Source organism: Sminthopsis crassicaudata, chromosome 3, assembly GCF_048593235.1.
Source record: "Sminthopsis crassicaudata isolate SCR6 chromosome 3, ASM4859323v1, whole genome shotgun sequence".
In the NCBI taxonomy this organism is placed as follows: Eukaryota; Metazoa; Chordata; class Mammalia; order Dasyuromorphia; family Dasyuridae; genus Sminthopsis; species Sminthopsis crassicaudata.
Window position 1 is genome coordinate 605,111,855 of NC_133619.1, and position 144,179 is coordinate 605,256,033.

The 144,179-nt window shown below is 38.3% G+C and overlaps 5 protein-coding genes across 5 annotated transcripts; all 5 read right to left on the minus strand.

The window, feature by feature from the left end:
* Positions 1-12,224: 12,224 nt before the first annotated feature.
* Positions 12,225-40,071, minus strand: LOC141563955 (selenoprotein N-like). The gene is made up of 12 exons (XM_074305790.1): positions 39,798-40,071; positions 39,282-39,399; positions 34,056-34,198; positions 25,890-26,090; positions 25,250-25,374; positions 24,451-24,588; positions 23,555-23,648; positions 18,382-18,564; positions 13,892-13,997; positions 13,558-13,670; positions 13,354-13,452; positions 12,225-12,714 (listed from the first exon to the last, which is right to left on the minus strand). Exons 1-12 carry the CDS (start codon positions 40,023-40,025, stop codon positions 12,562-12,564), a joined length of 1,701 nt encoding a protein of 566 aa, XP_074161891.1. The 5' UTR covers positions 40,026-40,071; the 3' UTR covers positions 12,225-12,561.
* A 6,531-nt stretch (positions 40,072-46,602) lies between these two features.
* On the minus strand, positions 46,603-47,712 carry LOC141563957 (selenoprotein N-like). The gene is made up of 2 exons (XM_074305792.1): positions 47,496-47,712; positions 46,603-46,835 (listed from the first exon to the last, which is right to left on the minus strand). The coding sequence occupies exons 1-2, from the start codon at positions 47,652-47,654 to the stop codon at positions 46,701-46,703; spliced, it is 294 nt and encodes a 97-aa protein (XP_074161893.1). The 5' UTR covers positions 47,655-47,712; the 3' UTR covers positions 46,603-46,700.
* Positions 47,713-57,321: 9,609 nt separating this feature from the next.
* Positions 57,322-75,274, minus strand: LOC141563953 (selenoprotein N-like). The gene is made up of 12 exons (XM_074305788.1): positions 74,986-75,274; positions 74,536-74,647; positions 74,158-74,303; positions 70,550-70,762; positions 69,676-69,800; positions 67,138-67,275; positions 66,073-66,148; positions 60,929-61,117; positions 59,991-60,096; positions 59,667-59,779; positions 59,466-59,564; positions 57,322-58,553 (listed from the first exon to the last, which is right to left on the minus strand). Exons 1-12 carry the CDS (start codon positions 75,169-75,171, stop codon positions 58,386-58,388), a joined length of 1,671 nt encoding a protein of 556 aa, XP_074161889.1. The 5' UTR covers positions 75,172-75,274; the 3' UTR covers positions 57,322-58,385.
* A 19,413-nt stretch (positions 75,275-94,687) lies between these two features.
* On the minus strand, positions 94,688-120,754 carry LOC141563952 (selenoprotein N-like). Its single transcript, XM_074305787.1, has 12 exons — positions 120,466-120,754; positions 120,016-120,127; positions 119,638-119,783; positions 116,223-116,438; positions 115,523-115,647; positions 112,915-113,052; positions 111,865-111,940; positions 99,058-99,246; positions 96,686-96,791; positions 96,361-96,473; positions 96,151-96,249; positions 94,688-95,664 (listed from the first exon to the last, which is right to left on the minus strand). Exons 1-12 carry the CDS (start codon positions 120,649-120,651, stop codon positions 95,497-95,499), a joined length of 1,674 nt encoding a protein of 557 aa, XP_074161888.1. The 5' UTR covers positions 120,652-120,754; the 3' UTR covers positions 94,688-95,496.
* Positions 120,755-129,194: 8,440 nt separating this feature from the next.
* LOC141563954 (selenoprotein N-like) lies at positions 129,195-130,422 on the minus strand. The gene is made up of 2 exons (XM_074305789.1): positions 130,176-130,422; positions 129,195-129,696 (listed from the first exon to the last, which is right to left on the minus strand). Exons 1-2 carry the CDS (start codon positions 130,413-130,415, stop codon positions 129,562-129,564), a joined length of 375 nt encoding a protein of 124 aa, XP_074161890.1. The 5' UTR covers positions 130,416-130,422; the 3' UTR covers positions 129,195-129,561.
* Positions 130,423-144,179: the final 13,757 nt, after the last annotated feature.

Below are 144,179 nucleotides of genomic sequence, written 5' to 3' on the forward strand. Positions count from 1 at the left end.
AAATTAGAAAATTGAAACCTACAAGAGCATCAAAGAATAATCCAGGTTGGAGGTTTTAGATTCGAAAAAAAGTCTTCTGAATTTTGCCTCCAGAAGAATATAAGCTCATTGGGGTCAGGGACTGATTTTTGTACTTAGGGGTTTGTGGCCTGAGAATCCTTTGGACTTTGTCCCTTGCACTTGGTAAGTGGCATAAGATTTTGGTCTCTAATTTCTGCCAGACTACTTTTTAGTTTTCTGAACATTACTTTTTTTTTTTTTAACCAAATAATGAATTCTTATCCCCAAAGTTTAAATCTTTATATTTATCAAATACATGATCTATTCTATGTATAGCTTGTTTATATATAGTTGCTTGCATGTTGGTTTCCTCATTTAACTATAAGATCTTCTAGGTCATAAACTGTCTTTTCTTTGTATCTATCCTAGTGATGTGGATTTACTCTCTTCTCCTGTCAGGAATATGGCTATTATCAGGTATAACTAATTTCTGGAATATCCTGTTTTTATAAAGTGATTGTGAGAAAGAGGCTCTTTTTCAATCTCCATTGTCTATTTCCTAGCTCTAACCTGCCAGTCAATGACATAGCCAGGCCTAATGGCATATTCTTTTAATGAATTATTCCAAACTCCTTTCCTTGATAATGATAATTATTGCTCTCCCAACTCTACTTTATATTTGCCACTCCTGCCATCTATTTTGCTTCTTATTTGTCTGTAACCTTTTCCCTTAAATAAGTAGGAGACACCCTAGAGAAAGAAAAAAAAAATCTCAGGGGTTGCATGGATTATTTGGTAGAAAATCATTAATTAGTTCTACGCTGCTCTAAGATGTAACAGCAACCCCTATAGTTTTCTTGGTAACATGGAATCCACACAGATGTCAGATATTGATGCTGAAAGTTCCACTACAAACCCACTGATTTGTAGATGAACTGCTAAAGATGTTTGACTAATAAAGATACTTTTAGAGATCTAAGGTCACAGTCTGGTACCACTTGTGTTAATGAAAATGGTCTAGTCATACTTACAGAGATTTATCCAGAGCTATGTCTCAGAGCAAAGAGATCTGCCAAGAAACACTGATTAAAACCACGAAATAATGGTAATGGAGGTGATTGAATCACATGCTTCTTCAGGAAGGTCATTAATTACCTATGACTTTTTCAAGCAATGAGGCATCTAAATTTCAGTATAATTCATGAAGAAGAAAAAATAATCATCTTAGAAGAGAGGATATTCCTGAAGAAGCCTCCGTGCACAATGTTGTTTCATAAATGGAGAGTCTTAATTCAGTCTTTTATATTCCATTTTCTAATGGTACTCGTACAGTTTGCTAAGTCAGTTCCCTTCCCCATTCTATTCTTCTTAGGCTTTAGTCATTGTCATGTACTCTTCCATCCAATGACACTGACTTCACACTTTTTTCCCCACTGGCTGTCCCTCCATGATTGGAATTCACTTCCTTTTCATCTATTTCCTGGCTTCCTTCCAATTTCAGTTAAAATTCTACTTCTTACTAGAAGTTTTTCTCAATCTCCTTTAAAACTTACTCCCTATTGATTATCTACAATGTATCCTTCATATCTATTATTTATATATAATTTCTTGCTTTTTTCTTAACTATTAATTGTTAACTCATTGACAATACAGACTGTCTTTTGTCTTACTTTGTATTCCAAGAACTTAGCATAGTGCCTAACATAGAATAACTGTTTGATAAATGTTTGTTTATTGATTGATCAGTTCTCTTCATTTGTAATATAAAAATGAAAGGGATGCTGAAGTAATAATATATTAAATTATTCTTTGACACTATGTTACAAATATATTATTAGATATCGATAGTCTATTTTTGAGATAGTCTGTTTAACATTAAAAAGACTATAGAAAATGTTTTGTTCTTTTATATATGGCAAAGTGGGCCAGAAAGAAGATCTCTAATGTGATATTCTTCATAAAAACATTAGTTGCTTTTGTTATTTTTTTAAAAATTATTTTTCACTTAAAAACTTGGGAGTTTTTAATATGTAATAGTGAATTGTAATTTCTCTATTAGTTTAGTCTAGAAACTGTTTAAAAATGCTACCTGTAGAAGAAAAAACTACTGTAACATATTTAAAAATAAGATTTTTATAATATTTTCTATTTCTTATATTACCATAATATTAAATGTTTCTCTTCTCCTGCTCCTAGAGAACCAATTCCATTTGACAAATAATATTTGTTTAGAGAGGGGAGAAAAATCAGCACAATTGACACATAAATAGAGAAATATCCAACGTATAATACTTGTGGACTTTCCACCTCCATGAAGGGGCATCTTCTCATATCTCTTTGTTCGAGTTTTACTTGACTTTTTATAATTTTATTTCACTTACTTTTGCTTTTGGGTGTTTTGTACTTTCCACATACTTGCCTATCATTGCCTTCTCTAAGAACTCTTTAAAATTCACAAATGACCCAGTATCTATTATCCCCTATGTTAGTAAAATACACTTTCAGGAATTTGACTCTTTTGTAATAAAGCTATAAGCAAGCAATTAGAATTTTCATGTAATTTTAAAGGATATTCCTCTTGGGCAGAAAGAGGAGAAAAATTATGTTACTTCATAGCTCATTGCAGAAGAAAGACTTAAAGGAAAAAAGTCTATCAGCTCTGTTTTACTTTTCTAAAATTCAATTTCATTTTACCCTTTCTTCTACTCCCCCATATCCATTGGGAAAGAAAAAAAAACCCAAACCATTACAAATATTGATAGTTCTATAAAACAAATTCACACAATAGATGGGGTAGAGGAAGACAGAGAGAGAGAGAGAGAGAGAGAGAGAGAGAGAGACAGAGAGAGAGAGAGAGAGAGAGAGAGAGAGACAGAGAGAGAGAGAGAGAGAGAGACAGAGAGAGAGAGAGAGAGAAAGAAACAGAGACAGAGACAGAGACAGGGAGAAACACAGAGAGACAGAGAGACAGAGACAGAGACAGAGACAGAGAGAAAAAAGGAAAAATGCTTTAGTTTATACTTTAAACCATCAGCTTTCTGTGGAAGGTCCTTTGGAACTATGATTGGTCATTGTCTTGATCAGAGTTCTTTAATTTTTAATATGATCTTTTAATTAAAGATTCTTGTTTTCAAAATATGTGCATGGATAATTTTTCTACATTGACCCTTACAAAACCCTGTGTTTCAAATTTTTTCCTCCTTCCTCCACTCCTCCCTTAGATGGCAAGTAATCCAATATATGTTAAACATGTTAAAATATGTTAAATATAATATATGTATACATATTTATACAATAATCTTCCTGCACAAGAAAAATCATATCAAAAAGGAAAAAAAATAAGAAAGAAAACAAAATGTAAGCAAAAAACAAAAAAAAAATGAAAATGCTATGTTGTGATCCATACTATCAGAATTCTTTCAAAGCTGATTATTTTTACAATATTGTTTTTCTTCTACAAATTATTCTTCTACTTTTACTACCTTTGGACCAATTTATACAAGTCTTCCCAGGTTTTTCTGAAACCATCATTTCTTATAAATATTTTTGTAAAGAAAAGTACTTTTCTTCTTTGTTTGATTTCTTCAGATGTAGCCTGGGGTAGTAGCAACACTGCATTTTCAAGATATGTGCAGTTTTATAGCTTTATGGGCAGAGTTCCAAGTTGCTTTCCAGAATGGTTGGACCAATTTATAGCTCTACCAATAATGTACGCTAATGTTCTCATTTTCTCATAGCTCCTCCAACATTTGCCATTTCCTTTTTTGTCAACTTTGCCAATCTGATGACTGTGAGAAAGTACCTCAGAGTTGCTTAAATTTATATTTCTCAAATCTTTAGTGATTTAGGGCATTTTTAATGACTATTGTTAGTTTGTATTTCTTTCTCTGAAAACTGATTACTTATATCCTTTTTCATATATTAATTGGAGAATGGCTTGTTTCTTATGAATTTGTTACTGTTCCCCATATATCTTAGAAATTAGATTTTTATCAGAGAAACTTTAAAAATCCTTTCTTCTCTAAATTTTTGCTGCATTAATTTTGTTCATGTAAAAACTTAAATTTTATGTAAACAAAACTGTCCATTTTATATCCTACTAACTTTTCTGTCTCTTGTTTGGTTATGAATTCTTCTTCTTTTCATACATCTGACAGGTAATTTCCTTGTTCTTCTAATTTGTTTATGGTATTATTCTTTATGTAGCCATTTGGAATTTATTTTGAAATAATATAAGAGATAGTCTAAATCTCCCAGACTACTTTCCTACATCCCCCAGCAAAAGTTCTTAGCTTATTTATTAGTACAATGGTTTTAAAATTTTATGTTTCATTAATTTCTTCTATTTGCAGGGTTCTTATTTTGGTATTCAATGATTTAATTAATAATTTAATTTAATTTGGTTTTTAATTTGTTGGTTTTCTAGTTGTTGTTTTTTTAAGTTTCATGCCTAATTTGTTCATCTGTTCTTTCTCTATTTTAGTGAAGGAAGAGTGTAGAGAAACACATTTCCCATACTTTGGTATGTTGCCTTGTTTTTTATTATCTTTAATGATGTATTGTTTCTATAATTTGTTCTCTGTCCCACTCAATTTTTTTAAAAAATTTTATTAACACTTTTTATTTACAAAACATACGCATGGGTAATTTTTCGACACTGACTCTTGCAAAACTTTCTGTTCCAAATGTTCCCCTCCTTCCCTCCACCCCCTCCCCCAGCTGGCAGATAGTCCAATACATGTTAAATATGTTAAAATATATATTAAACCCAATATATGTATACATATTTTTTCAGTTTTATCTTGCTGTACAAGAAAAATTGGATTGAGAAGGGGAAAAAAAAACCTGAGAAAGAAAACGCAAGCAAATATCGACAGAATGAATGAAAATGCTATGTTGTGGTCCACACTTAGTTCCTATAGTCCTCTCTCTGGGTGTAGAAGTCTCTTTTCATCACTGAACAATTGGAACTGGTTTAAATCGTCTCATTGTTGAAGAGAGCCAAGTCCATCAGAATTGATCATCATATAATTTTGTTGTTGCCCTGGATAATAATCTCCTGGTTCTGCTTACTTTACTTAGCCTCAGTTCATGTAAGTCTCTCCAGGCCTTTCTGAAATTATCCTGTTGGTCCTTTCTTACAGAACAATAATATTCCATAATATTAATATACTATAATTTATTCAGGCATTCTCCAATTGATGGGCATCCATTCAATTTCCAGTTTCTTGCCACTACAAACAGGGCTGCCATGAACATTTTTGCATATGTGGGTCCCTTTTTAAGTTTTGTCTATTTCTTCCTATAATTCATATAACTGTCCCTTTAAGAATTGCATACAATCTGGACCAGACCCCATCCCTATGTCTGCAGAACTATTTTAGTTAAGATAAATGACTCACTGTTGCTTTTTCTTGACTTTACTATCATGGAACTTCTTCAATTACCTTCCTTCCTTTTAAATGCATTTTCCAGGTTTTCTCTTCAGGAATTTCCACCAGGAAACTACAATTGGGAGGGGGAAGAAGAACTTCCCTGTATTGGCTATAATTTATAGATAGGAAAAACTGAAAATTTAAATTAAACAGGTTAACATTCTGGAGAGAAATCTGGAATTATGCCCCAAAAGTTATCAAATTGTGCATATCCTTTGATCCAGCAGGGGTACTACTGGGCTTATATCCCAAGGAAATACTAAAGAAGGAAAAGGGACCTGTATGTGCCAAAATGTTTGTGTTAGCCCTTTTTGTAGTGGCTAGAAACTGGAAAATGAATGGATGCCCATCAGTTGGAGAATGGTTGGGTAAATTGTGGTATATGAATGTTATGGAATATTATTGTTCTGTAAGAAATGACCAGCAGGATGAATACAGAGAGTCCTGGAGAGACTTATATCAACTGATGCTGAGGGAAATGAGCAGAACCAGGAGATCCCTGTACACTTCAACAATACTGTATGAGTATGTATTCTGATGGAAGTGGATATCTTCAACAAAGAGAAGATCTAATTCAGTTCCAATTGATCAATGATGGACAGAATCAGCTACACCCAGAGAAGGAACACTGGGAAATGAGTATAAACTGTTTGCATTTTTGTTTTTCTTCCCAGGTTATTTTTACCTTCTGAAACCAATTCTTCCTGTGCAACACAAAATTCGATTCTGCACACATATATTGTATCTAGGATATATTATAACACATTTAACATGTATAGGACTGCCTGCCATCTAGGGGAGGGGGTGGAGAGAAGGAGGGGAAAATTCAGAATAGAAGTGAGTGCAAGGGATAATGTTGTAAAAAATTACCCATGCATATATACTGTCAAAAAAAGTTATAATTATAAAATTAATTTAAAAAAATGAAGTATAAAAAATAAATTAGACAGGTTAAGTGATATAATATTAACATGCTCAAACTGAATGGGTTAGGTTTCAGTTCCTGCTAGAAACATTGATATTTTTAACTCATTTCTGTAAGGTTTATGGAAAGAGCCAAGGTCTTCTGATTCTTACTTCAGTTCTCTCTTAGACATTCCATAACCTCTCTAGACTTTTAGGAATTGGATCAATCCAGCAAGGGAAAGATGTTTTTTCCACTTTTGTCTTTCTTTGGAAGTTAATTGTCTAGTTGGTTAAATGACCAAAAGCTACTATCATGATTAATATCATTTATGATGTCCAGGCTAGCTCTCTGGAGGGCCTCAGGATCAGTCAGAGTCAGGATCAGTTACAGTCCTTGGCCTTTAGGAGAAGTGAAGGAGGCAGGCAAGTTACCACGAGGCTTGCCAAAGATGAATCCTGGATGAAATCTGGAGTCCAAAATCCTCTCTCCTCAACATACTGTGGTAGTGAGACTCGGATCCTTTCCCTTAGCCCTTCAATCCTTGCCTCTAATTACCTCATCACAACACATTCAGCAGAAGCCAATCTTGAGGAGAGCCATCACATCACCATATGTTTATACCATTATCACATCTCAAGTAGGTAATTAGCTGTAAGTGCTCTGCTGTCTTAGATTCAAATATACCTTTTCATAGTTCCAGCCCTCTACAATCATTACCCCTATGTTGTCCTTAAAGGGGCCTAGTAAGTACTTGATGTCTTCCTAAGGCCTTCCTAAGGACATATAAGTAATATGTCCCTATTATTTGGGTCATTTAAGGAAAAACCTACAAGGGAAGACTATATGGCTTAATTAGAACTACATTAAGGAAAAGGAGGCAGGGAAAAGCAAGGAAAGGGGTAGTGATAGTCCAATGATCCACTGATGCCAGAATGATACTTTAAAAGTTTGGCAGCCCACCAACCTCTCTCATAGTGAGACTAGGACTAACATCTCCACAGTGGAACTAAAAAGAGGAAGGGAAGAAAACAACTAGGAATGCCAATAGGAAGACTTGGGTATGATTATCTTTTAACTATCAAAGAAAGGAGTCTATGATAGTATAAGATTCATGGGTCCACACTTAAAGGTAGCTGTGGTTAGAAAAATTCCTGGATCAAAGTTACTTGAATATTTTATAGGCAGGAAAAGGGGTCCTTTTTGGAAGATGAAGTGGGTTTTCTCTTCTTGCACTAAGAGGAATCATCAATCAGTTAGGAAACTAAAATTTTCTAGTCTATAATGTTTCAATTATAGAAATTTTCAGACATAGAGGTCTTATATAAGGGATAGAGGAAGAGGTTGGACTACTGGGATAAGAAGAAGGGTAACTACTAGGGAATAAATAAGTTTGTTTGATAAAGACTAGACTACATTCTAGTTGTGTGACCCTGGACAAGTCACTTAACTCCAATTGCCTCAGCAAAATAATTAAATAAATAAAAAGACTAGGCTAGGGAAAAAACCAAAACAAAACTAGAGGTATTTGGGGACTGCAATGTACCCAAGACCAGAATGTTTAAAAAATTGCCTTTTAATTTTTCAAATTATGTGTAAAAAAAAGTAACACTTTAAAAAAAATGAGTTCTGAATTCTCACCTTCTCCCCTCTCCCCTCCTTAAGATGGCAAATGATTTGATATAGATTATACATGTGCAGTAATGCAAAACATATTTCCATATTAGCCATATTATGAAAGGAAATGCAGACAAAACAAACCTCAAAACAACAACAAACCAAGAAAAATAAAGTTTAAAAGAAAAAAAGTATGCTTTGATCTGCTTTCAGACTCCATCAGTTCTTTCTCTGGAGGTAGACAGCATTTTTCATCTTGGTATCTTACATGGTTATTAGCTTCCACTTGCCCAATTCTAATTTTTAGAGAATTTTCTTCAACCAGCTTTTCTATGTCTACTTCTGCTTTTTAAAGACATTTTTCTCTTCAGTATAGTTTTGTACTTCCTTTACCAAGGCATTAATTCTCTTTTCATGATTTTCTTGCATTATTTCTTTTCCTGAATTTTCATCTACCTCTCTTATTTGGTTTTTAAAATCCTTTTTGAGCTCTTCAAGAAATTCTTTTCTTTTTTTTTTTGAGGGGAGGGATTTGAATCCAATTTACATTTTTCTTTGAGGCTTCGCATATAACCATTTGAAATTGTCCTCTTCTGATTTTATGTTTTGATCTCCCTTATCACCATACCAACTTTCCATGGTCACATTCTTTTTCCTCTTCCTCTTCTTCCTCTTCTCCTTCTCCTCCTCTTCCTTTTCCTCTTCTTCCTCTTCCTCATTTTCCTGCTTCTCTTTCCCTTCCTCCTCCTCCTCCTTCCTCTTTATTTTTTTCCAGGTTTTTTCCTTGACTTTTAACTTCATGTCAAAGTAAGGCTCTGATTTGCCCAAAGGGCTATCAAACTGTGCATACTCTTTGATTCTGTAGTCTCTCTACTGGGTCTGTATCCCAGAGATCATAAAAAAGTGAAAAGGACCCACATGTGCAAAAATGTTTGTAGCTCTTTTTGTAATGACAAGAAACTGGAAATTGTGTAGATGCCCATAAGTTGGGGAATGGTTGAATAGGGTATGGTATATGACTGTTATAGAATATTACTGTTTTATAATAAATGATGAGCAAGATGATTTCAGAAAAGTCTGGAAAGAATTAGATAAACTGATACTAAGTGAAGTGAGTAGAACCAAGAGAACATTGTAGACAACAACAACAAGATTATGTGATGATCAACTATGATGGACATGACTCTTTTTAACAACGAGGAAATTCCAATAGATTTGTGTTGGAAAGGAGACTGAATGTGGACAAAAATATAACATTTTCATCTTTTTTTCTCATTTTCTTAACTTTTTGCCTGATTTTTTTTTTTTTTTTTTGTGCAGCATGACAAATATGGAAATGTTTAGAAGAATTGCATGTGTTTAACTTATATTGTATTTCTTGCTGTCTATGGCAGGGAGGGGGGAAAGGAGGGAGAAAAATTTTAAACAAAATTTTGCAAAGGTGAATGTTGAAAACTATCTTTGCATGTATTTGTCTTTTTTCCCCCCTGAGGCTGGGGTTAAGTGACTTGCCCAGGGTCACACAGCTAGGAAGTTGAACTCTGGTTCTCCTGAATTCAAGGCTAGTGCTCTATCCACTGCGCCACCTAGCTGCCCCCCTTTGCATGTATTTGGAAAAAAATAGCTTTAAAAATAATTTGGGGGTGCAGCTAGGTGGCACAGTGGAAGTCAGGAGAATCTGAGTTCAAATCTGGTCTCTGACACTTAATACTTCCTAGCTGTGTGACCCTGGGCAAGTAACTTAACCCCAGTTGTCTCAGAAAAAAAAAAGTGTAAAGGGCTGGAACTCTGGAGAAGTATACTTGAAACAAGTGATGAGATGATAGTTCTCCAGTTCACATATATACTTAGAACTTAGCATGGTGATGTAATGATGTAATGGTTCTCTAGTTCACACATACATAATATGCTGTAATGATGTAATTACAATAAGGTATATAAAAGATAAGAAGGACTAGAAGAGAGACAGTCTATCTGACCAGCCTCATGGTATCTCTCCTGCCTCCTGCACTAAGATCAACACTGGGTCAGACTGGCAGACTGTCACAGCCTAAAGGAGGAGACTGGGGAAGACACAAACTGAGACTGGCTCAAACTGTGGCAGACAGACTGTAAAGGAGACATAAAGAAGACACTAAAGACTCTAGACTCTATGCCTGACCATTTTTGTGGTATCTATCCTGCTGAGACCAAGACCCATCTGAAGGACCTCCAGAAAGCTAGCCCAAACATTATACAAAATAAAATAAAATAAAATAAAATAAAGTTGGGTTCTGCTCCCAGTTGGGAAGGGGTATGGGCCCTAGCTTTAGACTTTTCATGTTGCTATTTTAAGAGCTAGTTTAGGATGAAGGGTGTTGCTCTTAAGATTTCAGTTCTTCCAGGTTATGGAATATTATTGCTCTGTAAGAAATGACCAGCAGGAGGAATACAGAGAGGCTTGGAGAGACTTAAATCAACTGTTGCTGAGTGAAATGAGCAGAACCAGAAGATCACTATACACTTCAACAACAATACTGTATGAGGATGTATTCTGATGGAAGTGGATATCTTCAACATAAAGAAGATCCAACTCACTTCCAGTTGATCAATGATGGACAGAAACAACTACACCCAGAGAAGGAACACTGGGAAGCGAATGTAAATTGTTAGCACTACTGTCTATCTACCCAGGTTACTTATACCTTCGGAAGCTAATAATTAATGTGCAACAAGAAAAAGGTATTTACACACATATATTGTATCTAGGTTATATTGTAACACATGTAAAATGTATGGGATTACTTGCCATCGGGGGGAGGGAGTGGAGGGAGGGAGGGGATAATTTGGAAAAATGAATTAAAAAAAAAAAAGAAAACCCAAAACGTCAATCAAGAGAGCCAATGTAAAATAGAATGATCAATACTTCTTTTTGGATAAAAAAAAAAAAGATTTCAGTTCTTCCAACATAGCATGAACTTTGGAGAGGTGTGGTCACTGATCTCTTGGCCTGTGCTCTGGTCTGTGAATGACCACAAGTACTCTTTTCCAGCCTGGAACTATGACCAGGCTCCCTGCTATCCTGTGGGAATGCATTAGTGTGCTGGGGCTCCTCTTTACCAGGGATTGCATATGGGTAATGCAACAAAGTTCTGCAACCAGTGACAGGAAAATGTCCCCTGTAATCTTCCTCTGACCAATTGTTTGACTTCCTTATTGTTTGTGGGCTAAGCCCTCTGCTTCCTTTTTACTCATCTGAGGCCTACTGCTGGCTTGCCAGGGGCAGCCTGAATTCCACTCTCACCTCAAGGAGAAGAACTTTTCCTGTCAGCTTTCTCAGTAGTCTTGGGCTGGAAAGTTATCTCATCATTTTGTTGCTTCTGCCACTTCAGAATTTGAAGTATTATTTTAAAGTTGTTCAGATGGGAATTTGGGAGAACTCATATGAATCCTTGCCTATACTCTGCCATCTCAGTTTCACCCAGGCTAAAATTTTGAAATCATTATTACTAATATTTGAGGATTTTTTGAGATGTAGGGTTCCCCTATTGATTCTTGCTTTCTGCTATAAGTACCATATGTATGCATATATGATTGTCAATAGCTTAAATCCTTGTTCTGGCATCCAATTTATGTTTAAGTCAGAGCTTGTGGACAACAAGAATACATTAAGCAGAAAATCATTAATGAATTCAGATGTGAGGATAACACATAAAATAATAAAAATTAGTTCAATTTAAAATTTTATTGTAAGCAGTTGGGAAGAAGGATCAGGGAAAAGAAAAAAGGAAGACCTGACACACATGCTCACCAACACACAGATAGCTCACATGAGGGCAGTGCTATATGGAGAACCCAGAGACACATGTCTCTTCAGCAGGAAGGGGTGGCCCTCTGGAGCCGGCTGAACTGCTTATCAGGGATCAGGAAAAATATTTTGGGGTTTGAAAAGCAGGGAGAAAAGCAAACTGGTGGAAACAAAATTTACTAACTTTCAAAAATGTTATTGTCATATTTTTTTTCTATGAGTATGTTCTATAAGCTTACAGCCTCCCTTAAAGGAGACTCATGATGGCTCAAATCTATCAGAACTACATCTTAACTATGGGTTCTAGGTATAGTTTCTATAACTTCACCTAAGGGGAGACTGTCATGATGGCCTCAAGGTCAAAAGGCCCAATATTATAACATTATTTTTTTAAAAATTTCACTCCATCCAGAAGCAAAGCTAAGGAAGCATCAATAGATTAGAAAGAGGACGATTGATAATTAGATCCCAGGAAAATAGATAAAGAGAAGTCCACTTTATTAGATTTTTGTTTTTAAACAATTATCTTGTAACCAACACATACTACAATTATACGAACCTTAGAAACATAGAATATTAAAATAATTGGGGAAGAGAGGAGAGGAGAGTAGGTTTAGGGAACAATGCTCAGAGGTGTTACTAGAGATGTGGCTCAGACCATCTTAAATTCTGGGGGAAAACAAGTCTTGGGAGACTGTAGACATCCAAGAAAATAATCAGAAGATGGCAGTACTCCTGGGCTTCCACTGAGGTTTATAACTTTTTCTTCTCTGAATCCCAGCCTATGAGGGAATGCCCTGCCCTGCCCATTAATTCCTTTAAAAGAAACCTCCTAGCTTTCTTTGAAGAAAGGGCTGAGCTTCAAAAAGTCCTTTCTGCAGGAACTGTTCATACATCGTTACTGAGTTCAGTTGTTTACTACTGCTTTCCTTTGAGACTTGGCACAGATCACTAGCACTTATGTGGTGGACCTGAAATTCAATTGAACAAACATTTGTATTTCCAGTCTTTGGCAAGGGGTCTTGCCTGATAAATGTTTGTAATGGAGACAATTGTCAGTGGATCTAGAAGAGGGATAAGATTTCTGCCAGTTTTCTAGTACTTGGGGGCCTCTCCCAGATAGCTCCTCTGAACCAGGCCAAGGACATCTGTTTCCTGCTCTTGGCCTTCCTGGCCCCTCTTCAGATCCCATTCTTCCCTTCCTCTCTTCTGGGGTAGAACTAGAGGTGCCAACAGGGGCACCTTGCCAACAATGTCACTCTAGGGTTCAAGAACTAATCACATGCTATAGCCCTGTAGCCTTTCCCCATTTTCAGTCTTCCTCAATCTGCCACTAAACCAGGTTTCTCTTCTTAATGCCTTCCACAATACTCATTTCCACCTTGATGGAAATCAAGGGAAAAGGTGTTCCCTGACTTCAATATACTCTGTTCCCCTATATTTTAATAAATTCTACCCATCCTTTAAGGCCTCGACACCAATAATATCAGAGAAAGTAGATCCTGTTTCCTTTGCATATAGTGGATGTAAAATCAATACTAGTGTGTACTGACTCAGAAGGGAGGTTATGGATAGTGGGCAGGCAGAGGGGGCAGGGGAAAGGCACAAACCACAGTCCCGTTGGGGAGGCAGAGAAGGATCATCACATGATCGTTGTACTTTTCCAGGAGAAGTTCAGCCAACTTTTTGTGAGATTTATCATTCTGGTTCTGGAGGCAAAGAAGAAGGTAAGACCCTTTTTTTCCTCAGCTCCTTGCATTGATGGACCTCCCAAGCTTGCTTTGGCTCAGCAGTTAGCAACTCCCCTTGCTCACCTGAATCTCAAACAGCTCATGTACCTGACTCCAGCTGCTGATAAAATTCTTCTTGAGAAGCATGAGGATGAAAGAATTTCCTAATACTTTGTCTCGCAGACACTTCCCAGGACCTGTTCCCAAGAACAGAATGTTATTTATACTTGACAGTGTAAATGAGAGACAGCGACAGTCCGGACCTCTCCATGGAGAATCCAACTTGACCACTGGGTCTCTCACAGATCCATTCTCAGAAATCTCATGAATTCTGAGTGGCAAAAGGCTTCCACTTCTTCCTCCTCCCTGTGCCCTACTCTTCCCATTGCCCAGTCCTGCCTGCCCAGCGACTCCTCACCAAAGCAGGTTTGATCATCCAGGGATCCCCAGAGCACAATGGAGTGCACCAGCTTTTTTTCAATCCTGGCTCGTTCAAATGCTTTGATAATAGGCAAGTAGGTGACCTGAGAGATAGCCAGATAAAATTTCTTTAGACCCAGGAGGGAAATGCTAGATCCTGATTCTAGCCTCAGAATTCAGTAGTACTAATATGCATATTGTATCAAGAAGACAGTTTGTTGGGAGTAGTTAGCCACTGGACTTTTCAGGGGATGCTGCAAAGAACTATAACCCTCCAGCATAGTGCCAGGGAAAACAATATAATTGTTTCACTGGCTTTTGGATAAACTACAGCATGATTTTTTTTCCTGGAAGATATCACTTAGGTATATGACTCTGAAGTACAAACAAGTCTCCTCATCTAAAGAAAAGGTGAATAGGCTTGGCAAATACCTATCTATGCTCCAGTTTTTAGTGAGGATAAGGAGTTCTTTGGGGAGATGAAAGAAATTATTCAAGAAAGAGGCCATGAAGGAAAATGTTCTGAAGGGACAATGATTGATCAACATGGGGTGAAAGGTTGACAGTGGGAGAATTTCCCCAAGGGAAAAGATAAGAGAAAATTTATATGAAACATTTGAGAATTATCAGTACAATGAACAACCATGATTCCAGAAGACTAATGATGATCCTTACCCTCTGGCACAGAGTTATTAATAGGCCCCAAATGCTCAGAATGAGACTTATGGTTTTGGACATAGCCTTTGATAATGAAATTACAATTTAATTAATAATGAAAAAGAAAAAATGGAAAGGTTCCTGGATATTCTGAGATAAAAGTAACTTCCAAGGATCAATGGAAGGATGAGACTTTTAAAGTCCTTAACAACTTGGCCCCTTCTTACCTTTCCATTCATCTTAAATCTACTGCCCCCATGTTCTCTGCAATCCAGAGACATATAGCTTTCTCACAATCTATCACTGTCTTCTCTGACTGAGCATTTTCAGTGGCTATCCCCATGTCTAGAATTCCCTACTATCTTTACCTTTTGGTTGGATTGGTTTCCTTCAAGCCTCAGCTAAAAATACATTAAGTCCTTCCTGATCCCTTTAGTGTCTTCCCTCTCTTTATGACCCCAATTTGTCTCCTATCTCTGTCTCTCCCTTCTCCCTCCTCTCTCCCCTTGCTCCTTCCTTCTTTCTTTCTCCCTCCTCTGTCCTTCTCTGCTTCTCTTAGTTTATATATAGTTTTTTTTTCAAGTTGCCTTCTCCATTAAACTATGAATTTTTGGAAAGTAATCCTGCTGTCTTTTGCCTTTCTTTGCATTCCCAGAGCTTAGCACAGTGTCTGACATACAGTAGGTACTTAAAAAATATTAGTAGATTGACTGGCAGAAGGTTAAGAGCTAGTGGGGAAAGGAAAATAGTAATAGTCAGCAGGAATGAACAAACCACATTAATTTCCTAAGGATGGGGGAAACATGGGCTTACTTGTAGGAGATAGGGAAACAGTCTGTAGACAAAAAGACTGAAGATTAGTGACAAAGTGAGGATGAGAGGGAAATCTGCTAGAGAAGACAGGATAGAATAGGATCATTTGTGCATATAAAAGAGTTTGCCTTTGCAAAGAGAAAAACTAATTCTTCATTTAATCCGGGTCAAGGAGGAGATGTAGTGGAAGGTATCTGAGTAATGTGAGAAGAGTACAAGGATAAAAGAGGGAACTCTCTGCAAATGGACTCATTTTGAAATATGAGTCAAGATTCTCAACTGAGAAGGTGAGGAAAGAGAGAGGGAAGAGAGGTTTGAAGAGATTTGGCAGTCATTATGGTAAATAGGATTAAGGAGGTGTAAAAGGACTGGCTTGCTGCAATAAGGACATAATTAGATTATTTATTATGAACTTGGAGTGGACCTGGTCAGCATAGTTGCCATTATTTTTTTTTTCTCTTTTCTTTTACCAGCCTATGAAGTTGGATCAATGGCATTAGATGGTTACACAAAGCTGGGGCTTGGCAGGACAAGATCAGCAATGGGAGAAAGAGCAAGGGACTTAGGACACAAGGACAACATGCAGTTGGACTGGTGCACAAAGGGGTTAAGATGAAGGAGTAGAATGGAGCTACTCATGGCCTGGGAAAGAACTAAGGTCATGGTTTGGAGATTGGAGGATATGATGAGAATGAAGAACAGGATTGGGGATTATGTGAGGGAGAGATGGAATGACAAGATTGTGATCAGATAAGGACATTTTAGAGCTCATAAATACGGAAGCAGAGCCTTTGTGGGTGATGGCAAGATGTTTTGATCAGGTGAGGTGGAAGACTAAGTCACAGCAAATAAACTGAAGAACTCTAAGGTTAGGGTGTTTGAGGGAATATCCATATGTATACTGAAGTCCTTATATATCCTTATTGTATATTGAAGTATTAGTTGGGGAGGAGTCAGGTACTTAAATTATTAAGAAGAAAGTCCTGGAGGTTAGACTAAAATGAGTACAAAAAATTGTTTTGTTGCATGCAGAGAGGACCCAGTTGAAATTATACCAAAAATAAAATCCACAACTAAACCTGCAAATACAATTTTGTTTTTCTTCAGCTCTGTTCAGCAGCAATAGGAGGAAAGATTGAAAATGGTTGGGGGAAATGTTTATTTGGCAAAATAAAAACTAACTTGATTATTTAAAAAATTATAGAGAAGAAAATAGATATGATGTCATTCTTAGAGAATCTGTAAGGAAAGATGGCTGAAAAAGCAGAATAGCCTCTTTGATACAATAGCAAAGGAAGAAAAATGATAGGTAGCTCAACAGATGTTGGTTCATGTCTTTTGGCCTAGCTGAAGTACAATTTAAGTGTAATCCAATGGCTTATGGTGTCTGTTTGTTTGTTTGTTTGTTTTTCCCTGAGGCTGGGATTAAGTGACTTGCCCAGGGTCACACAGCTAGGAAGTGTTAAGTGTCTGAGACCAGATTTGAACTCGGTCCTCCTGAATTCAGGGCTGGTGCTCTCTCCACTGCATCACCTAGCTGTCCCGGTTCATGGTGTTTAAGAAAACTTGGTGAATGGAAGAGGTATTGAAAAACTGGAGCAATCTGTCTAGGTTTTTAATGAGAGAAAGAAGATAGTTTCTGCAAACTATACATAGATAAACTTGATACTAACCAGAGGAAAAATACTAAAACATATTATTTGATATGTGACTGGGGAGCAATGAGATTGAAAAGTGCTGATTCCAAGTTCAAATTGTTCACCAAGTACAAATTATGCCAGCCTTAGCCCATTTTCCTTTAATACAGGTCTAGACTGAGGATTCAGGGGAAGGCTCTACACTAAGTATGTTGAAATTTTAATAAATCATTTGACACAGTCTTTTATAATGGGTTTGGGGACTAGATAGGACATATAAGTCTATTTAAATACAGGAGGAATAGCAAATGTAAAATGGTCTCATCATTTAAAAAAGATATGTCAAATTTGACAAGATTAAATTTACTAGAGACAAAAGATAATGTCACGTGCTTAGATTTTTAAACAAACTATTACAAATATAGGATGGAGGAAACACTAGTTAGCAATTCATGTGGAAAAAAAGACAGGCTTAACTCAAAGAATCAAGAGAATTCTGTTGTAAATAAAAGTTAATGCCATTTTAAATGACATTAAGAGATGGAGTGACTAAACAAAGGAAGGGATAGCTCAGCTCCTCTATGTTCCTGGTGTCAGAGATACATTTCAAATGAGATATTGACAATTTAGCACATTAAGGGGATAAGAAGGGAACAAAAAACAATACCATATGAGGAATGGTTGAAGAAACTGGGGATATTTATATAAGAGGAAAGACTGAATGGGAGCTTTGATAGCTGTCCAGAAGTTTATTTGGATGGCTGTCATGGGGAAGAGGGACTAGGTCTATTTTTGCAAGTCAGAACTAGAATCAATGGTAATTATAAACAGGTTAGGACTCAATAAAAGGATTAGCGTAAAATGAAATAATTACTTCAGGGATAGTGAAATGCCACTGGAGGTGCTTAAACAGAATCTAAGAATCACTTGCTCGAGGATGTTCAGGAAATTTCATGGATTAGGTGGGGACAATATGATCCTTAAGGTTGATTCCAAGTCTTGCTTTCTATGATGTTATTCTTCTAGGTAATTTCCCGCTAAGAATTTACATATTTATATATTTTTATTTCTAACTTTGACCCCAGTGTCCTTATCTGAGAAACTTTACACGTCCCAAAGGAAATGAGAGCTTTTGATAAGGCCACATTTTCTATTCTAGTGTTTGGTGTTAGGAGTAACAGAAAGATGCAAGGTGCCTTTTGCACTTTTCCCCCAAATCAAAAAGTATCTCTTCCATTATTCCCCGAGAATTGTAAAAATCTTGAATTTAACTTTTAGCCCCCTGCTTCTGTCATTCTTGCTAACATCCTAGCAACTTCGGCCAGTTTGTCCTAGAAGGGCCAATCTAATTCTGCCCTCTAATCATTCTAGGTAACCTTACCTTCAAGAAGGGATACATGGCAACTTTTAGCCGCTGGACTGCCTTCTCCCAGCTTATCTTCTGCTGCCACACAATGTCCTCAAAGACAAACTGACTGGACTGCTCAGAGGGTCTTCTGTAGGTTATTTTGCCCTTCTTGTGAATCTCAGTTGATCCTGAGGGTCCCCAAGACTCTAGCTCCATCTGAGAGAGTAAGAAGTCACTGATGACTCAAAAATTCCTGAGTGAATTTTCTGGTTATGGTCTGGGGAGAGATTAGTCCTTTTGTGAGAAGGAAGTATTTTTTCTGGATCTATCCTGAGTGATCCCTATGATCTGAGCTCTGAATCAATCTCTTTGAGAAGATGCAGAAGAGGGAGAAGATGTGATTCTCACTCTCAGAGGGCAAATTAAGTTGAGCAAAAGTGTGAGTGGGATATATCATGTTGCCAGAAACTCAATGATCCAAACATGACCGTATAGTTGCATTAATTACAAATCTAAGAGTTTGGGTTAGTTAACTTTGGATGGCTAGATAGAAATAGTGCTATGGTTCAGAGTTGGCTTCTCAAACAAGCCAATGAGATTTGAACAGAGAACTCTGTCCTTTACCCCTAAGGCATATCCCTCACTGCATCTAGCAATGTGTCAAGCACATGTATGCTTTCTTCTACAGGAAGCGTATACCAATAACCTTTATTATAGGCCTTCTCCTATTAATTATCACCAATTTAATTCTGCTAATATCATATTGGTATTTTGTAGGCTTTCTCCCCATTAGGGTGTAGGGTCCTGAAGAGCAGAGGTGATACTTTTTGCCTTTCTTTATAGCCCTCATTGTTAGCATGCTATTTGGAACATAATGGGCACTTTATGTTTATTAACTAATTGTTAAGCTGAATTGCAGGTTACAAGGGAATAAGATATAAAGGAATCCGTGCAAATTTCTCTCTTATGGATGAACAATTCAACCTACTGAAGGTGGATCTTTGTCAGCTAAGTGCTACATAACCTTCACATGCACCAGTAATTACAGGAGCATCTAGGAGAAGGACACTAGGTTAAAAGCATTCTTCTCCTTCATGATCCTTCTGGACCATGGCCCCAAAGCCCAGAGTGTGACTTCCTGGAGTAAGAAGTTGAATGGATGAGCTGAAGAGAGGGTCAAGGTTTGGTTTAGCATTTAATTGGCTATCACCTCTAGGACTGAATGTGAAGTTCTCTGTTGGAGTTAATAACTTGGCCCTTCTTACCTTTGTAGTCTTCCTTCTCCTTACTTTTCCCTATGTGCTCTGTGAGGTGATGACACTGATTTCCTTGATCACTGCAACTCCCTTTTTGGGGTATTTTCTCAGGCTGGATCTTATGCCTAGAATACTCCTCCTCCCTCTCTCTCCGCTTTCTAGCCTCCAAGTTTCAGATAAAATTCCACTTTCTATAAGAAGCCTTTTCCAATGCCTTTTAATGCTAGTGTTTTCTCTCTGTTAATTTTCTCCATTTTGTATAAAATTACTTGCATGTTGTTTCCCCACATTAGACTGTGAGTTCCTCAAGAGTAGGGACTGTTTTTGCCTTTCTCGTACTTAGCACAGTGCCTGGCACAGTAGGTGCTGTATAAATGCTTATTGACTCATTTAACTCTATATCTACCCAGAAAGAGAATATGTACAATGAGATTAAGAGGAAAAATTATGGAGAAAAGGAAAAGTAGCATATAACTAGAGAAAAGCAAATGTTATAATTGAAAAAATCAAGAGAACGGAATCTATAAAAAACTAGGCCTATAAGCTTGACTTTGGTTCTGGAAAAATATTGGAATATATTTGTAAATTTGTAGAATAGTGATCACTTCATCAGAAACAAGACCAGACTAATCTATTTTTTTAAAATTTGGGTTAATTAGGAGAGGAATGCTGTAGTTATAGTTTACCTAAATTTCAGCTTAATTTTTGTCAAAGTCTCTCATATTATTTTTGTAGATAAGTTGAGGATTTATGAGTTAGACAGCGGTTCAGTTAGGTAGATTTATAACTTGTTGATAGATCAGGTGAAAAGGACAAATTATTAATAAATGAGTTGATAGTTAGTGGAAAGAGAAGTCTAGTAGAATGCCCCAAGGATGCCAATTCCCTTGCCATTTAACACTTTTCATCAATCACATTAAATTTGTGGATGTTACCAAACTGGGAAGGATAGTTATCAGTTTTCAAAAGAGATCTCAAAAAAAGAGCTTATCAGGTTGAATCTAAGAAGAAATTTAATAGGAAAAAATGTAAAGTCCATATTGTGGTTAAAAATATCTACTATACAAGTCTGAGACAGGAGAGAATGACTTGATATCAATTATACAGAAATGATCTGAGAATTTTAGTGGACTGCAATTTTGGGCCTAATGTTATATACTAAGCAAGAAGTAGGAACAGGAAAAAGTGGCAGTTCTCTAGTTTTGACCCTAAAGAGTGATTGTGCATTTAGTCTCTAGCTCAGACTGAGACCAATAGTCAAGTAACCAGGACAAGTAACACAAATCAAAGGGAAACCTGAAATTCTGTAGTTGTAAACCTGCAGATCCCTCCAGGTAGTTGACAGAGGATGCAATCATCAGCAGTTTACCAGAACTCAAACTAAAGGAAAGCCTACATTTGTATCACCCAGACTCAAACCAGGGTCAGGAGCTTGTAAAGCTCAGAATAAGAGGGCAGCGATCAGACTTTGCCCTAGAAGATCATACCACTTTGGATGCACTAAAAATTTGCATATCCCTGGCCTAAGCTGCCCTGGAAATTCTTGTATCCAGAACATTCAAAATCCAGAGGAAAAAATAACAGGACTCCAGAGAATACAAATCAAGACCAAAAAAGGCCCAGATACTTTTTCCTTAAAGGTTCAGAATCAGATGTTAACATAAGTCCCAATTCAGGAAGTACAGCTCGAAGAATATGTAAACTAAACAAGCAAACAAACAAACAAACAAAAACTCCCTACTACTTTAAGGCAGAAAGACAAAAAACATTTATTAAGTGTCTATTATATGCAGAAACTGTAATAGGCTTGTTGAATTGTATGAATGAACAGGTATAAATGAACAGGTAAGATAATCTTTGAGATACCTAAGATAGAAACCTAGAAGAAGAAAATTCAAACTATCTACAAGAAAAGCTTCAAAGAAAAACACAGATTGGATTCAAGGTCAATTAGAATTTCTGGAATAAATGAAGCAAGGATTTTTTAATTCCATAAATAGTATATATATATATATATGTATATATATATATATATATATAAATAGTATAAATATAAATAAATATTAAGAATTCTATAAATACATAATTTTATAAATGAAATGAGAATGGTTAGAAATGATTAGAAAATAAATGACTATTTTGGAGGAGACTGGAAGGAGAATTGATGGCTTAGTACAAGAAGTACAAAACTTAATCTAAAGTCATTGGCCACTTGAAAAGTAATGAAACAACATCAAATAATAAAACAGTCAAAAGACTGAAAAAATACCATAAAGTAAGATATCTCACATCTAAAACAATTGATCATCTCACATCTAAAACAACTGACCTGCAAAACAGATCAAGAAGAGATAATTTAAGAATCACTAGATAATCTGAAAACTATGACCATAAAAAGAGCTGGGATATCATATTTTGAGAAATCATAAAAGAATACTGAACCAAAGGTCAGAATGAAAATAGAAAAATGATCTTTTGGCCATATATTGAAAAAATATAAAATAAAAACTCTCAAGAGCATCATGGCCCAAATCCAGAACTTTCAGGTCATACTCAAAATGCTATAGGCATCCAGAGAGAGCCCAAGTACTGAGGCACCACAGTCAGGATCTACAAGATTTGGCAACTGTCAGTATATAAAAAGGGGGAGTGTGGAGTGCTTAGAGGAAAAGAAGAGACATCATAATTGTGAATTATCTTGGAAGAGAATTGCCTATGCTGGACTCTTAGAAATGATGCTATGTCTCTGAAGAGTAGAAGAATGGAAGAAAGAAATAATGAAACATGGGAGTAGAACAAAATATAAGCTATCACATTTAAGGAATAGATTTGTTCACATTTCTCCTATTTTAGAATAAGAATTATAGTTAGGTAAAAATAAAGATCTATGTAGGTCTTTAATGAAGATTTTAAATCACTACTAGTTTAATGCTAGTAAGCTAGGAACTCTTCATTTCCTGAAATTACACTATTTTGCAATTTTTTCGGACTTTTAAAATCATATTCCAGGAAATTCATTTACTGGGAAAACCTCATTATTCTGTAAGATGAAATCAGTTTTACTACTTGTATTTCCTCAATACCCTCTGGCCCTCTTAGTGGAAGATGGAGCCCTAATAAATAAACAGCCTTCTTTTAAGGATGACTACTCTCTCATGGCCCTGCTTTGGGTACTTTCTCCCCCCACCCCTTTTCAATTTCTTTTTATGGGTTGTCTTCTCCCTTTAAATTCTAAGTTCCTTGAGAACAGGGACTATCTTTTTTTGCATTTGTATCCCATTGATTCACATAATGCCAGACACAGAATAGTCACTTAGTAAATATATATTGACTATTATTGAAGTACTAGATATTATCATTGCCTAGAAACAGAGTAAACCCAAAGCTACATTTCACCAAAAGAACAGGAATATAAGTAGATGGACAAACCCCCTGCTATTTTTCCTAGACTGGAGTGACCATTGACATCAAAGCTATGACTTTTCAAGGGAATCAGATGTTAAGGGGAATTCTTGGGGAATATTCACCATTCGTCTTCACACAGAGTACATTTGTAGAATCAATCCACCAGTGTGGCAACTAAGAGTCACAGCGAATACAGTAGAGTCAGGAAGATCTGAGTTCAAATCTGGCCCCAGACACCTATTAGCTGTGTGACTCAGAACAAGTCACAAACTGTATTTGCCTCAGCTCCTCTTCTGTAAAATGGGGACACACTGGAAATGGCAAACTACTCCAGTATCTTTTCCAAGAAAACCACAATTGAATGATGGAACAACATTCAGGCTATTCTTTTTCTCTATAGCCAACAGGGGGTCCAAGTGAATTGGACACTTTCCTCTCCGTAATCTTGTTCCTAGCACAATATAATCCAAGGGATTACCTAGACTAGAGGATAGAACAGAATTGTAGAAAAGCTCTGCCCAAGTCAAGCAGCAGATCACACACACCTGAGGGAGATAGCCAATATCCATGTTCATTTTGGTCTTGAGGTTGCCATTTTCTTTACTCTGGTAAAGCCAATCCATTTCCACATTCAGAGGCCTTATAAAAGAAGTACATATGAAGTTTTGATATGAAGTTTTGATGAGTGCAAACCCGGGAAGTTGGCTTATATCAATGAGTCAATGGTGTTAGGGCTGAAGGCAGTGGCTGAGGATATACTATTGGATGGATGGCTTCAAAATGGGCAGAAATCTGGAAAGGAAGTTGAGGAGGACAAATAGAGACTTGGAGGTCTGACAAACAATCGTCTCAAGATTTTAACATCCAAGGCTGGATTTTAGGTAAGGAAAATTCTTTCAAAATAGTAAAAGGGTAAGTCCAAAAGTTATCTTAGGACACTGCTAGGGTCTGAACAATACCTCTCTCCCTCTTCTATTTCCATTTCCTATAAGCAATCACCCATAAGATTACTGAAATCTGGAATATACAAATATTCCATCTGCAAGTTGTTTCTGTTATCCAGGATTTTTCCAGGTGAGTGGAGACCCCTCACAATTGATTAGCTAGGAGAATGTCATTGGAAGGGAACACTATCACAAGTAATCTTCAGATCTACTACTTTGGGGAGCTTTTGACATCTTAAGGTAAGAAGAAATAACCTTCTCCTTTCCTAGGCCAAATCATCAAAATAGATGGGCTTTCAGGGTCGTGTCTGTGGGCTCCCTTCCCTTTGTTTGCTCCCTGCCAAATATGCTGTTATCAGATCTCTCCCAGAAAACTATCCCTGAGGAACAAGGAAAGGAACCTTGAAAGTGACAGTGATCATATTCTGCTGTCTTTAAGACAAGTCAGAGTCCCTCACTTAGCTGAATTGCCCCCAAAGGGGCTATGAAAAACCTACTTGTGATTGGGCACAAAGAGCTTGAAGTCACGGACATGGGAGGAATCCTTGGAGAGAATGATGTGTCCAGTGAAGTGTCCTGGAGAGAACCAGAAGGGGAAGAGGGGTGGTTCATTGAGCTGGAACTCAGCATGGATCCTGTGACCAGAAAGGGTAAAGAATCTCACAGTTGGAAAGGCCCTCAGAGGTCATCCAAGTCAAACCATCCCTGAATCCCTTCTCTTCTACTTTATCCCAGAGAAGTTGTCACTTAATTCCCACTTGAAGAATCAACAATAGGATTAGAAAATAGCCCACTCCATTGTATATTAGTGCTGAAAGGAACTGTGGAGATAAACTAGTTCATTTGAAAGCAGCTACAATTATTAGAAAAATTTTCCTTATATCAAGTAAAAACTGCATCTCTGTAACTTGCACTCATTCTTCCTAGCTAGGCCAAGGAGTATAAACCTAATCCTCTTCCTGCAGCACAGCCATCATGTCCTCACTAAATTTTTAGGTTCAACTTGTCAAGTTCCTTCAGCTGGTCTTGCTATAGTGTGTTTTTCAATCACTTCACCATCCTGGTGATTTTTCTCTGAATGTATTCTAGAAGAAGGCTTGGCTAAGAATTTTGTTCACAGATGGGAGAAACTCCTCCTTTCCTATCTTCCCTAAAAAAACAAACAAACAAAAAAAACTGGCTGGGAGTGATTAAGGTGTAAGGCTATTCTGTGGATTCTGTTCAGAAGGATCGACTATGCCCACTATTCCATCCCAGCTCCCCCAGTCTAGAATGTAGGCAATGGGCAGTACTTGCCTGAAGGCCACTGTGTAGTAGAAGTCGCTGATGGCCATAAGGCAGGCCACTGTACCCCGAGGACCAAATCGGGTCTTCACAAACAGCCTTGGGTGGAACATGCTCAGAAGTTTAAAGATCAAGTCCTGTGGGAGGCAATGGCCGACAACTTGGGAGCCTTCCCTAGGACATATGCTTTCCTGAGGTTGAAATAGGTAACTGGGTCAAAATGTTATCTGCACTAAGTGACGGGACAATTTGCTTTCAAACTTATTGGGATAATTGTGTTTTTTCCCCAAAGACCTTGAAGCCTTCTTCTTTCCTCTTGGTCCGGAGGGTGGGAAAATGGTTATCTGGAAGCTCTAAGAGTTGTCTGGAACAAGTTCAAGGGAAGATACAGGAAGTTAGTTAGGGGAGATAAGTATACATAATTTCAAAGCAAATATACTCATACCTACGGATTCTAGACTCCTGATATAGATGAGTTGAGGTTTGTGGTTTAGGGCATTAGAACTAATGCTGAGTATAGAGACCTGATGCATTTGGGTTGGATCTGAAGAAGGCCGAGTCAGGCCTGAGGCAAGATTATCAAACTGAATGTTCAGGGAGATTTGAGCAGGTAGAACAGGGATGGACCTAGAGCCTTAGGATCTTTTCTAACCTCTTTTATTTTGGACCTTGGTGGATAGAAGCGAGTGGAAGGAAGATGTTTCACTTCATTGGGGATAATCCACCAAGGCTCACCCAACTTCAAATCCTCTTTTGGTGGCAGGAAGATGAAGAACCGTTGGGCTGAGAACAAGTGGAGCATTACATCAGGGACAGTCCAATTTCGAAGTCCAGATAGAGTGAGATGAGAAACCTAGAAAAAAGGGAGAGCAAGTGCTATAAAAGGAGAGGCAGTAATGATTAGAAACATACTTAGGCATGACTAGACAGACTAGTTAACCGAGATTTGTACTCAAGAGCTCAAATTAGACCTAGAGTTCCTATTTCCAAGGGTTTTTGTTCAGAGGGTCTCAGCTGAGATCTGAGTGCTTGATCCTCTGGCTTTGGTGCCACTTGATTTTCATCTGGTGTAGAGTCCTTGCCTACTTGAGATATAGATTGGTTGGTTGCTTGGTTGTTGTCCTTTATTCTTGAAGAGGACCAAAATGATATCATTATGTTAGAGTCAAGTTAGCATGTTCAACTATCTATGGCTGATAAGACCAATATGAACTTGAAATGCTCTGCCACAAGTTGGACACAAAGATGAACATTTGGGATGGATGCTCCAACTTTGTGCATCTTGTGTTTCTTCTGAGCTAATTCAATTCTGCTTTGCTCACAGAGCACAGCGCGTTCTCTGACAAGAGCATGCCATGCTGAGTGGTCCTGTGCCAGTGCCTCCCATGTCATACAATCACTTATAATGTTTTAAGAGTGACCTTGAGAGTGTCCTTGTATCACTTTTTCTGACCACCTTGTGAGCACTTGCCCAGTATGAGTTCTCCATAAAATTGTCTTTTTGGTAAGCATATGTGTGGCATTCAAACTATGTGGCCAGCCCAAAGGAGTTGTGCTCTCTGCAGTAGAGTTGGAATGCTGGGCAGTTTAGAGAAAAGACCTCAGTGTCCTGCCAGGTGATCTTCAGAATCTTGCTAAGAGAATTCAAATGGAAGTGTTTCAGTTTCCTGGCATGGCACTGGTACACTGTTCAGGTTGCACAGACCTACAACAATCAGCACAATGGTCTGTAAGCCTTCATGTTGATAAGTCTAACACCTCTTCTCTCCTGCATTTTCCTTAGGAGCCTCCTAAACAGTTAGTTATGGTAATTAATGTGTCAACCTGCTTATCAATGTGGACATTCCCTGAAAGTATATTGCCAAGATAAATGAATTTATCCACAGCATTCAAAACTTCTCCATTTGCTGTTACCAATGGTTTCACATATGGATGGTATAGTGTTGGCTGACAGAAGACCTGTGAATTCTTGTTAGGCCAAAATCAGCACAAACAGCAGAGAATTCACTTTGTTGCACTTCAGTTTTAGAAGCTGCATTGAGTACACAATCACATGCAAACAAAAAAGTCATATAGCAATACTCCCTCCATTTTAGTTTTGGCTTGTAGGCTTTTCATGTTGAATTTACCATCAATGTAGTAGCTGACTCTGATGCCATGTTCGTCCTCATTTAAGGCATTTGACAACATGGTTGCAAACATCATGCTAAAAAGCATGGGGGGGGGCAAGTATACAACTTTGTTTCACTCCATTGGTTAGTGGAAAACTCCAGAGTACTATCCATTGTCCAGAACCCAGGAAAGCTTGCCATCATGAAATTGACATACCATACTGATGAACTCTGGGCAACTAAATTTTGATTTAATTTTTCATAAGCTCTCATGACAGACAATATTAAAGGCCTTGGTCACATCTGTAAATGTTGTATACAGATCTCTGTTCTGCTCCTGGCATTTTTCCTGGAATTGTTGGGCAGCAAATACCTAATTGACAGCTCCTTGGCCCCCTTCTGAAGCCTCAATGATTCTCAGGTATAGATGACCTTTTTCTAGGCGTAGGATCAGCCTATTAAAGATGATTTTGGCAAGAATATTGCCAGGAATGACTAGGAAACAGGACACCCCCCCCATAGTTCCCCATGATAGTCAAAAGACAATCTATTCCCTTTACCTTTATAGAGATGACAATAGAGACACCTTTGAACTAAGGGAATAACTTCCTCTTGTGATATCTGGAAAATTTCAGTTAGCCTTTGTATGAGCTGTAAATCTTGTAAATCCCAGCTGGAATAGAATCAGCTTCAGGTGTTCTGCCACACAAAAGTAGCCTGATAGCATTCAAAACTTCAGTTGGAACTTCCGTTTAGAGATTAATTTCAATCTGAGGTAAATGGTCAATGACTTTAGCATTGATGACATTCTGTTGGCAGCACTATGGAAGTATTCAGCCAATCTGTCTAGGATCATGTCCTTATCACTAATCAATGTGGTTCCATCATCACTAAGTAGTCAAGATGTACCATAGGTTCTTTGGCCCATAAATACCTTTCAGGACATCATAAAAGGCTTTTGGATTGATAACATCTGAATAAAACAATTTCATCTGCCTTCTTTTCTGAGCCAAGAATCTTTCATCTATCTCTGGATTATACTTTACTTTTGAACTATCCTGTTAATACAGCCTGTGGAGTTCTTGTTTTTCATTTAGCAGCTTCTGAATTTCCCATTTTCACCAAACCAGTTGATGTTTAAATGTGTTCTGATTTGACCCAGATGAGCAAATGCAATGTTGTATACCAAATATATGAAAGCTGCCCACTCCTTTTCTGCTCCAATCCAATCAACTGTGTGTTAGTTCAACTTACCTAAGTTAGCAACAAGCTGTTCTCTCTGGGAAATGCTCTAATCTGTTGACATTAATTCTAGTAGCCATTTTGCCTTGGAACCACTGCTTTTGTTGAATGTAAATAATATTTGGAGAGCATAAGTCTATGATCAGTCCAGTATTCTGCTCCACTCATTGTCTTCATCTCTCTCACATCCTGTCTTTCTCTCTCCTTGTAGTCTATTAAATGCCAATGTTTGCTAGGAGGGTGCATCCATGAAATTTTATTGCATTTGGTGTTGGTGTTGAGGTGATCAGTAGTAAGTGACCATTGCTGTTGCTGTTTCCAACTCCAGTACTCCCAAAGATTCCCTGCCATGTCCAGTAGTCTGAGCCATTAAAGTCACCTAGAATAATTAACTTGTCATCCTTTGGCACACTGATAAGGGCTCCAGGTCTTCATAAAATTTTCCTTTAACCTCATTATGGGTTGTCATGGCAGGAGCATAGGCACCGATGATAGTGGCATTTTCCTGCAAGTGGCAATTTCATTGTCATAGCCTATCATTCACTCTTTTTGGAAGGCGGGTAAACTTGTTTATTAGATTTTTATTGCAAATCCTACACCACATTCATTCACAGTGCTCCTCTTTATTGTGGCCATTCTGAGAAAAACATGTATCCAGCTTCAACTTCAATAAGTTGGTCTTCATTTGCCAACCTTGTTTTATTTCAGGGATGCTATTTGGATGTGATACATGTCTAGTTCTCTCATAACAAAGGCAGTTTTGTTTTTCAGTTCTACTGGATTTTGACTTATGTTTAAGTATGTGTACATTCTACATAATATTGGAGAGCAGAATCAATTTTGCAGAAGTTTTAAAATATATTTTTGGTAAACACCAAATCATGGGTGGGATTCCCTACCTGCCATGGTAATCAGACCAGTTTTAGGTAAGCAGACAATTTTTAGGGCATTTTTTTCTAGTCTTTTCCTTGTACATGGAGGTAAGCAGTGCATCTTTTTTTTTAATAGAATTTTATATTTCCAAATACATGCAAAGATAGTTTTTAACATGCATCTTTGCAAAATCTTCTCCTTTAGAATGAACTGACAACTCAGTGTGCATTGAGCAAATCATATTTTTTTCCCTTGCATTTAGATTTACCCCTGATCTGGTCTGCTTGCATGGCTAAAAGTTACCATTATAAGAATACAGTAAGAAGAAATTATATACTGAAAATTCAAACTTCTAAAACTTTTATAATATATCACATGATTCTCCTCAATGTGACAAAGTAGTCTGCAAGATACTATAAATCCTTATTTGAAAACAATATACTCCATTTATCTCCCCTTGTATGAATGTGTAACCTTAGACCTGGCAACAGTTCATAATTCAACACAACTGTCCTCAATATTTCTTTCTTTATTCTTTTCTATGCTTGTTATAGAGATGGTTCACTTAGTTGGTTTACAGAGATCTCTCTTGAGATCAGCTGATGTCTCTTTTTACTATGCCTTGTACTATCAATAATTTCTTCTTACTAACTTGTACTCTACATTTGAGCTGTAGGTCCTTCTTTACTATGATAGTTAATTGAGTCATTGGCCTCTAATTTTTCTTCAAATAGGTAAAAATTTAAAAACCCCACAAAAACCAAAAAACACTTTCTTATGATTCTGTCTGAGCTGACTTGGTTCCACAAGGTCAAATTGTTTTCTTTTGTATTTGGTTGATCTTGTTTTATTCTATGTCAGTAGATTTTTAGGAGGGTGCTGGTGTAAGAATCAGTAATTACCTTCACTGAACCATTGCCTAAATTATCTATATTGTCTGTGTACTCACATAGCTTCTTTTAAGGTTGGAAGAGCCTTTATAGACCCTCAGCAAGTGTGTGTTGTCTGTTTCCTCCTTTCTTTTTGTTTCTGGTTTTGGTTTTTGATGCCTGTTAAGAAACTGACTGCCCCCTCTTTATAGTGGCCAGAAACTGGAAACAGAGTGAATACCTATCAATTGGAGAATAGCTAAATAAATTGTGGTATATGAATATTATTATTTTGTAAGAAATGACCAGCAGGATGATTTCAGAAAGGCCTGGAGAGACTTACATGAACTGATGCTGAGTGAAATGAGCAGGACCAGGATCATCATATACTTCAACAACAATACTATATGATGATCAATTCTGATGGATGTGGCCCTCTCCAACAATAAGATGAACCAAATCAGTTCCAATAGAGCAGTTAACGAACTGAACCAGCTACACCCAGCGAAAGAACTCTGGGAGATGACTATGAACCACTACATAGAATTCCCAATCCCTCTATCTTTGTCTGCCTGCATTTTTTATTTTCTTCACAGGTTAATTGTATACTATTTCAAAGTATGATTCTTTTTGTACAGCAAAATAACTGTATGGACATGTATATATAATATTTAACTTATACTTTAACATATTTCACGTGTATTGGTCAACCTGCCATCTAGAGGAGGGGGTGGAGGGAGAAAAGGGAAAAACTGGAACAAAAGGTTTTGCAATTATCAATGCTGTAAAATTACCCATGCATATATCTTGTAAATAAAAAACTATACTAAAAAAAAAAAAAAAGAAACTGACTGCCATCACTTATGAGCCTTATGAGATGAAGAGGTTATGGGAAAGGACAGATAGTGAATATTCCCAAATAAGCTTTTTTTTTTTTTTTCTTTTTTTTCCCCTCTCCCTGTCAATTCCAATGGGCAGGTGAGTTTTCCTCAGTTCCAGTATCTCTATGATTCATTATTCCCCCAAGATGTGTTAAGTGTAGTTAAAAGAAAAAAATACTTAGAATGACAACTGGAAAATGTAAGGAGAAATTGAATGCTCCCCCACAACTGTGCATAGGCTTTTTCCACCCTAAACCTTCAAAGGGAGTTCCGCTAATGGATAAGTTATTGTTTGTTCACTTTTGCCTTAATTAGTTAATCCTTAAGTAAAAAGGAGAAAATGGGATGCCCACTTTGACATACAGAGGATCGCAAAGAATATTTTGACTTTGAGTTCTTGTTATCTAGGGCAGATATTCCTAGCAAAGGAAATGTTGCTGAGCAAGAGTACAGAATTGAGAGAGTAGGGGAATAAGTCAAGGACAGAGTACATGAGGAATGAGAGGAGGGGACACTGGAAAGGTAAGCTGAGGCCTCTTTCACAGGATGTCTGCACCCCACAATCAGACTTCCAGTGGCATCCTTTCTCTACTTCAGATAAGGGATCCTTTCTTTGCCCTTTGGCAGCACTGTTGGTAATTCATTTTGATGTATAAATACTAGCGTGTTTATTGAAAAAAATCAAGTGGATCTGGGTTTGATTTCAGTTCTACTCATTATTTCTGAGACCTTAAGCAAGGGCTCCATCTCTGTGGGTTTACATTTCCTCATTTGTAAAATGAGGGAGTTGGACTAGATGTCCTTTTAAAATCCCTTCCAGCTTTAAAACTGTGATTGGAAGAATCTTATTGTTGGAGAGGGCCACATCCATCAGAATTGATCATCATATAGTATTGTTGTTGAAGTATATGATGATCCTGGTCCTGCTCATTTCACTCAGTATCAGTTCATGTAAGTCTCTCCAGGCCTTTCTGAAATCATCCTGCTGGTCATTTCTTACAAAATAATAATATTCATATACCACAATTTATTTAGCTATTCTCCAATTGATAGGTATTCACTCTGTTTCCAGTTTCTGGCCACTATAAAGAGGGGACAGTCAGTTTCTTAACAGGCATCAAAAACCAAAACCAGAAACAAAAAGAAAGGAGGAAACAGACAACATACACTTGCTGAGGGTCTATAAAGGCTCTTCCAACCTTAAAAGAAGCTATGTGAGTACACAGACAACATAGATAATTTAGGCAATGGTTCAGTGAAGGCAATTACTGATTCTTACACCAGCACCCTCCTAAAAATCTACTGACATAGAATAAAACAAGATCAACCAAATACAAAAGAAAACAATTCATCCTCCTTTTTATACTTCCCCTTGTTACTCTTATGACCAGGTCCTTTGTGTCATGGGAGGGAGAAGAGATATTGAGGGATGTCTATGTTCCCAAGGTTTCATTTCCCTCCCAGCTGTGCTTCTGACTCACTGGTCTTTAACACCATGACTTAGCTGCCTTCTTACCCTAGAACTTTCCTTAATACCTGGAACCTTCTCAGCCCTTCCCTAATACCTATAACCTTTTTGCCCTGGAATGTACTTCACCCTTCTGTGCTTCTCTCTCTCCTCCTTCTCCCCAAACTGTTGAATCCTTGACCATCATGCTTCCTCATGTGGGTATCCCTTTGGACCCTCCCCCCATTGCTTTTCACCTCCTTTTTATACATTATCTTCTAAGCTTCTTAAGGGCAACAAATGTCCTTCTTTATGCCTGGCACAAAGTAAGTTCTTAATAAAAAGTGCAGACTGCTTATCCACCCAAGGCTAGAATTTTGGGAAGGAGCACAAATTCTTAGTTGGTATCTGTGAAAATGTCTCAAAATCCTGATATTCCATCATCCTTTATATCACAACTGTTTTTACAGGTTTTACAAATTTACAAATACTCCAGAACCTGTGGCTTTGGAGGCTCCAGGTATTCTCTTTCCTCTTTCCTGAGAAGAAAAATATGTGATTTCTCCTTCTTCATTGAAAAGACTGAGGAAACTTCATGTGAGACTGCAGTTGTGATTGAAGATAAAGAAGGTAGGTAAACGATCAGGGCAAAGAGTTCCCTATGAGATGGATGAAAATTTAATGTCATGTCTACAGAGCTGGGTCTGATAAGATGACTTTAGGGGTTTATTAAGGAATCATCCCAGAAGTGATTTTTGTTAGCCACAAATTCTGGAAGCTGTGACTTGTCCAATATTATGTAGATAGTAATTATTGCTATAGGTTGGATTTGAAGCTATGTAAGCATTCTGTTTAAAGCTGAATTTATTGCATTGTTAACCTGAGTTAAATATTACAAAGAAGGGGTTTTTTTCTTTTTCTTTTCTATCTGTTCTTAGGAAAATTATTACATTCAGTATTTGTCTGAAGAAGGGAATTTTGTGCCTTCCTCCTGGTTCTCTCTCTCTAAAATCACATAATTCATTTCTAAGCCAACTTAAAGGTCTTCTGGATTAGCTACACCACTAAAGGCATGGATAATTGAGAATACACAGTGTCTTTATATTTAAATTTTCTGAAGGGAGAATATAAGGGATTAGGAAGGGAAAACAGAAGCAGGGGCTAGGGCACAAAACAATTTTTCCAAATACTATGGGGTAAGAAATTCAAAGAACTCTTCAGTGAGGGAGATTTATTAGCTCCAGCTCAGGTTGTTTCAGTTTCATCACATGACTAAGTTGGCACTGGAATGGGAAAACCCAATAGACACTTCATAGTCCCTGTTCTCTAAGACCTCCCAAACCTGTAACATGGCCCCTTTAGCTCAGTACAGCCCAATTCTCCCTTCAGACTTACATGCAGGAATCCATCTTTGCTTTTGTACATAGTTTTTGGGAGCAGTGGCTGAAATCTTGCCATGATAGAAAATTTCTCCTCACTGAGATCAAGTGGAAAGTTCTGAGACACTTCCTCTTCAAGGATGCTGACAGATGTGGCTGCTATGGAACACAGACAGACATGTTAACAGAAAGAGTTTTCATACTTGAAAGAGTTGTAAAGTTCTCTTCTGGTACCAGAAAGCAAAGTATTTCTGTTCCCCTCTCCATCAGAGAGAATTCCTCTCTGTCAAGTGCTTACTTGTTCAAAAAGAGATGGAATGTTATCAGACAGAGAACTATATGGGGCAGGGTTGGGTCTTAAACTTGACTCTGCAACTCATTTTCTTCTTTCTCACTTGTGAAATGGGGATAATTTTACCTGCCTGCCAAGGTTAGGAATTGTTTTAGGAACAAGCACTCCCTGGGGCTCTACTACGTGGCAAGCATTGTGCTAAGTGCTGGGGATACAAAAAGAGGCCAAAGACATTACCTGATCTTCAAAAGAAGCTATAAAAATCTGCAACCCAATATATACACTACAGTCTATATATAGCATTTTGTATTTGTTTCTGCAGGTGACTGAGAGCCAATGGAGTAGGGAGTTAACATGGTTGCAGGCTGTACTTGTGCTTTAGAAAAAAATCACTTGAGAGGCTGAATGGAAGGTGAATTGGAATAGAGAGAGACTTGAGGCAAGCAGACTCACCAGCAGGATGGAATCTGAGGGAAGATTCAAATTCAGGTATTTCTGACTCCAATTTCAAGCCTCAGTTCAGTCTACCATTTAGCTACATAGGTTTTGGAATGATAATGATCATATTCTGATTTCAGTACCACCACAATCTAACAATATGATATTGGGAAAATTTTTTTTGGCTAACCCACATTCAGTTATTTAACCCCACAGAGGGATGCAACTCATAGTTAAAGAAGCTTTGAGATAGAAGGTTTTTGAACACAATGACCAAAATTTAATTTAACATCAAATGTGAATTGAATTCAAGGTGTTTCTGCCCATCTTGTATTGTATGACTTCACTGCAGCCTTGGTTCTGAACACCCTTTATGTGCACTTTGCACTGTGGGTGCAAATCTTGGTTTGGGACTGCATAAAAATTTCTTGGGTGAAAAAGAATCACAAATAGAAAAAGTTTAAGAAGTCCTGCTCTATCTGAAGGCCAGATCAGTCATATATGAAAAGGCTCATCACCCCTAAAATGGCCACAAGTGATCAGTTTTTGGAGGATCATAATCCATAGCCCTCAATCTGAGTGCTCCCCTGCTTCTGCTTTTGCTAGTTGGTAGGAATTAGGGTGAAAGGGACCAAGAACCAAACCAGTTTTGGACTGTCTATAAAAACTAACTCCTGCTACTTTGAAAATAAGGTTCTTATTGATAGCAACCAATGAGCATTATTAGAGGAATTGCATCATATCAATTTTGGCAACTTTAATGCAACGAAAAGAGAAGACAAAAGGAAGTTGCATCTAAATGAAGTATATCAGAAAAGTTGTTCTTGGAGACACACACACACACACACACACACACACACAAAGTTGGCTTATTGCCCATCCAAAGGAAACAAGAAACTTTACTTCATGGGATCCTTGGTCATCTCTTATTGTAGTGTTCATGAGAGAGCCTCATGAAAAACCATCAAAAGAATTACAACATATGTGCCAAAATCTGTTGTAGACAGTAAGAAAGTAAAGGAACACTATGAAGAATTCAATCAAGACCCTCCAAATTAAACCAACATATATTTTAATACTTACTGTCTCCTATGAAAATATAGGTATGAAGGTTAATGGAAAACGTACAGTATATAGAGAAGTCTTACCCACTTCTATGTATTATGAACATTTTCTTCAAAAAATGGAGTTGTGAGGTGTTGGACATGGTGAGCAGTGAATTGCATCATACACAAAAAATGAAGTTGATTTCTTAGCAGATAGAAAATAATCGGAGACATTTCCATATTAGCTATGTATGTAGCCAGACTATTGCTTAGTTATGTTACAACAAAACTCAAAATCAATAAGAAATAGAATATAAAGGAGAAATTATTGCATAAATTAACACATCTCCAAATTGTGTTTAACACCTCTTTAAATCAACTATTGACATTAAAACATGGGAAACAGATAAAAGAACAGTCATTGACACAGATCATTACTATTTTCTTAGGAAGTTTAAGTAATATAAATCAGTCACAGAACAAGGAGGCTAAAATAATTTAGAAACAATATTAGCCAGTAAATAATTTTGACTTCCTTTTTAAGAGGAGAAATATGGAAGGTTAAAACAATATTTCTTTAGAATACAAATTTATTTGTAAAATTTTATAGAGGAAAATGTCAAATTATAAGCAGTATCATTTTATAAAACTAACAAATAGTAGAGGAAAACACATTTATAGAAAACTTAAGAGTCCTAATTACGCCAGATCATTTTGAGAACATTTAAGGATGAAGCTGGAAGAACAAGGAACAGAACGAGAAAATGGAAAAGATCGGCCAAAATTATTCTAAAAAGCTATTCAATCATTAATAAGAGTCATATACTACATCAATGCTCTAATAAAACAGTTCCTGATATGTTGTATGACAGAGGTATCTGAGTATGGATGAATTAGATTAAGATGTAATTGGAAAATACTTAAAATAAATAATGCCATAAAATGTAGATAATATTAATTTGGGGTTCCCTAAGCCACGATGTGGTTCATGGTATTTATTTTATGTTAAGTGATATTAAAAAAAAAAAACATTTGGCTCAACTAAATCAAAATGCTGTCTAAAAGATTATCCTTCAGTAAGGTGAAAATTATGTAATACATTATTTTGTTCAATGATCAAGTAATTTTATCAATAAGGAATGAGCCTGTAATTACATTATAGAACTTTACAGATGAGAAGTCTACCAAAAAAACCAAAAAAACCTGGCAGCTCTTCTGCAACTTGCATTCTTAAGAAGGTGACCAAGCACATTAAGAGACTGATCTGTCCAAGATCATGTAGTCTTTGTTTTGAGCCTAGGTATTTGATTCCGAGGACACCATGTTTCTCTGATAAATATCAAATGAAACAAAACCAGGAAGAAGTATGTTCTCTAAGAGTTTGACATTTTCATGAAGGGTGTTAAATGCAGAATCTAAAAATAAGAGCAAGTGAAAATCTCCTAGGTGCTTCTGTTTATGGATAACATTGTGCTAATTGTATCCTGTTCCCAAACGCTGCAGTGTTATGAAATCCTTAATTATTAAGTCCAGTCCAATTATTTGTCTTGCTAGAACCAAACAGAAAAAGAAGGCATATTGTTCAGACTATGAAAGACAGATCATAGAACTTATGATTCAGTACATATAGTTTGGCCAGATGCTGCTGACGGACAATGAACTGGGCCAATGACCCAGAATTAAAGAGGAAGAGAGCAGGCTGAAAGGCATCTGGGAAATTGCTTAGTGCTTTTAATGACCCCAGCCTTTCCCCTGAAGCAAAGATCATCTTTTGAACATCCATGGTTTTTTTGGCAGCCCTACTGCCTTTGAACCTTGCAATGCCACAATCTCAAGGATATTCAAGGCTATCTACTTACAAAGCAACATAGAAATGAATGACCAGTGCCAAGCTTGAAGGAGAAACAGCATAAGTATAACATCAAAACAATGGAAGAGATGGTGCCAGCTTCATGTTGATTATTTAGCAGAGGAATTGGTAAAAAATTAATTAATCTTGAAGCAAGCAGGGAGAAAGCTCTGTGGTGCTACCCTCTGGGGGTTTGTCCAGTTTGAAATCAAAGTTACGTCAGACCCTGCGGTCCGTCCTCCGTAGGGATCTTGGGCAGTCTCACCTTGCCATGCCCTCTCAGAAATCCCAGTTGAGTCCCCGAGTTAAATTTTCCCTATGAATCTACCATCTGATGGCTGCTGCCCTCTTTGGGTCAGTCTGCCCCTCTGTATCTTGCGGTGTGCCTCCAGCCCCCACTCCTCCTTCCAGCTAGTAACTTGGGATTTTCAGGGCTTGCCCCAACCACTGGGCAATTGTGAGTTCCACTGAGGAACTTGTCTTTCATTTGCTGTCTCACTCTTTCATATTCCTAGCGTCTTGTATCTCTTCATTTTGCCTGCAACCTCTTCCCATAAACAATCTACCCTTTCCCAAAGAGAATGGCCGTTGTGAATTCTCCTCCATCATGACCTCCACCACTCACATCAGTGAGAATGAAGGAGAACTAATGAGCGCGTTTATTTCCCATTGGTTCCCAGTAAGGACAGATCTAAAGCTGGGGTTCATAAAGCAGGCAGCTGGGTGGCACAGTGGATAAGGAACTGGGCAGGGAGTCAGGAAGATCTGACTTTAAATCCAGCCTCAGAAACGTACTTGCTGCGTGACCCTGGTAAGTCACTTAATTTGTCTCTTTCTTCTTCTGTAAAATGGGAATAATAATAGCAATTATCTCCCAGAATTGTTGTATCAAATGAAAAAATTTGTAAAATGCTTTGCAAATTAACATCAAAGCGCTGCATCAATGCTAGCTATTAGAAGTGGGAGTCTGTAACATTAAAATAGTGAGAATTGTACTTTAGATATTGATTTCCTTAGAAATACTATGTATTTTGTTTTATACACTTATTATTATGACAATGGGTCCAAAACCCAAAAAGAGGTTAAAAATCTCTGACCTTGTTGGGAGGGCTCTGGTGAGCTGCGTCAGCTGAGAACTATCTGTATCTGACACTGTGCGACCCTGAGCAGTCATTTCATTTCCTTCTACCTCGGTTTCCTCCTGTGCACCACGAGGGAACCGGACTAGCTGCCTCCGAGACTGCTTTCTAAATCTAGGATTCTGTGAAGAATTTAGAGCTCACGGATGAGAGTCCCACAAGTTAAAGGGCGGATGGATTTTGACCAGTAGTGGCAAGCAGGCGCGCAGGAATATAGTCAAAATGCTCATGAGGGAGAAAAGGGGGAATCAGAGTCTGGGAAGAAAGCAGCCCTGGGAATTGGAGGGTCTGCCGCCATTGCTGATAATGATCATGGCTATTGCCTACGTTCCAACAGCCCTTTTCTGATGGATTCTCTCTTGCGTCCCCTCTTTGACCAGTGAGATAGAAAGGGAATTATTCTTTTTCCCGGGGAAATGGACAAATTCCGCTAATTTCCCCAAGCTCTTCCTCCTGGGCCCCTGGGGACTCCAAATACCTATCAATCTCTTCACATCTCGCGTGAACTCTTCAGGGCTGATGTACATGTCTCGGTCTCTATCCAAAGAGGAGAAGAGAGAGAATCCATCTTCCCCCAGAAACTTCTGGGCTGCCTCCTGGTCAGAACAAGGGGGCAGAGGACAGGCTGAGGAAGCGGAAGAGCCTCGGGACCCCCCGGGGCTTGTGTCCTAGGGATCAGACTCAAGACGGGAGGCAAACTGAGGTGGCAGGAGGGAGTGGGGGGGCGGGGAAGGGAAAGAAGAAGGGAGGAGGAGGGGGTTAGATAAGACTTGGTCACGACGTTTTTTGGGGGGGTTATGGCTAAGGTTGATGAAGGGTGGGAGTTTGGGGGGGAAATGGGGAGGGAATCAGAAAAGGGATAAGAAGGAGGAGGGAAGGAATGAATGGGGGAAGAAAGGAGGATAAGGCAGGGAAGGTGTAGGGGAACCCCCCCCAGCGCGGTCGCCTCCTCCCCCCCCCAATCTCTCCGCCCCCTCCCCTCTCCGGGCCTGACCCGCAGCGCCTCGGCCTGGGCCTCCCTAAAGCCCACGAAGCCCCGGGCGGCGACGGCCAGCAGCGCCCCCAGCACGGCGGCCAGCAGCGCCAGGTCCTGGGGGCGGCGGAGGAGGCCGGGGCGGCCGGGGCGCCGGGGGCGGCGTGGGCGGCGTGGGCGGGGCGGGCGGCCCGGGGGCGGAGGGGGTAGGCGGGGCTCGCTGGGCCCCGGGCTCTCGGGAAGATCCATGATAGGAGGCCGCAGCTCTTCCTCATTAGCGGCGAAAACACCAACGGCCGACCAATGGTGGGGAGGGGGCGGGGTCATCCATTCCTAAGCGACTAGTTAACGGGATCGGGAGGGGTGTAGCCAGAAACACTGATTGACAGCCGGGGAGGGCGGAGCCGGGGTCTGACTGACACCTGGAGACCTTCGGTATCCTAGGCTCGTAGCGGATGGGAGGTGGGCTCTGGAGTAGGGGGCGGGGTGTGAGATCCCGGAGAGTTGCGGTGAGTGATACTTACTAAGAGGGTAACCTGCCAACTGTTCGGTACTCCTAAAGCCGCCCACTGTTTGCCAGGCCCAACGCAGGAAAAGTATCTCCTTTAAAAAAATACTATCTATAGTCATATGAAAAATGCCCTAAATCACTATTGATTAGGGAAATGCAAATTAAGGCAACTCTGAGGTACCACTACACACCTGTCAGATTGGCTAGAATGGCAGGAAAGAGAATGCGGAATGTTGGAGGGAAGGTGGGAAAACTGATGCGTTGTTGGTGGAATGACCCCGTGAAATTCTGGAGAGCAATCGGAAACTAAGGCAAAGGGCTATAAAACTGTGCAGGCTGGGCCTGTATCCCAAGGAAATCATAAAAAAGAGAAAAGGACCCACAGGCGCAAAAATGTTTGTAGCCGGCCTTTTTGTGATGGCAAAGACTTGGAAATTGAGTAGCTGCCCATCAGTTGGGGAATGGCTGAATAAACTGTAGTGTATGGAGGCAATGGAATATTAATGTTCTATAAAAAATAAGTTGATTTTAGAAAGGCCTAGAAAAATTTAATGAACTGATGCTGAGCGAAACAAGCAGAACCAGGAATACGTTGTACACAATAACAGGAAGAGTGAAAGGCTTGATTCTCCTCAGTGGCTCAGTAATCTGAAGCAATCCCAATAGACTTGGGACAGAAAGTGCCATCTGCATCCAGAAAAAGAACCACGGAGATTGGATATAAATCAATACACATTGTATTCACTTCTTTTTTCTGTTTTTCCCCCCTCTCCCATGGTTTTTCCCTTTAGCTTTGATTTTTCTCTCCCAACATGATTTATAAAGCAGTGTGTATTAAAATAAATTTTTAAAAAAGAAAAAAAAGTTAGCACGTCTCTACCAAAAATAAAAAATACATTTTCCCCCAATGAACAAGAATTGTTTCTCTCTCCCTATCCTTCAAAGAAAACAAAATGTTTGCAATACATATGCAGAACCAAGTCAAATAAATTCCAAATTCCCAAATTTTGGACTATATCCAAAAATGTTTGTTTCCTTCTACATTTTTAGGCCACCATTTCTGGCAGAATGTTGATGAAGTTTGGCTCCCCTCGATTCCAGGTCAGGGAGCTAAAAATGATGAGATTCAGCTCAGGGCAGGGAGTTGTGGGAACTCCCTTCTGGTCGGTGCAGGTCCTTTGTAAATGAATTTATGAACCCAAAAAGTTAGACTGGCAAAGGAAGAACTGAGAAATCAACTTCTGCAGGCTGACTTCCTTAGTGGCAGGGTCGTGACAGAGAAGTAAGGATTTGGCAGAGAAATCCTGAGAGAGAGGTAAATAGGGTCCTGTTAGGGAAATAGGTGAGAGAGATAAAGAGGGAGTAACAGGCAGAGGGTCGCAGGAATGCGAAGAAGAGAGAGAGGTTCCTTGGCGTGGCATGTTCCTGCTTTTAGGTCCTCTGCAAGGAATGAGACCCAGTTTTTATAACTGAAACTTTGGCTGATGGCTGGAGAGCAGGTTGTGTAGTCAGACTGAGATTTTTGGAATTGAATAGAAATTTTTGATTTGAATGAGTGTCTCTGGACTAATCTCCAACTCAATAGAGATCAATAGAAATCTGGATCTCCAGCTTGGGCTGGAGAGAGAGAGAGACAGAGAGAGAGACAGAGAGAGAGAGAGAGAGACAGAGAGAGAGAGAGAGAGAGAGAGAGAGAGAGAGAGAGAGAGAGAGAGAGAGAGAGACAGACAGACAGACAGAGAGAGAGAGAGAGAGACAGAGAGAGAGACAGAGACAGAGACAGACAGAGAGAGAGAGAGAGAGAGACAGACAGAGAGAGAGACAGAGAGGAGAGAGAGAGAGAGAGAGAGAGAGAGAGAGAGAGAGAGAGAGAGAGAAAGAGAGAGAGAGAGAGACAGAGACAGAGACAGAGACAGACAGAGAGAGAGACACAGAGAGAGACAGAGAGAGAGAGAGACAGAGAGAGAGACAGAGAGACAGAGAGGAGAGAGAGAGAGAGAGAGAGAGAGAGAGAGAGAGAGAGAGAGAGAGAGAGAGAGAGAGAAGAGAGAAAGAAAGGGGGGAGAGAGACACAAAGAGAGAGAACCAGGTAGGAGGGTGGGGATCATCTTTAGGAATTTCCCCAGGCCAGGTGGCCCACCCTCCACAAAGAACAGGAGACATAGTTCTATTACATCACTTCTACTGACCAGATTCTAATAGTGTTTTCCCCTGTTTTCTGGGTCACAACTGGTCCTTTCCATTGATTTTAATTGTAGGGCAGGTTCTTAGGGTCCTGTGCCAATCTAGGATATCAGACTGGATTCATTTGGATTTCCCTCAATTCCTCAATTCTGGGAGAAAGTGGCAGGAAGTCTGAAAAATGTGGGAAATAGGATGGGGAGGTTGGGCATAGTACATTTTGTTCATACAAGTTGGAATGACAATACAGTATGGGAGATGAGAACCTATGCGTCCTAAAGCCTTTCCCTACTTACTTCCACATAAAGGAAGGAAAGCAAGATTGACACCTCATAATACCTGATCTCTGAAGTCTTTTAGATCTGAATTAAGGGTTCCCAGGGCACCATTCTAGTGGTCTCTAAGTCAAGTTAACTAGCATTTATTTATTAAATGGCTATTCTGGGCCAGACACTGTCCAGCGCAAGATACAAAGAAATGCAAATCCCTTCTTGATTTACCTTCAGTCAGTCTTGTCCATTCTTGGCTGTGGTTTTAAAAGAGTAGGCAGGGACCCATCTATTATTGCTAGCTTTTTCCTGTCAAAGTCAGTGCCAAGTGTGACTTCTACAAAGCACATATGCACGGATAATACCTGTTCTGGCCCTGGCAGGGTTTTGTGACCTTGTGCATATTGTGCTGAGTCTGACTACAATGGAACCAGGAGATACTTCTTAATTCTGTTGGCTTTCTGAATTGTGGAATTTAATTATCCATCTATTTAGTTGTAAGTCAGTATTGTACAGTAGTTAGGGAACTGGTTTCCAGGTCAGGAAAATCAAGGTTTAAGTCATCCCTTTATTATTTATGGGCTGTGTAACCTTGGGCAAGCCAACTTAACTTCAGGGTTCCAAATCACACTCTAAGACCATAACTTGTAAAATACTGGGAAAATTATATATAAATGCACATATGTATACACATGGATATATACACATAAGCATATTCAACACATTTATACACAGATGTATATGTATACTCTGAATATATAAGTTTTAGAGATAGGTGAGAGAAGGAGCAAATCCTCCTAATATACATATTATGTAGATAATATGCATTACATCATTTTTATATATAATAATATATAATGGCATGTTTATAAAATGTGGTGGGTGACAAAGATTTGATTTTATAAACATATTTATTATTTCATTCATTATTTTTGACAGTATTTTATTTTCCCGAATACATGTAGTTTTCAACATTAATTTTTGTAAAATTTTATGTTCTAAAATTTTCCCCTCCTTCCCTTATTTCTCCCCAAGACAGCAAGCAATCTGTTGTAATTGTTTTATGCATTAAATTAATAAAAATAAGCCAGTTAATTAAAAGGAAACAATTAACCAGAAGACAGCATTAAATAATCTGACTTCCATTTGGAAGATAGATTATGAACTTTCCAAGAGAAGAGCCAACCGGTACACTTCCCTGAAATCATAAAAGACACCTTCCCCCCTCCCCCAGTGTCTGTGAAAAATCAAAGGAATGTGGAAATAACTTATCAATCAGTATGGGGCCAGTTTTCAAATAAAGCATATGAGTTGCTTGAGATGCATAATTGTAGAAATGGATGGGAGAGAATAAACATTTATATAGTACCCACTATGTGCCAGGCACTATGTTAAGTGTTTTGTAAATATTATCTCTTTTGATTTTGATGTTAACTCCCATGTTGTAGATACAACATTTTCTTTACAACAAATTTAGGATGAGTACAATGATTTCTTTTTAAATAACATATAGGGAGACAGCCTCAAAAGGGTTAAGAACCCAATTTGTCCAGGATCCCACAGCTAGTGCTTTATGAGTCTAAATCTTCTGGAGGTGGAAGTAGGACTGTGGCTCATGAACTGAGTCCAGGAAGCTCCTTTTTTGGGAAAACCTCATCATCCAGCAAGACTGAATTAGTTTTGTTTCTCATACCTCAGAGAAATCTTCTGATTTTCTGATGGAGGGCAGCAGGAAAATTCACAAACTTCCATTTAAGGAGGGAGCTTAGGACACATATATCATTTTTTCCTTGGCTACAGAATTTGGGATTCCTCTCCCTTCTCTGACATGTTCTCTCCCTTCAGTCTTCTTCTGGGAATGTGGCTTTGAATTATGCTCTTATTGTGTCTTGAGACTGTGCAATAAGTTGAGCTAAACTCTGCAGGTGTTCCATTGTCTTGAATGAACATTTTCCTGTTTCCCACCACCTCTTAATTAAAATTTAAGTACCTTTTTTTTTTTTTGGTTGCTTAGGCAATTGGGGTTAAGTGACTTTCCCAGGGTCACACATCTAGGAAGTGTTAAGTGGCTGAGGCCAGATTTGGACTCAGGTCTCCTGACTTCAGAGTTGCTGCTCTATTCACTGTGCCACCTAGCTGCCCCATTTAAGTATTTTTTTAAAAAAAAAAGCAATGATGGCTTGGGGAATTTAGATAACATAATTCTTTCATCCAATAATAGATACTTGTATAGCAGTTCTCTTGGGAAATTTAAATTAAGAATTTGTTATTTACTAATATTCTTTTGCTTCTGGGATAGATTTATGTGTTTAGAGTGTAAGCCTGGACTCCCCTAGACAATGAGGGAAAAGGTTGGAGTGGTGCTTCTGGTCCATTGAATCTTGTGTTTTGCAGTTTGTGCATTGCACCCTATTGATATCTTGTCTGTTGGGAGTTGCCCTTTCTCTTGAAATTGTAATAAACTGATTCTTTTTACTGTGAGATTGTCTGACTTTAATTTGGGTAAGGGTCACTGTCCCACGTGCCTTTAGCCAAACTTCCCCCTTTCAGTTTTTTGTGTGCCCTTTTCTCCTATTACTCATTATTGTACCTCCATTTAAGGAGGGATCTTAGGAACTGGATTCTACCCATGCACCTTCATTGGATACTTTCTTCCCCAACTCCTCCCCCCTTTCAGCTCCCTTTGTGTGTTATCTTTCTCCTTTCTCATTAGAATGTAAGCTTTTCTGGGGAAAGGACTGTTTATGTTTTTCATTTGTAATCTCAGAACTTGGCATTTTGCTTGGAACATTTTAGGCTGTTAATAAATGCTTATTGACTGACTAATTATGGGGCTGAATCTGTATATAATTATATATTTTTTAAAAATTCTACATCCCTGAGTCTCAGCTTCCTCAACTGTAAAACATGAGATCCAGTCTGTAATGCTAGAGGAACTGAGGCAAGATAAAGATTAGAGAGTTTTTAATATTTTATTTGAAAAGGAGAGATTGTGCTGGGGCATGTTGCCCCCAAGGCTGATGTCCAAAGCATCCAGCAGCTAATGTGTGCTTCCCATGAAGTGTACACACACACACACACACACACACACACACACACACACACACACACACACACACACAGAGCTCCAAGCTACCTGGGAGTAGATGGAGGCAGGGGCAGAATCAGAGCTCTGAGAGCAGGAACAGACTATCAATCCAGTTCTGACAGGATGAGGGGAGGCACCAGACATTTTGATAAGTTGGGATAAAGAAGAACAATGACAGAATGGGGGGGGGGGAGGCATTGGTCATCCTGATAAGTAGGAAAGGGCTGGGGTCATGGTGCCTAAGATAGGTTTTTCTCCTTATCTGGATCATGATGATTAGGAGGGAGAGTTGTTGTGGGATTGAGCAGAATAATTAGGAACCGAAGCAGAACAATTCAAGGAAACTGAGGCAGGACGATAAAAGGGAACTGTGGTACAACAGGTCAACATAAAACTCTAAGACTCTCCCCCCCACTTCTTGCTCTAGGATTCTAGATTTTCCTTTACGTTGTTCCCACACCAGGACTGTGGAGAAGAATAAGGATGAAGTCCTATTTATACTTATCTCACTTCCAAAGCTTTTATTATTTATACATTTGTAAACTGCAACCATAAAAGTATCTGAAATTCCATTTCATGAGAGCAGCTGAGATCATAATAAAACCTAAGACAAAAGGAGCTTTGAGGAGCTGACAAGACTGGTAATTAGCTCGCCTTGATTCTTCCAAATGATTACTCTCCTTTCTCAGTGATAGTGACCATTAATAATGATTTCCAACATTTAGGTCCAGAGATTTTCCCAAGAACCCTCTCATTTGCCCTCACTCTGCCCTGGAAGAGATAGGGTATCGCTCAGAAGGGAACATGAAGCTTTACAGTAAGGGGATGTGACAATGTTTCCTCTTCTCTTATATTCATCATCCATCCATTCACCTCTAGTCTCTGTTGATTTCCCTCAGTTTCTCAGCAATGGGTCTGAATTCCTCGGGGCTGATGGACAAGTCCCTGTCAGTATCCAGAGAGGCGAACAGGAATTGGCCTTCTGTCCCCAGAGACTTCAGCACGGCCTCCTGTGTAAGAGCAAGGGGACAGATAACAACAATAAATGCCACTTTCAAAATTATAAGCTAGTGTTTTAAGGTTTATAAAGCACTTTTACAAACTTCTCATTTCAACATAACATAACTCTGGGAGGTTAGTGCTATTATCTCTCTTTCTCTCTCTCTCTCTCTGTCTCTGTCTCTCTGTCTGTCTCTGTCTCTGTCTCTCTCTCTGTCTCTGTCTCTGTCTCTCTCTTTAAATATTTGACAAATGAGGAAACTAAGGCAAACAGCAGTTGAGTAATTCGTTTAGGATCGCACTGATCTCATTTGACCCTCACAGCCACGGGTTATCAGGTGCTATTATGATCCCCATTTTACAGATGAGGAAACTGGAGCCCAGAAAAGTTGCCTGACTTGCTCAGGATCTCAGAGCCGACTAAGAATTCGATGCAAAAATTTGAGTTGCTCAGGGCTTCCTGCTTTTTAGACAGTTAAATCCAGTACAAGATTCCAATGAGTCAGACAGGTAGGGATGGGGGTGGGGGCGGTGGTTGCCTTTCTTTCCCCATTCAGGAGCTGAAAACCCTGGTCCCACCCAGTGCCTAGCACTGATCCTCAGTTTGCCTCGGATGGCCCCCAACCCAGATGACCCCGGTCAGGGCTCCTGCTCCCGGGGCTGAGGCTGACCCGCTGCGCCCTAGTCTGAGCCTCTCGGTAGCCCGCAAAGCCCCAGGTGGTAGCAGCGACCCAGAGGAAGGCCAGGAGCAGCGCCAGGCTCCAAAACGAGCTGAATGAATGGATTGCGGGCCCCGGAGGACTGCGGCCCGGGCGCCGATGCCGCGCCATGGCGGGGGCTTCTGCTCGGCCTGCGGGAAGCCCTGGATGTGGGTGCGAATAGAACGGGGGTGACACAGGGATGGAATGGAACGGAAACCAATGGAGAGTGACCAGGGAGAGGGAAACAGAATGGAGACCAAAGGGGGAGGAGAGGAGAATGGAAGGGAGAGTGCGGCACTGGAATGGAAAAAGAGAATGGAACGGAGACCATTGAGGACAATGGAAAGGAAGAGAGACCAATGGGGGTGGGGCGTGGCATGGAATGTGGACTGACGGGGGCATTGGAAGGGAGGACCACAGTAATGAAAAGGTCATCAAGGGGACGTGGCTGGACACGGGGAGGACAGTGGGAAGAGATCGGGGAAAGCAGGGTTATTGGGGAAAGGATACCACGGGAGCCTGGGAATAGAAATGAAGATGGGAACAGGGTTGAGGGAAGAAGGCGTTTGTAGAGGAACCAGAGGAAGGGGAGGGTAAGGAGGAGAAAGGAAGCTGGGGATGGAAGATGTGTGAGGGGGTGATCAGTCTTCAGGGACACTACTTCCCTGAGAAATATTCTTTGAGTCACTTGGTTTGCCTGATGCTCATAGTTATTTTTGAGGTACTCCCTACCCCTAACCTAGATACCGAGGTAGTATTGAATATCTTCCCTTTAATTCTAAGCATCAACAAGCTCTTCTCTCAAAACAGTGGGTGCTACTGAAAAGTCTGAGTATGGGAAAAAGAGGAAAAAAAATGAAAAAGAAAATTAGATGATGAAAACTTGAATCTGTTTCTTAATGTTACTTAATATTTCTGTGACATTTCACCCCTTAACTTACAACTGACATTGATAGGTTGAGTCTCCAGAGGACTCCTGCTATCTTGGGTTCTGGGGCTCCTTGTGGGTGGCTTGCCTTCTAGCATCAGAATTTCCCTTTTTAGGTCATAGAAAAGATATTTACTTAAATAGCATAGAAAGGAGGGTAGTTACATGACATTTAAGCCCAAACTTGGAGTTCCCTTTCCTACTGATAGAGAATTTGGGGGATTATATGGGATGAGTTTAAAGTACAATAGGTATACCCACAAAAGTGTAGGGAGCACTCACGCCCAAGGGACCGCAGGAACAGTTGAGTGTTTTTTTTTTTTCTTTTTTTTCTTCTTTGTTTTTTTAATTCATTTTTCCAAATTATCCCCTCCCTCCCTTCACTTCCTCCCCCCGATGACAGGTAATCCCATACATTTTACATGTGTTACAATATAACCTAGATACAATATATGTGTGTAAATACCATTTTCTTGTTGCACATAAATTATTAGCTTCCGAAGGTATAAGTAACCTGGGTAGACAGACAGTAGTGCTAACAATTTACATTCACTTCCCAGTGTTCCTTCTCTGGGTGTAGTTGTTTCTGTCCATCATTGATCAACTGGAAGTGAGTTGGATCTTCTTTATGTTGAAGATTTCCACTTCCATCAGAATACATCCTCATACAGTATTGTTGTTGAAGTGTATAGTGATTTTCTGGTTCTGCTCGTTTCACTCAGCATCAGTTGATGTAAGTCTCTCCAAGCCTCTCTGTATTCCTCCTGCTGGTCATTTCTTGCAGAGCAATAATATTCCATAACCTTCATATACCATAATTTACCCAACCATTCTCCAATTGATGGACATCCATTCAACTTCCAGTTTCTAGCTACAACAAAAAGAGCTGCCACAAACATTTTGGCACATACAGGTCCCTTTCCACTCTTTAGTATTTCTTTGGGATATAATCCCAATAACAGCAATGCTGGGTCAAAGGGTATGCACAGTTTGATAACTTTTTGGGCATAGTTCCAAATTGTTCTCCAGAATGGCTGGATTCTTTCACAACTCCACCAACAATGTATCAGTGTCCCAGTTTTCCCACATCCCCTCCAACATTCATCATTATTTGTTCCTGTCATCTTAGCCAATCTGACAGGTGTGTGGTGATATCTCAGAGTTGTCTTAATTTGCATTTCTCTGATCAGTAGTGATTTGGAACACTCTTTCATATGAGTAGAAATAGTTTCAATTTCATCATCTGAGAATTGTCTGTTCATATCCCTTGACCATTTATCAATTGGAGAATGGTTTGGTTTCCTATAAATCAGGGTCAGTTCTCTATATATTTTGGAAATGAGACCTTTGTCAGAACCTTTACTTTTAAAAATATTTTCCCAATTTGTTACTTCCCTTCTAATCTTGTTTGCATTAGTATTGTTTGTACAGAAACTTTTTAGTTTGATGTAATCAAAATCTTCTATTTTGTGATCAATAATGATCTCTAGTTCTCCTCTGGTCATAAATTCCTTCCTCCTCCACAGGTCTGAGAGGTAGACTATTCTCTAGGAACAGTTGAGTGTTGATAGCCTCTCTTTCTCTGAAGAATCCTCACAAAATCGAGGAGTGAAGGTTTTCCTAGGCACTTTGCTCATAGGTTAGACAGCCTCCTTACAGAGGATGGAATCTCTGTTGGCCGTGTCCACCCATAGCTGTACTGGCTTGGTTGAACAAGTCACTCGTCTGCTGATAGCTTGGTTCTTTACTGAAAATAGCTACTTTGACTATTTAAGGCAGGTGTCTTGTTCTTTGGATTGCTATCAGGTTGGGTTGGGCAGTTTGCTTTTCTAGTGGATAGTTGCTGCTATACAAAGACAGGCAAATTGGCTGGCTGCTCATCTCTTTACCAGGGACTATATTTCTATTGGGTCAGTCCAATGGAATCACTCTTCAATGGGCAGTTTCCATCTTCACAACTCTTGGGTTTTGCTGACTATTGCAATTCTGTTTCCAGCAAGAGCAATGACTGTTAGCCTCAGATTGGCAGAAGTCTCTTTTTGACTGGGAGGGACAGACCTCAAGGGTTGAGGGAGTCAAACCTTTTCATTTTCACCGATGTAGAATGCTTCCTTTATGAAAACCATATTGAATATTAATTTTCTCATCTGTATGTTGGGAATTAGTCAATGAAAATCCTTGATCAGTTTGATGGGCTCACAGGTGGTACGTCTTTGTTATTTTGATTACACCTCTTTTATTGGGGATGTACTGGTTGTTTTGAACTGTTGTAGTTTGTAGCTACCCCTGGAAGAAGTAGTTATTTGAATAGTTGTTCACTCCTTAATTCCTTTTTTTCTTCCTAAAAGATAGTCCAGAGGACAGCAAACTTAGAATGGACCTAAGGACATTGGTCAACTGAAGGAATTGCACATAACTAAATGATTTGGGAAATGAAAAAAAATCTGGGTTTTGCTCTCTTTTTAAAGATCATGAATTGGTTGGTCCATGTGAATCTGAAGAGAAAGTGGGTCAGCTCTTCATCAGTTTCCGAGGTTATCTCTTTCCTATGGAATTTAATCACTCAAGGTAGTTTTATAGAGCTCTGGGGTAAGGTGAGTCACAAAAGCAATTTGGGAAATTACTTGTATAGCAATTCCAATTGTGTTTCATCTCTAATCAAATCCAAAACCTCGGGATAGTATTTTCATGGCTGTCCAAATGGGTTTCTGGGATGACAAAGGGACATGTTGATAGGTACATTTCTCCATCTTCACCAGATCACTACCTTGATCATTACTTCACTATTCCTTTGGTTCTCTGCTCTATTCACTCATCAGAGGCCATCTCAAAAGGGCTGAGGGTTTACAGGTTGACATTATTTTTCCAAAAACACCTCAATTTATGATTCCTATTACCAATTAGGTAGAATAATAATTCAAGAAAACAAAAAGCATTTTTCTTTTCCAAGTGTATTGGATCCATTGTGAGTTTGCTATAAACTAAACCAGCAATTCTGGATTAGTTCATATTTGGAACTATTTGGAACTTCCAAAAAAAAATCCCACTAAATGTTTGTACCCTTTGAACCCAAGAGCTCCAAAATAGCTCCTAATGCTTTTATTTCATTGTCTTTGATTGTAAATTCATCTTTTTCATTTTTGATACTGGCAATTTGATCTTTTGATTAATGGCATATTTTTATTGCCCTCCCAACAAACAGCTTTTAATATTTTTAAAAATTTCAATTCTGTTAATTTCTCCTTTGATTTTCAGATTTTATATTTTGTTTTTGAGTGTTCAACTTTTCTAATTTTTAGTTGCATGTCCAATTCATTGATCTGCTCTTTCTTCTATTGATGTATTTAAAAATATAAATTTTCCCATTAGTACTAATTTGGATGCATCCCACAGACTTTGATATGTTGTCTAGATTGTCATGACATTTAGTGCAATTATGTTTCTATGATAGGTTCTTTGACAGAAGCATTCTTTGTATTAAATTTTTTAGTTTTCAATTAATTTTTCCCTCTGTGAGGCAATTGGAATTAACTTCCCCAGAGTCACACAGCTAGTAAGTGTTGTGTCTAAGATTGTTTTTAAATTCAGGGCTCTTGATGCTAGGGCTGGTGCTTTATCCCCTTTGCCATCTAGCTGCTCCGCTCCCCAATTAATTTTTAATTTACACTTCAAAGGCTCTTTATTGCATATAATTTTAATTGTATTATGGTCAAGAGAAAAATCCATTTAATATTTTTGCTTTTCTGAAATTGTAAGAATTCATACTCTAATATAGGGTGGTTTTTTGTGTGTGTTTTGTAGATGTTATGCACAGCTGAGTATTAGGCATATTTACTTTTTATTCTCATTACTTTCCTGCATTTCCTCCATTCAGTCTTTTCTATCATATCTAACTTTTCTAAAATTTTTGATGGGGTACAGCTTTTAGGAGAAATATAGCAGTGATCCTAAGTTCCCTGACCTTAGATTTCTATTGTTCTAACAATGTCAATGATTCTAAAGTGTTCTGGTCTTAGGATACAGCTACAAAGATAGCTGTCAGATAATCTGCTGGTCAGTGATAACCAAGTTCCTGAGACAACAGTAAATAGACCACCCCTCAAACCTATCTGCAAGCCATAGAATTAGCAAATAACTAACATGATGTTCTGTTCTCTCTTGTCCTATAACTTTATCGTCTTTCTCTTGGTTCTTTGTTAAATTGTTTTGGAACTTAGCTCGCTTCAACTGGTGTTACAATTACAATAAACGTTGCCCCTTGACTTGGAGATGGGTTCAAGCCTGAAAATTCTTTTGAGAAACCTGGTGACACTAGCCTGTGACCCCAACCTTTTGGGGTCTCTTCTGAATCTCAACATTATTCATTTCCTTAACTTTTTAAATAAGATTTATCTAGGTCTGAGAAGGGCAAATTGAGGTCTTTTCTTCCCCTATATTTCCTTCTCCATTTCATTTAACTTTCCTTTAAGAACTCAAGAGACTATGCCATTTAGTGCATATATGTTTAGTATTAACAGTAATTTGTTAAATTTAAATTTAAATTATTAAAAGTCTGTGTCTTAGCAAAATATAATTCTTATTTTAGATGTTTTTGCTTTTGAGATCATGATTGTTACCCCAGTCTTTTTTATATCTGCTTTGCATTCTGTTTTGTGTTAACAATTAGCAGGCTTGTGAGAGATAAGGATTCAGCCTCTGTGTTGCTGGTTTGGAAAAGATTAAGCTAAATTGTTGGAATTGCTGGAATTAATAGTAATTCTTTTGGATTGACTTTAAATTTAATTTAAATTTAACTTTAAATTGCTGTGTTAAAATTGGAAACTTACTTGGTTGTGACACAGATTGGTTCCATTCTACCTAAATTTAGTAGATTGTAGAACCCAGATTTGGTTTTCTGGTACCCTGAATGTTATTGGAATATAAACTTCCAAAAAAATGAAATGAAAAATAACTTTTTTTTTGTGGACCTAGAGCAAGTTAACTTGAGTCTGCAGAAATTAAGTTAAATTACAGAACTGTTAAAAACATTTTAGTAGATTCTGGAATGTTTGATAATAAGTTTTAAGTTGATTGGCATGGTACTATCAGCTAATTTGAGTTGGTCTATTATTTTTAAGTAGGTCCTTTTAAAGCCTTCTGAGGGAAACTGAAGGAAAACAAAAACAAAAAAAAACCTCTTCTGGGTTTTTCTAAGCTTTTCAGGTTTGTGGAACCTTTCTTAGCTAAGGAGGTATTCTTGGCTGACCTGAATTCTTTTTGGGTTTACACTGGTGCCCCAATGTCACATGGGCCTCCTCCCAGCATTTCTGGCATAACCGGTGAGTCAGTCACTGGGTCACAGACTCATAGGCAGACACCTGGGTCCAAATTTCTCCCACTCTCTTCCCCCAGGGTCTTAAAGAGTCTGTTAATTTCTTAAACTCTGTGGTCAGACTTGAGTTTTCTGCCACTTTAAATTTTGGGGCTGCGTTTAAATTGGAATTCTGATTCTGAAATCGAATGGGATAATTACTATTAACTTGTGCATGCTAATATTGTGAACTTGTTTATTCTTGTGTAAGACTTTAGAAATGAAGTATTTTACTAGAAATTTAAATCTGTATTTTTGATTTTAAGTTAAAGATTTTGAATTCTCTGGTAACTTACCTAAAGAGACCACATGTTTGTAAATCCTAATTTAATCCTAAAATACTATGTTGCTTTCGAAATTGTATATTGAGTAATTTGTAAACATTGTATGAGTGTACTTTAACATTTTGTCAGCCCAGCTGGATATATGGTATAAAATTTGTGAAATTTGATCCAAAGCTATTTAGAATATTAATCTTAAGGTTTGTCTTACTTTCTCCCTTTAAAAAAGCAAGAAAATTTGCCGTATGGGGATATGTGTAACTGCAGAACAAATTGTTATCTGAAAGGTGTGTAACATTTCTAAAAACAAGGTATTGAGATGTCCCTCTGTAGAATGTAGCCTGGCTTTAAAATATTTAAGCTAGGTTTTAATGAAATGACACCATTGGGGAAACATATAGGGGGGTGGGTGGGCACTTTCCCTTGAGCTTTGCTGTTTTAAAAGGATAAGTGGAGTAACAAATTATACCTAAATATGGATTGGTAAGATATTATTCAGGGGCAGCGAGGTGGCCCAGTGGATAGAGTACCAACCCTGAATTCAGGAGGACCAGAGTTCAAATCTAGTCTCAGACATTTAATGACACTTCCTAGCTGTGTGACCCTGGGCAAGTCACTTAACCCCAGCCTCAGGAAAAAAGAAAAAAACAGATTCAGATAAATGGAACATATTTTCCTTTGAAAGTTTTATAAAAAATGGGAAGAGATTGCAAATTGAGGGGCAATTCCATACACCTGGATATCCATCCTTATCTGGAAAAGTGGAAAGAATCAGATTCTTAAGAATCTTATTACTAAATCGATATAGACACTAAATTGCCTTGGTCCAAATGTTTGCCTATGACTTTGTTAAAGAATTAGAACTGTTCCCAAAAGTGATCTGAGAGTTTCCCCACATGAGATTGATTTGGGAGGAGAAAGGGAAAGACCATCTTTTGAAACAAAGTTTTAAGTTTTTATATACTGGCAGTGTCCTCATGCCTTTTTAGCTGTTAGGAAACAAGGATTGCTGACCTTTGAAGTTTGCAGTTTGCAAGAGAGTGAGCACTGTCTTGGAAGGACCTTACCAGATATTACAGATGGCTAAGACTATAGTCTGGAGACTTTGAGCACTAGGCTTACAAGATGTAGAGGAACCTCAAGAATGGACTGTTAAGGACAATTTATAACTTTTAAAATTGACTTTGCAATTAAGAATATTTTGGTAAGAGGTGTGAATATTTGTGCTTCGTGGAATTTTTTTTAACAATATTGGTGTAGTATCTGTCATTTGTATTTCCAAAAAAGTTTATAGGGACTCAATTGGAAGTTGAACATTTTTTAGATATTGTTTTTAATGTGAAATTAGGATATTCTATATTCTGTTTGCTTTAATTGTTGTACTGAGTCATCTTAAACTTTTACCCATTTAAAAGAACTCTTGGGAATAAGAGTTTTTGACTGTCCCTTTGAAAATGTATAAACTTTGACAATATGCAAATTATCATTTTTCTATATATTGATCATTTAAAAGCAAAATGATTTGTGTAATGCTTAAAACCATCTACCTAGATATGAATAAGCTGTGAATTTTCTAGGATGAATCTATTATCAATGTAAGGTCATATAGTCAATACCTATTTAGAATATGTGATCCCTGAGAGCTAAATTCACCTAAATCTGTGATTAATGAGATTTGAAATAAAATCTCTTGGGACTATAGCTGATATTTGGAATTTTAAATTCAAGATATTGTCTAATGGATCATCAAGCCAGTGATCCACCATCTGAAAGGAATATGCCACAAACTACTCAGAAGAATGTGATCTTGAATTGTTACAGGTGGAGGTTAGTATCTGGGCAAGAGTTGGGAAGATAATTGTGGCTTCCACTTAAAGTGGGATACTTCCGATTTAAGTTTCCCAGTAGTGTTCCTTTGAATAAAAACCCACATGATCATTCCAGAGTCTGGCTATAAAGTAGAATTGTTATTGCATACAATTAGCCAAAGATGCGATTATAATCATGTCCCTGCTTTTTCCTCTTGTAGAAAATTTCTATAATCAGGACAAGTGTTCAGTAGATGTAAGATCTTGCAGTTTCCCATCTGAAAATGTGGTCATTATATCCTAAATATTTAGCCTAGTTATGTTGCTAGATGCCTATATCTGTTTAGCATTTTTGTTGCTTTTGTGATGGGCATTTTAATTTGTGAAAGGTTATCTACTCTTAATTACTGCGGATATAACTGGTTGGGATGATAGGTAGCCCTGCTACCTGATCCCAAGAAAGCTAGGATTATAAAACCCCAGTCAATAAGGAGATGTCTGTGGAAGGGTATCCTCAGAGCATTTAGTGGAGTCCTCCTATTCCCAATCTATATTATCCAAGATGATTAGAATGAAAGGCAAGGAAGAGAGGAAACTATCTGGATGATAGCTAATATTCCCATGAGAGAAGACTGTTTTTAGGAGAAAATACTTTTGCCTTGGTACGATATAAAGACATCAGAAAATTAGCACATGTTCTGATTCAAACTTGGACCTCACCTTTTAATACCCCATTCGTAGTTTTAGTTTGGAGAAGCCTGTTTGAGACGTGCTTTATTGTTTCTCCCAATAGCCCTCAATGGAGTTATGTCCCCCGGTATGCTGCCACTAATTACCAATATGGTTCAGAAAACTGTCCAAAATGATTAAGTAGCTATAATCATGGGATTAGCACTGTTGGTCTTGAGACAAGGATGGAAACCATACCCTGGGAGGATAGGTCAGACCCTGAAGTGAAGTTGATCAGGAAATTAAGAAGCTTTCAACTGATTGGGGGAGGGGGGGCGGGGATTGAACTGTGAAATCTGTCTCATAAGATGGAGACTGTGTTCTAAAAATTGAGTGAAGGTCAGCTGTGCCCCAGCCCAACTTTTTTCTCCAGAAATTGTGTGGTTTTCAAAGAATAAGATCATGTGGCCCTTTTCTTTATCAGACTTTAGCCTCATCTTGGCATTGAAACACCCATATAAGGTTAATTTAGTAACTCTAAAGATGATGTTGGGTCAGAAGTTTTTCCTCATATATAACTTAGAATCTGAGGTCATTTGTCTTGATTAATCAGGGCAAAAATCCAGCCTATAGGGAGCATTATCCTAGACCCATATATAATCATTCTTTGCTTACTATACCTTTTCTCTCCTTGTCTGATTGCTTGTTGGGAGGGAGATACTCTTCTTTCTCACCACATTGTAATAAAATTCCTTTCTGCTTTTACCTTAAGAAATCTTGATTTATTTGAACTGGTGGTCTTTGTCCCACACATGGGAACACATAATTCTTGCCATGAAAGAATTCAAAGTGAATGAAATAAAATTCTAAGAGGGAGGTGAATATTCAACAGATATTTTTGGCCATGAAAATTGCAAGGTTTCTATTGATGTATAAGTCTCTAACCAGATCTTACAAAAAATAGGAAGTTGCCAGCCAGAGAAAAGCCACTAGACTACTTACTAGGACTGCCATCTGATACTTGGAGGAAAGGTATAAGACTGTCTCTTAATTTGTCAAAATAAGCATAGAGAAATGGCAGCAGGGAATTTACTCCTTAACATCTGTTCCCACAAAAAAGAATTCTTTAGAGTCCTGACCAAGAGAAGAGGGAACTTTTCCCCCCAGTTGAGACTGTGAAGACATTAAGCTTGATCCATCTGGGATTTAAGATCCAGCCATCATAAAGCACAGTCACTGGAAGGAAATAGAATCTCTTTCTCCTACTCAGTGGAGCTATCAAAAATATCTTCAAACTGTGTGGAATATTTAATTCAATTAATTTCACATATACATAATAAGGCTGCAGATATGTACTGTTTTGATCACTTCTTTGTGGATGCACTAGAGGTGGCCCAGAAGGAGGCTGGAGAATGAGGTTATTACCAAGAAGCAAAAGATAATTTGGTTCTATGCTCCCTTAAAACAAACAAAATAAAAACACTGGCTTCTAAAACTCTCAGGGAGGTTACAGCAACCTTATGTCACATGGCCAGAAAAAACTCTGCTACTTTTAAGCACTATCATCGGGGTCCTGGAATTGCAGAAGAGATCCTGAAACATGGAATCTTTGGTCACTATTTTGATTTTCAAAGGGGGTGTGATATTGGCTGCTTCTTAGTAGAGAGATAACAATTAGTGATCTTGAAATGTACTAAAGACCACTTTGACTTTAGAGTTACATCTACATTCCTTGTTGTAGAGGTAGGGAAATGCCAGATCTGATGCTTGGAGAAAGCTTGCTTGATTAGAGAATCGAGTTTCTGATTCCCATAGTCTGGGGCTTTAGGGCTGGAAAAAGACCTGAGCTCTTCGGAGTCCTTCTCTCAGGAATTCTTCATAGATCTCTGGAGATTTCAAGGACATAGGAGAATAGGAGGCTAAGATTTTTTCATTTTCCTGGTGTCCTGGGGGAGTCTTGAACAAGAAATCATTAGCATGGATGTTGTTGACCTAGGAAAAAGGTGAGGGGTGAGGGTGAAAGAGAGATAGGAAGGAGAAAGAGAAGGGAAAACAGGAGAGACAAAGGAAGGGAGAGGGGAGGGAGAGAGGGAAGAAGGGAAAGAAAGAGGGGGAAGAGAGAGAAGAGAAGAAAGAAGAGAAGAGAAAAGAAGAGAAGAGGGAAGGGTAAAAAGGGAGGGAAGAGGAAAAGAGTTAGGCATAGTGACTCTTCCAGCATCATAGGGTATACTTCCCAAGTCTCAGGAAGGAATTAGGAGATTGGCCAGAGCTCAGGGAAAAGAATCCCTTTCTTCTAGTTTTTCCTCATTTAATAATACTGTATTTGTTGCCAGAGTAATTCCCTAAAACATCTCTTACAGGTTTCCCTTGCTCAATGGCAAACCAATTTATCTGGCCTTCTTTTGTTAATGTAGTAAGAATGAGAAACACTGAATTCACTCAAGACTTGGTTTTCAGTTTCCTCTCTAATCCACATCATAAATAGCTTTGTTACTGTGGATAATTCACTTAATTTCACATCTTTTCTCTAAAGCATTTTGCAAACCTTAAAGAACTATAAAATGTACTCATTACTATGATCCCACCCAACTTGTCTACAATTTCTCCTACTCTTAACAATCCTTCCATACCAGGTCCAGTCTTCATAGCTCCATGCAGAGATCATATTCATTCCTACTTTGGCTCCTGCTACATTTGTACGGATCATTATATCTCAGTTTTATCTATGAAAAGCTACCATCCTTTGAAGGCCTAGATCAAAGTCTCATTGCTTGTATAAGACCAGCATTCTTTTCTACATAATAGGTAATAGAACAAATTCTCCTTTGGGGAGTGGGGGTAGTAGCATAGTTCCTGCTGAGTCAGCAGAGATTAGGGGAAGGTGGGTTGGGATGAGACACAAACCACTGTTCCATTGGGTAGGCAGACCAGTGATTCTACAGGGAACTTGTATTTCTCCAATTGCAGTTGAGCCAGCTTCTTATAGAATTTGTTCTCTTCATTCTGAGAGGAAGTTAGAGTTGGAGAGGGGCCTTGTTATTCCATTTCTTGGACTTCAGGCACTGTCAGAAAATTCTCCCAGAAGCCCAGCTCCCTTCTATTTACCAGTATCTTTTCTAAGTCCTCAAAAAGAGACCAAGTGCTGATGAATTTCTCATTAAGGAGGGTGAGGATTGATGAATTTTTCAGGACAATACTCCTAAGAGTGTGCCCTGAACCTATTCGGAGAAAATTATTTATGGAAAATGGCTTGAAATAATAGTAGTCTGTAATATTGGGGGGCAGTTGTGGTATCTATTTCCCTTTTGGAACCTAGCATAGAAACCCCTTACTTGCCCACTGAATTCCCCATACCTCCATCCAGGGCATGTGGTATGAGACCACCATCTTTCACCCTTAACTCTACCAGAATTGGCCAAGATTCCTCACCTCAGCAAGACTGGTCATCTAGGGCTCCCCACAAAATGATTGAATGCACCAGCTTCTTTTCAGCTCTAGCTCTGTCAAAAGCTTTGGTGAAAGGTAAGTACTGGACCTGAGGAAAAAGCCAGCACAGAGGGAAAGGCTGAGGTCTCCTTGGAAGCAGGGATGGGGAGTGGCGGCACTTGACCCTAACCCAGGTTGGGAGCAGGATGGGTAGAGTGAGGCAAAATCCACCCTTCCATCACAAGAACTCTGTTAACTATGTTATGTCTCTAGTTCCCTTCCTTGGTGAAGCTGCCACAGAGCTCTGAAAGGGAAATATATCATTAGGAACTCCTGCCAGGGTCAGACTGTATGGTGGAAGAAACAATATGAACTTCTCAGTCTCTTAAGGCCTTCCACAATCTGATTCAGATCTCTCCTTCTCTCTTTAATTTCTATCATCTCTTTATATGCCTTTTATTTCAGACAAACTGGTATCTGTCAATCACATTGCTATTGCTTGAACTCAGTATCCTATCTTCTGCCTCTGTCTAGTTGGATCAACTTTCCTTCAAGTCCAAAGGCATTGTTCCATCATATCTATCTCCAGGAATCTTTGCTGCTCACCTCAAGTATCATCTCTGTGGCAGCTTCCACAGACCCTTCAGTGGTCAATGTTCATTTACTTATCTGTGAATAATTTATATCTTCCAATGCAATGTCAGCAAGGACTGCGGTCGTTTTTGTCTTTGGATCTCCAGTACCTAGCCCAAAGCCTTCCATATAGTAGGTACTCAGAAAGTAGGTTGAATTGAACCATAAGAACCTCAACTCCTCACACTCAATCTCTTCCTATAACAATGTTCCCCTTTTCTCAAGATCTGTCCCTTTAGCTAGGAGCACTAAAAGCTGGAAAGGTCTGCTTTAACAGCTATAGCCCTTTCCTCTCTTTAAGTCCTTACCTTCTTGAAGTCATACATAGCCCTTTCTAGCTGCTGGGCAGCTTCTTCCCTGCTCAGCTCCTGCTGCCACAGAATATCCTCCATTTTAAGCTGACTAGCTGCCTCTGAGGGCAGACAGCTGTCAGTTTCATTACTCTTCTCATCCTGGATGATAGATGGCATTGAAGGGCCAGAGGCCTCTAGCTCCATCTGGGAAAGAAAGGACAGGGAGAGCTTAGCCATCTCAAGAAATTCTTTGGATTATGGATCAATTTCTAAGGACACGAGAAGGGACATGGGAGATACAGCTTTCCAAAATTTGCACTTTTGGTCCAGAGAATAAGTTTTTATGTAGGGAAAAACCCAGTTCTAAAGTTATAAAATAGCAACGCATGTCTGTCAGTTTGCAAATATGTGATTTCTTATTTTAAGGAAGAAGGGATATGGATGGTTTAGTGCAAACTTATTTGCTGTAGTAGAGCAGAACTTAAAACTTTCCCACTCTTGATCCCTTTTTGCCTGAGAAATTTTTACTGAATCTTGTGTTTATAGGCATATAAAATAATTATATAAATCACATATTTACTGATAATAAATCATATTTTTTGCCTCCTTTATTCTAATTACATTACTCCACATGGGACTGCAACCCACAGTTTAAGAAAATTTCTACCAGAAGATGGTGGGCTTAGAGTGATATTTTCCTGCAGAAAAAAAATAAAGAGTATAACCTTCATTGCAGCAGCAATGATGAGGGGTAGGAAATATTTCAGGTTTCTGCTTTTTACCTCCTTTGAAGCTCCATTCTCACTGAAGCCCTAATTTTTAAAAGTAGAGACTCTGACGGCTATAGAGGTACAAAGGAAGTTACTGAAGGAGGGAAACCACATCTTAGGAAGGGGCATTTGAGGTATATATTTTTGCCAACTTTTGGCTTATATGGGAATATTAAGGGTGGATCCATTTGCTTTTAGTCTCAGAAGATTAAATTAGGATATAAATCCTCTCTTCACAATAGTAGTGAAATGACTACAGATGATTTATCCCCTAGGATTTCAGTTAATATATTAGAGAATGGGGAAATTTTAATTAAAAACTAAATCCCTTATTATGGGAGTTTGTGAGGGAAGAAAATTTTGTGTCATGTCTCTGGGAATGGAGCTGTATGAAGAAAAAGTTACTGAGTAGGACAACACAATGGTAATACTCCAGCCCCCCCAAAATAGTTTAGTCTTAAACAGAAGCTAGTTAGAAGACCTGGTTATAACTTTATTATATTTGGGTGATCTCAAAAGAAGAATGGAAGGATGATATAGAAGAATACACTGAAAAAAGGGGAAAAGAGAAAAATAATGGCTAAGATTATTTCCCAAAAGTGGGACATATAAGAGTTTACAGAAATGATTATCCAACCAGTGAGTGTGGGGTGATGGAATACGCAACACTTGAACCTCTCATCTGACCTTGCAAGAATAGAAATACTCATTGGGTTTCCTTCAGCAAAGTAGGAAGAAAAGGGGGTTAAAAAAGAGGGGGAATAAGAGGGAGAAAAGATTAAGGGAGGCAGTACTTAGGAACAAGAGAGACTCTTAAAAGACAGTTAAAAAGAGAAGGATAAGGACAGAGAATAAAATGTAGACAGGCACATAGCAGTATAAATATGAATATGAAGGGGGTGGCTAATGGAAGAAGATAGCAAAATGGATTAAAAAACCAGAATATGACAAAGTTGTTTACAAGAAATATTGAAACAGAAAAATACACACAGAATTAAAATAAAGGGCTGGAGGAGAATCTACTATTATTCAGCTGAAGTAAAAAAAGCAGGGTTAGTAATCATGATCTCAGATAAAGAAACAGCAAAAATAGACCTAATCAAAGACAAATAGGGAAGCTCCATTTTGCTAAAAGGTACAATAAATAACATATATCAATATTGAACATATATACAGCCAATAGCATAGGATCTAAATTCTTAAAGGAATCATACATGAGTTACAGGAAGATGAAATAGAAATTAAAACTATAGTAATGAAAGATCTCAACATATTTTCTTCTCATTTACATTATTTTTAGGAACATAGCTAATAAGGAAATTTTTTTTGCATGATTACATATATATATTATTATTTTTTAATTATTATTATTTTTTTTTTTGCTGAGGAAATTGGGAAGTGACTTGCCCAGGGTCACACTGCTAGGAAGTGTTAAGTGTCTGAGACCAGATTTTAACTCAGATCTTCCTGACTTCAGGGCTGGTGCTCCATCCACTGCGCTATCTAGCTGCTCCAACTACATATTTAATGTGTTTTGTTTTTCTTGACTTTTCAATGGGTGAAAAAAGAGAAGAGAATTTGGACTGAAAATAAAAATGAATCAAAAAAGTTTTTAATACTTTAATAAAAGATTTTGATTTCATTATTGTGGTTACCCTCTCTAAGCTGGCAATGAGTACTCAACTGGCAGCTCTAGAAAGCACTGGTTTCTTCTATGCCATGACCAAAAGGGCACTTCAAAGTAGATAACATAGGCATTTTATGTATTGCAGTAAAGTTTACAAAATATTTTGCATGATCTCATTTGTCTCACAAAAACTTGGTAGGTTGGACTTAATATTTCCCCCATTTTATAGATGAGGAAAAAAAAAGTTTAGATTGTCATTTGCCTAAATCCACATAGCAAACAGGTAATTTAAACTTAGGACTTCTGACTTCTTTTGGTCCAAGCCTTCCATGGGAAAAGGAAGAAAGCGCAAAAAGGTCAAAGTCTGTGCTGTGGCAGTTAGTACATAGGCAAGTTAAAATAAGAGTGATATCCAAACATAGAGCTTTTTTTTTTTTTTCTTTTCATCATTTGAAGTCTTGATCATGAGATGAGAGTGGAGCCCAAATAATTGCATGCTGCATGTTGTTTCTATTGACTTCCCACAAATCCCATGATTCACTTGTTTATACATTATATTGCCTTGGTAGAATGTATCTTTGTATCCCAAATTCCCAGCACATATAAGGCAGGCAGGTAGTATAGCAAATAAGGGCCTGGACTTGGAGTCAGGAAGACCTAAGTATGCCTTAGACATGGGCTAGCTAAATGAGCTTGGATAAGACATTCTGCCTTTCTCAGCTTTACCTCAATTTCTGCAACTGTTGAGGGTAAAAATGGCATTATATCCTAGTGTTACTGAGGTTTAAATAGAATCAACATATGAAAAGCACCTTGAAAATTGTAAAAGTGTTAAATAAATCTTAGCTGTTACTATTATTATTAACAACAACCACTAATGTTCTTTAGGCTGGATATTTAAGATTAATATAATAAGCCTTCAAGAGATCTGAATCTTTCACTGGCTCAATTTAATGAGATGTAATCATGTCCAAAGCATCAAGGATTGAGTCTCTCCCTGAAGAAATGGGATAAGAGTTGCTGATCTTCATACATCTGATAAGAAGAAAGCATTTCGCACATATTGCCTCATTTCATGCTCACAAAACATCTGGGAAGCAGATGCTACAAAAATATCTCTATTTTACCTATGGAAACAGGCTCCACAGCAAGGTTCAGACACTTACCCAGGATAATTTGCAAATAACAAAGCCAGGACTTGAGCCTCAGACTTCTTTGGACTTTTTACCCATGACCCATGGCAGACCATGTTCTGCCAATTAGCCAACAATCTCTGACTGGGGAAAATCCTAGAGTGCCTGGTAGAGAGATTTGGGGAGGCATCCTGGTCTGGAGTGGAAAGAACACTATCCAAGGACAGGTTTGCATTCTACCTCTGCTGCCCAAAAGTTCATCTCTGACAAATCTGGCCTCTCTTTGGGCCTTAATTCCCATAGTGCTAATACAGTAAGACTTCCAGGTCAGATCCTGGGACTGGGCAGTTCCCAGAGAGTAGTTGAACTGACATCACCACAGCTAGGATTTGCCTGGACCAGCTTTCTTAACATGAAGAATGATAGATGAAGAGTCCTAGTCAGAGCACCTGGGCTGAACTCCTGACTCCCATTCCACTTCTCTGTGTGACTACGGTAAAGTCACTTAGCCCATCAGTCTGTTTCCTCTTCTCTACATGGAGATAGCAACAGTTGAGTTATTTACCTCATAGTGTTTTAGTGGGTTCAGAGTTATAAAAATGGGCCTATTACTGTTAGGATTTTTATAAGGTGTTAAGTAAGTGGAATTGAGGAGACAGTGGTTAAATCTAGTTTAGCACCGATTTAACCCTACAACAAATAATGGTTTCCTAGTGATATGACTGATGTGTGGGGCATATAAGGAGGAGCTGTCAGGGCCACAAAGGACAAGCCCACTAGAAGCTCTGGGAACCTCAGCCGAGCCCTAAGTGAAAGAGATAAGACTTTGAAGGAGACAATAAAGGATTTGGACTTTAATCCCTGGCTGTATTTGGGGTGATTACTCTGAACTGGAACTAAGGCTGCCTCCAGAAGCCCCCCAAGAAATCTGCTCCCAAAAAGCATTATACTTTAGAGAATAATATTACATATTACCATTCTTATTTACAATTATTCCCAGTAAATGTTCAACTATACTTCTACAGGTTAAGGCTATGGAGCCCTATGCTTTGTCATCTCTAGCCTCACCCTCCAGTCCTAATCATACTAGACATGGAATAGCATAACTAGGGAAACACACCTAAGGGTTAGGATGGGAATATAATGATAGGAGATTAGTGAGAAAACTCGAGTTTAATCCGGTTCAAGTGATAGATATAAGTGATGTGGAAGAGAAAATTTAATCAGCCCATTTAGCCTGTCAGAACTTTTTAAATCACCTGTCCTATTCCCATAGACTATCTCATTTGCATATTTAAAGAATATTCTATTTCTTTCTGTCTCTTAGTGTGCCAGGTTTGTTCTCCATTAGGCACTTAGCTACCCCTCCCACAACACCTAATTCCCTCCTTATTCCCTAAATCCTGCCCTTTCGTCTTTCCTCATCTCCCCTCTGACTTTTAAAGTTCATGACACCTGAAGCACATTGCTTAATCATATTTGATTTAGTTCACGCGCTATTTCATGTAATAAATAGCATCCTTTATCCTATGATAAATGTCTTAGGAGTTTTGTACATCTGGAACTACTCTCTTACCTAGTAACATGATACTTCATTTATATTCTTCTTAAGGACAAAGTCAGACATACCTGTGGGAGATAACCAAGATCCACATGTGGATTCAGAAGGGGCCCATGCAACCACTGCAAACCCACGTTCAGAGACCTGATGAGAGAAGTGGAATGCTGGGAAAGGATTGCATGTTGGGTATAGAGCACTGATAAGTCCGATTCACTCACACAATGGAATCAGAGTTATATTGGGAATATTTTCATTTGGGATAAAAATAGTTGAGGGAAGAAGGGAGGCAGGGTAGGCAGCTTTGGTAGGTGTAATGGGGAGAAGGGATGACATTTCCCAAACAATAATGGGGGAGGCTCTTTTTCCCACTTTTCCTCATTTCCCACAAATCTGAATGGGGAAAGAGTTGAAGATGACAGCTAGGGAAATACTGTTAGTTGGAGAAATGGTGATGAAGTTTGTTAAAGCACTAAGAATGGAGACATTAAAAAGGATAGGAAAGGATTATTAGAGTAGAGGGAAAGCATGAGCATGTTTAAAGAAACTAATACTTCTTCAATAAGAAGGAAGAGGGAGATTGAAAGGCCAGCTTAGAACAAAACCAGGGACTAAACTATGTTCCTTTGTTATCCTGAGGATGAACAGTGAGTAAAAAGTGGGTACATTGGACTTTGGGTTAAAATGTGGTTATGAAAGATTTACTTGCTATCTACTCCCCAATCTAGGTTTTCTGAAGTCAAGTTCTGAGTGTGGAAACCCTTCAGATCTTATAGATTTGGGGGTAGAGCTAGAATACTAGAAGTCATCTGTCCTGTTCTCAACCAATTTTTGAATACAGAATGTGAGGAGCATTAAGCCTTCCAACCTAGATGTAAGGATAGGCTGGTGCTGTCAAACAGCTCTCTGCTTTTTTATCCTGGGATCCCAATATAATACAAGTTATTTATCTGGCATTGTAAACACCAATTCCCTCTTAATATATTGGCTTTCCTCTTTATTGGCTTTGAGGACAGGAAAAAGGAGAACTGAAAGAGGATGTTGACAATAATTGTCTTCTAAGACATAAGCCAGAACCCCAAACTCCACTAAAGGGACATGTGTCTGATGGGGCCCTCTCTACCACAGAATCCTACCTTTCATTGGGTACAAAGAGCTTGAAATCCTGGACATGGCTGCTATCTTTGGAGAGGATGATGTGTCCCGTGAACTGGCTTGGACAGAACCAGAAAGGGTAGTGGAGTGGTTGGTTGAGTTGGAATTCTGCATGAATCCTGTGGGCAGAAGAGAAAGAGAAGGGAGCAAGAAATGTTTCCCTCCAGGTGTGAGGATACAATGCAAGAATTCTCTAAGCCTCAGTTTTTTAATTTATAAAATAAATGGATAGAACTTCAACTCCACAATTTCTAAGGACCTGTCCAACTTGAAATCTTTGATACTGTGACCATTGGGCTTCACAGAATTCAGAAGATTTTGATAAATCAGTAGAAGAAAGGAGCTTAGAGAACCTGAAGAGCTGGGAAGAAGAGAATATAAAAGGAGGGAGTACCCAATGAAACAAGGAGGAAGGCCACTGGAAATGGGAAATAACATGAGGAGGAGGGGGCTTTTGGGAACAAAGAGAGAGAGAGGGAGGGAAGGAGGGAGAGATGAAAAGGGACACACACACACACACACACACACACACACACACACACACACACACACACACACACACATACACAGAGTGAAAACGCAGGGAGTCATCTCCACCTGCTGGTAGGAAGAATATATTGAGTACTTAACACTATTCAGTCTATGAAGCAGCTGAATGATGATCCAATCTTGGTCTTCAGGCACCAGAGGCCAGGTCAGTGGGTGTTGTACCAGATAATCCCACACTTTCTTAGGCCAATCACTTCCACTTAGTCTTTCAAATAGCCAATGACAAGGGGCAAAATAAATGGTTCTTGGCTTTCCTGTGCAACCTTCTGCCTCTCTGAGCCCATATGAGCAGCAAAAGGAAGAAGATTCTACTGACTTGACTTTCTCCAAGGTCATCAATGATCTGTTTACTGGTAAAGCTAGTGACTTCTCATTCATCCTGACCTCTCTGAACCATCTGTTGCTCATTCCTTCCTCCTGGATACTCTTCCTTCCTAGGTTGTTGTGACATCTTATGTTGGTCTGACTTCCTGCTCTTCCTCAGTTTTCTTGTTAAGATTACTGGGCATGCACATATATTGTATCTAGGTTATATTGTAACACATGTAAAATATATGGGATTGCCTGTCATCAAGGGGAGGGAGTAGAGGGAGGGAGGGGATAATTTGGAAAAATGAATACAAGGGATAATGTTATAAAAAAATTACTCATGCATATATAATGTCAAAAAAATTTTATAAATAAAATTAAAGAAAAAAAAGATTACTGTGCATGAACACCTCCTACCTTTGAGGTATTGAGTGCATCACAGGCTTCTTTTCTGGATCCTTTTTTTCTTTGTTTACTCCTTTTATTATTTAATCTACTCTCAATGATCATCTCTGTACAAATGACTCTTGAATTTTTCAAATGAGTTCCAGTTTGTTATCACCATCTTCTTGCTAGACATTCCCATCTGAGGGCTCCACGAACATATGTCCCATAGACTTAACATGTCCAAAGCTCTCAGTATTATTTTTTCTCTTAAACCCAGTTCTCCAAACTTTCCTACTCTTTTAAGGAAATTACCATCCTTGCAGTCTGCTAAGTCTGAATCATGTACAAGTCATTCTTGACTTCACTTCTCTCTCCTCAGCACCTTCCCTGATCCAGTCAATTGTCAATTTTATCATCACTGATAACTATATGCATTCCTCCACTCACATGGCAATTACCTCAGTTGAAGCCTTTATCACCTCTTTTCTGCACCACTATAATGACCTTATCGATCTCCCTGCCTCCAGACTTATTAGTCCATACTTTATACTGGATTGATACTTGTAAGACACAGATCTGACCATATCACTGTCATGATCAAGAAGCTTTTTCAGTAGCTTTTTTTTCAGGATAAAACAATCTCTTTTCTATTTGGCATTTAAAGCCCTCTACATACTAACTCCTGACTTTTAAAAAGAAACATTTTTTTTTTTTATTTACAAAACATATGCATGGTCAATTCTTCAACACTTTGATGTTGAACATATTTTTAGACTTTTTATATGTACTGATCAGTTTTGCCAATTTTTTCTCTTCTTTAGAAATATTTGTTATATAGGGTGGTTTTCTGACAGAAATGGGATACTGGGACAAGTTTTGGTCATATAAAGAATGTCCATGAATTTATTTTTCTTTCAGGAATAGTTCAAATGCTACCTTTTACAAAATGTAGATCCATTGACTTATTTAACATGTTTTTTTTTCTGTTTACCTTGACCCTTATAGACTTTAAAATCATTGAGATTAAGGATTGTTTCATTTTTTGTGTTTCTATTGTTAACACTTAACACAGTACCTAGAACATAGTAGGCATTTAGTGCTTGTTGAACTGAAGTAGTTGGGCTGATCTCCAAAAGAGATAATCAATCTATGATAACTGGAGCAGACAACTGCTTTGTATTCTACAACCATTCTGATTCCCTGTTGTACAAGGCTATAGTTTTGCCTCTTTTCTTCTTACTTGCACAAGAAAGCCAAAGGTTGGAAGTACTCACCTAAAAGCAATAGTGTAGTAGGAGTTACTTATGGCTGTAAGGCAGGCCACTGTGCCTTGGGGTCCAAAGCGGGTCTTCACAAAGGGCCTTGGATGGAACATGCTCAACAATTTGTGGATGATGACCTATGGGAGAGAGAAGCCTAGTTCATCTGGACCCTTTCTCCTCCTGGGTTTGACAAGAGGAAATGACCACAATGATACATTTGCACTAGATGAGGAGGAATTTGTTCCCCCTTCCCATTTTTCAATAGATTGAAGAGAAATTATTCTGAAAAAGACTTTTGATATTTCTTTCTTCCCTTGATCTTTGAGCTCTGGAAACCATCTGAGGCCCAAGGCACCAAATTCTTGAGAACTGTTGAAGAACCAAGCTCAGAAGACCTGGGTAGTGTGGAAGTAGGGAAACTGTTATTTTGATACTAAGGGAAGGGGATTCCTGGAGTTTGAGCCTGAAACAGCAAGGGGGAAGAGGGAAGAATGGGGAGGAAACAGTAAATAGGTAATGTCAGGCCTGAGCAACAGAATGAGCATCTAAGTTGACAAGGATTCCAATTTGATCAAGGCTGGGGAGAAATTAGGTCTGAATCATTAGATCAAGTTTAAGGCAAAATGCTACATAGTGGCTCTGGAACACTTTATGTTTGGGGGAATAGAGGTTTAAAATGGATTGGGATAAGCCTATAATAGGAAAATTAGCTTGGAAGATAGACTGAATTGAATTATTTTAGCCCTTATCCATTAAATTATTCCTCCAGATCTCACACAATCCAATCCAGCCCATCTTCTCCAAATTTTATTTCCCAGCTATAGAGAAAGTAAAATAATGGCTATAGAACTTGGTTCCAATACAAGGCCCAAGGTTCCTTCCTTACCTCCTTGCCTTTGGGAGGTGGTGGATAGAAGCGGTTGTCAGAAAGGTATACACCTGTAGTGAGCACTGTGTCTGGAATGATCCACCAGATCTCACCCAGCTCCATGTCATTCCTTGGGGGCAGGAAAGCTTTGAATTGGCTGGCAGAGAATACACTGGATGATAGTGCAGGGTTTGTCCAGTTTTTTATCCCAGAAAGTATAATATCAGAAATCTGAAGAAAAGCAACAAGTAGAGAATGATGAACTAGGATCCAGTTGAGGTCAGGCCTTTGAGATTCTACTGAAAAGAAGTACAGGAACATTTATGTTCTCCAGAGCATAGATCTACATGAAAGGAAATGAAAGGCTGGAGGAAGCCTTATTTCTTTAGTTAGTTGGAATCACCTGATGCCCTCTGGTATTGATGCTATGTGACCACATGAAGGTACCAGCTCCTATCATTTCATGCCCGGACTGCTGTCAATAGCCTACTGGTTGGTCTCCCTGCTTCAAGTGTCTCCCCACTCGGTTGGCTTTAGTAGAGGCCTCTCTCTCTCCTTGGTTCCCCGATGAGCTCTTGTCAGAAATGTCTCCAGCCAGCTTCAGCCTCTCATCCTCCCAATATCTCCCACCAGTATGAAGGTAGATGTGGGAATGAATCAGACTCTGCTTTCAAGAGTGTGGGATTGTGGGTTTCTGTCTTGTGAAATCTCCCAGAAGTCAATCCTAGTTCTGAATCTCTGGCCCTGAATCTCCCGAAGTCCCCTTAAGTTCTCCTGGGAAGTCCTGTCCTTGACTGAATCCTGGCTTTTTATATCCTCCCAGAGAATGGGCTTGTGGGTACTCCCTGGACTTGTTCGAGCTCCTTAAAAGTATGCTCTCTTAAAGGTGTGAATCTCATGGAATTCTAGTGAACACATTACTGAACTAGAGAACTGTTAAGTACCATGCTAAATTAGATAATTATATCCATTCCTATAAGAATCCAAATTATATCCATTCCTTATAAGAATCCAAATACCCTTTTATCTAGAACTCTCTCCCTCCTTATCTTCACCTCCTGGCTTCCTTCAAGACTCAACTAAAGTTCCTTCTTTTGCATGGCTTCTCCAGTCCTCTTTAATCTTAGTGCCCTTCTTCTGAGATTATCTTCAATTTATCCTGTTTGTGCCTAATTGTATTAGTTTTCTTTACAACTAGATTGGGAGCTCCTGGAAAGGAATGATTGGCTTTGTTGGAGGTGTGGGATTGGGGTGTGGGAGTTTTCTCCATCTCTAGCATTTGGCACTGGACCTGGCATATAGCAGGTGCTTAATAAATGCTTATTGACTTGACTCAATGTGCTTTGTAAACCTTAAAACACTGTTTTATAAGGTAAAAATACCTTGCAACCATTATTACTATTTGTAAGGAGACCAGCAGTGTTGCTGTTCACTGAAAAAGGAACTAGGGTTGGCTAGACCCTCCTTTCAGTCTTGCTCCCATTTTTTTTATGGGGACACAATATAACCTCCTAATATTACCTTAGCTTCATAGTCCCCCCCCCTTTGTATTTTGGCCAAAGGGAGTTTCTGGGATGATTTGAAGATTTGTGAACTGCCAGCCATGGGTATGACAGGACAGAAAACATTTTGTAACCTCTGAGATCAGGGAGCAACAGCCCAACAAGAGAAAAACCCTTAATCTTATTTTGCTGGCTTTTGCTACCCACAGTAGCCCTAGATCAGTCTTGTCCTAAAATAGCTGAACCCTCCCTCTGGAAGCAAACTTGGGTCTGCTGACTCCAAACCTAATACTCTTTCCATCATCTCATGAACAAGATAAAAAAAAAGTGAATCCATAACATTTACTATAAAAAATGTTGAGAGATAGTAGATAAGATGCAAAGAAAATGCTGGAAAAGGGAGGCCAGGGGATTACTGAAATCTTGGAGGACAATTCATTTTAGCAGTTTCTGAAAGAATGGATAGGATTTCAATATGTGGAGATTCAACATTTACCAAGAACATTTTATGCAAAGAGAAGAGCATTACAAAGGCATAATGAGGAATGTATAGACTGTGTTTAGGGATCATAGAAATAGAAAGCTGTGGAAGACTTGAACTTTGAGTCTATTTACCAATTGTGGCATCATGGGAAATTCATAATTTCTCTTTGTTGCAGATTTTTCAACTGTGAAATGGGATTACTACTTATTTGTCAATATTATACAGGTTCACTAGGGAGCTAGGTAAAGAGTGTCTGTCTTGGAGGTAGGAAGATCTGATTTCAAATCATGTTTCAGATACTAATAGCTGAGTGCTACTAGCCAAATCATGTAACCTAAGTTTTCTCATCTGCAAAATAGGAATAGCACTTCCTAAATGATCAAGTAATACAGAGACTTTGCAGATTTCAGTGCTATATAAAAGCGAATTTAAAAAAAATTATACTAACAAAATACACCAATAATTTTCATTGGCCTAGTTTACTGGAATGCAGGCTGCATGGAAAGTTGTTATTGTGAGGGCTACAAAGGCAGATTGGATCCAGATCAGAGTACTCCATCCCTGGAAACTTAGTTCATTACTATCTTGTTTTGGGCATTATCTTTCCCAATAGGAATCATGTCTGCAATGTTATTCCCCAGAGTGGAATAAGGACAAATGGGAGGGTTACACAGCCCTTCTGTGGAGAAGAGCAGATAATTAATGTGTAAGGGCTCAGGAGAAGAGACAAAACACCAAGCTCTCATTAGCTTATGTTCTTGTCCCTGTTCTGGTCACCTCTTAGGCACTAACCACACATCAGCCTCCCTATCACTGGTTTTTGAGGGACTGACAGAGCTGCCTTCCTCTTCCGTCCCAGGACTTGGAACAGAAGGTGAGATGTCTGCAGTTTAAGTCAACCTTTCAATCAAGACCTAAAATAACAAAGTCTCTCTCCTCATTTCTCACACTTCCAGAGAGAAAGGGATTCCCCTCTATTGTCTTTTTTCTGCTTTCTCCACTTTGCATTTTTGAGCAGAATTTTTCCTTTTTTCTTTTTGATGGATTTGATTTTTAGAAAAACACCTCAAATTTGTAGAAGCCAAGTATAGTAAAGAAGTTGGATGATCAAGATATGTTTTTTTTTTTTTTTTTTTGAACTTGGTGTGCTTTTGAAACAGTAACAGTTTCTTTTGTGATTTTTAAATTGCTTCTAAAGGTTCTCCCTAAAGAAGAATTCATAAATGTTTTGAGCCATTGAAGCCCTGGTAGAATATGTGGCCATGTGCCCCCCCATCTTTGCTCAGTTATTAACATAGATGCCTTTCCTGATCCACTCTCTTATTTTGGGGGCCTCCAGAATGTTCTCTCCCCCTTCCCCATTGATTACAGCTTGGGAATCCCCTGTGTTGATGACAAGAGCCTGGTTTCCTCCTTCTTTTTTTGCTTGTTAAGTGAATTGTCCCCAATTTAGGTAGCAGAGGCCTGAAACTTGGTCAAGCAGCACAGGAAGTTCTACGTGGGACAGGACTGCTCTAGCTCAGACATCCTTTGTGTCCCACAGGGTCCAGGCTGGCCCTTCATCCCGAGGTGTCTTGGGTCTGAATTCTCACCTTTGACCTCTGGTCAGTTTTCAGGCTTGCATGCCCCTCCCCCCTTACCTCTTTGAAGCCACTTTTACTGTTGGACATGGTGTCCAGTAGCAGAGGCTGGAATCGAGCTACCACAGTCAGCTTCTCCTTGAGAGAGAACTTCTCCTCCTTCACCGCCTCCTGGGCGTTCTCGGAGTCGGTGAGAGGCGTTATCACTACGGGACACAAACGTGTCAATCGTCTGTTCTGCTCCTGGGGGTGCATGGGGGGGATGGGAAGTCGTTGCCCCGTTTCTCAGGAGACACTGGGACAGATGACAAAGCTGGAGGAATCAGGATTGATGGAAACTTATGGAGGAGAGGGGAGGCAGGGGGAGGAGCGGCGGCCTCGGAGGCTCTCGGGGACCAGTCACCGGCTCTGGCCGGAGCCCCCCCTTCCTGCCACTACCTCTCAGCATCTCAGCGATGGGCTTGAACTCCTCGGCGCTAATGTACATGTCCCTGTTCACGTCCAGAGCCGAGAAGAAGAACATAGTCTTCCTCCGGGTCGTGGCGGACTCCTGTTCCGGGGCAAGGGCGCAGGTGAGAGGGGCTCCGACCTCCCTGCGGTCCCGCAGTCCCAGGGTCCCGGCTGGGTCTCAGGCCCTCCTCCCGCACGGGGTCCGGGGATGGGGGGGAGGGGACTTCCGTCCAGCTGCTGGACATCAGGAATTAGCCGCTCAGGGACTGGGGACCTACGCCCTCTGACCCCCAAGAACAGGATGAAATCTTGAAGTCTGTGCCCTCAAATAGCAGCATCTTTCATTCGGGGTCGGGGCTTGGAGGGGCGGGGCTGGTCATAACCCCTCCTCCCTCTCTCGATACCACGCCCCAGATCCCGCCCCAGGTCGGGTCTGACCCGCGGCCCTCCGGCTTGGGACTCCCTGGAGCCCACGTAGCCCCGGGCGGCGAGGGCCAGCAGCGCCCCCAGCACGGCCGCCAGCAGCGCCAGGTCCCGAGGGCGGCGAGGGCGGGGGCACGGACGGGCCGGGGGCCTCGGGGGTGGGCGGGACTCGTTGGGCCCCGGGCTCTCGGAAAGGTCCATGATAGGAGGCCGAGTCTGTGGCTCCTCCTCAGCGGCTCCGGCTCCAACTGCTGACCAACGGCCGGGGGCGGGGCTGAAGGCCGACTGAGGGGTGGGCGGGGCTGGTCCTGAGGCTGAATGACAGCTGTGGAGGATTAGAGGTGGAGACTGAGGGAGCGCTAGGCAGGGAGGGGCGGGGCCTGAGTCAGACTGACAGCTTGAGGGGCGTGGCTTTAATGAAGTGATTGACAACAGGTGGAGGCTGCTAGGTAGGCCCATCCATTTCCATTTTTTTCTTTTTAATAATTTTGCCTCCATATCCTTTTCTAACCCCTCACATTTGGCTAATTTTTTACATCTCACTTCATAAAATGTCTGTTAACTCCTGCACAGATCTTTTTACACAGGATGGATAATTAATCTCTGAATTTCCTGCTAATTCTTCTGATAGGGCTGTACTAGGAGTGAAACTACTTCCAATTATAACACCTGTTCCTCCTCTTCCTGCCAATAACCTTTCTAGAGGCAGTCTATTTTCCCATGCCATTCTGCTAGTGACATCATTATTCTGTGAGTCTCATCACTGTTTCTCTGGGGTAACTTACCCAGTAATATTTACTCACCAGAATAGGAATGACCCAAATCCAAAACTAGATTTCCAGCCTTGAATTCATCATCATCCTTGACTTAATTCTTCCTGATTCAGTCTCTTTTACTTTATCTAATGCCAAGGTAAAAGGAATACCCAGTTGGATTGGTGTACAGGTGCCCGCTCAGTTCCTGGGCAAAGCAGGTTTGAGAGTGCTGCCTTCACAATACCTCCCAAGGTTTGCTTGGGGTATACTCATCTGAGAAATTGCCAGAGCTACCCTCAGTTACGTTCCAGATTTGGGTACATGCCACTATAGTCCCTAGGTTTTGGAATCTTTCACCCTTACATGAGAGGCAAGCTGATCTCCAGTCACAAGGGACTAGTATAAAGCATGCGATTCTGTTATTTTGGAAATAGGAGGAATTCACCCTCATGTTTTTCAATGACTAACAGGAATGGTACTATCTGGGCATGTAGAACAGATGTGGAAATTTCTTAGTTCAGATTCTTTTACAAAGTACTTTAATAATTCTACCCAGGCAATGGGGAGAGAGAGAGAGGAGAGAGAGGAGAGAGAGGAGAGAGAGAGAGAGAGAGGAGAGAGAGAGAGAGAGAGGGAGAGAGAGGAGAGAGAGAAAGAGAGAGAGAGAGAGAGAGAGAGAGAGAGAGAGAGAGAGAGAGAGAGAGAGAGAGAGAGGAGAGAGAGAGAGAGAGAGAGAGAGAGAGAGAGAGAGAGAGAGAGAGAGACAGAGACAGAGACAGAGACAGAGAGAGAGAGAGAGAGAGAGAGAGAGAGAGAGAGAGAGAGGAGAGACAGAGAGACAGAGAGACAGAGAGACAGAGAGAGAGACAGAGAGAGAGACAGAGAGAGAGACAGAGAGACAGAGAGACAGAGAGAGACAGAGAGATAGAGAGACAGACAGAAGAGACAGAGACAGAGAGAGACAGAGAGACAGAGACAGAGAGAGACAGAGACAGAGAGAGACAGAAAGAGAGATAGACAGAGAGAGAGAGAGAGAGAGAGAGAGAGAGAGAGAGAGAGAGAGAGAGAGAGAGAGAGAGAGAGAGAGAGAGATCAAGTACAAAGAAAGAGCAGAACTCTCATTCCAGGGAGGTGTGCTTATATTTTCCCTGAAGGTTTTGTAAATAGACATCATCTCTTTTAAAGACTACATTATTAATAAAACTAACTTTCCCATTGATGAAACAAAATATTCCATAAGTTACATCCCTCTAAGAAAACTTGAGTACATTAACATCCTCTTCTCTAATCAGCTTCAGTTTCAATAATCAATAAAATAACAGGTCCCATAAACAGTTGTATCAATTGTTTTTACATTTATATAAGGTCATTAAAAGATCTTATTTCATACAGACACATCTAGCAACAAATAGGTGACTAGGCTAAATATTCATTTACTTCATTATAAGATATAATGACTACATACATTGAGATCAAAAACAGCAAAATATTGCATACTTTATCTGTGTTCATGGCTTCCACTGACCACCTACTTTGACTATAGATATTTGCTACAGAGGAAATAGCAGAGGCATGATTATAATAGCATCAAAATTAATCCTTTAGGGCCTCAGTCTGAGGCCACAGTTGACAACCAATCATATAATAACAATCCCAGTTTAGCCAATCTGGCTCTCAAATGGTGGGGTACTAACTTAATAATTCATCAAATAATCATTCCCAAATTCAAAACTTAAAACAATAAGAGTTATAATCTCAAGAGATTTCATCTCAATAGCAATTAATTTCACTAATCTGGTTTTAAGTGTTAAACCATCCCATGTGCCTGTGGAGCAAGAAAGTTATAGGTTATATTCATTAAACAATGAGACCTTGATGCACTTAATAAATATTAGATAATTTGCTGAGTGGGTTTTTAAATAACCACTTTCAAAGAATTTGCAGTTACTCAGAAAGCTAACAAACATCTCTTAGAAGTTCCTTGCATTGCTAAGCAGTAGAATTTTTGAGCATCACAAATGACTTTGCCTTAAAACAGCCACAGATTTGAAAAATAAAAACAAACATTCAGTCATTAGCACCATGTAAATATAAGCTATTCCTTCAAACAACAGAAGAAATTAATGTTAAAGCAATTTTATTTAACCAGCAAGGGTGAAGTTGGCAGAAGCTGGGGAACTCCAGTGAGTGGGTTTGTTTTTTCACTTTTAAGGAGCAGCCATACCCAGTAAGGTAAAGGTAGACTAAGCCTTCACCTTCCTAAGCCAACAGATCTTTCTTTTTCCCTTCCTCTGTGCTACATGGCGTCTCTCCTAACTTCACTATGTTTTCCCACCCCACTTCCACTAAGGAACTTGCCCTTTCCATCATTAATTATTAAACCTCCTTTCTATTTTCTCCTACTCTATTTCATATTTAGCATTCCTGGTGGTGTCTATTATTTCCCTCCATTTTTGGGTCTTGGAACCACATCTTTTGGTACCTGCCAAAATATCCTGCTCCTTTCTCTCTTTTCCTGTCTCCCTCTCTCTCTCTCCAACAACTTATCAATATTCCTTAACAATTTTAGGTTTCAAAATTATGACAGTAAATCCCAAACAACTTAATTAGCAATTTCACAGTTTTCATAAGTGAGAGCCAAATAGACATAACCTAGCCTATAACAAAATGTAAATGTCATTTATAGTTAAGTTTCCAATTTTAACATACACACCAATTGAAAAAAATCATTTTAAAAATCAATACTTCAGCTTGTGAGATTCTAACTGTAAGTTCTATTCAAACTACCAATTGCTTTTGCAAATCAATCTTTCTTGTCCTTTGTTTTTAAACCATTATTTTTGTCAATTTTAAGAGTCACAAGATAGGTAATATATAAATAACTTTGGACCAACTTTCATAAAACTTATATATATATATATGTCCAGCAGAGCTGACTAAATTTTAAAGCATAGCTCAGAATTTTTACAAATTACCCAACATACAATTTAATAAGTAACATTTTTCATCTAATTAGAAGATACAAACATGCAACCTCTTTAGGTAAATTACCAGAGAAATTTGCTTTTATAAGCTTTTTCAAAACTTCAAATCAAATACAGATTTAAACTTCTAGTAGCACTACTATAATGTTAGTGCACACATATTTCTAAAATCTTATCCCCAAATATCTGAATTGAAAGCAATTCTATCATATACCATTTAAATTTAAACACAGTCATTTAGGTCACATTTTTTGGAAAAAACTTCTCTTCCTACTCAAAAACTCCATTCTTCTAGACTACCTGAAATCTCTGAAATAGCAGTAAACTATTTGAGACCTGAAATGGAAACACTGGATTCTGGGAGCAAAATGGCACTGGCTCCTATTGATGAGGTTAGGTGGTGATGAGAGTTGTTAAAATCGGCAGAGATTCTTCATGAAAGAATTCATGTAACCTGAAATATTAATTGGGAGAAATGAAAGTTTATTGTTGGACAGGAAGCCAGTTTTGCTAAGAGACTGACTTCTATAGTGGCAAAGTCCTATCAGGGAAATGGAGCTGGCACTGAGAGAATACCTTCTTGTAAAGTGCTGAAACTCTTGAGTTAATGCACTGAGGTTGGAACAATCTAGCACTTAAGGCTAATTACTGATTGGATAATAATACTCTATAAGAATATGCTTGGAAAATGGCACTTCCCACTATCCTGTGCTGGCCCAATCGTTTGGTGTATACAGAGCATTGTGGGAGGGATTAGGAGGTGCAGTAAGACTAGCCAGGGTCACTTCTGGGCGGGAGATGAAGAGGTGAAGTCAGGGAGATCCTACAAGTCCATTCCCTTCACATCTACTGCTTAAGACCAAGAATAAAGACTAAGGACTTCTGCTTATCCTGACTCTGGCTGATTCTAAAGTATCCAGGGTGCTAACATGGTCAGCACACCTTCTCAGCAGGCAGCGTCCTAGCAAGTTGTTTTGGACCTTCTGCAAGGAGTGAGTTTAGAAACTGCCCTTTTAAAAGGAGTCTTGAGGCTTCAAGTTGAGAAAGAAACCAGTTTCCAGGCCTAGATGCTTATCAGTATCAGGCCCAGATTTCCTATTGGAATTAAGAACACTTCAAAGGAGTGCTTTTTCACCAAGATTTCTAATTGAATCAAAGGGTCTGGCATCCCCGAAAGATAACTTATTTGCTGGGGAGATTTCAAAAGGGAATGCAGTTTCAGAGTGATAATCTTAAAGGGAACAGTTTCCCTCCCCCTTCACTATCTCCCCCCTAAATTTTATACTCTTCCCCATGTGGACTACTGTTCACAAACCACAAAGAAATAGATAACATCTTTTTGCAGAATCTAGAGTCCCCTAAGAAGTTGGGCTCTGGGTATTGGGGAACATAGGGACCCCATTTACAGAGAAATTGGGGCTGACGTTCTTTGGGAAGACTGTACCTGACATGAGTTCACACACAGCAGTCCTAGTCATTCTCAGTTCCCTTTAGAGAGAGAGACTCGAAAGCTTAAGAGAAATTCAGGTTATTTTGCATCAAGATACACAAAACAAAATTCCAAAATGGCCATTTCTTTTACTTTGTAATTCAGCTGACTGAGAAAAACATAAAAGACAAAACACAGACTTACACTCACACACAAACCCAACCTGCTTTTAAATTCCTTTCTTATCTTTCCCATTACACATAGCAAGTTCACCCCAATTTTGCAATTTATTTCTTAAGTTCATGCTTCAATTTATTGGGCTTAGACTATTCCTTGACCATTTTCAATTACGGAGGGGTCACTTCCTTTCATCAGTCACCTGGAGAGGCTTACAAGGCACTGCCCCTTTCACTGATTACTGAATCTCCAATAATAATGATCCCAGGGCCCCAGTTCATATCGGTTTACTAGGTACTGCTGCTTTTGCTAGATCACTATAACAATCCCAGGGTCCCATTCAGCTTTTACCTGTAGGTTATATGTGTATATCTTACATGACTGTTCCTCTCACTAGGTGGCTGGGCTTTCTCTCTCTTTGTCAGAGCTTCTTTTAGTTCCTGTTCTGGCCAGTCTGTCTCTTTGCCCACTTTGCCAGAGCGGGATCTCCCCAGACAAGTCCAAAGATTACTGGGACTGTTCCCCCACAGGTGCCTGCCTTTGGGAGTGACTAGAGGAAGTCCCCAGTGAGAAAACACAAGTTCAAGACCAGCTCACAAAAAACTCTGGGGGACAGTTACCATTAACCCAAAATAATTAAAATATGTTTCTCAGAGCCAGAGAAGAAAGAAATTTGTTCAATTACTGTAGGAAAAAGGCATCATCTCCAGGAGAGTTTAGTGGAGTAAGGCAAAAGACAAGCAACAGAGCAGATATTTTATATCCTGAATTTGGCCCAGCTGTCCCCGACTTAGTATCAGGGCTCACAATTTGTCACAGGAAGCCTCTTTACCCTCAGGTACAAGAACAGAGGGACTATAGATTACAAACCAGTTTGTGTGAGATTAAGCAAGGGGAAAAGCAGAGGGAGTTTTCCTGGAACTGTAGTCTTAACTATGGCAGGAGACAGTTTTCTGAGAAGTCCTCACTTCCATCCCACTTACTACTATTACTACTGCTACTACTATAATACCTGCAAGATTTCTTACTCTAGTAACAGTCAAAGAGGTCAATGTGATTCCTTTTTAGGAAAACATCTTTCTAAAAATAAGTTTTTATTTATTTGGTTAAATATTTCCCATTTATATGTGTTTTTAAAAATTCATTAAAATTTTTTTGAGTTTCAAATTTTCTTCTCCCACCCTCACTCCAATTCCTTGAGAAAGCAAGCATTACATTATTGATTATACATGTGAATAAACAGACTTTTTCTTAGGGAATCTGTGTTGTCTCCTATAGATCACTGCTTCTTTTTGCAAGTGATCACAAACCACCCAGAGTCTCTTCTACAATTAAGAGCTCTTTACTTTACAAGACTTTTCTGAACTTTTTCTGGATGATTGATTATTCAGTTTTTGGTGGTAGCATTTATTCCTCAAAAATGGCAAGACATTACAAATCAGGGATTGGTTGTTTGTTTTATTGATCATCCAGACTTAAGAAATTGATAAGAGGATATTTACAGGTTCTTCCAAGACCCCAGGATATATATACCTCAGCTAGGTCAATTAAACTGAGCTCTTTTAGAACATCTGGGTATATTTTTTCTTTCAATTTTTTAAACATTTTTAACAATTTTAATATTTTTCTCTCCCTCTCTGAAACAGTAAGCATTCAGATATAGATTATATATGTAAGTGAATTAATACACATAAAACTTTTCCATATTAGTCATATTGTACAAGAAGAATCAAATTTTTAAAAAGGAAATAAATAAAAATAGCATGCTTCAATCTGTATTGAATCAATATTACTTCTTTCTCTGGAGGTGGATAATATGCTTCATCATTGATCCTTTGGGATTGTCTTAATCATTGTACTGTTGAGAGCAGCTAGTCATTGAATTATATTACTGTTACTATGTAGAATTTCTGGTTCTGTTCAATTTACCATGCATCGATTCAGGTAAGTCTTTCCAGGTTTTTCTGAAATCATTCTATTTGTCATTTCTTAGCATAATAATGTTTTATTACAATCATATACCACAACTTGTTTAGCCATTCTGTAATAGATGGCATCCCTTTAATTTCCAATTCTTAGCCACTAGAAGAAGAGGTGTTATAAGTATTGTACAAATAGGCCCTTTCCCCTTTTTTGGTTTTCTTTGTGATATAAAGAGTATGCATAGTTTTTAGCCCTTTGAGCATAGTTCCAAATTGCTCTCCAGAATGATTGAATCAGCTCACATTAACAGTGTTTTAGTATACCTGGCTTTATTTTTACTAAGTCCTCTCTTACCTTAGACTTCATTTTCCCTGAAACCTTTAGATCCTTCCCTTTTTTCCCTCTGGTGATCATCCTTCTTGACAGAGAAGTGGAGCAGAAAGAGTTTGTTTCCCTTAGGTGATCCTTTGCCACATTATTGGGAGCTTTACATTCTGAAGACATTGGAAAGGTGAGTTGTCATTGTGACTCCTGCCAGTGATTCTAATTATTTCTTGCTTTCCTTTTTGCTACCTAAGAAAACGCTGTTTGTATTTTATATTATTTCTTCCATTCTTAGCCCACTTCTTCTTTTAGTTTTCCATACATTGTTCTAACCAGCATCATGCTATTCCCTGTTTTCCATGACTTAAATGCCCTGGCTGCTGCCTTTTGTGAAGTTGATTTTGAATTGTGAGTGCACTAGTGAGGGAATTAATTCTCGATCCTGTATTTTCTATTTCATTTTACTCTCTATTTTTATTCTATAACCATATTATGTCAAATCTAAAACCTGTACTATGAAGTTGAGTGAAGAAGCTCATTTTGCTAAAGTTAAGTTTCTGTCTCTCTAAAGGCTTAAGCTTGCCAGTTAAAGAACAATTTTGTTCTCAAAGTTCTCAAACATATCAGCATTTCCTGCAAAATTTGTGGAGTATCATTGAGAAGCTTGGACTACCTGATTTTGTCCTGTCTTTAACAATTAAGGTGGTTTTATATCATTTCCCATTTGGTAGCAAGTTTGCCCCTATCAGTAATCTTAGGATGCAGCTAGGAAACATAAAATTCACAAAAGCATTTCACAGAGGTAGAAAGAGATGGTTGTCATCCCACCTGGGGTAATGCTCGCTTTCTTTGATGTAGCCAATGCACTCAATTATACTTTCACCTCTATAATATGAACTAATTACATGATTTTTGTTCTTTTTTTTTGTTTGTTTTGTTTTTGTTTTTGTTTTTTGTTGTTGTTCTATGCTTACATCAAGAGAATTTTTTTTTAGTGACACTCAGATTGGATTAGTCTAATCTGGGAATGGCTACAGCAAAACAGAGCAGGCTAGAGGCAGATTGGTATGATTATTTCATAATGAGGAAAATGACTTGTAAGCAAAGAAGCCTCCCCACTCCTGAGAAGGTGTGCTTCACATGCTGGGATAATGCAGTGCTTATATACATAAGGGGACTGGACTATGACATAATCATTTTTAGGTCTTGAGACAGTTCTCATGAAACAATACAGACATTCTTGTGTCCTGTGGGAACAATCATTGTCTCAAAAACTGGGGATTGTGATTACTTTGTGGGGTATAAGAACCAGAGGTATCTGATGAGAACAGTGGTACAGTACTGGCAGTTACATGGAATAGACATTGTGAAGATATGATGGATAGTTGTAGGAAATAGAGGAGCTAAATCCCTCAGTGAGCACCTGGTACTGATCCAAGCTATACACTTTGCCAGAGGTGAGGTCATCCAGAACACAAAGGATTATTGTTATGACAAACTCAGGGCACAGTTTGCTTCCTGGGCCTTAGCTCTGGGAAACATGGTATCTCCAAATATTTTGACATTTATAAAAATGTATTATAATTTCAATTTGGGGTCTTCTAGCTGGAGGCAAGGCCATTTGACTCATCCTTTATTATCAGGCTAAATGCATCCCACAAACTTGTATGTTGTCTAATTGTTGTAATGATATTGAATGCAATTATTATTTCTATGTAGATGGCCAAATGGAAAAACAGGTACAAAAATTCCCCAAAGAACTCCTTAAAAAGTAAAATTGACCAAAGGGAAAAAGTGGTACAAAAGCTCACTGAAGAAAATAATTCCTTAAAAATTAGAATTGGGCAAGTGGAAACTAATGACTATGAGATATCAAGAAACAATTTTTAAAAAATCAAAAGAATGAAAAAATAGAAGAAATTGTGTACTATCTCAATATTAGAAAAATAATTAACCTGGAAATAAATTTAAGAGAGATAACTTAAACATGAATATAAACCTGAATGCCATGATTAAAAAAAGCCCAGATATCATCTTTGTTTTTTTTAGGTTATGTATGTATAATCATTTTCTTTTTTGTAAGTTTATTTTTAATACACATTGCTTTATGAATCATGTTGGGAGAGAAAAATCAGAGCAAAGGAGTAAAAGCATTTGAAAGATTGATAAACAGAAAAAAAAGTGAACTTAGCATGTATTGATTTACATTCAGTCTCTTTAGATCTTTTTCTGGATGCAGATGGCATTTTCTGTCCCAAGTCTATTGGGATTGCTTTGGATCACTGAACCCCTGAGAAGAACCAAGCCTTTCACAGCTGATCATCACACATTCTTGCTGTTATTGTGTACAATGAATTCCTGATTTTGTTCATTTCAATCAGCATCAGTTCATGTAAATCTTTCCAGGCCTTTCTATAATCAGCTTGTTCATTTTTTTAAAATAGAAAAATAACATTCCATTACCTTTATGTATCACAACTTGTTCAGTCATTCCCCAATTGATGGGTATCCACTCCTTGTCCTATTCTTTGTTACCATAAAAAGAGCTGCTAAAAACATTTTTGCACAGGTGAGTCCTTTTCCCTCCTTTATGATTTCCTTGAGTGTACAATCATTTTCAACATGTTCTCATCTTGTGAAAGAAAAATCATAATAAAAGGGAAAAATACACAAGAAATGAAAAGCAAACAAAAAAGGTAAAAATAGTATGTTTCAATCTGCATTCGATCTTCATACTTCTTCCTTTGGAGGTTGATAACATTTTTCATCCCATATCCATTATAGCCCTTTGAGCATAGTTTCAAATTGTTCTCCAAATGACTGGATTAGATCACAATTGCAACAATAATGCATCAGTGTTTCCAGTTTTTCTTCATCCCAGTATTTATGATTAGTAGTTCCTGTCATTTTAGCTAATCTGATAGGTGTAAATTTCAGAATTGTTTTAAGTTGCATTTCTCTAATTAATAATGATTTAGAGCATTTTTATATAACTATAAATGACTTTAATTTTTTTATCTGAAAATTGTTCATATCCTTTGATCATTTATCAATTGGGGAATGACTTTTATTTTCATAAATTTGATTTAGTTCCTCTATATATTTGATAAATGAGGTTTTTATCAGAAAGACTGTAAAAATTGTTTCCTAGCTTTCTGATTTCCTTCTAATTTTCATTGCACTGGTTTTGTTTGGGCAAACCCTTTTTAATTTAGTGTAATCAAAATTATCCATTTTGTATTTCATAATATTCTCTATATCTTGTTTTGTCATAAATTTCTCCCTTCTTCAAAGATTTAAAGATAAACTATCTTTTGCTCTCCTAATTTGCTTATAGTATCACCCTGTATGTCTAAGTCATGAACTCATTTTGACCTTGGATTGGTATTAGGTGTGAGATGTTGTCTATGCCTACTTTCTGTCATACTATTTTCAGTTTTTCCAGCAGTTCTTATCTCAGAAGTCTTTGGATTTATCAAGCAGAAAGTTACTACGGTCATTGACTACATTGTTCCACCACTCTATTTCTTAGCTAGTGCCAAATGGTTTGATTATTGCTTCTTTATGATATAGATTTAGGTCTGATTTTCTTGATCTTTTGTTCTTCTAGTTGAATTTTGTTATTTTTTCTAGTTCTATAAATTTTTTTGTGGCAATTTGAGTTGTAAGGCACTGAATAATCAGATTAACCTAGGTAGGAATTTGTGCGAAAAGCAATTGTGTTCCTATAGTTCCTCAGTTTGTCTCAGCAGGCAGACTCCCAAATATTTGATATTGTCTACAGTTATTTTAAATAGATTTTTTCTTTCTATCTTTTGCCAGTGGGCTTTGTTGGTAATATATAGAAATCCCAATGATTTATGTGAATTTATTTCATATCCTGCAACTTTGCTAAAGTTTAATTATTTCAAGTAGTTTTTTAGTTGATTCACTAGGATTCTCTAATTATACCATCATATCATTTGCAAAGAGTGAAAATTTTGTTTCCTCATTGTGTATTTTACTTCAACATAATTTTTCAAGAAGGAAAACTGCCCTGATATTTTAGAATCAGAGATTAAAATAGAAATGAAAAGAATCCACTGATCACCTCCTGAAAGAAATCTCAATATTAAAACTCCCAGGGGTATTATAGCCAAATTCCACAGCTCCCAAGTCAAGAAAATATGGCAAACAATCAAAAACAAAAACAAAAACCAAACCCCAATTCAAATATCATAGAGTCAGAATAACACAAGATCTAGCATTTTCTACATTAAATAATCAGAAAGCTTATAATATGATATTCTGGAAGGCAAAGGATCTACCCAACAAAACTGAATATAATCCTTCAATGGGAAAAATATATATATTGAATGAAATAGAAGACTTTCAACTGAATTGAAATTTTACCTTTCAAATACAAAACTCAAGAGAGGTATAAAAAGGTAAATAGAAAAGAGAAACCGTAAGGTTTTTTTTAAAAAGGTTAGACTGTTTATACTCCTACAAGGGAAAATGATACTTGTAAATCCTAAAAAGTTTCTCATTGTTAGGGCAATTAAAGTGTATATAAAGGGTATGGGGATGAGTGGAATATGATGGGATAGTTATCTAAAAAATTAAAGAATTGAAAAAGATGAATGCAGTGAGAGAAGGAGAAAGGGAATGGAAGAATGAGGAATAAATTATGTCTCAAATAAAAGAGGCATGAAAGAGCTTTTACCATGAATGGGAAGATGAGACAGGTGGAAAGGAACAAGTAAACTATACTGTCATTGGAAATAGCTCAACAAAAGAATAATATGCATACTCTGTTGGGTTTCCCTACAGAAAGCAGAAGGGGAAGGGAATAAGAGAATAGGTGATGATGGAAATGAAGATGGATTGAGGTAGGTAAAAGACAGAAACAAAATACTTTTGAGGAGGAACAGGGTGAAAGGAAAGACGGAGAATAAAGACAAGCAGAGGAAAATAGGATGAAAGGAAATACACAGTAATCATAACTGAAAAAAAATTCACATCAAGATTATCTGATAAAGATCTTATTTTTCAATATACAGAGAACTGAATCAAATTTATAAAAAGTAAGCTATTCCTCAATCAGTTAACATTTAAAGGATATGTAAAGCAGTTTTTAGATAAAGTAATTAAAGCTATCTATAATCTTATGAAAAATGTTCTAAATAATTAATGGTTAAATAAATATAAACTAAAACAATTCTGAGCTGCCATACTATACTTATCAAATTGGATGATATGACAGAAAAGGAAATTGACAATGTTGGAATGGATATAGGAAAACTGAGACTCATACACTGTTGGTGAAGTTTTATTTAGTCATTCTGTAGAGCAATTTGGAACTGTACCCAAAAGACTATAAAATTATGAATACTCTTTGATCAAACAATACCAGTACTAGATCTGTATTCCCCTTTCCCCTACGGAAAAGGACCTATATGTAGAAAAAATATTTATAGAAGCTCTTTTAATGGTGTCAAAGAACTGAAAATTGATGGGGTGTTCATTAGTCGAGGAATGGCTGAAAAAGCTGTTGTAGAAGATTGTGCTATAAAAATTACTTGCAGGATGTTCTCAGAAAAATCTGTAAAGACATATTAACTGATGCAAGGTGAAGCAAACAGAACCATAACATTACACACCATTATAGTGCAATATTATATGATATCCAACTGTGAATAACAGCTATTCTCAACAGTATCAACTTGATCTTCTGAAGGATTTAAGATGAAAAATGCTATCTACTTCCAGAGTTAGACAGATAAATATGGTATATGAATGTTAATGTATTATTGTTATTCTGTAACTATCAGCAATTTGATTTTAGAGAGGCCTGGGAAGACTTACCTGAACTGATGCTTAGTGAAATGAGAAGAACCAGAAGATCATTGTATATGGCAATAAGATTATAAAATGATCAAATCTGACGGATATGACTCTTCTCAACAATGAGATGATTCAGGCCAGTTCCAATGATCTTGTGATTTATCATTCCACATAGAGGCTGAATGCAAATGAAAATATACTTTTTTCTTGGTTTTCTTTTTTATTTGTGATTTCTTTTACAACATGGTTAATATGGATATATTTTTCACAACTGCATATCTATAACCTATGTCAAATTGCTTGCCTTCCCAATGGAGGGAAGGAGGAGAAAAGAGAAGGAGAAAATTTGAAACTAAATTTTTTTTAAATGAACATTAAAATTGTTTTTATATGTAATCTGGGAAAAATATTAAATCAGAAAAAAAAATTCAGAGGCTATGTATAATTTGGTGGATATTTATTCAGTAATGATAATTCATTGTCTTTGGTACTTTTTAACAAAATGTAGTTTTTTTCTTTATGCCTTTTAATTAGTTCTACTTCAGATTCTTTTTTTTATTAAAGCTTTTTATTTTCAAAACATATGCATGAATAATTTTTCAACATTGACCCTTGCAAAACCTTGTGTTCCAAATTTTCCTCTTCTTCCCTTCACCACCTTGCCTAGATGGCAAGTAATCCAATATATGTTAAACATGTTAAAATATATGTAAACATATTTATACAATTATCTTTGTGCACGGAAAAATCAGATCCAAAAGGAACAAAATGAGAAAGAAAACAAAATGCAAGTGAACAACAACAAAAAGAGTGAAAATGCTTGTTTTGATCCACACTTAGTTCCCACAGTCCTTTCTCTGGTTTAGATGGCTCTTTTCATCACAAGGTCATTGGAACTTGCCTGAATCATCTCATTGTTCAGAAGAGCCACATCTTTCAGATTTGATCATTGTATAATCTTGTTGCCATGTACAATGATCTCCTAGTTCTTCTAATTTCACTTAGCATCAGTTCATGTTAAGTCTCCCCAGGCCTCTAAAATTATCCTGCTGATCATTGCTTACAGAATAATATTCCATAACATTTATATACCATAATTTATTCAGCCATTCTCCAATTGATGGGCATCCACTCAGTTTCCAGTTCCTTGCCACTACAAAAAGGGCTGACAAAAACATTTTTGCACATGTGGATCCCTTTCCTCCTTTACAACTTCATACTCTTATTCTAATTCTGTAGCTTTATTTTAATTGCGTTTCTTGTAAATTGTTAGATTCTGATTTTAAAATCCATTCTGGGATGTTCCATTTTATGGGTGAGTTTATTCCATTCTCACTCACAGTTATGATTTAAATTTTTTATTTATTAAAAAAAAGATAGAAAAAAGAGAGGAAAGGAAAAAGAAAAGTAAACAAAACAGAACATTGTCATGTGCCCAGCAGAACATCAGGAAGGATTAAAAACATATAACAATAAAGTACCAATTTAAGAAAGGATATATAAAAGAAGAAAGTATATTCATGAATATCCATCTTTGCTTCCTCATAGATTCTTATTATCTCTGCTGTGCATTTTTTACTTTATTCTTTTTTTCCCTCTTTCATTTTCCTCCCCATCTCCCCAAGCTGACTATATTTAAGCACAGCTATATTTATATATACATATATACATGTACACACAAACACACCTGTCCATCTCCACACATACACAGACATCCACTCACACCCACATACACACATATATACATTCACAGATCCACATACTTATGATACATATCTATATATAGATATATACATATCTACATATACTCAAACACATATATGTGTGTATATATATATATACACATACATACATAAGCATATAAACATGTATCTAAAGCAGTATTAGTATGGCTGACATATGTAGATTTCTTTCTTGATTGAATCTTTAAGTTTGAGCGATAAAGATTGAATCTTTACCAAAAATCAATAATTACTAGCAGTATTTTTTTTCCTAATAAATTCTATTCCTGATCCTTGTTGTAGTGTTTGCATATATTTCTTCTTTCCTATTCCTGTTAACTCTACTGCTCTAATTCTGATCCTTAACTTGCCTTGCTTGCTGTTACTTAACCTTTCCCCATCCATGGATCCCTCCCTTGTCTTTTCCCCAACTCTTTGCTTCCCCCTCCATCCATCTCGCCTCCTCACATCCTTCGTGATCTATTTGTAGTGTTGTCATTTGACCTATTCCTGATGTGAGTAGGTTTTCAGAACTACATTTTCCTCCCCCATTTAATGCCTCTGTGTCTTTTTCTCTACACCTCATTTGCATAGCATAATTACTATTTTAACATTTTCCTAGGTGATTTTTTTTAGAGTCAGATTATATTCAACTCTACCCCAGTCTTTTGAGATACCCAATTGCTGATATCAAATATATGTGCATTTACATGTAAAAAATAATTTGTCCATATTTATGAAGTCTGGATTAGCTCCCAGGAGGCCTCAGGATCAGCCAGAGTCAGGATAAGTAAAAGTCCTTGGTCTTTAGGGAGAGAAGCAGTATCTCTAATCATAGGGGGGGGGGGGGATGGTGCCTCTAGCTTCACTTCAACTCTCCCTTTTGGCCTGGAATCTCAAACCAAAAGCTCCACCCTCCTGCAAGTGCTGGCCCCACTGCTCCTGTTCTGTTCTTTCTTGTCCAGGATTGTGTCTCTGTAGCACAGCTGGGCCTGGAATTCCTAATCAGTAGAGGTTTTCTGAATCTTACTGGGCTCAGACCCTGGACTCCCCATGAAGTCCTTGAGGTGAAAGTTTCAGTGTTTCTTGCTGAGGCTCCAACCAAACCTAACTACCCCAGGGTTCCCCACCTAGTGTATCTGCAAAATTGCAATTCACACTGGTTAATTCTGGTCTAAGGTCTTTTAGATCTTTGGATTGTGCCAGGAGTCCAACCCATTCTGCCCCACATCTTGATTTTTCATTAGTCTATGTTTACCTTGAGGAACAAGTTTGTTCTGTTGTGGGGAAAATCTGGAGACCTTGAATTTACTGACCTACTCCAACATCTTACCAGAATCTTCCCTCTGAGTGTTGTATACTTTCCTCCACCTTATCTTTGTTGGTATCTTTAGGAATCTGTTTTCTGATTAATAGCACCCTTAATCTACCCCTATTTTCTTTCATTTCTCCCTTTTCTCTCCTATTTCCATGTTGGGTCAGATGTGTTTCTATATTCACTGGTGTGGTTTTTCACCTCCTTTAACAATTTCAGATAAAAGTTCAAATTGCCTTTTCTCCATTCTCAATCTTCTTTATTGTGTAAATTCTTTACATATGAATATTATGTGAAATATTTTTTCCTGGTGTTCTTAAACTTCCAGTGAATCATTTCCCCCATACCTTTTCATTCTTCTGAGTTCACCCAAACATAACAGAATCCTACTCAGGCCCTCTTTAATTGTACTCAAGTCCCCTGGCAATCAAGTTTGTAGACATTACAAGTATTAAAATTACGTATAAAAATGCAAAAAATTTAACCTTGTTAGTCTTCAGCTTCTAGTAGTCAGAAGTCAGAAGTAGTCTGTAGTCAGAAACTTCAAATGAGGCCTTGTAACTGAATGTGGGGGGCTGTGAAATTAACAGTAAATGATTTGTATACCTATTTTATATACTTATATATCTGGGGCACAAAGATTTCTCTGAAAAGGTCACGTGTGGAAAAAATTTAAGAATCTCTAGTTTAGTCCCTTATTTCTTGCTTATTTTACCCAGAGAAGCAAAAACATTTGTTTTGTGTTAAGGGACAGGTCAATTCTCTGAGATCCTCCACAGCTGTGGATCATAGCATCTGAAGGAGTTGCAGGGCAGCCTTTGCTGACACAGGTGTTGCGGACTGGGAATGAGATAAATTGGAGGCAGGGGAATTGGAGAGAGATCAGAAAACACCAACTGCCTCTGGGTCTTTTTTCATCCTCTCACAAGAGATCATCCATTCTGGGTTAGATCTCCAGCAGCCCACTCTCAGGTGGCTCCTGGTAGCCCAACACTTTTGTAAGAAATTGTTCTCTTCATCTCCATCAGGAATGCTTGGAAAACTTCAACTTAAGTCCTTTTTTAACCCTATGGGATTATACTGTTTTGCTGGGTAAATTATCCTTATGACTAGATACTTTATTTTTTGGAATATATCCAAGTCTCTCTGCTTCTTTATGCTGATTACTAAATCTGGTGTGATTGTTAAATTCTTTCTGAATGCTTTTAGTATTTTAAGTTGACCCGGGACCTCTATATTTTGGCTCTACTATTCTGGTTTCACTTTAGGGGTTTCTTTTGGGAGGTAACTATTTCAAATTTTACTTTGCTCTCTGATTCTAGACATTTTTGATGATTTCTTGTAATATGAAACTTTTCCTATTTCCAGACTTCTTTGCTTTTTGTTTCATAGAATCATTGGTATCCTTTTGGCCAATTCTAGTTTTCTTTAAAAAATTTTTTAAATATAAAGTAGAAAAATACAACAAAGCAGAACTTTTGTCATGTGCTTAGCAGAATGTCGGGGCGAATTAAAAATAACAATTTTTCACCAACTAATTTCAAAGTAGTTTTCTTCGGTAACATCTTGTACCTCTTTTTCCAAGTTTTCATATTTTTTTCTTAGCTCTTTTTTCTCTACTGCTCATTTGATTTTAAAAATGTCCTTTTTCATCTCTTGCTTGAACTCATCTAGGGATTATTAAATAAGCTTTTTTTTTTTGAGGCTTTGCTTGAAATTTCTAGTCATTCTTTTCTTATATCTTGAACTTCCCTATCACCATAGTATCTCATTATGGTGGTATTCTTTTATTCATTTTTTCAACTTCCTGAGTTGGACTTCCTGACTTGGTATCTGCACACTTCTAAGGATTTCACAGCTCAGACTCCCAGTGCCTCCAAAGCAGTGTATTCTGGACTGCTGGGGTGAGGTCTGTCCTCTGCTCTCATGGTCTGATTTTTGAAAGTTCCTGACCCAGGTATGAATCTTATTCCACAAGGAAACTTTTTAGAACTTCCAGTTCCCCTTTGATCTGAACTACTTGTCTGATTATTCCACTGCATATTTATATACTGGGATAAAGGCTAGAGATGAGTACATGTGCTTTTCCTGACATCAGAACAAAAGTTACATTTCTGGAACTCATTCTTTGCTTAGTACACAGCCCAGAGTTTATGGCTCACTTCATGCTCTGGGTTTGTGTCTCAGAATTGGGTAGTGGAGGATACAGCTGCCAAATACTACTTGTTCCATGAACTTTCTGTCATGGTGCTTCTTGCTAAGGTGCTCGGTTTCTTTCCTTGCCTCTGGAAAACTTTGTGTTGTGTGTCCAGTAGGCTAGAATTATTCCTAGTGTCTTCAGAGAAATTTTTCTCTTCCTAATTTGCCCTGTGTGGGACCCTGAACCCAAATTAAAATCGGAAACTTTCAGTAAGAAAAAGCAAAAAGGGATTTTTTTTACATTTTTGGGATAAAAGGGCAACTCCTAACCAACAAGATGTAAGTTAAAGGAGTGCAAAGCACATGCAAAACACAAGATTAAATAAAACAGAAGCACTTCTTTCCCCCACCCTTAACATTTTTTCCTATTGTCTGAGAGATCTAGGCTTATACTCTAAACATGGAAGCCTATCACAGAAAAAAAAAAAATTGCCTTTAACAGATGTACTTAAATGCTAATTAAAGAAGTGGTGGAAAACTGGAGGGGAATGTTCATTCAAGACAATGGAACACCCGAAGCACTTTAGTCTCAAGTCATAAGGATGTGGCTTCAACCTATGCTAGGAGTTTTCAATTAGTTTATCCCACTATGGCCTAGAAAAATGATTTTCTTAATTTTTCCAAGCAGAATTTGGTACATTTTCTGGATAGTTGGAAGCTATGCGACTGCTTGTTACTTCATTTGTTTTGGACTCTGGCCTTCAGTTTAGAAATGAATGCTCATTAAATGAATGTCATAGAGACACAAGGGGAATCTACTCGGTATGCTTTCTTGAATGGTATTGGGATGAAGTGGGGATGATTAGGAACTTTGCTAGATTTTTTAAAAGTTAAAAATATATATTTATACCATATTTTTATAATTTATAAGTACTCAGAAAACATGGGAAACACATAATTCTTGCCATCAAAGAATTTTCAATGCAAATGAATAAAATTCTGCCAAGAGGGAGGTGAACATTCAAAGGCATCAATTCTGGCCATGGAAACTGCAGTGTTTTTTTTTTTTTTTTTCTATTCAATATAAGTTCCTCACCAGATAAAAAAAGGAGAAAGTCTCCAACCAGAGGACAGTCACTAGACTGTTTACTAGGACTTTCATTTGAAACTTGGACCAGGGAATAAGACTAACTCTATTTGGTCAAAGTAAGCAGAGAGAAATAATGGCAGGGAACTTATATCTTAAATCTTTTTCTACAAAATAAGACTAAAGTCCTAATCAAGAGAAGAGGGAACTTTTTCCCCCAGTTGAGACTGTGAAGACATCAAGCTTGATCCATCTGAGATTTAAGATCCAGCCATCATAAAGCACAGTCACTGGAAGTAAATAGAATCTCTTTCTCCTACTCAGTGTGGAGCTATCAAAAAATATCTTCAATTAATTACTTTTCACATATACATAATGAGGTTGCAGATATGTACTGGATTTGGTCACTGTCTCTGTGGATGGACTAGAAGTGGCCCAGAAGGAAGTTGGAGAATGAGGTTATCATCAAGAAGCAAAAGACAATTTGGTTCTCCCTTAAAAAAAATATTCATGGCTTCTAAGTTCTCATGGAGTTTCTTTGAGGTTACGGCAACCTTATGTCACATGGCCAGAAGGAAATCTGCTACTTTTAGGTACTATTATCACCGATGTGGAATTGTAGAAGGGGGCCCAAAACATGGACTCTTTAATCATTATTGCAATTTTCAAAGGGGGCTACTTCTTAGTAGACAGCAAACAGTGATCTTGACATGTACTAAAGACCACTTTGACTTCAGCGTCATATCTACATTCCTTTTTGTATAGATAGGGAAATGTCAGCTCTTATGATTGGAGGAAGCTTGCTTGAGTAGAGAATCAAGTTCCTGATTCCCATAGTCTGGGGCTTTAGTGCTGGAGGAAGACCTGAGCTCTGAGGAGCCCTTCTCTTAGGAATTCTTCATAGATCTCTGGAGATTTCAAGGATATAGGAGAGTAGAAGGCTAGGACTTTTTTCTTTTCATGATGTCTTTCAGGAATCTTGAACAAGAACTTGTTAGCATGGATGTTGTTGACCTAGAAGAAGGGTCAAGAGAGTCGAGAGTGGGGAAAAAAATTAGGAGAGGTGAGAGGGAAGAATGAGGAAAAGAGATACAGAAAAGAGAAAAGGAGAAAGGAGAGGGGAAGAGGAAGGGAGATAAGAGAAGGGAAGGGTAAGGGAAAGGAGTTAGGCATAGTGACTCTGCCAGCATCATAGGGTTTAGTTCCCAAGTCGCAGGAAGGAACTTAAAGAGATTGGCCAGAGCTCAGGGAAAAATAATCCTTTCTAGTTTTTCCTCATTTAATAATACTTTGACCAGATCATTATATCTCAGTTTCATCTATGAAAAGCTACCATCCTTCGAAGGCCTAGCTCAAAGTCTCATTGCTTGTATAAGACCAGCATTCTTTTCTACATAATAGGTACTAAAACAAATTCTCCTTTGGGGAGGGGGAGTGGTAGAATGGCCTCTGATGAGTCAGCAGAGATTAGGGGAAGGTGGGTTGAGATGAGATACAAACCACTGTTCCATTGGGTAAGCAGACCAGTGATTCTACAGGGAACTTGTATTTCTCCAATTGCAGTTGAGCCAGCTTCTTATAGAATTTGTTCTCTTCATTCTGAGAGGAAGTCACAGTTGGAGAAGGGCCTTGTTATTCCATTTCTTGGGCTTCAGGCACTTTCAGAAAATTCTCCCAGAAGCCCAGCTCCCTCCCTCCCTTCATATTTACCAGTATCTCTTGTAAGTCCCCAAAAAGAGACCAAGTGCTGATGAATTTCTCATTAAGGAGGGCGAGGATTGATGAATTTTTCAGGACAATATTGCGAAGAGTGTGCCCTGAACCTGTTTAGGGGAAAGTTATTTAGAGAAAATGCCTTGAAATAATAGTAATCTGTAATATTGGGGGACAGTTGTGGTATCTATTTCCCTTTTGGAACCTAGCATAGAAACCCCTTACTTGCCCACTGAATTCCCCATACCTCCATCCAGGGCATGTGGTATGAGACCACCATCTTTCACCCTTAATTCTACCAGAATTGGCCAAGATTCCTCACCTCAGCAAGACTGGTCATCTAGGGCTCCCCACAAAATGATTGAATGCACCAGCTTCTTTTCAGCTCTAGCTCTGTCAAAAGCTTTGGTGAAAGGTAAGTACTGGACCTGAGGAAAAAGCCAGCACAGAGGGAAAGGCTGAGGTCTCCTTGGAAGCAGGGATGGGGAGTGGCGGCACTTGACCCTAACACAGGTTGGGAGCAGGATGGGTAGAGTGAGGCAAAATCCACCCTCCCATCACAAGAATTCTGTTAACTATGTTATGTCTCTAGTTCCCTTCTTTGGTGAAGCTGCCACAGAGCTCTGAAAGGCAAATATATCATTAGGAACTCCTGCCAGGGTCAGACTGTATGGTGGAAGAAACAATATGAACTTCTCAGTCTCTTAAGGCCTTCCACAATCTGATTCAGATCTCTCCTTCTCTCTTTAATTTCTATCATCTCTTTATATGTCTTTTATTTCAGACAAACTGGTATCTGTCAATCACATTGCTACTGCTTAAACTCAGTATCCTATCTTCTGCCTCTGTCTAGTTGGATCAACTTTCCTTCAAGTCCAAAGGCATTGTTCCATCATATCTATCTCCAGGAATCTTTGCTGCTCATCTCAAGTATCATCTCTGTGGTATCTTCCCCAGACTCTTCAGTGGTCAATGTTCTCTTCCCTTTCAAATAATCTACATTTACTTATCTGTGAATAATTAATATTTTCCAATGTATGGCAGAAACTAGGCATGGACCCACATTTAACACTACATACTAAGATAAGATCAAAATGGGTCCAAGATTTAGGCATAAAGATGAAATCATGAATAAATTAGAGGAAAATAGGATAGTTTACCTCTCAGACTTGTGGAGGAGGAAGGAATTTGTGTCCAAAGGAGAACTAGAGACCATTATTGATCACAAAATAAAAAATTTTGATTACACCAAATTAAAAAGTTTCTGCACAAACAAAACTAATGCAAACAAGATTAGAAGGGAAGTAACAAATTGGGAAAACATTTTTACAGGTAAAGGTTCTGATAAAGGCCTCATCTCCAAAATATACAGAGAATTGACTTTAATTTATAAGAAGTCAAGCCATTCTCCAATTGATAAATGGTCAAAGGATATGAACAGACAATTTTCAGATGATGAAATTAAAACTATTTCCACTCACATGAAAAAGTGTTCCAAATCACTATTGATCAGAGAAATGCAAATTAAGACAACTCTGAGATATCATTACACACCTGTCAGATTGGCTAAGATGGCAGGAACAAATAACGATGAATGTTGGAAGGGCTGTGGGAAAACTGGGACACTGATGCATTGTTGGTGGAGTTGTGAAAGAATCCAACGATTCTGGAGAGTCCAAAAAGTTATCAAAATGTGCATACCCTTTGACCCAGCAGTGCTACTACTGGGCTTATATCCCAAGGAACTACTAAAGAAGGGAAAGGGACCTGTATGTGCCAAAATGTTTGTGGCAGCCCTTTTTGTAGTGGCTAGAAACTGGAAAATGAATGGGTGTCCATCAATTGGAGAATGGTTGGGTAAATTATGGTATATGAATGTTATGGAATATTATTGTTCTGTAAGAAATGACCAACAGGAGGAATACAGAGAGGGTTGGAGAGACATCAACTGATGCTGAGTGAAATGAGCAGAACCAGATCATCATTATACACTTCAACAACGATACTGTATGAGGATGTATTCTGATGGAAGTGGATATCTTCAACATAGAGAAGAACTAATCAAATTCTAATTGATCAATGATGGACAGAATCAGCTACATCCAGAAAAGGAACACTGGGAAATGAGTGTAAACTATGAGCATTTTTTGTTTGTTTGTTTTTTTGTTTTTCTTCCCAGATTATTTTTACCTTCTGAATCCAATTCTTCCTTTGCAACAACAACAACAAAATTCGGTTCTGCACATATATACCTAGGATATACTATAAGATATTTAATATGTATGGGAATGTCTGCCATCTAGGGGAGGGTATGGAAGGAAGGAGGGGAAAAATTCAGAACAGAAGGGAGTACAAGGGATAATGTTGTAAAAAGAAATTACCTATGCATATGTACTGTCAAAAAATGTTATAATTATAAAAATTAATTAAAAAAATCTTCCAATGCAATGTCAGCTTCTTGAAAGCAAGAACTTCTTCGTTTTTTGTCTTTGGATCTCCAGTATCTAGCCCAAAGCCTTCCATATAGTAGGCACTCAGAAAGTAGGTTGAATTGAACCATAAGAACCTCAACTCCTCACACTCAATCTCTTCCTATAACAATGTTCCCCTTTTCTCAAGATCTGTCCCTTTAGCTAGGAGTTGGAAAGGTCTGCCTTAACAGCTATAGCCCTTTCCTCTCTTTAAAGTCCTTACCTTCTTGAAGTCATACATAGCCCTTTCTAGCTGCTGGGCAGCTTCTTCCCTGCTCAGCTCCTGCTGCCACAGAATATCCTCCATTTTAAGCTGGCCAGCCTCCTCTGAGGGCAGACAGCTGTCAGTTTCATTACTCTTCTTATCCTGGATGATAGATGGCATTGAAGGGCCAGAGGCCTCTAGCTCCATCTGGGAAAGAAAGGACAAGGAGAGCTTAGCCATTTCATATAAGTTATGGTCCTTTGTTGCTGAACTTAGTTCAGAATCCAGTGGCGGAGGAGGAGACTTCCGGCCAAGATGGCGGCGTGGAGGCAGACAGCTGCTTGAGCTCCTCGTTTTCTCTCAGAACTTACTTCATGACAAGCCTCTGACTTAATGCTTGACCCAGAAAGAAATCCACAAATTATCACCAAGAGAAGACATCCTTGAAAGTCGCCAGAAAAGGTCTGTGTTTGTTTGGGGGAGGGTCAATCAGACTGGGCGCAGACTGAGGGCAGACAGCCAGAGCAAGACAGGCAGCTCACACAGCTCAGACCAGAGGGGGAAGGGTGTGATCTCTGCCGTTTCTGTGAAAGGGCTTTTGCCCCAGTGTGGATGCTCCGTCTTGGCAGCAAGCCAGGAGCGGTGGAGAGGGTGTAAACACCGGAGGTGAAGATTAAAACCCCAGAAAGCCAGCATCTCTCAGAGCCCGGCCACCCCCAACCCCCACCTGGACTGACTCAGTGCGTTCTCAGAGCCTCAGAGCGCAGACTCAGTACAGTCATTGCTGTTCTGTTAGTGGCTCTCTGCTGCCCTACCCCCAGTCTGTAGAGGAAGCCCATTAATACCATCCAGCCCTATCCCCCGCAAAACAGACCAATTGTTTCTCTTGTCAGTTTGTTTTCTTTGATTCCTACTCTGACAAAATGAACAAAAAATTCAAAAGGGCTCTAACCATTGACAGCTTCTGTGTGGAGAGGGAGCAGACTTCAAATGCTGAGGAGACTAGGAACAGACTGTCCCCAGATGTATCCCCTGGGAGGGATATAAGCTGCTCCTCAATACAAAAGAACCTCATAGAGGAAATCAAAAAGGCTCTCACAAGAGAGCTGGAAGAGAAATGGGAAAAGGAAAGGGAAGCTTGGCAAGAGAGCCTGGAGAAGTCATCCCATGCATTCAAAGACAGAATGGATAAAGAAATCAAATCATTGAGAAACAAGATTAGTGAGCTGGAAAAGGTAAACAACTCCAAGGAAAACAGGATTAGTGAGCTGGAAAAGGTAAACAACTCCAAGGAAAACAGGATTAGAGAGCTGGAAAAAGAAATCAGCTCTCTAAAAAATAAAATGGATACAATGGAAAAAAATTCCATAGAAGATAAAAACTCAATTGGACAATTACAAAGAGATATAAAAAAAGTGAGTGAAGAAAATACATCATTGAAAATTAGACTGGAACAAGTAGAAATGAATGACTCAAGGAGAAACCAAGAGGGAGTCAAGCAAAACCAGAGAAATGAAACAATTGAAAAGACTGTCAAGTACCTTACCAGAAAGACAACAGACCTGGAAAACAGATCCAGGAGAGACAATTTGAGAATAATCGGACTCCCTGAAAAATGGGAGGAAAAAAAGAGCTTGGACACCATTTTCGAGGAAATTATCAAAGAGAACTGCCCAGACGTTTTGGAAACAGAGGGTAAAATAGACATTGAGAAAATTCATCGATCGCCTACTGAAAGGGACCCTAAAATCAAAACGCCAAGAAATATAGTGGCCAAGTTCAAGAACCATCAGACAAAGAAAAAGATATTGGAAGCTGCTAGAAAAAAACAATTCAGATATGGAGGATCCACAATAAGGATAACACAGGATCTAGCAGCGTCCACATTAAAAGAACGCAGGGCCTGGAACATGATATTCCGAAAGGCTAAGGAACTTGGTATGCAGCCAAGAATAACTTACCCAGCAAGAATGAGCATCGTTTTCCAGGGAAGAAGATGGACATTTAACGAAATAAATGAATTCCATCTATTTTTGATGAAAAAACCAGACCTACATAAAAGGTTTGATCTTCAAATACAGAACTCAAGAGACTCCTAAAAAAGGTAAAAAGAAATCTTGAGAACTATACTTCTGTCAAAAAAATATGTAAAGAACATATGTACAATTTGTCTTAGAAACTAGAGGTGGAAAGGAGATTATATCATAAAAAAGTCTTCTCATGAAGAGGCAAAGGTAACCTATTATATCTGAGAGAAAGAAAGGAGGGAGATGAACATAGCGTGTATCAATAGACATATTCGATTTATGGTGAAACTTCTTCCACTTCATTGAAAAGTGAAAGGGAAGGAGTAAGCTAAGGGGAAGGGAATACAGTAATTTCGAGGAAAAGGGATAAAATAAGGGGAGGATCTTTAAGGTGGGGGAGGGATCCTAAAAAGGGAGGGCTGTGAAAAGCAAGTGGTGTTTACCAGTTTAATACTGGATAGGAGGGTAAAAGGGAAGGAAAGGGGAAAAGCATAAGCAGGGGTTAATAGGATGGCAAGCAATATAGAATTAGTCCTTCTAACCATAAATGTGAATGGGGCAAACTGCCTCATAAAGAGGAAGCAGTTAGCAGACTGGATTAAAAGTCAGAATCCTACTATATGTTGTTTACAGGAAACACACCTGAAACAGGATGAGACATTCAAACTAAAAGTAAAAGGGTGGAGCAGAATATATTATGCTTCAGGCAAAACCAAAAAAGCAGGAGTAGCCATCCTCATCTCAGATCAAGCAAAAACAAAAATTGATCTAATTAAAAGAGATAAGGAAGGGCATTATATCCTGCTAAAGGGAAGCATCAATAGTGAAGCAGTATCAATATTAAACATGTATGCACCAAGTGGTGCAGCATCTAAATTCTTAAAAGAGAAATTAAGAGAGCTGCAAGAGGAAATAGATAGCAAAACTATAATAGCGGGAGATCTCAACCTTGCACTATCAGAATTAGATAAATCAAACCACAAAATAAATAAGAAAGAAGTCAAAGAGGTAAATAGAATACTAGAAAAGTTTGATATGATAGATCTTTGGCGAAAGCTAAATGGAGACAGAAAGGAATATACTTTTTTCTCAGCAGTTCATGGAACCTATACAAAAATTGATCATATACTAGGGCATAAAAACCTCAAAATCAAATGCAGTAAGGCAGAAATAGTAAATGCATCCTTTTCAGACCATAATGCAATCAAAATAACATTTAATAAAAAGCCAGGGGAAAATAGACCAAAAAATAATTGGAAACTAAATAATCTTATACTAAAGAATGATTGGGTAAAACAGCAAATCATAGACATAATTAATAACTTCACCCAAGAAAATGACAATAATGAGACATCATACCAAAATGTGTGGGATACAGCCAAAGCAGTAATTAGGGGAAGTTTTATATCTCTACAGGCCTACTTGCATAAAGTAGAGAAAGAGAGGGCCAACGAATTGGGTTTACAACTAAAATTGCTAGAAAAGGAACAAATTAAAAACCCCCAGACAAACACAAAACTTGAAATTCAAAAAATAAAAGGTGAGATTAATAAAATTGAAAGTAAAAAAACTATTGAATTAATTAATAAAACTAAGAGTTGGTTTTATGAAAAAACCAACAAAATAGACAAACCCTTAGTAAACCTGATTAAAAAAAGGAAAGAGAAAAAGCAAATTGATAGTCTTGAAAATGAAAAGGGTGAACTCACCACTAATGAAGAGGAAATTAGAACAATTGTTAGGAGCTACTTTGCTCAACTTTATGCCAATAAATTCGATAACTTAAATGAAATGGAAGAATACCTTCAAAAATATAGCTTGCCCAGATTAACAGAGGAAGAAGTAAGTAGTCTAAATAGTCCCATCTCAGAAAAAGAAATAGACCAAGCTATTAACCAACTTCCTAAGAAAAAGTCCCCAGGACCAGATGGATTTACAGGTGAATTCTACCAAACATTTAAAGAACAACTAACTCCAATGCTATGTAAACTATTTGAAAAAATAGGGATTGAAGGAGTCCTACCAAATTCCTTCTATGACACAGACATGGTACTGATACCTAAACCAGGTAGATCGAAAACTGAGAAAGAAAACTATAGACCAATTTCCTTAATGAATATTGATGCTAAAATATTAAATAAGATATTAGCAAATAGACTTCAGAAAATCATCCCCAGGATAATACACTATGACCAAGTGGGATTTATACCAGGAATGCAGGGCTGGTTTAATATTAGGAAAACTTAGTATAATTGACCATATTAATAATCAAATTAATAAAAACCATATGATCATCTCAATAGATGCAGAAAAGGCATTTGATAAAATCCAACATCCATTCCTACTAAAAACGCTTGAGAGTATAGGAATAAATGGACTATTCCTTAAAATAATAAGGAGCATATATTTAAAACCTTCAGTAAACATCATATGTAATGGTGATAAACTAGAACCTTTCCCTGTAAGATCAGGAGTGAAACAAGGTTGCCCACTATCACCATTACTATTCAATATAGTACTAGAAACTCTAGCCTTGGCAATAAGAGCCGAGAAAGAGATCCAAGGAATTAGAGTAGGAAATGAAGAAATCAAATTGTCACTTTTCGCAGATGACATGATGGTATACTTAGAGAACCCCAAAGACTCTGCTAAAAAGCTATTAGAAATAATTCAGAATTTTAGCAAAGTCGCAGGATACAAAATAAATCCACATAAATCCTCAGGATTTTTATACATTACCAACACAATCCAACAGCAAGAGATACAAAGAGAAATTCCATTCAAAATAACAGTCGATAGTATCAAATATTTGGGAATATATCTACCAAAGGAGAGTCAGGAATTATATGAGCAAAATTACAAAACACTTGCCACAAAAATAAAGTCAGATTTAAATAATTGGAAAGACATTCAATGTTCTTGGATAGGCAGAGCGAATATAATAAAGATGACAATACTCCCCAAACTAATCTATTTATTTAGTGCTATACCAATCAGACTCCCAAGAAACTATTTTAATGACCTAGAAAAAATAACAACAAAATTCATATAGAAGAATAAAAGGTCGAGAATTGCAAGGGAACTAATGAAAAAAAAGTCAGAGGAAGGTGGTCTAAGTGTACCTGATTTAAAGCTATATTATAAAGCAACAGTCACCAAAACCATTTGGTATTGGCTAAGAAATAGACTAGTTGATCAGTGGCATAGGTTAGGTTCACAGGACAAGATAGTGAATAAAAATAGCAATCTAATCTTTGACAAACCCAAAGATCCCAAATTTTGGGATAAGCATTCATTATTTGACAAAAACTGCTGGGAAAACTGGAAATTAGTATGGCAGAAACTAGGCATGGACCCACATTTAATACCACATACTAAGATTAGATCAAAATGGGTCCAAGATTTAGGCATAAAGAACGAAATCATAAATAAATTGGAGGAACATGGGATGGTTTACCTCTCAGACTTGTGGAGGAGGAAGGAGTTTGTGTCCAAGGGAGAACTAGAGACCATTATTGATCACAAAATAGAACATTTTGATTACACCAAATTAAAAAGTTTCTGCACAAACAAAACTAATGCAAACAAGATTAGAAGGGAAGTAACAAATTGGGAAAAAATTTTTACAGTCAAAGGTTCTGATAAAGGCCTCATCTCCAAAATATACAGAGAATTGACTTTAATTTATAAGAAATCAAGCCATTCTCCAATTGATAAATGGTCAAAGGATATGAACAGACAATTTTCAGATGATGAAATTAAAACTATTTCCACTCATATGAAAGAGTGTTCCAAATCACTATTGATCAGAGAAATGCAAATTAAGACAACTCTGAGATATCATTACACACCTGTCAGATTGGCTAAGATGGCAGGAACAAATAACGATGAATGTTGGAAGGGCTGTGGGAAAACTGGGACACTGATGCACTGTTGGTGGAGTTGTGAAAGAATCCAACCATTCTGGAGAGCAATCTGGAATTATGCCCAAAAAGTTATCAAAATGTGCATACCCTTTAACCCAGCCATACTACTACTGGGCTTATACCCCAAGGAACTACTAGAGAAGGGAAAGGGTCCTGTATGTGCCAAAATGTTTGTGGCAGCCCTTTTCATAGTGGCTAGAAGCTGGAAGATGAATGGATGTCCATCAATTGGAGAATGGTTGGGTAAACTATGGTATATGAATGTTATGGAATATTATTGTTCTATAAGAAATGACCAACAGGAGAAATACAGAGAGGCTTGGAGAGACTTACATCAACTGATGCTGAGTGAAACGAGCAGAACCAGAAGATCATTATACACTTCAACAATGATACTGTACGAGGATGTATGCTGATGGAAGTGGATTTCTTCAACATAGAGAAGAGCTAATCCAATTCCAATTGATTAATGATGGACAGAACCAGCTACACCCAGAAAAGGAACACTGGGAAATGAATGTAAACTGTTATTTTTACCTTCTGAATCCAATTCTTCCTGTGCAACAAAAAATTCGGTTTTACACACATATATTGTCTCTAAATTATACTGTAATATATTTAACATATATAAGACTGCTTGCCATCTGGGGGAGGGGGTTGGGGGAGGAAGGGAAAAAATCTGAATAGAAGTAAGTGCAAGGGATAATGTTGTAAAAAATTACCCATGCATATGTACTGTCAAAAATGTTATAATTATAAAATAAAATAAAAAATTAAAAAAAAAAAAAAAGAATCCAGTGGCATATAATGGGCTAAATTTAGAAAATTGGTTTTCTTGTTAATCACTATTTTATTTTTTAAATAGTTTATCACTATTTTTGCTTCAAGCAATTCTGCTAACCTTGGAGAATGCATTTTACCACAAGGGAGTTGTCCCTTATATCTTTACACCAACAGAGTCCTTCAAGGATATTTTGTTTGCTCTCCAAAGAAGTCTGGGCCCTTATCTTTGACAGATTCAAGGTGGACTCAAAAGATGCATACTTCTTAGTCTCAGGAATGAAGGAGGATTATTGCTATTCCTTTATTACACATTTCCAGCCAATCATGGTTCTCTTTACATCAGCTAAGTATCCAATCATGTTTCTCTTAACCCTATGATGCCACCCACCCTGTTCTGTTCTTTGTTTTATAATCCTCTAGACTATATAAGGAAAGATGTCCCTTTGCTTGGGGTTTCAAGCTGGAACCTGAGGCAGTCATAGACTCATCTTATGCTCAAGTAATTATCCATGATAATAAATATTACCTCACTCAGAGGAACATGCCTCAATTTACCTTTTTATTAAATTAGGGAATAAACTATCAGTAAAATAGAAATATTAAATGCCCTTTTCCTGAACAAATTGCAATCAAATTATATTTAATAAAAAGCCTTTGAAGAATAGATTAAAAATTGGAAACTAAAGAACTTAATCCTAAAGAATGGATGCGTTGAAGGAGAAATTATAGAAACAATATTTTGATTAAAGTTCATGACAATTGGACAATATACTAAAATTCTGGGATTCAGCCAAAGTACTATGTGTGAAAAAATTTATATTTCTCAATTCTTACATCAGTAAAAGAGAAAGAACACTTCAATGAACTGGGCATAGTTTTAGGGGAAAAAAAAAACAAATCAGAGCCCCCCCCAGTTAAACACCAAAAAATATCCTTGAAAATCAAATATAATATTAACAAAATTGAAAGTAAAAAAAATCCAACATTGAACTAATAACAAATATGAACTTTTAAAAAAATCAATAGATAATTTCATTTTTTTAAAAAAGAGGAAAATTAAATTACTAGTATCAAAAATGAAAAAGGTGAATTCACAATGAAGAAAAAATTATTAGCACTTATTTTATAAAACTATATTTTAAAAAAACTGATAATAAAAATCAGGTAAATGAGTATTTTAGATAAATACCAGATTTAGAGAAACATCAGATTAATAGGAGAGGAGATAGGGTTGCTTTGCATTCTAACTTAGTTTACTTTATGGCTTGTTTAATTTTTCTATTAACATCAACAACAACAAAATCCTGCACCAAATAGATTTACAAACATCTGAAGTATAACTAATTCCACTACTATATAAATTGAAAAAAAAAAAGAAGGAAGCCTATCACATTCCTTTTATGACACAAATATGATCCCAATACCTAATCCAAGGCAATCAAAAGAGAGAAAGAAAATTATAAACAAACTTCCTTAATGAATATTGATGCAAATATTTAAACTAAAATAGTAGATTATAGCAAATTATTATAAAACTTATAAACTATGATCAGATTGGATTTATATAGAGAATGGAGGATGGTTCAAGATTAGGAAAAATATAAGCATGATAATAATAAAAACAAAAATCATATGACTATGATTAAACATCTGCACAAAAAGCTTTGGACAAAATTCAATATCTATTCCTGTTAGAAATACAAGAAAGCATAGAATGGAGCTTTCCTTAAAATGATAAGCAATATGTATTGAAAATCAAGAGCCAGCATTATCTGTAAAAGGATAATCTAGAAGCTTTTCTAATATGATCAGGGGTAAAGCAAGGATGTTCATTATCCCCATTACTATTCAATATTTTACTAGAAATAGTAAGAAGTAGTAAGAAATAGTAAGTAGAGGTATGAAAAGAAGAAATTGAAAAAATAAACACAGACAATAAAATAACAAAATGACCACATTTTGCAGATGATATGATGGTTGGCTTAAGAGGATCCTAGAGATTCAACTAAAAAACTAAAAGAAAACTATGCAAAGTTGCCGAATGTAAAATAAATCCATGTAAATCATCAGTGTTTCGGTATATTACCAATAAAATCAAGCAAGAAGAGAAAGTAAAAGGCCTTTCACTTAAAATAATTAATGATAATATAAAATATAGGAGAATGTACCTGCCAAGACAGAAACAATAATTATATAAAAACAGCCACAAACTACTTTTTTAAAAAATACAAATAGAGATTTCTATAATTTAAAAATTTACCTACTCATGAATAGGCAAAGTTACATATTAAAAATGATAATACCACCTAAATAAATTTATTCAGACCCATACTAACTAAACTACAAAAGAAATTAAAATTACTATCATTTAATAATTTATTCTATATTGTAATTTACCCTATTTAGTATGATTGTCCCATTTTGTCTAATTGCTCAGTCCACATTTCTCTGACTCTCGAGTCAGGTTTTCCTCCAAGTTATATTAAAGTTACAAGTTAATTTGTTATCATGTTCAAAAAGGTATACTGTCCACTCTTGCCTATATTTGTAAAATTCTTTATTGCCCTAACAAATCCTTCTTAACACTAGGGAGGCTCCTAACTCAAGTCTACTAACAAAGTCTGCAAGGTATTGATGCATCCAATAAAACAATGAACATTCCTTAATTGTTAAAGACAGATTGTCACTAGTCCTGTGTGTTAGCCCATTTTCTTTAAAATAACTAATCATGTTCTCCCCACCTTGAATAATGCTATTTACATTGTAACCAATTGTATTGTTTTCCAAGCCTACCCAATTCTGTATTATTATGTTAAGGCTGGTAAATTCTATATCAGTCTTTGGTGTTTGAAGGAGGCCATTGATTAAATTTATTGGTTACTGTTAGCCTAACCAAGAAATCGATAATGCTCAGACCACTGTATCTCACTTGATTATAATTTTCAAATGTAATGCTACCAAAAATTATTTTATAGAGCTAGAAAAAATAACAACAAAATTCATCTAGAAGAACAAGGTCAAGAATATCAAGGCAATCAATGAGAAAAAAAGAAACGTGTCTGGTAGAACTAGAACTCAAATTATACCACAAAGTTCTAATCATTTTAACAATTTGGTAATGGATAAGAAATCAATTAGTTAAACAGACGAGTTCCATAATTTTCACAAGCAAATGAACACATTAACCTAGTGTTTGAGTGGGGTCAGGGGGCAGGGTGGGGGTGGAAGAAGAGGGCAAGCATTCACTATTTATCAAAAACAGTTGGGAAAACTAGTAAAGTAGTATGGCAGAAACTAGGTATAGATTAATATCTCACATTGTATATAGCAAGATATACTCCAAATAGATACGGTACTCAGACACCATAAGCAAATTAGTAGGGTGTAGAAAAAACTTCTCATCAAATCTATGAATAGGGGAAGAGTTTATAATCAAAGAATAGAGAAGTTTACTGGAGATAAAATAAGACAATTTTGATTCTATAGAATTTGCACATATAAACCCAATGCAGCTAAAATTGGAAGAAAAGTTGAAAACTGTGGGAAAAAACCCTTTGAAGTGATTCTCTTTGATAAATGCATTTCTAAGATATATAGGGAACTTGAAATATCTAAAAAGAAAGTGTTTTTCCCCAGTTGATAACTGTCAAAGGATATGCACTGGCAGTTTTCAGACTTAAAATTCAAACAAGTAAGTCATATTGAAAATAATGCTCTAAATTGCTAATAAAAAGAGAAACACACACCAAAAAAAAAAAAAATAACTGAGATACTGCTTCATGCTAAAAAGTTGGCTAAGATGGAAAAAAAGGAAAATGATAAATCCTAGAGCAGCTGTGAGAAAACAGGTGTGCAATGAATTTTTAGTGAAGCTGTGAACTTGTCCAATTATTTTGTAATTGAAATCCAAATACTTCAATTACAAGTTTGAAATTATTCCCCAAAAAAGTATTAAACTGTATATGCCCTTTGACCCAACAATTCCTCTATTGGGTCTATACCCTAAAGAAATAAAAGAAAATGGGAAAAAATCCATTTGTACAAGAATATTTATAAGCAACTTTTTTTTTTGTAGTGGCCAGAGAATTAGAAAATGAGGCAACATCCTTAAGGTGGAGAATAGCTGAAAAAGTTATGGTGTATGAATATGTTGGTAAGAAATGATGAAAGGGGATCAATACAAAAAATCTGAGAAGAACTTCATGAACAGATACAGAATAAGGAGAGCAGAAATAGGAAAACAATATATACAATAGAAACAATATTGTAAAGACAAATAACTTTGAAAGACTCAAGAATTTTAATCAAGTGACCAAGCACAATTCCAAAGAACTTGTGATGAAATATACAATACCTTGTGACAGAGAGTTGATGTGCTGTAATATAGACTGAAGTATATTTTATTCTCTTTATTATTATTATTTTAGGAACATGGTTAATGTGGAGATTTGATCTGCATGAATCTATATATTTTTAATGAGTTTTCTTTTTGCATTTTCAGTGAGTGAAAGAAAGAGAGGGGAGGAAGAGACATTTTGGAACTGAAAATACAAATGAATCAAAAAAGTTTTCGATACTTTAAAAGTTTCTGATTTCATTAGTGTGGTTATTCCCTCCAATCTAGCAATGAGCATCTTTACACTTGGCTAGTCTTCAGACAATAATAGTTAATCTGTCATGCAGCCTAGCTAGACCTAAAGTTTTTCTGGTAAGATTTGCCAGAGGCAGTACTTTGCTGACAGCCTTAGTAAGCACAGGTTACTTCTAGGCCATAATTGGAACACTCTAAGAATAGAATAATAATGTGGATATTCTATAAATTGCAGCAAGGTTTACAAAATGTTTTCGATGATCTCATTTGACCCACAAGAACTTAGTAGATTGGACTTAATATTTTTCCACTTTTTACAGATGAGGAAACAAGAAGCTTAAGTTGTGATTTGCCAAACAGGTAATTCAAATCCAGGACTTCTGACTCCTTTAGTTCCAAAGCCTTCAAGGGGAAAAGGAAGCAAAGAGCAAAAAGGCCAAAGTCTGTGCTGTAGCAATTAGTACACAGGAAGTTAAATAAGAGTGATATCAATGTATGTAGTTATTGTCCAAACATACAACTTTTATTTTTCATCATTTGAAGGCCTGTTCCCAAAATGTGAGAGATTGGCTGGAACTCAAAGCAATGAATGATTGCATGCTGCATGTTGCTATGTCTATTCACTTCCCACAAACCCCAGGAATTCACTTGTTTATATGTTATACTCCTTTGGTAGAATGTATCTTTGTGTCTCATATTCTCAGCACAGATAAGGCAGCTAGATAATATAGTGGATAAAAGCCTGGACTTAGAATCAGGAAGACCTAAGTATGAAATGCATCTCAGATATTGGCTAGCTAAGTGAGCTTGGGTAAGACACTTCTGTCTTTTTTAGCTTTACCTTAATTTCTGCAGCTGTTAAGTGGGGATAATAATGGCATTTATATAGTGTTATGAGGCTCAAATAAAATCAACATATGGAAAACAATGTACAAACTTCAATGTAAAGAAATGGTTGTTATTACCATTCTTATTCATAATTATTAGTAACATATTGAACTTCCTAGTTAATATGCAATCAAACTGAGATCTGTTGAAGACCTTAGCTTGAAAAGGCCAAGGTCTCCCTCTACATCCGGGGCCATCTGCAGTTGTTCTGATCTATGTCTGGCCACTGGACCCAGATGGCTCTGGAGGGGAAAGTGAGGCAGGTGACCTTGCATAGCTCTCCCCTCTTTTAAATCCAATTCACTTGCTGTCATGGCAACCCTTCCCTGATGTCATGGTCTTCTTTGAGAACAAGGAACAAACAACAACAACACAGGCTAAGTTTGTAGTCATCTCCCTGTGCTCTGTCATCCCTTTGCATCTATAAGGGGAAAGATGGCAGAGAATATTCTAGCCTCACTCTCCAGTCCTAGTCATATTAGATTTGGGTTAGTGTAACCAGGGAAATCCTTCTAAGAGTTAGAATGGGAATATGATGGCAGGAGGCCAATGGGAAAAATATAATCAGGTTTGGTTCCAAATAAAAATATAAGGATAAAGTCAGATATACCTGAGGAAGATAACCATGATCCACATTTGGATTTCTCAGGGGTCCGTGCAACCACTGCAAACCCACATTCAGAGACCTGATGAGAGAAGTGATATGCTAGAAAAGGATTGCATATTGGAGATATCAGTGCTCACTGATAGGTCTGATTCACTCACACAGTGGAATCAGAACTGTATTAAGAATATTTTCATTTGGGATAAAAATAATTGAGGAAAGAAGGGAGGCAGGGTAGTAGGACAACCTGGTATAATGGGGAGAAGGGATGACATTTCCCAAATAGTAATGGGGGAGGCTCTTTTTCCCACTCTTCCCCATTTCTCACAAATCTGAATGGGGAAAGAATTGAAGATGACAGCTAGAGAAATACTGTTAGCTGGAGAAATAGTGATGAGGTTTGTTAAAGCACCAAGAATGGAGACATTAAAAAGTACAGGAAAGGATTATCGGAGTAGAGGGGAAGCATGAGCATGTTTAAAGAAACTAATACTTTTTCAATAGGAAGGAAGAAGGAGATTGAAAGGCCAGCTTGGAACAAAACCAGGGACTGAGTTATCCTGAGGATGAACAGTGAATGAAAAGTGGGTACATGGGGCTTTGGGTTAAAATATGGTTATGAAAGATTTACTTGCTATCTACTCCCCTATCTAGGTTTTCTGAAGTCAAGTTCTGAATGTGGAAGCCCTTCAGATCTTACAGATTTGGGGTTAGAGCTAGAAAACTAGAAGGCATCTCTCCTATTCTCAATCTTTGAATACAGATTGTGAGAAACACTAGACTTTCCAACCTAGGTGTAAGGGTAGACTGGTGTTGCCAAGCAGCCCTCTGCTTTTTTGCCCTGGAATCCCAATGTAATGCAAGTTATTTATATGGGGTTGTAAATACCAATTCCCCCTTAATCAATTGGCTTTCTTTTTTATTGGCTCTGAGGACAGGAAAAAGGGGAACTGAAAGGATGTTGACAATAGTTGTCCTCCAGGCCATAAGCCAGAACCCCAAACTCCACTAAAGGGACATTTGTCAGATGGGATTCTCTCTACCACAGAATCCTACCTTTCATTGGGTACAAAAAGCTTGAAATCCTGGACATGGCTGCTATCTTTGGAGAGGATGATGTGTCCTGTGAACTGGCTTGGACAGAACCAGAAAGGGTAGTGGAGTGGTTGATTGACTTGGAATTCTGCATGAATCCTGTGAGCAGAAGAGAAAGAAAAGGGAGCAAGGAATGTTTCCCTTGGTGTGAGCATGGGAATATTAATGAAAGAATTATCTAAGCCTCAGTTTTTTTAATTTGTAAAATAAATGGATAGAACTTCAACTCCACAATTTCTAAGGACCTGTCCAATTTGAAATCTTTTGATACTGTGACCATTGGGCTTCACAGAATTCAGAAGATTTTAATAAATCAGTAGAAGAAAAGATCTTAGAGAACCTCAAGAGGGAAGGAGAGAACATAAAAGGAATATCCAATGGAATGAGGAGGAGGAAGGCTACTGAAAATGGGAAATAACATGAGGAAGAGGGGGCTTTTGGGAAAAGAGGGAGAGGAGGGAGAGGGAAAGACAAGACAGACCCATACAGAGTCACACAAAGAGAAAAAATGCAGGGAGTCATCTCCAACTGCTGGTAGGAAGAATATATGGAACACAACTCCATTCAGCCTATGAGGCAGCTGGATGATGACCCAACCTTGGATCTTCAGGCACCAGGGGGCAGGTCAGTGGATGTTGTACCAGATAATCCCAGACTTCCTTAGGCCAATCACGTCTACTTAGTCTCTTAAAGAGCTAATGACAAGGGGCAAAATGGATGATTCCCAGCTTTCCTGCACACTCTTCAGCCTCTCTGGGCTCATGTGAGCAGCAAAAGTAATTAAGATTCTACTGAATTTCTCCAAGGTCACCAATGGTCTATTCATCGGTAAATCTAAAGACTTGTGATTTATCCTGACTTCTCTGAACCATCTAATACTGTTGCCCACTGCTTCCTCCAGGATATTCCTTTTCTTCTTATGTTGTGACATTTTACATTGGTCTGACTACTTGCTCCTCACTTTTCTTGGTAAGATTATTGTCCATGAACATATATTACCCTTGAAGTTTCAGTGTATCTCAGGCCTCTTTTATAGGCCCTCTTTTTTCTTTATGTTTCTTTTTCTTATCTACTCTCAATGATCATCTCTATGCAAATGACTCAAATTTTCCTTTTTTTAAACTCTTGAATTTTTCAAATGCGTTCCAGTTCATTATCACTAAGCTTCTTGCTAGACATTTCCACATAGTTGTTCCAGGAGCATTTCAATATGTCCAAAGCTCTCAGTATTATCATTTCTCCTAAACTCATCTCTCCTCCAAACATTCCTACTGCTGCTGAGGAAACCATTATCCTTTCAGTCCTATAGATTTGAATCACACAGCAGTTATTCTTGACTCCTCTTTCCCAATCCTTGCCCCTGATCCAATCACCTGAGCACTGTAAATTTTACTTCCACATTATCAGTGATAGTCATTACACAGTCATTACCTCAGTTGAAGCCTGCATCATCTTTTGCTTGCACCACTACAATGGCCTTAATAGATATCCCTGCCTTTAGCCTTTAGTCCATATTTTGTATAACTACTCAATTGATATTTGAAAGGCACAGGTCTGATCACATCACTGTCCTGATCAATTTTCAGTGAAATTTTTTTCAGGATAAAACATATTCTCTTTTCTATTTGTCATTTAAAGACCTCTATATGCTAGCTCCCACCTGACTTTCTAGACTGATTACACATTACCCAAGAAACTTGTTGATACTGCCAGTAAAGTATATTTTATCTTTTATGTATAGTCCTTTGTTCAAGTTGTATTTTATACTTGGAAAACTTTCTCTCCTCACTATCACCTGATGAAATTTCTTAGTTCATTTAAAAATATAAGCTGCAAAGAAGGGATGTAAGATGATTCCCTCACTCCACTCCTTTGCAGTGGTGGGAGAGCTGCGGGTATGTATATTATATATATTTTCGTATTTTTTGGATTTACTGATCGGTTTTGCTGATTCTTTTCTATTCTTTAAAAATATTTATTATATGGGATGGCTTTCTGGCAGGGGTAGAGAGGGATACTGGGAGTTTGGGCTATGTAAAAAAAAGTCAATAAAATGTTTTTTAAAATAATTCGAGGGATACTTTCTAAAAGATTTCCTGATTCACTCTGTTACTACTACTTACCACTACTTACCACTAAAAATATTGTTGCTATTTTGTATTTCTTTTATATTATTTACACATTGTTTCTGTCTTCTCTGCCTACATCACATACCCCCATAGAATGTGAGTGACTTCAGGTAAGGAATTGTTTCATTTTTGAATTTGTAATACCAGCATTTGGGATAACAATAATTGAGGGCAGGGTAGATAGCTTTGGTGTAATGGGGAGAAGGGATGCCATTTCCCAAATAGCAATGGGGGAGGCTCTTTTTCCCACTCCTCCCAATTAAGGCTTGTTGAATTGATGAGGTCTGAATAATCTCTAAAAGAGATAATCAATCTATGATAACTGTAGCTAAAAATTGCTTTGCATCCTATAACTATTCTGGTTCCCTGTCCCATAATGCTGTAGTTTTGCCTCTTTCCCCCTTACATGCCCAGGAAAGCCAGAGGTAAATAGTATTCACCTGAAAACCACAGTGTAATAGGAGTCACTGATGGCTGTGAGGCAGGCCACTGCACCCTGGGGCCCAAAGCGTGTTTTCACAAAGGGCCTTGGATGGAACATGCTTAGCAGTCTGTGGATGATGACCTGTGGAAGGTAAAATCCTAGCTTACCTGAACCCCTTCCTGGGAAAATGACCTCAATGGCACATCTATACTAGGGAGTGAGGAATTTGAACCCCCCTTTCCTACTTTCCAATGGATTGAGGAGAAACTATCCAGAAAGACCTGGATATTTCTTTCGTCCCTTCATCCTTGAGTTAGGGAAGCCATCTAAGACCTAGAAAGCATCAAATCCTTGAGAATTGTTGAAGAACTGATATCAGGGCAAGATCTAGATAGTAGGGAAGAAAGGAAACAATTCTTCTGCTGCTAAATCATCCAAAATGAATTCCTGCAGCTTAATTCTGGGATAGTTGGGTCAGTAAATGGGTAGAAGTCAGGCCCCAGTAATTAGAAGTGCATCTAAGTTAAGAAGGATTCAGATTTGGTCTATAGTTAAAGGTTTAGGAAAAGTTAGCACTGAATCATTAGATCAAACTTCAGGCAAAAATGCTAAATGGTAGAGCTGGGATAACTGATGGTCTGATTTCTAAGCTTCCAGAAACCACAAGGCCCCTATAGGGCTTGATCCCAAGCAGGGCTTCAAAGTTCCTTCCTTACCTCTTTGCCTTTGGGAGGTGGTGGATAGAAGCGGTTGTCAGAGAGGTATGCACATGTCTTATTAATCATTGTGTCTGGAATGATCCACCAGACCTCACCCAATTCCATGTCATTCCTTGGGGGCAGGAAAGCTTTGAATTGGCTGGCAGAGAACACACTGGATGATAGTGCAGGGTTTGTCCAGTTTTTTAGCCCAGAAAGAATAATGTCAGAAATCTGGAGAAGAAGAGCAACAAGTAGAGGATGGTGAACCAGGATCCAGTTGAGATCAAACCTTTCAGGAGATTAGATTGAAAACAGGACAGGCACATTTGTGTTCTCCAGAGCATAGATCCACATGAAAGGAAATGAAAGGCTAGGAAACCTTTAGTTAGTTGGAGACACCTGATACCCTCTGGCATTGAGGCTACTTGATCACATGAGGGTACCAGCCCTTATCACTTCATGCCTGGATTATTGTCAATACTCTACTGATTGGCCTCCCTGCTTCAAATCTTGTACAACCTCCAGCTATCAAACTTATTTTCCTAAAGAACAGATCTGACCATGCTATTATATCCGGTCCCCCAGTCTCCCCTTCTCACCATTTAAACCCCAATGGCTCCCTTTTACCTCAAGGATCAAATATAAAATTTGCTGTTTGGCTTTTAAAGCTCTTAATAATTTGTCTCCTTCCTGTCTAGTCTTCTTGCACCTTACTCCCTGAACATAATCTTAAGATCCCAGTGATACTGGCTTCTCTATTCTTGTAAATCATGATCTTCCTATTCTGGGTTGTCTCCTCATGCCTAGAACTCTCTCCCTCATCTTCACCTCTTTGACTTCAAGACTTAAAAGTTCCTCCTTCTGCATAGTTCCTCCAGTCCTGAATCTTTGTGTCCTTCTGAGATTATTTTCAAATTATCTTGTTTGTATTCTGTTTGCACCTGATTGTATATTTTCATAAATGCATTAGGAGATCCTGGAGAGCAAGGACTGGCTTTGTTGGGGATGTAGAGTAGGGTGTGGGAGTTTTCTCTGTATCTCTAGCATTTAACACTGGGCCTAGCATATAGCAGATACTTAATAAATGCTTATTGACTTGATATATAATATGCTTTATAAATCTTAAAACATTATATACTTTGTAATCATTACTACTACCTGTAAGGAGACCAGCAGTTTTGCTGTTCACTGAAAAAGGAATTAGGGTTTGCTAGACCATCCTTTCCGTCTTGCCCCCAATTTTTTATGGGGACACAATGGAACCTCCTAATAACTCTGACTCCATTGAGCCCATTTGCATTTTGGCCAAGTGTAGTTTCTAAGGTGATTTTAAGTTTTGTAGTCTCCCAGCAATGCATATGATAGGACAGAAAATCATTTTCTAATCCCAAATCATAGAGAACTCTGGGATCAGGGAGCAGCAGCCCAACAAGAGAAAAACCGGTCCCAACCTCATTCTTAATCTTAGTTTGCTGTTTCTTGAATCTTAGTTTGCTGGTTCTTGCGAGGCACAATAGCCTTGGGTCAGTCTTGCTCTAAAACAGTTGAATATTCCTCCTGAAAGCAAACTTGGATCTGCCAACTCCAAACCTACTGCTCTTTCCATTATCCCATGAAGAAGAGGAAAGAAAGTGAATCCATACAATTTACTATAAAAATGCTAAAAGATATTAATAAGACCCCAAATGCTAGAGAATGGAAGCCAGTACAGGGATTATTGGAATCTTGGAGGAAAGTCATTTTAGCAGTTTCTGAAAGAATGGATAGGATTTTAATATATGGGATTTGACAAGAACATCCTATGCAAGGAGAAGAGCATTACAAAAGCATAATGAAGAAATTGTGTTTAGGGGCCATGGAAATAGCATGATATGGAAGACTTGGACTTTTGAGTCTAGGATCTGCCATTTATTGTGAGAGCATAAGCACAATTTTTCTTTGTCCAAGATTCAACTGTGAAATGGTTATACTACTTGTATTGCCAATATCATAGATATTAAATTAAGGAGCTAGGTGGCATACTGGAGTGGGCTTGTCTTAAAGGTAAGAAGATCTGAGTTCAAATCATGTCTAAGATTCTACTAGTTGAATGATGCTAGGCAAGTCATGTCACCTAAGCCTCAGTTTTCTCATCTGCAAAATGGGAATAGTAGCACCTAAAGAATCAAGTAACAAAAAGATTTTGTTAATCTCAATCTGCTATATAAAAGCTAGCTTTTTATATTAACATATAGGCACGAATTATCATTATTGTTAATCTAGTTTTTTGAAATGCAGGCTTCATGGAGAATTCTTATTGAGAGGGCTACAAAGATAGGTTGGATTCAGTTCAGAGTACTTGGTCCCTGGACACTTAGTTCATTACTATCTTATATTGGGAATTATCTTTCCCAGTAGAAATACTATCTGCAATTTGGTTTTTCCCATAGTGAAAACAGGGACAAATAGGAGGCTACACAGCCTTCCCAGGAGAAGAGCAGATAATTAATGTGTAAGGGCTCAGGAGAGGTTTACTATTGAGGAAGAGGCAGAGCACCAAGCCCTTCTTTAGCTTATCTCATTGTCCTTGTTCTGGTTACTTCCTAGGCACTACTAACCACACACCAGCCTCCCTATCACTGTTTTTATTTTTGAGGGATTGTACTGACTCTTGGGATAGACTGTAGGTCTGCCTTCCTCTTCTGTCCGAGGCCCTGGAGCAAGTCTGTCTTCTCCCCTCATTCCTCAATTCCAGACAGAAAGGGATTCCCCTCTATTGTCTTTTTTCTGCTTTCTCCACTTTGCATTTTTGAGCAGAATTTTTCCTTTTTTCTTTTTGATGGATTTGATTTTTAGAAAAACACCTCAAATTTGTAGAAGCCAAGTATAGTAAAGAAGTTGGATGATCAAGATATGGTTTTTTGTTTTTTTTTTTTTTTTTTTTTTTGAACTTGGTGTGCTTTTGAAACAGTAACAGTTTCTTTTGTGATTTTTAAATTGCTTCTAAAGGTTCTCCCTAAAGAAGAATTCATAAATGTTTTGAGCCATTGAAGCCCTGGTAGAATATGTGGCCATGTGCCCCCCCATCTTTGCTCAGTTATTAACATAGATGCCCTTCCTGATCCACTCTCTTATTTTGGGGGCCTCCAGAATGTTCTCTCCCCCTTCCCCATTGATTACAGCTTGGGAATCCCCTGTGTTGATGACAAGAGCCTGGTTTCCTCCTTCTTTTTTTGCTTGTTAAGTGAATTGTCCCCAATTTAGGTAGCAGAGGCCTGAAACTTGGTCAAGCAGCACAGGAAGTTCTACGTGGGACAGGACTGCTCTAGCTCAGACATCCTTTGTGTCCCACAGGGTCCAGGCTGGCCCTTCATCCCGAGGTGTCTTGGGTCTGAATTCTCACCTTTGACCTCTGGTCAGTTTTCAGGCTTGCATGCCCCTCCCCCCTTACCTCTTTGAAGCCACTTTTACTGTTGGACATGGTGTCCAGTAGCAGAGGCTGGAATCGAGCTACCACAGTCAGCTTCTCCTTGAGAGAGAACTTCTCCTCCTTCACCGCCTCCTGGGCGTTCTCGGAGTCGGTGAGAGGCGTTATCACTACGGGACACAAACGTGTCAATCGTCTGTTCTGCTCCTGGGGGTGCATGGGGGGGATGAGAAGTCGTTGCCCCGTTTCTCAGGAGACACTGGGACAGATGACAAAGCTGGAGGAATCAGGATTGATGGAAACTTATGGAGGAGAGGGGAGGCAGGGGGAGGAGCGGCGGCCTCGGAGGCTCTCGGGGACCAGTCACCGGCTCTGGCCGGAGCCCCCCCTTCCTGCCACTACCTCTCAGCATCTCAGCGATGGGCTTGAACTCCTCGGCGCTAATGTACATGTCCCTGTTCACGTCCAGAGCCGAGAAGAAGAACATAGTCTTCCTCCGGGTCGTGGCGGACTCCTGTTCCGGGGCAAGGGCGCAGGTGAGAGGGGCTCCGACCTCCCTGCGGTCCCGCAGTCCCAGGGTCCCGGCTGGGTCTCAGGCCCTCCTCCCGCACGGGGTCCGGGGATGGGGGGGAGGGGACTTCCGTCCAGCTGCTGGACATCAGGAATTAGCCGCTCAGGGACTGGGGACCTACGCCCTCTGACCCCCAAGAACAGGATGAAATCTTGAAGTCTGTGCCCTCAAATAGCAGCATCTTTCATTCGGGGTCGGGGCTTGGAGGGGCGGGGCTGGTCATAACCCCTCCTCCCTCTCTCGATACCACGCCCCAGATCCCGCCCCAGGTCGGGTCTGACCCGCGGCCCTCCGGCTTGGGACTCCCTGGAGCCCACGTAGCCCCGGGCGGCGAGGGCCAGCAGCGCCCCCAGCACGGCCGCCAGCAGCGCCAGGTCCCGAGGGCGGCGAGGGCGGGGGCACGGACGGGCCGGGGGCCTCGGGGGTGGGCGGGACTCGTTGGGCCCCGGGCTCTCGGAAAGGTCCATGATAGGAGGCCGAGTCTGTGGCTCCTCCTCAGCGGCTCCGGCTCCAACTGCTGACCAACGGCCGGGGGCGGGGCTGAAGGCCGACTGAGGGGTGGGCGGGGCTGGTCCTGAGGCTGAATGACAGCTGTGGAGGATTGGAGGTGGAGACTGAGGGAGCGCTAGGCAGGGAGGGGCGGGGCCTGAGTCAGACTGACAGGTTGAGGGCGGGGCCTTAATGAAGTGATTGACAACACCTGGAGACTGTCAGGTAGGCGCGGGACAGGACCCTTTAATAAAATGGGGGGAAGGATGGACAAGGACGGGAGCCGACGGACTGTGTGGGGAGAGGAAGAACTAGATAGTAATTACGGGATGTAGATGGGCGGGCCGGATCACTAAGGAACAACTGTGAAAGGTTTTTGCCCGAAACTGACTGCCGTGGTCGGGGGCGGGGCGGAGTGGATAGAGGCTGACTGGAAAGGGGGAGCGTCTTGGAGATTGACAGCTTAAGAAGAGAGAAGCACTCTCTAGGGGAGGAGGAGAAGATTGACTCTAGGGTTACCTAGAACCAGAGAGTAGAAATTAGGAGGCAGGTATTGGGGTAGTATAAAGAAGAACTTGGTAATAAGTAGAGCTATTTAAAAACGGAATATCAGTCAGCCAACACACATCAAGGGCTCACTATTTGCCAGACTGAATCAGTGCCTTTCACAAGCTAGGCGATGTGCTAAGCCTAGGGAGAGAGTGGGGAGAAGGGCAACTGGAACACAGTTAAAAAATTGTCCATGGCTATCTTTTGAAAATTAAAAAGCTTTAATTAAAAAAAGGCTCATCCCAAATCCCACCTTTTACAAGAAGTGTTTCCCAGTCTCCCTCAAAGTCAGTGCCTTCTCTCTGAGTTTGCTTCCCACATGTCCTGTATATATTTTGCCCGTACATAGTTTTTGCATCTTTTTTTTCACCAAAAGATCACGAGTTCTTTGATAGTAGGGACCGTTTTGCCCTTTTTTTGATTTCTCAGCATCTAGTCCAATTAATGGTTTTTTCCCCCCTGAGGCTGGGGTTAAGTGACTTGCCCAGGGTCACACAGCCAGGAAGTGTTAAGTGTCTGAGATCACATGAACTCGGGTCCTCCTGAATTCAAGGCTGGTGCTCTCTCCACTGCGCCCCCTAGCAGCCCTTCCAATAAATGTTTTAATAAATTTAATAAATATTAGTTGGTTGACTGACTAGAGTGCAGCTTTTTAATCTGTGTTTCATCACCATATAGGGTCTCATAACTGAATGTGGGCATTGTGAAATTGTCATTTATTATCATTAAATGTTTGATTTGTATATTTTCATAATACCTGTATTCTGAAGGTCCAATAAAAATTTCTTGGGCAGAAAAGGCTCACAAATGGAAAATAATTAGAAGGCTCTGGATTAGATTACATCTCCTAGACTATTTTAGGGATAAATAGTCCTAAAAGTGATTTTCCAAGGGCCTATTTAGGATTGTCTAATAACTATGTATAAAAACAAGGGAAGATCCAAATAAGTTCACACATTCATTGTTGATGACTCGACTATGGCAAAGTATTAAAATGATAAATTAACCTATAGATGTAATGCTATAGCAATCAAATTATCAAAGGCATTTGGTGTTCTTGTTCAATCACGCCTGACTCTTTGTGACCCGACTTGGAGTTTTCTTGAAAGGTACCGGAGCGGTTTGCCATTTTCCTTCTCCAGCTCATTTTACAGATGAGGAAACTGAGGCAAACAGGGTTAAGGGATTTGCTCAGGGTCACACAGCCAGGAAGTATCTGACGCTGGATTTGAAGATGAGTCCTCCTGACTCTAAAGTGGGCACTCTTTCCACTGTGTCACCTAACAATCTCTATCAAGGGCATACTTTATAGAATTAGAGAAAATAAAGGCAAAAAATATGAAGAAAAAATGATTGACGATCTAGGAAAGTAATAAAAATATGATTTTATGATCAACTAAATAATGATGAGGTCTTTTAAAAACCAGAACAGGAATAAAGAAATTTGTAATTCTTCTTGCCTCAAATAGCTATAGAATCCTCTACTATGAGTAATTTTGGATCTATGCCCAAAGGGCTATAAAACTCCTTTGACCCAGAAATACTACTATGAGGTTTACATTCCAAAGAGATTTTTTAAAGTATCTATATGTATAAATATATACTAGCTCTGTTTGTGGTAGCAAAGAATTGGAAACTGAGGGGAATGCCCATCAATTGGGGAATGATTGTACAAGTTGTGGTATATAATTGTGATGAAATCCTATTGTGCTATAGGAAATGGCAAGCAGGAGGGACTTTATTTTTTTAAAATAGTTTTTATTTACCAGATATATGCATGGGTAATTTTACAACATTGACAATTGCCAAACCTTTTGTTCCAATTTTCCCCCTCCTTCCCCCTTCCCCAGATGGCATGTGGACCAATACATGTTGTATATGTTAAAGTAAAATTAAATACAATATATGTATATGTCCAAACAGTTGTTTTGCTGAACAAAAAGAATCGGACTTTGAAATAGTGTACTTTTAGCCTGTGAAGGAAATCCAAAGTGCAGGCGGACAAAAATAGAGGGATTGGGAATTCTATGTAGCGGTTCATAGTCATCTCCCAGAGTTCTTTCACTGGGTGTAGCTGGTTCAGTTCATTACTGCTCTGTTGGAACTGATTTGGTTCATCTCATTGTCGAAAATAGCCATGTCCATCAGAATTGATCATCATATAGTATTGTTGAAGTGTATAACGATCTCCTGGTCTAAGCAGGAGGGACTTTCAAAAAAATCTGGAAAGATTTATATGAACTGATGCAAAATAAAGTAAGCAAAATCAAGAGGACACTCTACAACAGTAACTATAATACTGTACAATTATCAATTGTAAATGACTTAGCTATTCTCAGTAACACAAGGATCCAAGACAATTCTGAAGATTTATGTTAAAATGTTATTTATGTTATGTTATTTATGTTATTTATGTTATGCTATCCCCTACCGGAGAAAGAACTGATGCAATCTGAGAACACATCCAAGCATATTATTTTTTACTTTCCTATTTTTGGGGGAGGGTCTGTATTTTCTTTCACAGCAATACTTATATGGAAATATATTTTGAATGATTGCAAATATATAAACTATATCAGATTGTCTTCTCTATGGGGAAGGAGGAGAAAAAAGGGAAGGAGAGAATTTAGAACTCAAAATTAAATGACCCTCCAATGTTAAAAAATTTTTTTATATGTAATTGGAAAAACATTTAAAAAAGAAGTCTCTATTCTAAGGATTCTTGACTTATTTGCATCAGTAGTTCATTTTAGTGTCCTGGAACTTATGAGCCTCTTCTCAGCATTGTGTTTTCAAATGAATATAATAAAATCCATAGGAATACAAATAAAAATAATGAAACAGAGATATAATTTTTCCCATTAAAATTTAAGAACTCTTTGAAATCTCTTCATGGGGTTCATGGACCATTCTTATTCTGCTCTTACCTTTCAACTTTCCATTCCAGTCACTTATTTCCTCAACTGGAGAAGAACTCACTTATACCATGGCAACCAGTGATGGATTCTTTTCCTAAAAGAATGAGGCGCCTCCCTTTCTGTGCACTAACAGGGAGAGTTTTCTTTTGTTTTTTGGCTTTTCATTGATGAAAGTATTAAGGGGGAAATTGTGTTGAATTATAATGGACAACTCTATAAGGGATGGCCTGGGATAGGTGTGGAGATAGCAAGAGTGAGGAGATCTGGCCCACTTTTGTGGCTGTCACAATAAGGGGCCTAGAAAGGGGAAAGCCAGGATTTAGAGCCAAAAGCCTCTTCAGTAGGAAAGGAGAGGTGGTGTTTCTAAGCTGCCTTGTCTCCCCTGGAAGAATGTAGGTTTCTTGAGGGAGGGATTATTCAATTTTCATCTTTTATTCCAACATCCAGTACAGTGGTTAATAAATGGTTTTTGAAAATAGTTATGGACTGGGCTTTATCTCTTAAGTTCCCCTGATCTGAAGAAGACGGGTAATACAGAAATCAGATCAGTACGAACACACACACATGTAAATACCAACTTTTTAAACTGTGGTCATTACTCCATATAGGGTCTCATAACTGCATGGGAGGATTATGAAATTATGATTATCAGTAAATTTTTATACCTATTTCATATATCTACTTATCTGGGCTCATGTAAAAAGTCTTCTGGCAAAAAGGGGTCATGAGTGGAAAAAGTTTAAGAAGCCCTGCTCTAAACAACCAAAATAATGCATGACCTGATCCCCTATCTCATATCTTTGGGGCTGTCTCTTTCAATATGTAAGGACTTAGCACAGTCTCTTGGGATAAGGGTGGCAGTCAGTGGGTAACATAGAAGATTGGCTTCTTACAAAATGCTTGTTCATTGGCTCAGTGGCAATCATCCCAGTTGCCACTTGGAGGAGCTCTGGTCCTAACTAGCTTGGCTGAGCCTTTTAAGAAACTGTTTACTCCTTTGTACTGTATTTCAGCTAAAAGACATCAAGGTGGTTTGCCATTTTCTTCTCCAGCTCATTTTACAGATGAGAAACGGAGGCAAACAGGGTTAAATGATTTGCCTAGTGTCACAACAGCTAGAAAGTGTCAGGTCAGATTTGAATTAAAAAAGATGAGTATTCCTGTTTCTAAGCCCAGTGCTCTATCCTGTACCACCTAGCTGCTCACAAAGCCCAACCAGGGCCAGAATGGAACATTATGTGTTCATGTTCTGAAGTGTTAACACTTATTAATGTGGAGGAGAAGAGATCTCAATTTGACTCTTTTGAGGAGAAGCTAACCAAGAAAAGAAGGATTCCTAAACATAAATGAAAAGGAGGGGAATCAAGTGGCAGTCTGGGGACCCCTTATTTATCCAAATAGTCTCAGGAATTTGGAATCATAAGACATCAGATCTGCTTTTCTCCCTCTAGATGGGGGGGTGAGGTGGGAGTAGTTAGGATGGCTAGGGAATCCTCAATTCTACCAGTTCATCTCCCATCCCACTTTGGGCTATATAAAAATAGCACTTAAGTGCTATATAAATATTATTTCCACTACCACTACTACCCCTCCCACCCCAACCCTCACCTTCATCATTACTACTACTATAGCACAATCTAATAATCATCAGAGATCTATGTGACTAGTTAAGCATGATTTTTTTACATCTTTTATGAAATATATTTTTGTTTGATTAAATATTTCTCAGTTATAAATACATTTTTAGGAAACCTATGTTGCCTACAAGTCATTGCTTTATTTTTGTGAGTGATCACAAATCACCCGGAGTCTCTTGTACAATGATGAGCTCTTTGCTTTAGAGTCCATTTTTGAAGATTGGAATATTTCCAGAAGTGTTCCAGAGCCAGTTCCAATTGCCTGTAAATGTAAATTAAACTTGAACATGTGTCGTACCCACACACAAACAATTTGCATTTGCTTGATTTCAGTCTTGAGATTCCTTGGAGAATACCCTCAGCAGCTGACAAGGATATTTATTTCCTCTTTAAATTATTTATTCTTATCATTAACAATTTACTTAAAATTTTTTAAAATAGTATATTATTTTCCCAACTGCATGTAAAGATGCTTTTCAACATTCATTTTTGTAAGATTTTGAATTTTAAACCCTTTTGTCCACTCTGCCCTACCCCATCTTCACTAGCAAGCAATCTGATACATGCACATTCATTTTTCAACATATTTCCATATGAGACATTCTGGGAAAGAAAAATCAGAACAAAAAGGAAAAACCATAAGACAAAAAAAGTGAAAATGGTGTGCCTTGATCCACATTCAGTCTTCACAGTTCTCTCTTTGGATGTGGATGTATTTTCCATTCAAAGTTTATTGGAATTGCTTTTAATCACTGAATTGCTGAGAAGAGTTGTCTATTATAGTTGATCATCATACAATATTGCTGTTGCTGTGTACAATGTTTTCCTGGTTCTATTCACTTCGCTCAGCATCAATTCATACAAGTCTTTCTAGGCTTTTCTGAAACCAATCTGCTCATCATTTCTTATAGAATAATAATACTCCATTACTTTCTTATATCATAACTTATTCAGTCATTCCCTAATTGATGGCCATCCACTAATTTTCCAATTCTTTGCCACCAGGAAAAGAGCTTCTACAAACATTTTTGCACGTGTGGATCCTTTTCACTCCTTTATGATTTCCTTAGAATACAGACCCAATAATGGCACTGCTGGATCAAAGGATATGTATGCATAGCTTTAAAGCTCTTTGAGTTTAGTGTGAGTAAAGACATTTACAGGCTCTTCCAGAACCTGTGATGTACCTGGACTGAATCAGTTGACCCCAGCTCCTTTAGTACACATAGGTATATTCTTTTTTTTTTCCCCCCTTTTTGAGGCTGGGGTTAAGTGACTTGCCCAGGGTCACACAGCTAGGAAGTGTTAAGTGTCTGAGACCAGATTTGAACTCGGGTCCTCCTGAATTCAAAGCTGGTGCTTTATCCACTGCGCCACCTAGCTGCCCCCACATAGGTATATTCTTACTAACTTTTCCTTTATCTTGGGCTTCAATTTCCCCTGAAACCTTTTGGTCCTTCCCCTTTTTGAAACAGTGATCATCCTTCTTGACAGAGAAAAGGAGCAGAATAGAAGCTGAGTTATCTAGGTTTGTTTCCCTTAGGTCATCCTTTGCCATATTATTGGGAGCAAGGTGCCTTGTGACCTGAAAAGACCCTGAAAAGGTGAGCTAGTTGTTGTAACACCTACCAGACAATGATTCTAATCCTTTCGTGCTTGCTTTCTAGCCAGGACAGAGCTTAGAAAATCCTGTTTGTGGTCTGTATCATTTCCCCCAATCCTTAGCTCATTTCTGCTTTTAGCCTCCCTGACATTGTTCTAACCAACATTATGCTGCTGTTTCATGTTTCCCAGGGCTAAATGCCCAGGCTCCCATCTTTTGTGGGGGTGCTTATGAATTGTGAGCACAATAATGAATTTCCTTCAATTCTCCCACTTTTAAAATGGGGATGCCTACTATCCAACTACCCTGGACATGTTTGTGAAAATCAACATAGATCAATAGAAATAGTAATAAAAAGTTAGTATTTAGATATTGCTTAAAAGTTTGCAAAGTGATCAACTTATATTTTCATTTGATCCTCGTAATGTTCTCATGATAAGGTGCCATTTTTATCTCCACTATGCAGATGAGGACATGAAAGCTGAGAGGGGTTAAGGACCTTGCCCAGATTGAAAAACGTATCTGGAGCAGTATCTGGGGCAAGAATCAAACTATGCTACTAGCCATCTCTATTATAGGAACCCAAGTTGTAAAATAAAAAAAAGACTGCATTTTCTTGATATAGTTAAAAAACCATTCAAAATAGGAGCCAGGAGAGTTGAGAGCTAGTTCAACTTCTTAATATGAAAGAAATTGGGGGAGCCCCCTGTCACTTCACTGTAAGAGCCAGAATCTTAGGAACCATGTCTTAGCTTTCCTTAGTGAAGCACGCAGAAGGGAAATGTTTGGGGAATGTAAATGCAAATATTTGTGAATGAATGGTAAATGATTATGTCTTTGGGCATGTCCTCCCCCCTTTAGGCTTTAGTTTATTTTTTTAAAGATAGAGTAGGGATGGGTAAAGAAGAAATGGAACACATAGAAAGACTAGGCCTGTTACTTCATTGGTATAGAGAACTCCAGAATAAGGGCACTCCTCTACCATAATAAATCTTAATAACAGCTAGCAATTATAGTGTGTGCAAATGTCATGTCATTTTATATTCATAATCCTAAGAACTAGGTGCCAATTTTATCTCCATCTTGCAGCTAAGGAAACAGAGGCAGAGAGCAGTGAAGTGACTTGTCTAGGGCCACAAAGCTAGGAAGGTCTCTGAGGTTGCATTAGAGTTCAGAAGATCCTCAATTCATCCAGCTACCTAGCTTCCTCCCCTAGCACCTTCTTTGCAACTTGTCATCTTACAGAGATTCCTAGCACACTGAGAGGTGACTCACCCAGAATCATATAGCCTGGATCTGTCAGAAGCAGGATTTTTAGATTTTCTTGTGCTTGGAGGTCAGTTTTCTATCCATTAAAATATACTGCTCTCAGTTGGAGAAAGAATATATGATAAAAATATTTCATATATCTAAAGAGAGTTTTAGGCTTTATAGAACATTTGTCTCACAATGTTCTTGTTCTAAGTCTAATCTTTCCTTTTTTAAACATTAGGAAATTGAAGCTCAGAGAGGTTAAGTCACTTGCCTGGAATGACACAGCTACTATGGGATGTGAATCCAGGTCTTTTGGACTCTACATCGGGTGCTTTAATCTATTGTATTACACTGACTCAGATGATGATTCACAGGTGAATGAAATTCTCTTATAAGGGGCCTTCTATGTTTCTTTCTGGGTCTCAGTTTCCTCAATTGTGAAATGTGAGATCAAGACCATATGAAACTCTGAGAAGTCCCCTTCTTGCACTAGGATTCTACATTTTCCTTTATGTTGTTCCCACACAAGGACTGTAGGAAAGAATACAAATGAGGTCTTATTTATACTTATCTCACTTCCAAAGCTTTTATTATTTACACATTTGTAAACTGCAACCATAAAAGTATCTGAAATTCCATTTCGTGAGAGCAGCTGAGATCATAATAAAACCTAAGACAAAAGGAGCTTTGAGGAGCTGAGAAGACTGGTAATTAGCTCGCCTTGATTCTTCCAACATGATTACTCTCTTTCCTTAGTGATAGTGACCATTGATAATGATTTCCAGCATTTAGGTCCAGAGATGATCTCATAAGTCCTCTCATTTGTCCTCAGCGAGGAGGTGGGATATTCCTCAGATGGGAAAATGAAGCTTTACGTTAAGGGGATGTGACAGTGTTTCCTTTTCCTTCGTGTTCATCCATTCACCTCTAGTCTCTGTTGATTTCCCTCAGTTTCTCAGCAATGGGTCTGAACTCCTCGGGGCTGATGGACAAGTCCCTGTCAGTGTCCAGAGAGGCGAACAGGAATTGGCCTTCTGTCCCCAGAGACTTCAGCACGGCCTCCTGTGTAAGAGCAAGGGGACAGACAATAACCATAACAATGATAACAGCAATAAGATCACTTTAAAATCATTTTACATACATAGGAATAGCTAACAGTTTACAGTTTTAAGCATCTCTTTAAATGTCCCACAAGAACTCTGGGAGATTGGTGCCTATTATCAATCCCATTTTACAGATGAGGAAACTGATGCTAAAAATATGCCGTCTGACTTGGTGAGGATCACAAGAGCTCAGTGGGGGTTCGAGGTGAGGGCTTGAGACTCTGGGGCTTCCGGCTGGGCAGAAGGGGGCGTGGGTGAGGTGCTAGGGGTGTGGAGGGGAGGGCGTGGGACCGAGGCTGGGGTGCTTGCCTTTCCTGGAAACCCTGGTCCCACCCAGGGCCTAGCACTGGTCCCCAGGTCGCCTCGGGGCCCGAGAGGACGCCGCCCCCAGCCCGGATGATCCCGGTCAGGGCTCCCGCTCCCGGGGCTGGGGCTGACCCGCTGCGCCCTAGTCTGAGCCTCTCGGTAGCCCGCAAAGCCCCAAGTGGTAGCAGTGGCAGCGACCCCGAGGAGGGCCAGGAGCAGCGCCAGGCTCCAGAGGGAGCTGGAGGAGGGAGCCGCGGGCTTTGGGGGGCTGCGGCCCGGGCGCCGGTGCCGCGCCATGGCGGGGGCTTCTGCTCGGCCTGCGGGAGGTCCCGACGGACGCCAACGGACCGGGGCTGGCGTGGTGGTGCGCATAGAACGGGAGTCAGGCAGGGGTGGGACGGAACGAGAACCAGCGGAGGAATAGAATGAATGGGGGACCAATGGGGAAGGGCTGTTGACAGTCGAGGGAGAAACAGATTGGAGACCATGGGGGAAGGCTGGAAAGTATTGAAGACTAAGGGGACAATGGATCGGAACCAAAGGGGGAGAGGAGTATGGGAGGGAGAAAAACTGAGACCCCTGGAGAGGAATGAATGTGGGGGGAGGAGGTTAGAGAGAGAAATGGAAATGGAAGGGGAATCAAGCATGGAGGAGAAAGGACCGGGTCCTGTGCGAATTAGAACAGAGAAGAAAGAGGAAATGGAATAAATTGAAGATCAGTAGAGGAGAGAGATAGAACAGGTAACACGGGGTCTAATGGGAATGGGTGGTATGGAGGCCAAGACCATGGGGAGAGAAAGAGAATGCAAAGGAGACCAAGAGGGAGTTGGATAGGGACAGAGGTGGGGGGGCAGGAATGGCAGAGAAAAATGGGGTTGGGAAAGCCTCCTGGTGGTGGTAGGAGGTCAGGAATAATGCACATGGTAGGGACCAGGCCCCAAGAGAGTCCCAAGGAGAGCTTTCTTTCATCTGGACTTCTCTTTCACTTCATCTGAGAGCCAGGGAAGTTCCCAGAGTACTGTGCCCCCCCACTCCAAGATCATAATCCCTTAGTCCAATTTGATTCTTTCTCATTCTGGTTAGATTGGGTCTCCTCCCCCTCTTTCTCCTCCTCTTCCTCCTTTTCTTCCTGCTACTGCTGCTACTGCTATTACTACTACTACTACTACTACTACTACTACTATCACAACAACTACTACTACTACTACTACTACTACTATTACTACCACTACTACCACTACTATCACAACTACTACCATTACTACTACTATCACAACTACTACTATTACTACTACTATCACAACTACTACTTTACTACCACTATTACTACTACTATCACTACTACTACTACTATTACTACTACTACCATTACTATTACTATCACAATTACTACTATTACTACTACTATCACTACTACTACTACTATCACAACTACTACTATTACTACTACTACTACTATTACTACCACTACTACCACTACTACTACTATCACTACTACTACTACTACTACTATTACTACCACTACTACTACTATAACTACTACTATTACTACCATTACTACCACTACTACTACTATCACTACTACTACTATTACTACTACTATCACAATTACTACTATTACTACTACTATCACTACTACTACTACTATCACAACTACTACTATTACTACTACTACTACTATTACTACCACTACTACCACTACTACTACTATCACTACTACTACTACTACTATTACTACCACTACTACTACTATAACTACTACTATTACTACCATTACTACCACTACTACTACTATCACTACTACTACTATTACTACTACTATCACAATTACTACTATTACTACTACTATCACTACTACTACTACTATCACTACTACTACTACTACTATCACAACTACTACTTCACTACCACTATTACTACTACTATCACTACTACTAGTACTATCACAACTACTACTATTACTACTACTACTACTATTACTACCACTACTACCACTACTACTACTATCACTACTACTACTACTATCACAACTACTACTATTACTACTACTACCATTACTACTGCTATCACAACTACTACTATTACTACTACTATCACAACTACTACTTTACTACCACTATTACTACTACTATCACAACTACTACTACTACTATCACAACAACAACTACTACTACTACTATCACTACTACTACTACTACTATCACAACTACTGCTATTACTACTACTACCATTACTACTACTATCACAATTACTACTATCACAACTACTACTTTACTACCACTATTACTACTACTATCACAACTACTACTACTATTACTACTACTATCACAACTACTACTATTACTACCACTATTGCTACTACTATCACAACTACTACTATTACTACCACTATTGCTACTACTATCACAACTACTACTACTACTATTACTACTACTATCACAACTACTACTACTACTACTATCACAACTACTACCACTATTACTACTACTATCACAACTACTACTACTACTACTATCACAACTACTACCACTATTACTACTACTATCACAACTACTACTATTACTACCACTATTACTACTACTATCACAACTACTACTACTACTATCACAACTACTACCACTATTACTACTACTATCACAACTACTACTACTACTACTACTACTATTACTACTACTATCACAACTACTACTATTATTACCACTATTACTACTACTATCACTACTACTACTACTATCACAGCTACTACTATTACTACTACTATCACAACTACTACTTTACTACTACTATTACTACTACTATCACGACTACTACTATTATTACCACTATTACTACTACTATAACTACTACTACTACTATCACAGCTACTACTATTACTACTACTATCACAACTACTACTTTACTACTACTATTACTACTACTATCACAACTACTACTTTACTACCACTATTACTACTACTATCACAACTACTACTACTACTATTACTATCACAACTACTACCACTATTACTACTACTATCACTACTATTACTACTATTACTGCTACTATCACAACTACTACTATTACTACCACTATTACTACTACTATCACAACTACTACTACTAATACCACCATCACCTCCATTGCTACTATTGAATGGGTAGGAATGGTGGCTGATAAAGACTAAAGATGAATGAACAAAGCAGACACTCACTGATCCAGTCTTCTCAATACCTCCTGGATCTATAGATTGTGATTGGTCTTTTGAGTTAGAATCATCCTTTAGCGTTGGCTTGGAAAAGAGGGTCAGTTGAGGCATTATTTCCCCCCATTTTCCATTTTTCTCCTTTCCCTCTTTTTCTTTTCTTTGAAGACACCCCAGAGAACAGATGTGGGCCCTTGAAAATGAAGGAGCAGTAGATATCTAATGCTATTGGAGGAAGAAGATGGGGGGAGGGGGATCCACAAGTTTAGAGAGGCCCGTATGTAAGGAAGAGGAGTATAGTGAACCCCATGTATCACAAGGGTCTCTTGTGTGTAACATATCTTGCTTTTCCCCCCTAACTTTTCCTCAAGGGAGACTTTCATTTTAGCTGGTAGGAGAAGCAGGAAGTTGGGGATGGAGGTCACTTTGCTTTCCTCAGGAAAGAGTACTGGATTAGAAGTTTTTCAGTCTTCTCCCTTAAATATTATTAATGTAGGGGATATGATTGAATACCACTTAATTTTTTAATCTCTATCATTTGGGGGGGAAGAGAGAACCCAAGCTCTATATTCAAAGATTTGTCCTTTGCCCACCAAATACTAGTTTCACAACTAATATACACAGAATAGCAAAGAAACTCCTTTATCCAAATTATAACAGAACAGAAATCAGAGAAGATATTTGTTGAATATGTATGTGTATGTATGTATATATGTATGTATGTATGTGTATATGTATACACACCAAACAATACAGAATGATGGAACTTTCCCTTTGGGAGTGAGATAACTCAGCTCAAACAAGAGAAAGGATCCTGATCTCCTCTAAGACAAAACTCCCCAAAGTCTCTAAAGGGATAAGGACATGATGGAGACCGCCAGCTCTTGCCTCTTTCCCAGAGTCTTTCCCTTCAACAACTTGAAGTAAGATTAGCCTCTTCCATCAAGCTGGAAGTGGACTTTATTATCAAAGAAAATTTGAAACTTCACAAGCTCCAAGGTGGGCGGGGGAACTGCTCTTTGGAGAGTCCAAAAGAAACTGGCTGAGAACTGAAGCTTTTACCTTTAGCCAACTCCTTCCTTCCCCTTATTCATGGCAGGTCATTCATTTTCACCAAGGAGAGTATCCTATGCCAATAGTTTGGGGACAGGGTTACATTCCTTCCCTGGGCTAAAACTCTGCAGTCCCTTGCAAAGATCAGTTGGGACAGATCTAAAACCCACAAGTATATAATGTAAACACAATCATCTCTTTAAAATAACAAGGATGATTTTCCTAGTGTCCCAGGCAACCCATTTTAGGTACTACTGAACTAAAATAAAACAAATTAACATTAAAAGCATATGCAAAAAAACACCCAACCAAACAGCACATGGTGTCATGATACAGACTATATATGGTACTGTATACAGGTATATTATATACCTTTAAGTACCATATGGTATGCTCTAGCGGATACTACCTTGTGAGGATATTACATTGACAACACACAAGATAACACGTGCGCACTTTGGAAGTACATACATATCTATGTTGTTGTTGTTGTTGAATCATTTCAAGTGGTCTCTGAATCTTTATGACCCTGTTTTGGGAATGCTTTGCTATTTCCTTCTCTATCTCATTTTACAGATGAAAAACTAAGGCAAGCAGGATTAAGTGACCTGCCCAGGATCATGCAGTTAGTGTCTAATGCCAGATTTGAACTCATGAAGATGAGTCTTCCTGGTTCCAAGAGCAGAACTCTATGCACCATGTCACCTAACTGCCCTATGAATATCCTGCTACCCAACATTATTCAAAAGCAGTAAGCCTCGCTAATTAACAAAGCAAAACTAGCTAGCTAATACAATATCAATAGCTCTACATATAAAATATAACTTAACTATAAGTAGTGTACACAAAACAGTGAATAGATTTTAATATAGTATGAATATAACACAAAACATAGTCAAAGGAACATAACAGCAACATAAAAACAAACATTCTTAATCATGCAGAAATTCACATGTACAGCAGTAAACACATTCAATTCAATTAGAAAGACACTTTAATCTCTAGCAGTATTGCATGTTTTCAAGATATACATGTTTTCAAGTTTACCTGCAATATCATAATTAAACTTAGTGATTAGTAGACTTAGTTCTCATAATATTGATTGATTTCTCAGTTCTTGTATCTGAGCTAGTAGTTGGTATGGGCTGACGATCAACATCATTGTAGAATTGTGTAGTTCGACAACCATTCCAATTTGGCTATCAGTATTTTTGAGCTCTGTGGATTGAATGTGTACTTATGAGTTTCTGTAGCAGTTTGGGATATGAAAGGAGTTGCCTCTGTTCTACCATTGATAATACAGTTTTCATTGGACTTCACTTTAAATCTCCATATCTGGGTCGGAAAGTCTTTATACAGCTAGTGGATTATCTCTTTTTGTCAGTCTTGCCTCTGAATGCCTCTATTCTCTTGTATAGCCTTTGCACAGTCTTCATAGAAGATCAAAGTATGTAAATACTGGGCCCTAGTTTGTTGGGAACTTTTCCATTCTCTGAGATCATTTTGTAAACTAACGTTGTCAAATCTCATTTACTTTGTATGGGTTCGCTTTCCAGTTATCCTAACTTGAAACTCCTTTGAATGATGAAAACAGTTTTATTGCTGCCTTCTCTCAGGTATAGAAATCTGGTAGAATATATACTATGCAGGTCCATAACTGAAGACTACTGACTGCTCAAGACAACTATTTTGTTCCCATGGCATTGTGTACTGGTCCACTTTAGCCTTTTGGTTCAAAGTTTAGATTGTATCTTTTCATTTTTCTTAGGCATCACTATGGATGATGCATATGATCTGCTGGATTGTGCATCCATTGTAGGGGAATCCTCTGATCTTTCTCTAAATGGTCAAGAATCAGTGAGCTGGATTCTGTGGGTTGTATTTCAATATCCCACATCCCACTCCTGCAAGGAAACATCTCTTCTTGCTGAGTTCCAGCTTCAAGCTATCATTCTACTTTTGTGGTACTAGCGAGTCCCCAAAGTTAAACCTCAGGATTCAGCACAGAAAGTGAATACTTAGGGCTTCTCACCAGAATCTCTTGCCTCTATTCTCTTGTACAGCCTTTGCACAGTCTTCATGGAAGATCAAAGTGTATAGGTACTGGGCCCTAGTTTGTTGCTTACAATATCTTGTTAAAATATTGAAAAGACTAGTATTAATTCTAATTAGTACTGATACTCTAGTGAATACTGGAGGGTTTAGACACACCAGATCCAGAGTGTCTAATTTTTGTTGACAATGACAACTTCCTTAGGAAATTTCAAGGTCATTTGGCTATATCTCAGGTATAGATAATGTTTATCATTCAAACCACTAAGTCCAAATCCCTCTTGTAGGCTTTAATGGTATTTTACCCAAATACTGGTCATAAAAAGATGGAAAATGATAGTAACTTTTCCAGGACAGCATTGCCATCTACATTTTTGATTGTTATAATTAATTCTGCACAAGGTACTATGAGTCTAGATGGAATAATAGACCCATTGGGAACTGATGATGATGTCAATGTGATTGTCCTTGGGCTCCAAAGTGGCATCTTTTTCTAACCCCGTTCTGATTTCTTGAATTTGGATCAGAAGATTTTAACTTCTTCATGATCAAGACCGTGTTCTCTTTATCAGCACAGTCAATGTAAGTAGGTGCATCTAATCCACAATTATAATAGAAGGTGAACTTGTTATTCCAATGATTACCTGATGGAGATGTTCTTGCTCCTCTACCTCTCCAAGTAGAATAGGATTCTATATTGTTCCATCTCTTAACTAATTATCTCTGATTCTGCGACTTCAGTTCACTACTGGTAATTCTGTGTCTCTGTGGCTTACACAAGAGAAGTCTTGGAACCTGCTGAGTCTGAGCACTGTGGATTATATTTATCCTTGAAGCTCAGAGTTCCCATTGCATTTCCACCGCCATTGGCAATGCTCTTTTGTGTCTGCACACATCTGATGACATTAACTGCATGAGGCTTATGTATTCAGCCTTAATTTTTTTCCAATAGTATTTCATTTTTCCAAATGCATGCAAAGATAGTTTTCAACATTTGCCTTTGCAAAACCTGGTGTTCTGAATTTTTCTCCCTCCCTCCCCATTGTTGAAAAGAGCCTTTTTATAAAGTTGATCATTAGATAATCTTCTTGTTATTGTATACAATATTATCTTGGTTCTGCTCACTTCACTCAGAATCAGGTCATGTAATTCTTTCTAGGCTTTTCTGAAATCAGCCTGTTCATCATTTCTTGTAAAATTATAATATTTTATAACATTCATATACCATAACTTATTCAGCCATGCCCAAACTAATGGGCATCGACTCAGTTTCCAATTCCTTGCCACTACAAAAAGGGTGCTACAAACATGTTTATACATATGAATTCTTTTCCCTCTTTTATTATCTCTTTGGGATACAGACCTAGTAGAAACATTTAAATTGTGCACTCTCCCAATCCTTTTCTCTTTTCTGCCCAATTATCGTTAAAATATCCACATTCTTAAAGCTTGAGTTTATTCCTGATCTTAGGAGACCTCTATTTTTTCAATGCAAAAGCAAAATAGTATCCCTCAATTATTTTAACTCTCATTTGTTTTTATGGATAGCTCCAAGTGTCATCCCTCCTCCCTTCCTAAGGGAATTTTAAGCCTTCAGGATGGTACTATAAGGCTTTCCTATTTTGACAAGGAGACTCATGGATTGTTGGAACCTTGTCTCTTATAGGAGCGCGATACATAAAATCCTATTATGAATTTGAGGATTCAAAACACAGAGAAAGGTAAGACATCATTGAAAAGGAGAAAATATATTCATTATTTATGGCATGTTCTGAATCTTTTATGTGTTTTCTATATTTCCTATGGGGAAAATAATGGCTCTCCTGTTCTCATACCCATTTTTACCTTGAGTGCTCGTTATAAATATGGAGATCAGACCCAAATGATATTCAAACTACATTCTGATATTTTCCATGAATGGATGGGGCCAAATGGAGCCAAAGTTTGATTTTGTAGGGATAGTCCCCAGGATTTATTCTAGTTCATGAAATCTCAGATCTTGGGGTTCTGGATCATGCAGTATATATAAAGTGAGAGAATTGGATCAGACAATGAGTGGATTAATTGAGAGAAGTTAGAGCTCAGTGTCTTTTCTACATGCACATAGTAAGGCTTAGTGATTTTTTTTAATGAAATCAATATAACAGGAAAGGCTACTTAAAGAAAGGAATGGCAGTAGTGGGATGAATTTTAATAGGATTTTAATAGGTAGGAAGAAGGGAAGGAGAAAGAATTCTGAGCAAGGAAACAGTTTAAGCAAAGATTGGAATGAACAGACTGCAACTCAGTTCAATTCAATTCAATTCAATTCAGTTCAAAGACCTTTGTGAAGTTATTCTGGAGATCTACAGAAAAGAGAGAGAGAGAGAGAGAGAGAGAGAGAGAGAGAGAGAGAGAGAGAGAGAGAGAGAGAGAGAGAGAGAGAGAGAGAGAGAGAGAGAGAGAACAGTTCCTGCCCTCAAGAAGCTTCTGTTCTAGTAGGAGGTTAAATTTGCCCAAATGAGTAGTACAATGAAATTTTAGGAAGGAAATTTCAATGAGGGGGAGGAATCAGGAGTTACCAAGACATGAGTTCTGGGTTTAAACAGAAAGGAAGCTAAATATTCTTTGAGATAAAAGGGGGAAGGTTATGTATTCCAGATCTGAAGAAGGCATTAAAGGCTATAGCCATATTACAGTCATGAAATCTATAAGTTATCATTCAGCATAGTGAGTTAGGGAAATAGGCCAGTTTGTCTGGAATAGAGATCAAAAAGGGGGAGTAATAAAATATAAATTAAATCTGGAAAGGCAGGTGGGAATCAGTTTATAGAAGGTTTATTTTTTAAAATTCAGTTTTATTTTATCTTCAGTTTCAGATGCTCTCCCTTTTTCTCTCTTCCTTTCCTCCACCCCTACCCAACAAGAAATCCAAAACCCATTATAAATATGAAGTCATGCAAAACAAATTTTGTGGAAAGCTTTAAATGCCAAGGAAATTAGTTTAATTCTATCCTAGAGATAATAGGAATTCATTGAAGATTTTTGAGCATGTGATTGACATTATTAGACCTGTGAAATATTAATTTAGAAATATTAGCAATATTAATTTAATATCAGGAATATTAATTTAGAATTTATGTAGAGGGTAGATTGGAGAGGGGAGAGAATGGAAATAAAGAGGCTAATTAGGTTACTGGAAACTTCCATTGAGAGGTAATGATGATCTGACCTAGGGCTGAGTGAGTAGAGAGAAAATATTGGATGAGATATACATTGTGGAGGTAAAATGGACCAAACTTGGCAATATTAGGGGTGGAGGTGGAGGAAGAGAAAATCATGGGGGATGACACCAGGCTGTGAACCTGTGTGGCTGGAAAGATGGGGGAGGGATGAGTTTGGGGGGATATTTGAGGAGCTAGAGAGGTGATAAGTTATTTAAGACTGGAAGCTCTTTCAAGGTTGAAACTGTTTCACTTTTGTCTTTGTAGCCCCCAGGACCTAGCCTATATTAGGTGCTTAATAAATGCATGTTGGTTGATTGATATATCCCATCTTGTTTTTTAAAATTTTTATTAAAGTTTTTTATTTTTAAAACATATGCATAGATAATTTTCAACATTCACCCTTGCAAAACCTTGTATTCCCCAAATTTTTTCCCTTCCTTCCTCCTATCCCTTCCCATAGACAGGAAGTAATCCAATATATGTTAAACATGTGCAATTCCTCTATACATATTTCCACAAATATCATACAAGAAAAATCAAATCAAAAAGAAAAAAAATGAGAAAGAAAACAAAATGCAAGCAAACAACGATAAAAAAGTGAAAATGCTTATGTTGTGATCCATACTCAGTTCCCACAGTTCTCTCTCTGGGTGCATATGGCTCTCTTCATCACAAGACCATAGGACACAGCCTGAATCACCTCATAGTTGAAAAGATTCATGTCCACCAGAATTGATCATTGTATATGCTGCTGTTGTGTATAATGTTCTCCTGGTTCTACTCATTTCACTCAGCATCTATTCATGAAATTCTTTCCAGGTTTTTCTGAAATCAACCTGCTCATCATTTCTTATAGAATAATAATATTCCATAACATTCATATACCATAGCCTATTCAGCCATTGTCCAACTGATGGGCATCCACTGAGCTGATGAATCCCATCTTGGACATGTGTTTGAGGTGTGGATGGCCATTGGAAAGTTGTCATTATGAGGCTAGAACTCAGGAGAAAGACTAGAGTTGGATATATATGGATCTGGGAGTCATCTGCAGAGAGTTGATGCCTGAACCCATGGGAGCCAATTAGGTCACTAAAAGAGATGGTACATAAGCAGAAAAAGAACTTTTTATGTTATATTCTCCCCAAGAGCCCTTAATTCAAGGGGAATTCTCCTATTACATTTGGAGACCTGGAAAAGAAAATATCTCAGGAAAGAAATTAATGTTCTCAGTTCCCAGATAAAGCGTCCTAGGGTTTTAAGGAACCTTAGGAATCATCTATTAAAATACCTCATTTTTACAATGGAAAAAACTGAGATTCTATGAGGGGAAATGAAAGACAACTGGTAGCAGAACAGACACTAGAACCTAGTTATTCTGCGTTTTAGTCTAGCACTTTATTATCCATTGATAGTAACCAAAACCCATCTCTATCTCATTTCAAGACTTATTGTTGCTTATCACTCCATTGCCCATGCTGTCATCCCAGCTTCTCAGAAAGGTGTGTTGAGTGCTTGTAATCTGGTTTTCAAAAGGCTTGTTATCAATAATGTCTTAAGTATGACAGATGCTATTTAAGAAAACAAACCCAGACAAAAATTCTATTCTTTCTGGGAGTAAAGCTACAGAAACATAAAGTAGATTAGGAAGAAAAAGACTAATAAGTCCAAGTTTAGGAAAACAAAGGGGAGTGTTTTTTGTTTTTTCCAAATCACTTTGATATTGAATTTTCCCATGGGGAAAATAATGGTTTTCCTGTACCTCATATTCATTGTTACTCTAAGTGCTTGTTATTAATATCAAGACCAGATGCAAATGATATTTGAATGATATTCTGATATTTTTCAAGAATGTTTGTGGATGGGGGCAAATGGAGCCAAAATTTGATTTTGTGGGGATAATGTCAGTGTCACTGTGGCACATACCATACTGGAACTAACAGAACCATAAGACCATAGCATATTAGCAAAATTGACCTACTTTCAAGAAGCACCCATCGGGGTGGTTTTAAACAAAAAGTGAAATCATTGGTTATGTGTATTCTATTCTGCCCAGGTACATGACTTTGCGCTTTTAAATTTCCTTTTCCTAGGCTTTTGAAGCCCCGGGGGCCCCACCACCACCTATGCCAGTTTTTAAAGAAATTTCCTTCTAGTCTGGGATCAGTTATTAACTATGGTGGGATGAAACTGATATATCTAGGAAATGATCCATTAGCATCTGAAGTGATCAAAGAGAAAATGGGGATAGTAGGGAAGATATCACCCAATGATAACCTCTTAGCCTTTAAAAAATTACTCTTAAATTCAATTTCAACTCCACATTCTCTTTCTCCAATTTCTAAAACCCCTTCCTATTCAGGAAGCAATTTTCCCCCTCAAAAAAATCATTACAAAGATATAAAGTCAAGCAAAAACAAATTACTGTGTTGGCCATGTCATCCATACACACATATACATATTCATACACACATATGTATATATCATTCAGTCGAATCTGACTTTTTGTAACCCCCATACAGGGTTTTTCTTGGTAAAGATACTGGAATGTTTGGCCATTTCTTTCTCCAGTGGATTTAAGCAAACAGGGGCCATGAATTGCCCAGGATCCAGTGGTCTTTCCACTGAGCCATCCAGGTGTCTCTTATGTGTATACATATACATACATACATATATATATATATACATATATATATATACTTATGTGTACACACATATACACACAGATTTGCATGCACTTATAAATGTACACAAATATGCATACATGCATAAAAGCAAATCCCTCAATCTGTACTTTGCATGTATCACCTCTCTTATTTAGAAATAGATGGCATGTTTCACCATGGGTCTTCTGGAAATATAGTAGGTCATTGTGTTTATCAGCATTTTTAAGTCTTTTTTTTTTTTTTTTTGAGGCAATTGGGATTAAGTGACTTGTCCAGGGTAATAAGTCTTCTAACTCCAGGGTTAGTCCACTCCACCACCTAGTTGCCCCATTCTTAGGTCTTTCAATGGACAACCTCTTAATCTAAAAGAAAGCTTTAAAAGCCTGGGAGTTTTCTTTTTTTAAATTCCAGATCTTGAATCTTCCTTATTATTATCAAGATATTAAACTCAGATTAATTTGGGATTTAGGATCCAGCCAAGGAAAGCATTCATTAGGAGGAAATACAAATTATCTTTCATTCCCACCTCTCTCTCTCTCTCTCTCTCTCTCTCTCTCTCTCTCTCTCTCTCTCTCTCTCTCTCTCTCTCTCTCTCTCTCTCTCTCTCTTCTAAAACTGTTCACTTGCTTGGAATTCTTTTCCCTTCCCATCTTTGTGCCTATTAAATCCAGTATTCATGGATTCAATGATTATCTCCATGCCGGTAATTCTTAAATCTGCTTATGCAGCCCTAATCTCTCTCTTGGTAAAATTATGAAAAAGTGTGATGCAGGGAAAAGCATGCTGAACCTAGAGTGAAGTTCAAATCCTGTTCATTATTCTTCAGTCTCAATTTCTTTCTCCATAAAATAAAGGGATTGGACCAGATGATCTCAAAGGAACCCTTCAGCTCTAAATCTGCATTTCTATCCATCCTATGCCATATGAAGCATAAATAGGAAAACATACACAAGGAGAACAAAATTGTGTTTTATACATTTTATTAATATTTTTATTTTTATATCATCATAATTCCCTCCCCCAATTCCTCCGTCTTCCTCTTTCAGAGAACGATCCCATAAATCAAACAATATTTTTATACAGAAAAAAAATTAAGAGAAAAAATCAGTGCAACCAACAAATGCATTGAAATAGTCTGAATACATGTGCAATGTGTAACATGTATGTGCCTCCCACCTCCATGGAGATCCTCTTTAATCTCAGAGTTACCTCTGACTCTTCCACTTTCTTTTTACCCCTGCTCCTGTTTCTTAGCAGTACTTAAGTCTGGGTGAATTCTATCTGCTTAAAACTTCTCACATTTTCATTCTCACATGAAAAAATATGCACAGTTCCATTACTATTCTTCAATAATTCCAAATCGGTATATGAATGGTTATTTCATGGTGCCTCCTTGTATAGATCCTAATCGCCTCTTGTCTGGACTATTGAAACAGCATCCTAATTGATCTTCCAGCCTTGTCTCTTTTGTTTTCAATCTATCATTCATACAGATGCCCAAATAATCTTCCTAAGGTTTAGATTATGACTCTCCTTAAAAACCTGCAGTGGTACTTTAGTCATTAAATCTTGCTAGAAAAATCCAAGTTTCCAAAGTATATAGGGAAGTGCCACACATATGTACATGTGTTTATATGTGTGTATTGGCAAGAGCCATTTCCCCAATAAAAAAACCAAAAGATAGAAAGTTTTCATAAGAACTGAAGCCTAAATGTAACCACATGAAAACATACTCCAAGTCACAAGGGATAAGAAAAATACAAATTCAAATAATTCTGAATTTTCACCTGTACTCAGAAAATATGAGAAAAAATTAGGAACCAACAATGTTGAAAGGAATATGGAAATTTAGTCATTTTTTAGTCATGTCTGACTCTTCATGACTCCATTTGGGATTTTCTTGGCAAGATACTAGAGTGTTTGCCATTTCCTTCTCTTGTTTTACAGATGAAAAACTAAGGCAAACTGGATTAAGTG

Excerpts from the sequence above, each read along its gene's own strand:
- LOC141563954 (XM_074305789.1), bottom strand. The coding sequence starts at position 130,415 with ATGCGCACCACCACGCCAGCCCCGGTCCGTTGGCGTCCGTCGGGACCT. Across the intron at positions 129,697-130,175 it reads CTCAGACTAGGGCGCAGCGG|GAGGCCGTGCTGAAGTCTCT; the intron begins GTCAGCCCCAGC and ends GCTCTTACACAG.
- LOC141563955 (XM_074305790.1), bottom strand. The coding sequence starts at position 40,025 with ATGGATCTTCCCGAGAGCCCGGGGCCCAGCGAGCCCCGCCTACCCCCT. Across the intron at positions 26,091-34,055 it reads GCAAAGATGGATTCCTGCAT|GTTTCTCATCTCACTCTATC; the intron begins GTAAGTCTGAAG and ends CCTTTTTTCTAG. Across the intron at positions 13,671-13,891 it reads GGATGATCAAACCTGCTTTG|GTCCTGGGAAGTGTCTGCGA; the intron begins GTGAGGAGTCGC and ends TCTTGGGAACAG.
- LOC141563957 (XM_074305792.1), bottom strand. The coding sequence starts at position 47,654 with ATGGCGCGGCATCGGCGCCCGGGCCGCAGTCCTCCGGGGCCCGCAATC. Across the intron at positions 46,836-47,495 it reads CTCAGACTAGGGCGCAGCGG|GAGGCCGTGCTGAAGTCTCT; the intron begins GTCAGCCTCAGC and ends GCTCTTACACAG.